At 37.8% G+C, this 105,500-nt stretch overlaps 5 protein-coding genes across 7 annotated transcripts; 3 read left to right on the top strand and 2 right to left on the bottom strand.

The window, feature by feature from the left end:
* The first annotated feature begins 5,774 nt into the window (after window positions 1-5,774).
* Window positions 5,775-47,753, top strand: LOC135708619 (regulating synaptic membrane exocytosis protein 2-like). The gene is made up of 9 exons (XM_065230724.1): window positions 5,775-6,247; window positions 6,310-6,531; window positions 6,600-6,814; window positions 12,790-12,914; window positions 12,976-13,183; window positions 13,768-13,832; window positions 37,957-38,138; window positions 38,206-38,909; window positions 47,488-47,753. Exons 1-9 carry the CDS (start codon window positions 5,808-5,810, stop codon window positions 47,751-47,753), a joined length of 2,427 nt encoding a protein of 808 aa, XP_065086796.1. The 5' UTR covers window positions 5,775-5,807.
* A 2,711-nt stretch (window positions 47,754-50,464) lies between these two features.
* On the top strand, window positions 50,465-63,293 carry LOC135708743 (coiled-coil domain-containing protein 42 homolog). The gene is made up of 6 exons (XM_065230874.1): window positions 50,465-50,583; window positions 50,650-50,896; window positions 50,960-51,088; window positions 51,417-51,495; window positions 59,199-59,338; window positions 62,940-63,293. The coding sequence occupies exons 1-6, from the start codon at window positions 50,471-50,473 to the stop codon at window positions 63,291-63,293; spliced, it is 1,062 nt and encodes a 353-aa protein (XP_065086946.1). The 5' UTR covers window positions 50,465-50,470.
* Window positions 63,294-63,349: 56 nt separating this feature from the next.
* Window positions 63,350-85,768, bottom strand: Chc (clathrin heavy chain). Of its 3 annotated transcripts, none has more exons than XM_065230791.1 (9): window positions 85,606-85,768; window positions 84,904-85,156; window positions 74,298-74,505; window positions 73,973-74,227; window positions 69,862-73,908; window positions 69,624-69,790; window positions 69,470-69,556; window positions 69,023-69,396; window positions 63,350-64,505 (listed from the first exon to the last, which is right to left on the bottom strand). In XM_065230791.1, exons 2-8 carry the CDS (start codon window positions 84,943-84,945, stop codon window positions 69,169-69,171), a joined length of 5,034 nt encoding a protein of 1,677 aa, XP_065086863.1. In that variant the 5' UTR covers window positions 84,946-85,156; window positions 85,606-85,768; the 3' UTR covers window positions 63,350-64,505; window positions 69,023-69,168. The 3 variants fall into 3 exon arrangements, with proteins under 3 accessions (XP_065086863.1, XP_065086870.1, XP_065086856.1); XM_065230798.1 differs by having other exon boundaries at window positions 85,611-85,768; XM_065230784.1 differs by lacking the exon at window positions 85,606-85,768 and having other exon boundaries at window positions 84,904-85,413.
* Window positions 76,660-79,752, bottom strand: LOC135708639 (uncharacterized). The gene is made up of 2 exons (XM_065230746.1): window positions 79,027-79,752; window positions 76,660-76,752 (listed from the first exon to the last, which is right to left on the bottom strand). The coding sequence occupies exons 1-2, from the start codon at window positions 79,750-79,752 to the stop codon at window positions 76,660-76,662; spliced, it is 819 nt and encodes a 272-aa protein (XP_065086818.1).
* Window positions 85,769-98,345: 12,577 nt separating the features above from the next.
* Window positions 98,346-99,472, top strand: LOC135708739 (putative ribosome-binding factor A, mitochondrial). Its single transcript, XM_065230860.1, has one exon. It carries the CDS (start codon window positions 98,376-98,378, stop codon window positions 99,432-99,434), a length of 1,059 nt encoding a protein of 352 aa, XP_065086932.1. The 5' UTR covers window positions 98,346-98,375; the 3' UTR covers window positions 99,435-99,472.
* Window positions 99,473-105,500: the final 6,028 nt, after the last annotated feature.

Below are 105,500 nucleotides of genomic sequence, written 5' to 3'. Positions count from 1 at the left end.
AAAGTTACAACTCATTTGGTTAGAAACAGACTTCGCACAAGCCATTTGAAGTTTACATGTAAATTACTATGGGAAATCTCAACTTTTTGTTCATTGCCTTCTAGTCTTTTTCCATATTGAGCTGCGAAACAGTTCGATAGCCATTCTTATAGAAAATTTTCTCAGTTACAACTTTGCTGAAGATCGTTTCTATGTAAAATGAGACAGGAAAAAGTTATTAATTATTTAAGAGATTGGTAAACTTATGACATGATCAAGCAGCTGCTCTTTAGGCAACACTTTATTTTGCAGTTTGACATAGTAGCCATGATTTTTGTGTCCTATTCAACGCCCCAGAAACACCAATGTTGCCTGCTGAGCAGTTGATTGAGCATGATCATAAGACATCAGCGCATTGAACCATTGATAACTTTCGATCCTTGGATTTAATCAAAAAGTGGTCTTGAGCAAAGTTGTAGCTGGGAAAATTTCCTACAGTTGAAAGCTTTTGAAGCAGACCGATATGGTGAATTATTAGATGGACATGAACAAAAATCTTGCTTTTACCATAGTAATTCCCATACAAACTTCAAATGGTTTGTGCCATCTCAGTTTCTCACCAAATGGGTTCGAATTTTGAGAGGTTAATCAGGATCCGATTTGAAATCGTTTAAGTATTGTGGAGCGAAATTTTCAAATTTTGCATCGCTCTAGTATATATAGCAAAACGATATAGTTGTTCTCACAATTTCGTTACAATTGGCAGTTTTGTTTCTTATCGAAAAATATTAGATCAGTATTTTTTTTATTTTCTCATTAGGGTGGTCCAAAAAATCGTTTTTTTTCTATTTTTTCCAAAAATGGCATATCAAATGAAAGGTTATTAAAAATACTTTTCAGAAAAAATATTTTTTTTTTTTGAAAATTGGAGTTTTGTATAGAAGAACATTGATTGTATTTGTTTTTTATGGTTTTCATGGTTTGTTATTTTTGACATATTTCAAGTATTTACCTTGTTGTTCAGCTATGAAATTATGTGGTGATAAATCAGATAACTTTTCCTTGGCTGTTGACAGCAGGAACTCCGGATGGTCCAGCGGTGGGCTCTTCGGGTGCGGGTTTATACAGTTTGAGGTAGCAATTTCTGCATATGAAATTTGCACATATCCACATTTCACTTTTTCCTTCACCGCATGAACTTGAAGAGCTTGGGTAAGATTCCTCTTTAAAGCATTTGAAACCCACAAACAACAACAAGAACACTTAAAATTCATCGTTTATAAAAACACTGGCTGTACAGAATATCTTTGGATTAACAGAGCTTTTGTTTCCTTACTGATTATTTCACTTCTAAGTTCATCCTTAAATATACCACCATGCATTGTACCTACGAACGAACACCTTACCTACCAAGTTTTCCATATGATTTTATCATGTGCTCTGTCTAGGTAGCTATTTACTTGGTGAAGTATTCACTTTGAATATACAAGCCTATTAAAGCAGAAGCAGAAAATTGATATGGATTATGTGACTATGTCAGCTATGTACCAGACGCAGGGTAATCTAGTCGTATTGGTAATGAACGAAATTTCTAAACATGGTAATTTCAAAAAAATCGTAACTCAAAAACGAAGGACAACGACATCGCTGATTTTTTTATGTGTTGTGTAGAAAAGCCTAAATTAAAAAAAATATAAAAACGTTTTACGCCCATTGTCTACACTGGGCTGTATATATCTATATATTCATATTCATATCTATATATTCATATATATATATATATATTGTTTATATGTATATATTGTTTATATGTTGTATATAATCCAGGAAAACATAAACTCGTCTAATTTTACGTTCATTATGCTACGTTAAATTAGACGAGGTATACATTCCCGCGGATGGAGCGTATATTCAATATCAATATCCATTTCGGATTTTCGTTTTTCTTCCGACGTCAGTTGTGGAGGAGGATGATACAGGGATCGGCATCAGAAACGACAGAGTGACGTCGATACTGTGGGGTTCCTCCGGTTTTATCGAGCTGGAACTTTGTTACCTAGGTGGGTTTCCGGATCCATGACTTCGGTTTTGTTGCGGACCGTTTTCAGTTGATTGGCAAAGCTGGGGAATTTTTTTTCCGAATGTAAACAAGAAGGAAAAAAGGCAGGGCACGCTAAAATTCGTTTATCCAAATTCTATATTGTTGAAATAAACATGCTTTTGATATTAATTCAAACATATATATTTTTGTTGCAAACATGTTTTTAATTTATTATGTTTATAGAATGAACATTTATATTTTTGATTTATATGAACAAAATTCGGTTCCTGGAAGTTCCGACAAGATTTGAAACAGCCTGTTTCAAATATTTTCTCCAGCACTTCAATTTTATTAAGTCATCGTTGTTATTGATATTATCTAATACATTAATCACTAAGGTCTCATGATCGGTTATTTTCAAATTAGTAGCCGTAACTGAACAAAATTCCATTTAATGGAATTAAAATTGGAATAAACGTGGTCATTTAAAATTCTACCAACCGGTGGAAACTAACGATTTTAAACTAACGATTTTAAAGACTAGCCTATTGGTCCCAAGTAAATCGATTAACGTACCACATTCTAGTCGAAATTCTAGTACTAGACTATGTTAGTTTTGATTCACTTTGAAAGTTTGACAGATACAATGAGGGGTTCGTGGATTTTCCTATGTTTCGATGGGTGCATCAATTAGCTTGGGACCGAAGAGAGTACCAGCAACAATCAATATGAAACAATCGATTTTACATTGACTCACTACTTGACTATCCTATTGGTTCCAAGCAAATCGATTAACGTACCCCATTCTAGACGAAATTCTAGTACTACACAATGTTTGTTTTGATCCGCTATCAAAGTTCGACAGATAAAATGAGGGGTTCGTGGATTTTTATGTTTCGAGGGGTGCATCGATTAGCTTGGACCGAAGATAGTACCAGAGCTGAGCCAAAAAGTTAAACACGTTTCTGCGGGACCTACTAGTCTTAGAGTTACCTCTAGGGTACCAGAGCTGAGTCAAAAAGTTGAGCACGTTTCTTCGTGACCTTCTGGTCTTAAGGCCAGCGCACAATGTATACGTTTTCGGGTTTTTGACAGATAATGCATGGGCTAATTGTCAAAAAACCTGAAAACGTATCCATTGTGCGCCGGCCTTTAGTGTTACCTCTATGTTTCTACTGTGCCTTGAAATATGCGTATATTCATTAGAGTGGGTTATCGTTATATAGAAAAACGCAAATTTTATCTCACCAATCAAGAACAACCTTTTTTTGGTTCCATGTGGAGTCCCAAACAACTGTGCAAAATTTGGGGACGATTGGTTGTAACTCGGCTTTCCGCATTGCGTTTGAAATTTGTATGTAAATTAGTATGGGAAAACCAACTTTTTGCATGTTTATTCCTAGCGACTACAGTTTTGCATGAACCATGCAAATATGCAAATATAGTCTACCAACACTGTCGGTGTACCAATAGGAGTCAGATTCCAAACTGAAATATTTTCGGAGTTTCTTATCTTGCCGATTTGGTATGTTCAGATGAATTTTTCAATTTTTCAAAAACAATTGCTCTCATATGTTGGAGAGGGGGGGGGGGGGTAATAACAACAATCAATACGAAACTAACGATTTTAAATTGGCTCACTACTTGACTAGCCTATTGGTCCCAAGCAAATCGACTAACGTACCCCTTTGCCTTTGGTTTTTTATTATTTTTTCCGTCGATCTTGTTTTCCGTGCTGAGCACCAATGCTACCGACGTGCCAGGAAGGCAGCTCCCACACCTGGACCCTACCTATCGACCCATCAACTCATGAACCGGGGACCAACGGCTTTACTTCCCATCCGAAGGAAGGCGTGATCAGAGATGTTATGCCTCAGAACATCCCGGCGGCGCCGACTGGGATTGAACCCAGGCCTGCTGGGGTGAGAGGTAATCACGCTTACCACTACACCACCGGCGCGCTAACGTACCCCATTCTAGTATAAATTCCACTATATTTGTTTTGATTCGCTATGAAAGTTTGACAGATAAAAATAGAAATAATATAACAGTTGGACTAATAATTCAAACAATATCTCCTGTCTAACAAATGAACGGACAAGTGGATATTAAATATTTACACTACAACAATTTTCGTTTTAAAAACTGTATATAGTAAGCCCCCACCCCCGCTCTCTAACTTCGCTTAAGAGATTGAGCAAATGTTTTTGAATAATTCATTTGAACATACCAAATTGATAAGATAAGTTATTTCAGTTTGAAACTTCACTTCTATTGATATGAGTGAGAGGGCGGGGTATAGAGGTAACTCTAAGACCAGAAGGTCCCGAAGAAACGAGCTCAACTTTTTGGCTCAGCTCTGGTACTATCTTAATCGATGCACCCCTCGAAACATAGGAAAATCCACGAACCCCTAATTTTATCTGTTAAATTTTAATAGCGAATCAAAACAAACATAGTGTAGTACTAGAATTTCGACTAGAATGGGGCACGTTCTTCGATTTGCTTGGGACCAATTGGCTAGTCAAGTAGTGAGCCAATTTAAAATCGTTAGTTTCCACTGGTTGGTTTCAGTTGGGTTCTAACAGTGTTGATTCCTTTTCGTAATTTCGACCGGCTTCATGCAAAAACCGGCAAACGAATGGAGTTGCTTCCTTGATGGTTGCCAACGATATGGCTGAATGAGGGGTGAAGCTAATTTCTGACTTATCAAGAGATTCATCCGAGACCTAGTTCAACAACAATATTTGCTTCAGGGGATAGAACTTTTTTTAGGGGCATTCTAGCACCACACATCCTTCAGCAAAATTGTTAGGCACTTCCTGGGCTATACTTTACGTATTTAGATGCGTGGTTTGTGTAATATTGTGGTTCCTAGTAATAACGATGCAAAAAAGTATATTTTCGCATACTAATTTTAATACAAATTTCAAACGCAATGCGGAAAGCCTGGTTACAACCGATCATCCCCAAATTTTGTACAGTTGTTTGATACCCCAAATGGAACCAAAAAAACATTGTTCTGAAAAAATGATCATGATGACTCATCCTAATATTCATCTACCGTTTGTTTTAAATTGAAAAAATAGGTAAACGCTTCAAATGATTCGAATTATAATTATCACGCCAATGGGTATTAAAAACACCAGCCGATATATTTAATTTACTAGAATCAAGGAATAGGTCGTATGAATAAAAGTGTTTGCTTTACTTTTCCCGTAAGAAAAGCACGGGAAAGTAAAGTAAACTTTTTTTATTCATACGGCCCAATGTCTCGAGCCAGTTCTATATAACTTCAACAAAAAGGTTGGTCACTAGCACTGGGAGAATGATACAAAACACCATAATTACCCATCTTCATGCCACGTAGTAGTAAGCGTGATTACCTCTCACCCAGCAGTCCTGGGTTCAATCCCAGTCGGCGCCGCCGGGATGTTCTGAGGCATAACATCTCTGATCACGGGAAGTAAAGCCCATCAACTCATGAACCGGGGACCAAAGGCTTTACTTCCCTCAAAGGCGTGATCAGAGATGTTTTACCTCAGAACATCCCGGCGGCGCCGACTGGGATTGAACCCAGGCCTGCTGGGGTGAGAAGTAATTCCGCTTACCACTACGCCACTGGCGCGGCTAAAAAAAAGATAATATTATAAACTATACCTATATAATTTGGAAAAAATTTTCCTGTATAGAAACTTCAATAATTGGTTTCAAAACAATAATTTATTCGTATGATTTCCATCAAATCTTCCAGGAAACATGGCGCTGCAGTGTTTGTCGTAGGAAAATGGCATCGAGAGTATTCATTCCACAAGAATCAACTGATTCTGTACTTGAGATTCCAGTATTGGAGACCCTGCAACGACGTCACTCTGATGTCAAGCTAGGATCGACTCTGTGCTTAGGAGTGGACAATAGTACAGCATTGGTTCCTCCCAGAAGTCCCGAGCTGAGAAGACATTCAGACGTGTCACCTGCTTCCCTTAAAGAACTAGAAAAACTCAAAGCAGCTGATACAGAGTGGAAAAAAGGCCATAGTGCAGCGCCTAGCAGATCGTCCAGCCCTCCGCGTCGCATGGAGCTAGAGACAGCAACTTCCCGAATAGCATCAAGGCGGCCCTCTATGCGAATGACGAGACAGCGTAGCTATGATGATGAAATGAAATCTAACAATGAATCGAAAATAGTAGAACCTAGTCTAGGACTACCCGCTCCCATGCCTCGAAGGTATTACATACTCAAAAGTAAACACATTTCTATCATATTAATCCGGTTTGTATTGTTTGCAGAAAATCAGCATACGATGTTTATGCTCCAGGAGTGCTTGCGAGTGCTTTGCAAGCTGCAGCATTGAAAGAACCTGAGGCTCCAGGCTCTCGGAGACCATCGTTCAAGATGCCAGTTAATGATAATAGTTTAGAGCACGAAGAAATGCCTAGCCCAGATCACATAATACAATCAGCACTTATTGTAGACGAAGAGCGGAGAAATAAGCGGCGAGGATCGCAGTTGTTAGTAAAAACTATGCTATCTGACGAAATGGTTTCTGCATATAAAATACATTTTTTTTTAATTTCAGGCCCGACATCTCTGCTTTACGGAACAACCAGAATGCCGGAAATCTGCCGATTTACCAGTGCCCAGCGCTTGAAGATCTTGAAGCTCCTAGACGACAAACATCTCTTGATGGCGAAGCTATCAAAATAGTGATTCATGATGTTGACTCTGGGCCGCTTTGTGCTTCAAAGCGAAGAGTTATCCTCCAAAAAGATCCAGCTGATAAAGCACATAGAAGTAAGTATTGGTTATGGACGTGTCTCTCGCGGTGATTTCAGCGACCTTCTCAGATTTTCATGAAACTTTGTGCAATCTTTCAAATTTGTGCAGTCATTTTTCTCTCGCCTTATTTTTCCAAACAACAATATTTAATATTTTTCAATAAATCATGACACAAAAATGTCTCTTCTAGTCGAAATGGCGACAGAGACAAAGCTTTAGGAAAATAACCGGCCTTTCCAGGAAAGAAGATTTACGATAAACAATGTTGGTCGCAAAAAGTTAAAAACTTAAATAGCAAAAATATCAATCATTTTCCTTTATGTATCTCTCGTAGAATGTCACGAATTCAAATATCCTCCCCGAACAAGTCAAGCATTACTCTAACATGTTCGATCCAACGGGGTCATATATGACCCCAACACGAAATCATCTGTGAAAAATCACCGTTTCGAGATAATCACAAAATCATTCTATGGGTCGGCAAAAACCGGCACCGCCGGTTACTGAGATCTCAGCCAAATTTCTGTTTGTTAGCTGAGATCTCAGCAAAATTCTCGTTAAACGAGAACAGGTTGGGGAAATTCTCATCTTTCCCATTGTTTCGGTTCGCGAGAAAATCAGTGCTAACATTTGAAAACGGCGCAAAAGCCATTTGTAAACAAATGGTTTGTGGGCCCTTTACTCACTACCCGAAGAACGCCCACGCAAACCAACAGCATCGTCAGGAAGGGGAAAATTTCCCCTACCCGATGTTGCTGTTGTGTCGCGTGGGTGTACTTCAAGTAGTGAGTAAAGGGCCCACAAACCATTTGTTTACAAATGGCTTTTGTGCCGTTTTCAAATGTTAGCACTGAAATGGCCTTACAATTTTTGTTTACAAAATGGAATTGAGGCCTCTTTAATTGTTGGTCTTGGTTTGTTAGCTGAATCTTGTTGGCATGTTTTTCACTGAGATCCAGCAAAATTAAATGCCACCCTAGTCGGCGGTGCCAATCTAGGCAAATAAAATTGAAATGTATATAATAGTGTAGGTAAGTGAAAAATATGCAAAATAGTATAAGTGTAAAATATGCAATACATTAATGATCTGATTTTGGCAGCCCCTTCTTCAGACTTTTTTCTTTCAATAATTTCACATAACCGTAATTCCAAATCTTTCTCATTCATCTTCAGATGAATGTTTTGAGACTGGGTACTGCGGCTACTGCGTAGTCGTTCGATTTTATTTTGCAAGCTAATGGAAAACTGCTTGAAAATTTTCTTAAGTTTAAGTTTAAGTTTAAAACTGTTTTGCTCGTTCTCAGTTGATTCCCGCCAAGAGCTCTGAGCCAGAAGGACTCGAGCCCCCATGACTCTGTCAAAGTTTGTTTACATACATGTTTTGCCAACGTATGTTTTACTGCAATTGAAAACTCAGCTCATAAAACCTATGCTGGTTTTTATACTTTCATCACTGAGCCTGCTGGTTTTTATATTTAAGCTTAACATTAAGAATGTGTTATGACAAAGAAAGGAGAATTTACTTGAGATTACAATGCTTGACGATGGATAAGAACAGTAACTGCAAACAACAAATTGCTAATTTTATGACATAAAAACTCCGTTGCTTTATAAAACGTGCGCATTACTGAACATCGAATGATACAGAGTCACAATAGGGGAAATGATTCTAATGTTGGCCTATATGGATCTAAGATTGGGCACATCGCTAAAAATCTGTTATTTATCAATTTTATCTAGATGAACGCGTCATTGGGACGGTACTAATGGATATTTTTGGTCGCTATTGAAAATTTTGTCGATTGCTGCATTTAAGTATGGGCCCAAACTAGGGGCATTTAGGCCGACATTACATCCATTTCCCCTGCATATGTTAATTTATTGTTTTTTTATTTTTTACCATAACCAAAATCGTTCAAAATCATTTGTCATCAATTCTTTTTTATTGTTAATTCGTTTTAATCTTTGATCGGAATTTTCAATGAACCATCAGAATGTAAAATAATATTTTTTTCAAACCCTTTAATAAGCAGTTATGAGTAAAGTTAAACAAATGTATGAGTTTTAAGAAAATATTTGTAGTTTTATTTGTTTTCTCCTGGTAGGTAATGATGATCAAGATTTGCATTCTGTTAAGAAGGACAAAAATATGTTAGATATTTTTTGACAAATAATTATTTCAAGGTAGCGGCGCCGGTGGTGTAGTGGTAACCGTGGTTATCTCTCACCCCAGTAGGCCTGGGTTCAATCCCAGTCGGCGTCGTCGGGATGTTTTGAGGCATAACATCTCTGATCACGCCTTCCTTCGGAAGGGAAGTAAAGCCGTTGGTCCCCGGTTCATGAGTTGATGGGTCGATAGGTAGGATCCAGGTGTGGGATCTGCCTCCCAAGCGTCGCTAGCATTAGTGCTCAGTACGGAAAACAAGATCGACGGAAAACAAACCAAGGAAAAAAAATATTTTAAGGTTTAACATATTAAATCTCGATGAACATTTCAAAAGGTCTTATCTGCTTTGATCAATTCTCTTCATCGACTTACTCTTTGGATAACCACTGCAATGTGATCCACACGAAGAGAATAGCGGTTACTGTTGCCGTCATCATTCTGTATGCTTTTGACGTAGGACTACGTCTTTCGAGAAGATGGGGGTACATTTTATGAAAACCGAAAAATGAAATTATGATAGATTTTGAACGTTAATAACTTAGCTGCCCCTGAACCAATTTCAATAATTTTATCACCAATCGATCAAAAACATTTCTACGCATCGATAACAATGCTTTTGACTGTTCATTTTCAAATTGAAACTATTGAAAAAGTGGTAAATGTCAAGCATTAATTCGAATTAATTCGAAATAACTAACAAATCCAACAATTACGTACATGCATGTGCTGCTTCCCCAACACAGTCATCAGAGAATATTTCCTAGATGAAACAAGTCGAAGTGACATTCGCCTCCGATCTTCGGGCGTGTACGAATAGGGAGGATGCAATTGCGGAACATTTTGTTGCCAATTCAGAACCACACGCCCCCAACGACCACACGAAATTCTCTCCGTTTTTTTTCCTTGGATTTGTTTTCCGTGCTGAGCACCAATGCTACCCACACCTGGACCCTACCTATCGACCCATCAACTCATGAATCAGGGACCAACGGCCAGTGCTGTAAATTCTCAAAATCATTTGAGCATTTTTGATGAAAATGAGAAAAGTAGCTTTTCGCTATCAAAGGGGACCTCCTCCGAATGGGTGATATCAGTTGCTTAGTCATTTGACGAAGGCATGGATCATTCTCATTTGAGAAACGCTATATATCATTCAATTGAGTGTAACCTACACACAAACGAAGCTCTGGTCGACATTCCGGCAAAAAAGCGAAGCCAACCCGACACCAACCTGACTTCTATCAAACCCCAACCCGATGTTGACCCGACATTGACCCGACATAAACTCAAAATTGACCCGACAACAACACGACATTGGGTCGACATTGACCTTAAATTAGCCTTACATTGATCCGACATCGGGTCGACTTGCCTGTTCGGGACCATTTTGCTGGATTTCTTCCATACTCCACTGTCGCATATCAAATGATACTGAGTGACTCAATTGACAGTGACAATGAGCTTCGAATGAGAAAGGGGCTCTTCAAATTATGGTCATGTGAGAATTCGTTTACACAGAATTGATTGAATGGTTGTATTGGTTCATCTTCAATCGAATGATATGAAAATTTACAGCACTGCCAACGGCTTTACTTCCCTTCCCCGAAGAAAGGCGTGATCAGAGATGTTATGCCTCAGAACTTCCCGGCAGCGCCGACTGGGATTGAACCCAGGCCTGCTGGGACGCTTACCACTACACCACGGGCGCCGCTGCTCTCCAGAGTTGTAATCTTGTAACCAAACTTGGAAGCAGGGGATACTTATAAATTATATTCTAACTCTTTTCTGAAATGAACTTGGTGGCCCTCAAAAGGGCCGTTTTGTTAAGTTGGTGATAAGCTTTAACCTCCGAAACAGTAAAGAGTGCGTCCCTGTCGCTTCAGAGCGTAGACGATATCCATGGCCGTGACGGTTTTGCGCTTGGCGTGTTCAGTATAGGTGACGGCATCGTGGATCATATTTTCTTGGAATACCTTCAGCACCCCTCGCGTTTCCTCTTTGATCAGACCGGAGACACGCTTGACACCACCACGTCGAGCCAGACGACGGATCGCAGACTACTTTAAAAATGTACACCATAGTCAAATATACAATTCTTTGCTTCACCGACAACCATTTTAGGCGACTAGCATCAAAGTTGAGGAAGTGAATCTATTAACGGGTGTTCAATAAAAAATGAGATTTTTTTCAGTCATATAGCCAGTAGAATAAAAAAAAATTCACGAATTCAGTTTTTTTTATTAAAAACATAATGTTTATTCTTCAAAAACACGTCAATGAATATTGTAAAAGGGGCCCTGGTCAGCCGTACGACGCAATTTAGTCGCGATGCTCTCACTTTAATTACAGAAAGGTATTATTTTATTCTACAAGCGCTGTGATCTCGATATTTGTGTTTCATTGGACAGATATAAAATGGATGGGCAAAAGTCTGGATGAGGAGAGATGATTGATTTGTATAGCTGCGTTTTTCAATCGATATAGAATTCCATACTCCTTGGCAATTTTCTTGATGGCATTGATAATAATTTCGGGAGAAGCTTGTTGCAAGAAATCAAAATCTAAGATTATGAACTATTTTAAAGATTAAGATTTTAAAGAAGATAAGACCAGCTCCAAGCCAAATGGAATAAAAAAAAAAATAAAAATGTAAGGCTCGACCTACTCCGATTTGCATGAAACATTGCATAATTATGTGTAATTTGCAATCATTATATTAAAAAAAATCGGCTATTTTGGATCTTGTAATTTTGTTCAAAATGGTGTATTTGATATTTTTCAATAAATTGTAGCACCAAAACGTCACTTCTGATCGATATGACGTTGAGGTAAAGTTTTTTGAAAAGTAGAATAATTCTCGGTATTTTGTTTTCAGTAATTTTGTGTGAAAATTAAAAAAAAAAAGGGGTAAAAACGGAATTTTCTTTAAATTGAAGACATTTGAATTAAAAGATGAACTAGCCTTCGGTTTAAAATCTCTATAATAAAGTAAAAAAAAGAAGATATTTGAATTTTTGAATTTTTACTCAAAATCAAATTAAGAGCAAAAAGAGTCGTTACACGTTTTTTTAAGATTTGTTATGGGTTTTTCAAGTGACTTAAGGTATATAATTTTGATTAATAAGCACAAATGTTCATAATTACGCAAATACAGTAGTAAGAAGTTTTCTGAGTGAATGTCGGGGGTTCGTGGGCATTTCTCATTCAAGGTTTACAACTTTGTCTTAAACAAAACTTTGATAAATTTTCTGTCCATTCGTTTCTAGAACGATTATTTCGATTCATGCAAACCAAAGAAGGCCGAGTCTAATCGATTCGTCGTTCGACGTGGAACTAGTCATTTGCGCCTTTACCGACTAGGCTATCTGAGGAACAACATGACTACTAGATGATATTGTTCTTGTCCGATTTTTACACATCTTCCCTGTTTCTAAAATACAGGAATCCCCCGAATTTCTCGGTTCTCCTCCAACTATTTTTCGACTGTCCTCCAACCGATCGAGCTGATTTTTTTTAGATGACTAGTATATGATTGACATTAATCACAAACAAAAATTGTAAAACTTAATTGGTTGGAGGACAGCCGAGAAAAAGTGGTGGGTGGACAGCACCATCCGGGGGATTCCTGTATCAATATTGTGGGATATTTGACATTTTTTCAGAAACCGGAAGACGCAATCTTGAACATGGTGTTTGTTAGCGCTTATGCATTAATATTATTCTTGAGAATTGATCCCATTTGATTTTTTTTACCATTTACAATTTTAAAAAATGTGTACAAAGCAAACAAACAAATCGTACTTATTTTATTTACTTAATTTAGCTCGCGGCTTCGGAATGCGTGTGGTTGGTGGAAAAACTGGTACAGATGGTAGGCTTTTTGCCTACATTGTTTGGACTGTTCCCGGAGGACCGGCGGAGAAGGGTGGTTTACAGCAAGGTGACAAGGTATGAAATAAAGGCATACATTTCGTCAAAGTAATAAAATGTAATACATTGGCTTTTGCAGATATTGGAATGGTGCGGCACTTCACTGGTGGATCGCAGTTTCGAAGAAGTTTGTGCCATAATGGATAGAACTGGTGACGTTATCGAGTTATTGGTTGAGCATGCAACAGATTTTAGAATGTGTGACCTGTTGGATGACGGAACATCAGGGAACCCAAACAATCAGATGAAGACGAACTCAGATATGTCGAACCTTGGTTTTACATCAGGTTAGTGCTTTTTTAACCTTCATTCGAATATGCATTGGAAGACAAACGTTTGAATGATTTTATACTCTTACCCCACACACAGATAATCATTCAAAAAAAGAAAATGAAAACAGAAACACCCTAACCTCCACTCCCTCTCTCAATTGTTCATGTGGTGTGTTCAGAGACCAAGTTGCACCCTTGTACTGGGCGTCTATGCTGTGAGCAAGCTTACTTCTCGGCAACGGAACAGTCGTGCTGTGTCATCACCGACACCCAGTTTGCAGCTTTGGTACTCTGATTGTTAACAGGTCGTATGAATAAAAGCGTTTACTTTACTTTTCCCGTAAGAAAAGCATTGGAAAGTAAAGTAAACTCTTTTTATTCATACGGCCCAATTTACACGCTTTGATTGCTTAGAACTTAACTGGGTCAGCCTCGTCATTACGGTTATCTGACATTGACATTGCTTGCTTATGAGATTATAGCCACAATACTTCGTTGACGCATCTGTCAGCATTAATATTTGAATCCAATCAAGTTTACTGAACAATCTCTAATGTTGCTTCAAAAATCTAATTCCCGACTTACATACTTTGTTGCAGAAAACGAACCAGTCGCTGATAAGTCTCCTTCATCACCAACAAGGCGAAAACTTCCAAAAACACCGGTATAAATCAAGTCATTTATCATCATTATACTTTATATGTATTTAATAGACATAAACCAATCATCTTAATTTACATAATGTAAAACAAATATCACGAAATAGGATTGGAAAATGTAATTGGATTTTATTTGAACAGTCTGGATGGATACCAATCGACCAATCGTTAGTATCAAAGGAAGTTGGTTTAATATTATACTTAAAATAACATGTACGTTCAGAATAATGCTCTTTGTTAAACATATTTATTTACGACATTCAAGTCCTTCATTCGTACAGTTAAAATTTGTATTTAATCAATGCAGCAATCATAGCAAATCATGGAATAAAAAAATACTCAATGCTGATTAACAACAACAATTTTCCCATGCTAGTAAATATTTCGGCAGCTCACTTAAAAGCTTCAAAATAGTTTATTTTTGTTACTACATTATTAATTACTTGAAAAAATCAAATGCATTAATTTTGCATTATTCTATTTACAACATAATTTGCTCAGGATTAATGTCCAGTTGAAGTGTTTTAGCAAATTTTCCACAATAGAGACGTGAATTGCGTTTTGCAAAGTTTAAATAACAATAATAGTGTAGTTGTTTGATATCTATAACGATAGCATTTACTATTAGCAGTTGACGATAATAGAGCAGAAGAAAATTGGCACGGCTAGTATTATTTCGGTTTTTCGTTCAGTATAATGAATATGATTTCGAAGTTTTCTTATATCTGCAAATAATTCAATTAGCCATTAAAAGGAGTTTAAAGCTGTTAGTTATTCGTGCGCGGTGGAATTTAGACGAATTATCAGCGTATCAAGAAAGCGACTTTTTGGTATCACACAAATCTCACAAGGGCTAAGTTTGCGTTGCGATGACGTAAATTTGACAGATAACCCATGGGTTAACTGTCAAATCCACGTAAACGCAAACGAAACGTATCCATTGTGTGTGGCCCTAGTGTAAATGTCTTCATCAATTCCTTACCAATTACCTATCATGTAGAGGTAATTGGCCAGGCCAGGACCCAGGAGCATGGTTCAGGATATCCCTCCCTAATAGGTCATTCAACGAGTTATTCAAAGACTTTTTACATCCTCATGACAATTATTGGCAAATAATAGGGCTATAGGAATTCGATAGGAAAATTATTTCGATCAAGGAAAAGTGTAAGCTTTTAATCAGGGTGCCTTCCATTCATTTTGGATGAAAAAATGTTTTATTAAATTATGAAATATTAAGACATTACAGTAGTATTTTGTTTGTGTAAGCAACAAGAAAAGACTGTGAAGTTTGTGTTTGACACATAATACCTGCCAATTTTGCTACACTGCCCATAATCGCATATCAGTCCCATATGGATAGGAAATCAAGCAAAGATGGGACTGATATGCGATTATGGGTAGTACACGAGTGTCGCAATAAGCGATTTTGTCATTTATCTCACCCACTCTTCGCTCTTCACTCTTCGCGAAGCGGCGATTAGAAAATCGCTCATTGTGACTCTGCCAAAGCTAAATTTGCAGGTTTTATGCGTCAAACAAAAATATTACAATCTTTTCTTGTCACTAACACATACAAAATATCATTATAATATCTTATTATTATATAATTTAATAAAACATTTTTATATGCAAAATGAATGGAAGGCACCCTGCTTTTAATTTTATTCATGAAACTACCGTGCATTTCCAACTTAACCCTTTAAATAGGACACCAACATTTTCAATGCTACAAAGAGCGAAAATACTGTTCTTATCAGGGATCCAAAGGCTTTTCGAATGATCGAATAACTAATATTTTCATTAGGGGTTTCAAGCTTTTTAGCACACGGAGAACTAATTGAGATACAAATCTTTCGCGTAGTACCGATTCTAAAGGCATTTATGGATAACATATTTACATACCTTACATGTACAGCTTAGATTGTTATCAATAAGATTTTCAATACTCTTCAAAGGAAGCTATGATTTTTAAGTTCTACAGGATAAATATAGTATTGAACAATGTCTTGAAAATCTATATGAGTCCATAAAGCTCATGCGTTTGAACTTGAATCTTACATTTGGAGATGTTGTACAACTATTAACTGAATAATATCGATCATTTCCAGGAATGCGAGATGTTGAGAGAGGAAAGTAACTTTTATCATCTAAAACGAGACATTTTCCTAAGTAATTTCTCGTCATCTAACGGCATTGGGTTTTCACGTTCGAAATTTGTTGATCAGTGTATTCTGGAGCTCTTGATTTCTTTCGACAAACTACTCCTATCCTTTTCAACGTTTATGAGATTGCGTGCACTTGAATTTTTTCGCAGCGTACTTATCGAATCTTTGTTGTTGAACGTATTGTGTGGCGATCGAAGTCCTTTTTTATTGATTATTTTGGCTGGTTTTCCAATACCCCTCTTCCGAACTGTTATCAAGGATGTCAGAATACGATAAACAGTAGAAATTGGTACATTTTCTGATTTGAAATGATCCACCGTAAACTTTTTCCCACGATTTTCGTGTGTTTTGAAGAACTGTACAATGCGCTCACGAAGTGCTTCTTGTTTTGATGCCATTTTGAACACAACTAAGCATGTAAAAAAAAAAAAAAAAATCTATAGTTTTGTGGAGAGAGAGAGAGAGAGAGCATTGATTTCCCTGGGTACTGCGGACTCACTCAATGCGCTTGTCACTTGGGAGCCAGTCAGAACTGTCAAACGGGAGCCAAACATTCAGAAGCAACAAACTCAGTTACTGTTCTTAGCTCTCGTCAAGCATTGCAATCTCGTAAAAATGATTCATACTTTTTCATAACACATTCTTAATTGTAAGCTTAAAGACTAAAACCAACAGGCTCAATGATGAAAGTATAAAAACCAGCATAGTTTTTATGACTTAGCTGAGTTTTCAATTGCAGTAAAACATACTTTGGCGAAACATGTATGTAAACAAACTTTGATATCAGTGCTAACATTTGAAAACGGCACAAAAGCCATTTGTAAACAAATGGTTTGTGGGCCCTTTACTCACTACTTGAAGTACACCCACGCGACACAACAGCAACATCGGGTAGGGGAAATTTTCCCCTTCCTGACGATGCTGTTGGTTTGCGTGGGCGTTCTTCGGGTAGCGAGTAAAGGGCCCACAAACCATTTGTTTACAAATGGCTTTTGCGCCGTTTTCAAATGTTAGCACTGATATAGTCATGGGGGCTCGAGCACTCCTGGCTCAGAGCTTTTGGCGGGAATCAACTGAGAAAGAACAAAACAATTTTAAACTTGAACATATTTTCAAGCAGTTTTCCATTGGCTTGCAAAATGAAATCGATTTACTCCGCAGTACTCATTGATGTCCATAAGCTGTCTCTTTTTTGTGGACATTTGTGGTTTGGTATTAGAGAGTTGAAGCTATTCTCATTTTTTTTGTTATAACCCGATAGATTAAATTATTGCGGATCCTAAAGGGCCACGCACATTAGATCCGTTTGCTTTGCGTTGACGTAAATTTGACAGTTAGACAATAGATTTAGCTGTCACTTTGCCGCAACGCGTCCGATCCGGATCTAATGTGCGTGGGCCTTAAGGAAAATTCCGTCCGCCGGCTACCGTAGAGTTCTACCACAGCAAGCGAAACAATTACGGAAGATTTGATACCATTTTGATGACATCTATTGATGTAAAGGAGAGTGGATTCAAATACTTATCATGATGTTGTTTAATTCTTTCGAGCCTCTGACATGATATTCCTAAACTTACGTTTTTTTCTTCCAAAATTTGCCGGGTAGTTGTGAGTTGTAAGAATTAAGGGAGACTTGATCCCCTATTTATGATATTCATTAGAAAATTAATTTTTGTCACATCCCGTGATCGAATGTGTCAAAATTCTGAGGGGGTATCCTCAAACAAAGTTTTTTTTCTCGCTCATATAACAGGTTTAACTAAGTGATCCTTACTAGATCAAGTCTCTCCTAACTGAGGTTTCAACTTCAACACATACCGAACAAAAATGAATTTAAAACAAAAAAACAGTACAAACTCTATCATTGGTTCTATTTATTCCCAGCTTTTAACTGTAAAAATTTGATACTTTTTGGTTGAGTATCCAGAAATATATTAAGAATTTTCATGCTGGCTAAAATAAATTCTAAGGGATTGAAAACATACAAACTTAAAAATATCAGAGACGTTGAATAGAGACACGCATAGACTGTTCTTCTTTTTCTTTCCTTTTATTTAACATCGGTCTCTGTTCCGCAATCTAGTGCCAATCACCGACGGACATCGATTGCCATCCATTGACGGCAATCGAATGTGCAAGAAGGCAGCTTCCACACCTGCGTAAGATATCGCACCCATTCAACACACATGGGCCGGGACCAACGGCTTTACTTCCCTTCCGAAGGAAGACGTGACCAGAGATTTTTATGCTATAGTAAAATCCCACCGACCTCGGCTGGGATTGAACCCAAACCCATTGGGGTGAGAAAGCAGTCACGCTTACCTCTACACCACCGGCGCCGGAAACGCATAGACTGAAGCAAGAAACACCAAACGAACCGTCAAACGCTGAACCAAACGAGTAAAAGTAAATAATCATTACTGTTCGCTCAATTCACTAGAAAGGAGTATTTTCTCAAAGATGAAAAAAGTGTTTAATTACTTTTACAAAATATTTGATATCTGTTATTTATTTACTTCTTGTTGATTCAATTAAATACAGCATTGATTAGTGTTGAAAAAAAATCGAATAGGAACGTTTTATTTAGTTTTATGGTAATAAAAATGATTGCGCTGCAAGCAAAACAGTAAAATAATACATGGAACGACTATCACCTCGCGTCTCCGCTTTGTTTTTGCAAAATTTTGGCGCGCACTTCATTTTTATTCAGTTCCGGTCGAACGTTCAAATTTCCCCAATAGCATTGTGGCACTGTATAAAAGTCATTTGAAGCCACTCGAAGAAACATGGTTGCCAGTGACATTGCAAAAAGATCTCTCAAAAACCGTGCTGCTGTTTTGACAGAAATTTTCTTTGCGCGCCTCTTTCAACGTCTCTGAAAAAGATATATATATATTCCATAATCTGACGCAATTGTTGAGGCAATTGTCACCATAACATTACCTCCCGTCTAGGCGAAACATTGTAGAAACTTACGTGAAAAAAAACAATGCTCTGGATTTCGAGAAAACAGGGTGAAATCAAGTGTCTCCGAGGATTAAGTGTGTATATAGTTTCCCCTACAAGAAGTTCCGGATCTTTTGTACGATCACCTGGCGCCCCCGTATTCCGAATTTATTCTAAAAATAGATCTACAAATATTTTGAAAAAGTTAAGGGTTTTGTCTGAAGCAAGGCCGCATTATTGACGTTTTTGTTTCTAAATTCAATAATAATTACAAAATCATTGATTTTTAAATTTAATTCCAAAATCGACAAAAAACCAATTCAATATTCAAAGTTTTGAAGTTAGCTATCGTTCAATATCGTTAATGAATGATTAAATTTTCAAAACTAAAGAATTAGTTTCTATCCTATTTTAAATTATAATACAATCAACTTTCGGTAACTGAATGTTTATTTTACAGAAACCGGAGCGGCAATTCACTTATTAAAATGCATTTTATTTAACAAACTGGTTTTAAAAAACTGCAAAGTGCGTCTGACACCATATTGCATTTTGATGTTTTGCATAATTATGACATATAACGCTGTAATTCAATAAATTGAAAGTCAATTTAATTGATTCATAGTAACATCAAAGATGAATACTAAGATGAAACTGTCGGAAGAAAAACTTTCTATTTTAGTGTCTTCTTTCACGGTCCCTTTCACCCAATGAGAACTCCCCGTATTCAAGGTAATTTTATGGTTTTGCTGCCCCCTCGGAAGAGATGAAATTTTGCGATCATTTTTATCAAAACAATCACACCAAGATTAGAGATGTCCCATTTTTTAATTACTCGATTAACAACTAATCGATTATTTTTTGTTCGCTGTGCTGCCATTTTTCCACCAATGAGAGTGCAGCACATGTTTGAAACGATCGGTGATGATCCTGTGGAGATGTTAATGCTTATATCGGCATGATCCAACCGATTATAAATAGTTTACTTTTCGGTTCGTTAATCGATTAAACGATTATTCGAATGAAAATCGGACATCACTAGATGAATGTGAAACGTCATTTCAAATATAAGGCCGTTCATAAATAATGATACAATTTGAAAGGGACCGGGGCTAATCACAAATTACGTCTCCATGGTAACTGAAATAAACACGAGTGTTCACCGGTTGGTAACATATTGTATACGCACAACAGAACTGATCTTTCCCCGTTTAGTTAAGGCATAGGCCTGTATTTAAATTTGCAAACAATATGGTACCATTTTGAAAACTTTCATAATTTGTTGTCCGCCTTTCTTCTGCTGATGCATGCCATGAAAGTTGCATATCGTAAATATACCACTCCGGTGGCAGAAACGTCATCCACGAACATTTTGCTTGAAGTCAAAGTTGTTGGTTCTTTGGCTCGATTATCTGTCAATCTAAGACAGCTGATGCAAACATTGAGAAATTATGCTCCGTCCACATAGATGTTTGATTTGTTGTGCGGCAAAATGTTCAACAAGCGCGTAAATGCAGGAATTAAGTATTTATTATTTTAATTTTTAAATTAGGCAAGCTAATCATGTAAAATTCAAGTTTCATTAATGATTATTCACATAAGATTTTTTAACGCATACGTAACGTCAATGCACATATAAACATAGCATAAAAACTGTAGGCTACAGTGCTGACACCACCAATGGTTCAGTAACCCTCCTTCTTGGCAGAGGATTGAAATATACTGACAAATCAATACGTCATACCAATGCGTTACACTTGTGTCATCTCCATGTAACAAGTAACTACGGCAGCTTAAAACAGCAAATTAAATGAAAGATGAAGACAAATGCAAAGTTCCAAAGTTGTTTCGGAAATATCTTCGAAATAAACAAGCATCAACCATATTAACGGTTCGCCTAAATCTGGCTAAATCATTTATCAGTTATTTTAGTCGCTGTATTAATTAACAGATTTAATCGATTTTGTCTGTTGACTAATCGACAGAGATAACGGCGCCGGTGGTGTAGTGGTAAGCGTGATTACCTCTCACCCCAGCAGGCCTGGGTTCAATCCCAGTCGGCGCCGCCGGGATGTTCTGAGGCATAACATCTCTGATCACGCCTTCCTTCGGATGGGAAGTAAAGCCGTTGGTCCCCGGTTCATGAGTTGATGGGTCGATAGGTAGGGTCCAGGTGTGGGAGCTGCCTTCCTGGCACGTCGGTAGCATTGGTGCTCAGCACGGAAAACAAGATCGACGGAAAAAACAAACCAAAGGAAAAAAAAAAAAAAAAATAATCGACAGAGAACTTCAGAGAATTTCAAAGGTACACTAACATCCCTGGTGACAGATTTCTGAACTAAACTGTGCATCATCCAATAGATATTGTTCATCTGATCATCTTTGCCAAAGGAAGTGAGCCACATGGTACACAAGCTCCACTTGCTGAGGAAATTCTCAACTAAACTGTCCACCATACAATAGGTCTTGTAAATCTGAATAACTTTGCCAAAAAAATCAACCTTCTATCTAGTTGACTGGTTGACCGCCTGGTGTATTATTCACTTGAACAACTTTGCCGTAGACTGAAACCTTCTAGCTAGTCATGTCAAGTTAAGCAATTAATTTGAAAACAAATGGCACATTAGTGTCACCTGGAGGGGAAATTCACAACAAAGCTGTTGACCATCCAATCTAGTTTATCAGGCCTTATCCATCTGAACAATTTTAATGAAGACCGTATAATTTCACTCAAAATCGTAAAAAGAGATCGAGTAGGGAGTAAATGCAATTCCTACGATTTTGAGTGAAATACTTCTCAATTTTGAGTTAGTCTCATCGTCCGTTTACTGTGTCTAACGATGTGACAACCGCCACATACTCATACGAACTGAAACAAAATGTAGTTGTTTTTGTTTTAATTTAATTTAATTAATAACCTCAACTACAGACAACCTCAACGTTCATTCATCCCAACTGAAACAATACGTACATTAACATTACGCTACAGTTCAAAAATCGTAAAAAAAATATTACCGAACAGGGAAGCCGTGATTATGTGTGTTGATAAATGTGATGGACTTAATAATCTGAACCTTTTACTTTTTTTTAATTTTGATATGCTGACTTATGAACTCCACTGTTTTGAGTCAAAACCTATGAATTATAAATTATGTTTCATAGGTCAAACTTATGATTTCCATAATAAAGTCTTATGGCGAAAAATCATTAGTGGTTCTTGTGGTATTCATAAGTTTATTTGCCTCAGTGTACGTGAAAAATCTGATGTATTTCAGAAACGAGACGTTCACCCATATTCTTGATTTCGTTGGAACCGTATTTTCCATGCAAAAAAACTTTTTTTTTTGTATGGAAAATACGCTTCGAACGAAAACGAGAATATTGGTGATTTTTATTTACCTGGGTACTGCGGACTCACTGAATGTACTTGTCAAACGGGAGCCAAACATTCAGTAGCAACAAATTACTGTTCTTATCTACTGCCAAGCATTGTTTGTTTTTCCTTGATTTGTTTTCCGTCGATCTTGTTTTCCGAGCTGAGGCACCAATGCTACCGACGCCAGGGAGGCAGCTCCCACACCTGGACCCTACCTATCGACCCATTAACTTATGAACCGGGGCTTTACTTCCCGCGTGATAAGAGATGTTATGCCTCAGAACATCCCGGCGGCACCGACTGGGATAGAACCCAGGCCTGCTGGCGTGATAGGTAATCACGCTTACCACTACACCACCGGTGCCGCTTGCCAAGCATTGTAATTTCATGGAAATTATTCATACTTTTCATAACACATTCATAGTGTTAAGCTCAAAGGCCAAAACTGGAATCAACTGAGAAAGAGCAAAACAGTATTAACCAACGATTGAACAATTCCACAAACAATTGAACTATTCCACAAATGGTAGGGATGATACCCTGAACACGTCGTTAAGCAAAATAACAAAAAAAAAATTTATTAGGGATGTCTTGTCATTAACCGTAGAAACGGAAAAAAAACTTCAAAGCAGGCTTACTTACGCTGCTTACATAAAATTTAAAAACAAACCCATATTCTTTGATGCAGGATTGCTTCCACTCATTTGCTATAAAAAAAAATGATTTTCGAAATTTTGGAATCATTAGATGTTATAAAGATATTTTGTACTTGTTAGAGATTGAACGGCAAGTGCTTGACACATAAAACCAGTCAAATTCGCTTTCAGATAGTCGCAATCAACGATTTTACGGCTCGCGAGCGCTCACTCTTTAGTGAACGCTCACGAATCATAAAATCGCTGATTGACAAGTTTCATGTGTCAAACACATACTTTATAACCTCTTCTTTTAACTTACAAGTACAACATATCATAATAACATCTAATGATTTTATAAATCTGAAAACACATTTTTTTTATAGCAAATGAGTGGAAGCAACATTGCTTCACAGAATATGGGTTTGTTTTTAAATTATATGTACACAGAAAAAAAAAGTTGTTGAATATTAAATCCAAACAGCTGCACAGAGGTCATTTCGATGGTGGTGTAATATTACGTTGTACGATGTACATCGATTTTGCGAACAAAATTACATCTATTGATGTAATATTGTATCTGATTTTTGCTATTACATCATTATTTCATACATCAGCTTGAATTACGTTGATCGATATTACATTTTTTTACTGTGTAAGCAGCGTAAAAACGCATAATTTTCGAATATGTATCATTTGATTAGTTATCGCATGGTGTTACTTGAATAAAAGCAAACTGACCAGTTTTTGAACTTTTAAAGTACGTAATGAACTTTTGCACAGGTGCTTGAACGATTAAAAATTCAGACTTTTTTTTCGTTTTATTGAGTTGCTGTGCCAATTTCTACAAATTTATTGAATTAGCGAATAGAACATCATTTGTCATTAAAGTTGAAATCATTAGAAATATTGTATACCTATGAAAGTATAACAAAAGCTTATATCTGATAAAAAGTGACGAACGAATAAAATGCATAAAAACTGACTGTTATATACAGAATGATTTTTGGATACATGAAACAGCTGAGAGAAATTCGCATATAGATGCATTAAAAGGTAAATAATAAATTATATAGCATTAGTAAAATCATAAAATACGTTGTTTCTAGTCTCAAGATCCCGGTGATGTTTAATCCATATTCGGAATAACAATGCATGAAATTTTAAGTAATTTTTGTATTCTTTTCATAAATTTTTGTATTAGTTTCAAAACATGCGATGTACTGCAACAACAAAAAACGTACATATTTTCTTATATCCAATCCTAAAACATAATTGTGACAATATGATATGCAGGGAAAAATATATAGAAAAAACTTCTAAAACAACGTCTGCATGTAGTATAAAAATCTAATAATTGCTTCAACCTACAAGCTGTACGATACAACTCAAATTCATGTATGATAAGTTATAGCATGACGATCTCATATTGTTCCATACATTTTATTAACGGACTTCTAAATTAAGAGCATGTAGCATATGTTGCCCGAGCCGAGCAATTTTCCAGTCTTATTATTACTACTAAACTGATCCATTACTCATGATAGAAAATGCAACATAATTCCTGAAATTTTTATTTTTCTTATTGTAAATAATTAAAATCGTTTCCTCTTTTTCCGTCTACTTCGAAAATAAGCATGTGATGTGATTGCTTGTAAAGAAGCTAAATGATAAAAACAATGTAGCAAAACGTATCAATACAAATTGAACACAGTAGAAGTTGGAAACGATTTGGACACTTTTTTGGTTCACAAAAGCATGTATTTGAAAGAATATTTATTTGTCAATTTGAATATTTCTTTACTGGCTCCTATATGCGTTTGTCGATTGCATTTCTGACTTGGCAACACTGTTACTACCGTGTTAAATGTGCACTCCCTTTCCCTTACCATCCAGAATGAAGTTTGTAAAAAAAATGATATAATTTATTAGGATACAAGGGCACGTGGGACATTTAAAAAAATCCATAAACAATTATCCGTTAATTGTAAAAAAATTGTTCTTGAATACATTCACTGCTTTCTGCTCGCATTTTCATGAGCGTTAACGGAAACATGCTATTGAATACCTGAAAAAAGAACCATGCATCCTCTCCTCTCAAATGTTATTTGCTATGTGATCATTATAAAATGTCATTACCAATTAGAAAATCTTTCAAGACTCAATACCTAAGACAAGACGAGATAACAGAGGTATGAATTTGGATCCAGTTTCGGTCCAGATTGGTTGATTTTGAGGTTAATGATTGGGTTAATTTAGAGCAATGTGTGCAAAAATACTATCAGGGCTATATGCATTGATTGAGCATAGATGATTTTCAGCACTACTGCAGAGATAACTCTAAGACCAGAAGGTCACGAAGAAACGTGCTCAACTTTTTGACTCAGCTCTTGTACTCTCTTCGGTCCCAAGCTAATCGATGCACCCCTCGAAACATAGGAAAATCAACGAACCCCTAACTTTATCTGTCAAACTTTCATATCGAATCAAAACAAACATAGTGTAGTTACATTCCAAGTGTTTTTATGTTACACGCTATTTGTGGGCTACTCAGCGACTGGGTGGATCGCATTCATTTTTGCATGCTGTATGGAGTTGTCAAAAAATGAGTAAACTGGTTTTACTGCAACAAGTTGGATCTACCCAGATTGTGGGTAAATGGTTCTGATATCAATTTTTCCTAAGTTCAAAATGGCGTTTTTAGAAGTGAAACAGTGAAAATGGAGCAGCTACGTAATAAAATGGATGGTGAAAGCTATCAGTAGCTAGTTGGTTACGTATACAACTCTAACAAATAGTTCGTTGGTATCAATAAATACAGAATTATCATTTTCACAATATTTTTTTAATATTCTTCCTTGACGAAACAAATTAAATATAAAGCATTCATGGGGCATTCATTCGTTTCTACCGATATAGGTTTACTCAGTTGAAAAATGTCATAATCTGAGTAACCGTTACCCAGTTTCCTCCATAGGCTCATTTATTCAAATTTGAGTAAAATCATGTTAACTCATTTTTGGGTAACTTCCCTTTTGGATGGACTGAGTGATTTTCGACTCAAAAATGAGTAGCCACAAAATAGCGTGTACTTTATACGCGATTTTCAGAGTTGGTTGCAGATTGAAGCATTAGTGTAATAATTTATTAGCAAGAGAATGATCTTTAGAAGAGGGTAGGTGGATAGTTCCGTTAGAGTACGGCAGTATGAGTATTGAATAGAAGTTGAAAATGAGCGAAGAGCCATTAATGCGACAGTTTTTAAAGTCAGACGCACATCTTTTGCCTAACCCGTACGATGTACGCGGAGACTTAAAGTATGTCTTCAAGTCTTCAGGCAAAAGATGTGCGTCCTCCTTTTTCTCATTACTGACTGCGGCTGTGGAATAGTTCTAGCGACGTTTCATCACTACCTAAAGCCTCACGTTTGCGAGAGCATTTCTACACTGAGGAAACTGTCCCTTCAATTTTCATAAGCTGCATCGTATGAACACATAAAAATACGAGCTCCATCCAATTTCATAGGTATTTTATGAATTCATACTCCATCTATAGCATATATAGTTTTATACAATAAACGGTGCACGAAATAAAATGAATTTCATGAACCCATCGTATGAATTGCTTTTACGCAAAATATGTCAAAAATTAATAATATATGAAAAGTACTAGGCCAGTGTAAATTACAACAAAAACAACAAAGATGGCAGATCCAGTTATGCGACGTAGCACAAGACTTCGTGAATATGTAAGTAGTAATTTATTATAGAATCAAAGCAGTAATTTATGTTTTAAAATCTTTAGTTTTACATTTCCAGATTAGCTTCTGATGCTTCTGGTTCTACATTGTACATAACTGCACCGTTGCACCAGCTGACCGAGAAGACCCATTGCATGAAAATCGAACGCCAACGGAACGAGTTTTTCGATTCCATCGAACTTTGTTCAGCATTCTCAGCTGCTTCGTCTGATGTACTCCAAAAGATCAAAGCATCATGATTACCATTTAAACCAGAAAACGTTTTTAAAGAAATTGTAAGTAAATGTTACAATTTACTTATAAAATACTAATTCAAATACGAGTCAATATAAACTAAGAAAATAAAAAAAAATCTCGTTTATTTCCCACAAAACTAAATGACGTAAAAATGTAAACGTAGTGTTCCATGATATCCATAATAAATTTGGATTCAAATTCATAGTTGTATACGAGAAAATCATACGATAGCAGTATGAATCAATTTGACAGTTCTTCATAGTCCGATCGTATGGAATTCAACCTGAAATCTTGTCACAAAAAATCATACGATATTACTATGGAATTTAATGGAATAACAATCTCAGTGTAGTCGATGGTGTGTTATAATGCAATTCTTCTTTACCCAACTATTGTGTTGCTCCTCTCGTCATGACCAACTTGGTCATCTCAGAGAGAAAGCAGTAGGGTGGTTGTTGTGAGCGTTGCCAGGTCATTTTCAGAAAAATCTGGGCCAGTTAAAATATAAAATCTGGAAAAATCTGGAATGCTTAAAAAATCCAGTTTTTAATATAATGCTATTGAAATCTAAGTGATGCGCCAATCTCCCGTAAAAATCGGTCAGTATAATCATCTGGAATTTATTTAAAGTACTACAATGGTGATGAATTACATGTTTAAATAAATTATATAAAGCATATAACTTGTTAGCATTACTGAAATCATCCAAAAGCTGAAAAGTATTGACACAATATGCCCAAAAAGTTTAAATATCCATTTCGCAGAATTTCAAAAATCTAGTTTAATGTGGGCAAAATAGTGCAGAAAATATGTTTAGAATTGTTTTTTGAACTGTAACTTTATTTAAAAAGAATGAGAAGCAAAGAATTAAGCAAATTTGATGGGATGGATTTTTTAAACTAATAATCGATGTAGTTCTTGCTATTTGATGTAGTACCAGAATTTAAAGATTTTATTTGTTCTAAATAATTCTAATATTACACTGAGGTTGATCAGATTTAAAATTTAATTCTTAACATCCTACTACACACAACACCCAGTAGACCAGTAGGCCATTTTATTTTGAAGTAAAATATAGCTGGCTGAAGTGGGAATCAAAGTTTAACATCGTGGTACCCACACACAGTTAACCTAAACTACGGGTAACTCCACTATTCGCATGACCATTACGAATAATTTTATGCCATAGAATAATTTTATTATATTACTAAAATGAAAGTCTTATAGCTTAATTTTTGAAGTCTCAGGATCTCGAAATGATTCTGAAATCTGGAATTTATAATTTTCCTGGGTCCCAGATCATGAATTTTTTTGTTAGGCTGAATTTACTTGGAACTCTTCACAGTATATGTTCGCCTTTTTTTTTAGTTCCATCTTCTCAGACCCATCCGATAATTCCCTTTGAACTACTTTGTAGGTAATGTTAGAATTGTGTTGAAATCCTCTTCAGTATTTCCTAATTACTCAAGTACTTTGCCAAAATGGTTTTGAAAGTCTCGCAGAAATTGCGCATAATTCCGTTAAAATGTCTTAAATTTTTATTAAAATGAATCTCCATAGAAACATTGGACAGAATTCCATTGAAATTATTCTCACGATTCGTATCAACATACTCCTCAAGTTTCATCATAAGAATTTTCTATGATTTCTCTTCCGAATTGTATTTTCTTTATCCACAAAATCTCCATGCAAATATCATCAGAGTTTACAAGACAATTGACACCGTCTTCAACTGAATATTTAACACTAGACAATGGACAACACACCACACCCAGTAGACCTGTAGGGAAATTTTCAGGTTGCCAAAATTTGCACCGGCTGGAGTGGGAATCGAGCCCTCACTTTGTGGCACTAAAAATACGCCTGAACGACGGGTGAAGTCACATGACCACGAAGCCCACAAAGATGGATGGAACTCTACTCAGAATAAGCTTGAAATTCTCGTTTGATTTAGCAAGGAATGCACTTTACACTTCACTGTGAACTATTTTCAGAATTACCTTAAAATTCCAATAATGTCCAACGTTGGACTTTAATAATTAAAGTAGCAAGTTGCAGTGATATTTTTGAAGCAACATGTTTTAAAAAAATATGGGAAAATCTAGAACATATTTAAAAAATCTGGAAATATACGTGGTCTGTCTGTGTATCTGGCAAGATGACTAAAAATCTGGAAAATCCAGATAAATCGGGAATACTGGCAACGCTTGTCTGCTGTACCATCATCAGCATTGTAGACGGATAGTACTAGAATTTCGACTAGGATGGGGTCCGTTCTTCGATTTGCTTGGGACCAATAGACTAGTCAAGTAGTGAGCCAATTTAAAATCGTTAGTATCCAGTCTGTCGAAGACAGAGCCAATCGAACAGCGCCTATCTTGATTGCATTGACAGTGTTACTAGAAATCACCTAGGCATAGGTTGCCAATGCAGTTTGTTTTGAATCCGTTCCCCTCTTATACTAGAACCTCTATAGATTAACGCGTATTTTACGGAAAATATGCTTGTTAATCTACTTTAAACTGCTGGCTTCCACATTTCGAGCTACATAAAAGGTGCCTAAACATGTTTTGGAACATCAACGCTGATCAACTAATTAATTTAAAAAAAGGTATCTTAGGTGTATTTAAAATAATTCAAATATTAATTTTTGACAGTAATTAAAGTAATTACTTAATGTAAGGGTGTTTTTGTTTTTTTTCATTACTTTAAAGCAGTAATAATAAGATTTTAAATATTTGGTCAACAGGCTTCGTTGTATTGAAAGGCTTGTGCGTGCCCGTTAATTTTAGCTGTAATGAGCATTTGCAAGTTTTTTTTTCGGCTAAGAGGAAGAGAAGACAACTGGCTTCTTACTCTTTTATCTCTATCTATATCTATCTCTATCTGACGCACTTCAAATCGGCCAATCACGAGCTGGTTCGCTCCCGTATTGTCTCCTCTTCCTCTTTTCGGGATTATGAACTTAAAGGATGTTATTATCACATGTTGTACTTGTTAGTTACATGAAGAGGTGGCAAAGTATATGTTTGTAACATAAAACCTGTCAATTTTGCTATCTAAGAGTCACAATCCACGTTTGCCAAATTAAGTGTCCAGGAACAGATTGGCTACACCCCTGGGGAAGTGCCCAGAATCTAACTCAAACTAACACCCATCATGCGACACATCAAATCACATGAGGATTCAAAAATTAGATCATTGGTGGTCATATTGAGTGTACGAAGGGTCAGATCTCACCGTAGGTGGATAAATTCAGGTTTTTATAACTTTAGACTACATCCATATCTGCCCTACCCTGATTTCTATTTGTTGCGTTGTTTCGTTCTATTTCTCATCCATTGGGGCATTCTGTTAATGTTTTGTGTCGCTAATGACGTTAGAAATCGCTAGTCTGACTAGCGCGCTTCGGTTTAATCAAATATACTGTATTAATATGGATACTATAGATTCCATAGATAAGCGGGGCACAAAAAGTTTTTTTTGCAACCATGAAAAATAAATGATCTTACTGCCATCCGTGAAAAATGTTCATGCCATCATAGAGCTCTTCGTTGTCCAGTTTAGTTTTGTTTTGTTTTATTTCGTGCGCAAAAGTTCAAAATGAAGTGCAAAACAAATCTTTGGAACAATGAATCGAGGAGTGGTTTCCTTCTGGTGGAGTGTTTTGTGCTCATAATATTACAATACTTCCCCGGGAAAAACATCATGATGACGTCATGCTCGTTTGGCTAGACTAACTGACAGTTCGTTTGGCAACATTCTACTTTGCCTCCGCTTATATATGGAATCTATTGTATCTATATGTATTAACAATATAGTTCATTCTGTTGTTTTTTTTCCGGAGACACGGCTTTCGGCCAACAAATCTACAGGCATAAGCATTGTACACAACTTTTTTGTCTGATTGTACATAATTTTTCATATGTAATAATTGCATCTCACTCACTCCTCGACAGTAATCAAATGCATGTTGGTTGCCTTTTCTTACATTAGGTGGTGTGTTGAACAGGAAATTTCTGTCTCCTGAATGATGTATGTACAATCGAAGAGTGAACTATATTGTTAATGTAGTATATTTGGTTTAATGCATGCGCCACTATATAATTCGTTTGGAAAACTCACTTTCGATCCTCCTATATAATGGTATAACTCGAAAAAATGCGGACACATTGAAAACTCTGCCATTAAGGCATTTTTTTAATTATTTTTTTTTTCAAAGTTTTCACTGAGAGTGTATAGAATCACAGTAGGCACTGGTTTTCATGATAAGTTCATTTGTTTACATTATGGCTTCACCAAGCACGTCGCGATTCGATCCTGCACGCTCGAAACGAAAATCCTAGTCTATCCGCTCCAGGCAGTTTTCGATCAAATTCCTGGGCAGGAATTGTATACCTCGGTTGACCGGCAGAGTTCCCCGGAAGAATGTAAAAGCAAAAAGAAGGCGAAATTCCCCAAAAAGCGAAGCTTCCGATACTTCTGAGACCATGAACCAGCAAATTTACCAGGAGTGCCTACGGAAGAGACTACTGCCTTTTCTGGAGCAGCATGAGGTGGATTACCTATTCTGACCGGATTTGACAAGCTGCCACTACTCAAATTCCACCAAACAGTTTTTACAGCGTAAATGGCCCAAGGAGATGAATCCTGCCAATACTCCGGAGCTAAGGCCAATTGAGGAATACTGGTCAATTGTGAAGCCCACACTGAAGAAAAAAGGTGGAACTGCAATTGACCTGAAGGATTTCAAGCGGAAATGGAATTTGGCAGCCAAAAAATTGGGAGCAGGGCTCGTGCAAAAGATGATGGGCCGTGTACGAAGAAAAGTTCGAGCAATGACCTATGGTAAGAGAGAAGACTGAAAAAATGGTCTTACAATAAGCATAATACCTACTAATGTATAGCTATTACATTGAACTATGAAAAATAAAACGCATTTTTAAACCCAAACAAGATTTTCGTATCCGGATTTTTTCGTGTTCAACCTTTATCATTCAATTCACCTCAACGAGATTGAAATGTCTCTATGCATGGGCGGAACTAGAATGTTGGGCTAGAGGGGACCATGGCTCTAGCTGACAAAATAGAAACCATAAACCATTCGGGGATCAACATAATGTCTTCACTTCTACATTCAAACGATGGCGAAAAATGTACACTCTTTCAGATTTAAAAAAAAAAAGTTTTTACAGAAGTTCAGAGACCTTCTTAGAAATCAACGAACATTCATATAGAAACCACAGACAAACAGACATATCACTCATTGAACAAGAATTTAACGGACGTTTATAAAGTATTGTAGTTGGTAGTACCGCCACCTGTGGCACGCATAGTCTATTCCCTTTCGTTTGATGTTTACACATTACCGCCATCTGTCCAGCGTAGTGCCCACCACGGTGTACTCAACAGATGGCGGTAATGTTTTAGCGACGATGTTTTACAGTGAGCAATATTCAATGTGTTATGTCTGTTTGTCTGTGTAGAATCTATGATTTAAGATATTGAATTCAGGGAACTTTATAGATTGTTGGGAAAGTTTTTAAAAGTTTAGGGAATGTTATATAACTTCAAGGAAAGTCATACATCTTCATATATTTCATAGCACCTTAGAAAACTTTTTAGAACTGCGAAAGAAGTTCTGGTGATTTTCTAGAAGGGCAAACAATTTTATATGATTTTAGCTATTATTGTAAAAGCTTAGTTAACTTCATAGAAATCCAGAGAACTATGTGGATACTTTAGTGAACTTCATAAAAAATGTAAAGTTAATAAGTTCTACTAAATACTTCATCAAACTTTATAGAAATTTGGAGAATAACGAGCTTTGGCATTTGTCTTCACCTTCATTGAGTTTCTTCAATCTTTAGTGGCTTTGGAGGCGTTCAAGTGAAATCGTAGAAATGTTTGGAATCTAATATAACTTCGTTTTTTTTTTGAAAACTTTGCAGGAAACTCTATTAAAATTCCAGAACCAGAACCTTCAGTGAATTTATAGTAGTTCAGCGATCTGTGTACAAGTTGAGCAAATTAAATAGAAAACCGAGAAACTTCGCAAAATTTAGTTGAAGAGTAAGGAATTAAGTAGAAGTACAGGGAAGTTCATAGAAGCTCGGATAGATTTTCGAGAATTTCGTGGAATTCAGGGAGTTTTGTAGATGGACATATTGTAGGAATTTAACATGATGTTCTGAGATCTTGGTCAAATTTCCGCAAACAGTGAATGAGACATACAAGTTCAGCAATCTTGGTAAACATTCAGCTGTAGTTTGTGTAAGCTATAAACAAATCGTACAAGTTCAGAAAACTTCGAATAACTGGACGCAACTTTCCAGCAATTCGCAGAACTTTCCTCAAATTTAGGGAACTCCATAGAGGCTCAGGAATAAGTTAAATGGATTGGGAAAAAGTTCAGGGAGCTTTATTTGAATTGAAGAAACTTTGTATAGCCGTTGGTCCCCGGTTCATGAGTTGATGGGTCGATAGGTAGGGTGCAGGTGTGGGAGTTGCCTCCCTGGCGTCGGTAGCATTGGTACTCAGCACGAAAAACAAATCAAGGGTTTTTTTTTTAATTAAAATGCTTAGATAATATAATACAAGCATTTTAAAAATTCTCTTCCATAGCTCATCGTGAAGGATTTTTTGTTGTTCCTTTGATTTGTTTTCCGTCGATCTTGTTTTCCGTACTGAGTACTAATACTACCGACACCAGGGAGGCAGCTCCCACACCTGGTCTCTACCTACCTATAAACTTATGGGCCGGGGAACAACGGCTTTACTTCCCTTCCGAAGGAAGGCGTGACAGATATTATGCCTCAGAACATCCCGACGGTGCCGACTGGGATTGAACCCAGGTCCTTTGAAGTGAGAGGCAATCATGCTTATCACTACACCACCGGAATTCAGCAACTATGATAATGTTGATTATATCGTAACGTCAAATGATTTCAGAAATCTGAAAAACATTTATTTATAGCAAATGGTAGCAACGTTGCTTGCGACGTATCTGTGATGATCATCAAGCTCATCATTCGAGTAAAATTAAATTAAATTCAATTCAGACCCTTGCTAAAGCAAACAGTCATTTTAACTATAACGTTTACATTGTATTGCTATCAGCATTATCAAAGTGCAACCGATCGATTAATTTGTTCCATTACCATTCGCACAGTAAGTAACCGACAGAGTGTCCCAGATTTAAATATATTGTCAATGCTTGCAGATTAAGGATGTCCAAGTTTGTACAAATTATAGCTTGCATGCTACATTATTTTTTTCATTCCAGACGCCTAATCCGGTTTGTCTAATTGAAATAATGAAATATCTCGATTTCACATCTGCAACCGTACGTGTACACTCATAATTTTAGAAATAAATTGATCATTCTGACTCCCGATTTCGTAATGATTTTTTTTTTCTATTGCTCATATTTAGTTGGCAAGGGAAACACAATAATCTAACTAGGATGCCAACTTCCAAAAGAAATCCCTCTGAAGCCTAAAATGGTAGTCTAATAAGCAGAAGCTCTTAAAGTGAGCTCCAGTTTTAATATTCATGAAGACTTAACCATTTTATACATCATACTGTATGAAAGTTCAATATTTAGATATATTGAGAACCCTGGCTAGCATTGGTCTCACTTGCTCTGAGAACCACCGAGAAAATGGCCACAATCTGATGTTATCTAAATTCACATCAAAATCAAAGTAGGGTCCATGCCCCTAACCTGGGTCTAATAAGCAGCCAATCATTTCTCAACAAATCAATGTCTCAATTGGGCACGGTAAACAGTTACTAAACTTCCCATTATCACATGACAACCTTACAGGAACATGGATTTAATGTCGGCCTACTGTCCCGACCTTAGGTCCAACAATGGAACTTCGGCCCCTCAGTAATAGTCTTTGAAATGAGATTCCTGTTTGTTTTTTTTTCCAACACACTCTGGATCATTGTTATACAATTCTCTTCATTTTAGTTGTAATTTCACTTATTATATTGAACAAAAAGCGTTCTAAAAATAGTTAAATTTGCTCCTTTTCCTCCAGTGAGCGCAGAACAGCACGAGAAGATGACGGTGCAAAGCGCAGGCAAAAACTTAACCAAAACTAAATCAGTTTTTTATTAAAATAAAGCAGGAAATGTATTCAGTTTGTTTCATTACTTATTTATATATTTTGTGCTGTTTAAACTTGGGGAAGCCTGGGATTGGAACACAGAAGCTGACAAAGCTGCACGGCAACCTTCTATCGAAAACATCATATCAAGAAGACTGGCAACTTTGCCAGAATCCAAGCGACAGATACAATAGCGCTGCGCTTGAGTGAAGGTGGAAGCAACGCATAGAAAAATGAGCAAATACACAAATCTTTCTTCTGAGGATGTAATCTCTGCTATCAAATTCGTTCGAAGCATTTACCTTTGAGCGGCAGATGACGCGATTGTATCGTTCGTATGAGAAAATGGAAGAGTTACCAGTCTTCTTGATTTGTTGTCTTCGCTTCTATACACACCAAATTTCTTAAATCTTGTCCGGTACTTTTTTGCTGGATTTGTTCGGTGAATTATCAAAAACAAAATTAAATTAACAGCAATAAAGTACAGTATTCCCGTAAAACTTACTGAATAGATTTATAAACTTTGTATTGTCAATCTCAACCTTTGCTGCCATTTCGATGTTGAGCGTTCTTCGGTTCTACACACTAAGATTTTGTTTTCGTGTTCGGTAAATTTTACCGAAATCAGAACGCTGAACGTTCGGTAAAACTTTAACCTTCATTTTAAAGGCTATTGAATTTGAAACTAATTTCAAAACATGTTCAACCTTCTTTAATGATCAAATCTTGTCATTTTAGTGGGGATTTAGTTTCAAAGTAGCTGAAAAGCAATTGAATTGAATTGCATAAATTTTACCGAACAGTTCAGCTGTTCAGATTTCGGTAAAAATTACCGAAGTCGGCGATAATTTTTAAGTGTGTACGTTGTGAAACATAAGTACTTTACTTTTTAGCTAGATTCCGTTCAATGTACACCGAAGATATACTTAGTTTTCATTTCTGGGCCAATTTCTTTCAGACGCCATGGATGTTAGGCAACTCAATGTCCTCATCAACCACAAAAAGTGAATTTTAGCACGGTTTGCTGAGTCCGGCTTTACTTACGAACGCAATATGAAAATGTCTATACAAAATAATAAATTTTTGGGTTGCTGAAAGAAAGAAACATCAATTAAATTTTTTATGATTTATTCTGAAAACAAAGTACAGTCCATTCGGTAAAACAGATAGGAAACAGGTGGGGCATAATGAGGCATAAGGGCCTGTTCATAAACTACGTAGACAGTTTTTTTTGGGATTCTTGACCCCCCCCCCCTCCCCCTGCGTAGAAAATTTTCCATACAAAATTTTGAAAATTTGTATGGGCCGTGGTTAATTACCAACCCCCCCCCCCCCTAAACTGTCTACGTAGTTTATGGACAGCCCCTAATGAGCATCCCGCACCCCCATTCCAAATTTCTAATTGTTTAAATCAAATGAATGGATAGTAGGGACGACCCCGGCGTAGTGATTAGCATCCATACCTCTCACGCCAAAGTCACGAGTTCAAATCTCACCCCCAGACAAGTCACGAATGAACCAGTGTAGCGTAGTGTTACACACTATGTTTTTTTTACTGTATACTGCAATTTTTTACCGAATACGGAACAGCAGAACATTCGGTAAACGGTTCTGTATTTTTTTGTTTTTTTTTTTTTTTCATTCAGTAAATTTATCTTCTCTCGTGACCTGTCAAAATTTACTGAACCACATTGTAATTTACTGAACCACAACCATTAAGCTGTTTGTAAATTTATCATTGCGCAAAGATGGTAATATAATACATTTTACATAAATATCGGTAAAAATTATATTTTACAGAACGAGTTCAGCAAAAAAAGGTACTGAACACAATTTAAGAAATTTGGTGTGTAGATGTAACCACCGTTTTTATAAAAGTTAGTCATATCTTTAGCAGCAGGTGAAGTCTATTGCTATGCTAGGAGTTTTTCGCAAGAAACCTAATCAAGAATTCAATTCCAAAATTCCAAATGCACAATCTACTGACATCTTGCAGAAGACCGAGCGTAGAAGGACACGATTAAACACCTATACATGGTCAATAAGAACGACCCAAATTTGTATTTTGGTTTACTCATAATCGCCAAAAGTGCAGGAACTCAGCGATGAGTAAATTTGCCCCATATTTTTTTGTGGAAAACCTAAAAATCTGGCGGAAAATGAGGAAAACTGAGATAGACTGAGTGAATCCAATCTTTACTTTTCTCATATTTTTTCCAGGACAAACCTGGAAAAACATAAAGAAAGTTTACTCATCGCGGAGTTCCTACACTTTATGTGATTTATGAGTAAACTAAACTCAAATTTGAGTTGTTCTCATTTGCCGTGTATGGAATAGTCTCCCTATGGTTGGACATCACTAGCCCCATGAGGAGTCAAAATTTGTCGAGAGTAGATAGTCAATTAATCCAACATGTCAAATATGTAACATGTACTTTTAGCGGCATGGTGCAAACATGAAATTATACAGTTGTGTAAGTTATTAGTGGTGTTCACAAATTGTTTCTAGGTTTACAAATATTTATTCTTACAGATACATGTGTTTTTCAAATTTGAACAAAAGTGTTGTACAAATTTCTGATGCCGAGCAACAGCCCTGTGCGCATAAATTATTAAACGTCGACCAATGCATATAGAGATGTGTGTTCAATAAGCTATAACTATTGTACATTTGGACAGAAAAAAAGCTACAAATCCTAAACGTAGTAGATGTAAATATCGAATTATATCAAATTGCAATGCCTATCAGAACAGTGCACGCTATATTATGTAATAGAGTATTCTTTCAAATCTTGCTTGAGTCTTAGTTATGCGTTCGTGTTCTACACTAATGCGGATTTTTATTTTGAACATGTGAGTTTTTAACATACACTTAAAAAATGACCCTTTTTAGGAACAACTGGCGCGAGAAAAACAGGTTTCTGGGCGCGTTCAAATTCAAGTTTGGTACCACGGGGATAGAAACGAGCTTGTTGTTTCGCTAATGGCCGGAGACGATTTACCACCTCGAGACGAATCTTTAGGGTATGGTGGTTTGCCTGAAGCTTACGCTTCAATCAAGCTCATGCCAAAAACGTACGAAGTTACCACTTAGCGCTAAACTGCCGTAATAAATACTCATGTTATATCTATTTCCTTGCAGTAATGAAACACATGTTGTACAGACTGAAGTCTCATCACCATCTGTAAATCCAATTTGGAATGCTACGATAACATTCAGAGGCGTGTTGAGCGATACACTATTCGATCGATATATTGAAGTAGCATTGTTTGATTTGTTGCCACAATCGGAACCCGTTTTCCTAGGAGAATGTAAAGTGAAGCTACAGAAGGCATTTCTTGATGATGTCGCCGTATGGTATCGGTTAGAAGATCCCAGACAACTTCGGGGTGTACCACCTAATAAAATGAGCTGGTCTTCTCCACGGAACTCCATATCCGGAGACGTAACCAAGCTAATTAGAGGGTCCGATTATCGATTCCAAAGATCAGTGTCAGACGATGTTGACAGCATTGGGGATGGAAGCTTTTTGTTGCATCCTGATCATGCATGGGCATTCAATAGACGAGGATCGTCGCAATCAGAAACCTTGGAAATCGAAACGTATCAACTTGGTAAGGACTTCTCAAAGTCATTGCCAGGCTCAAGGCGATCCTCGTTCCAAGACCAGGAAAAATGTAGAAGTGGTGAAATTACTCCAACTCTCGGCTATAACCGTGAACGAAGGAGGTCTTCCGTAGCGAAACGCAATACTGAGGAGCTTAGGAAAGCATTCAACCAAAGCCGGGGCGAGTTTACACGAACCATGAGCTTGTCTCGGGAATTGGAACAAAAAAATTCCAAGAGTAAGTTTAACCTGATATGAATCTATGACCTCCACTTCCGGATACTTTCTTCAACGTTTCTCTGCGCTAAATCTATATGGACCACCGCTACTACATACCTTTCTATATCTCTAGCTTAATATTTCCATCACTCACTTGTGGTAAGATGTGCCGTACACAATATACTGCGCTATGTTTCTATTATTGCTTGATTATTTCTTCATTTTGCATGATAGCCCAATAATTAGTTCAGTGTTTTTGTATATCTATTTCGCTTCTTTCTTGATTTTCTTATACGTCCTAAACTTTTATGAATGTCAAAATTAATTATTTGTTTTTTTTTTTGCACTTCAGTTATGTCAGTGCATATTGCCATAGTATATACCTATGTATGTTACATGTATCCTAAGATGATACCACATTTAAAAAAATACAGTTAACTTTAAGGCACAAAGAACACGTATTTCAAATTGTAGGCTTTAGGTACGAATGAACTTGGTTTTAAGTCCCAAAAAGTATAAACATTCGAAATTGTTTACAAACTGCTGAAATATGCTAATTTTTATTAAAATTTGGGTTAAGTAAGATCACAAGGTTTGCTAAATTGACAGTTTTATAATATTACATTGTGGTATCACACTTTATAAGGTTAACAGTTTCGATTGAAACACTAAGAAATTAAAATAATCCACCTATCAGGAACTTTTTTGACGTAGAACTACGTTTTTGTCGACTATACTGGGGTGCAAATTAAAAAATATGTGTGTTGAAATAGTGTTAGGTTTTGAACGCTTGTAACTTTGTCATTTATAGATGAAAATAAAATCCACATACGTTAAACGATAGAATATTACTGTACGTATCTGCTGAAATAAATACTTTTCCAATTTTCCATCAAAAAACTTTTGAAAAATTAACAAATGATAATTTTATCACTGTTTTCATGAAACAAACATTTTTCCAAAAACCAGTAATCTAGTGCCACTTGGTTGCACATCGTTCTGATTGAACCTGAAAAGATATAAGACAGCGCTAATGTCGTGCCTTTGCTCATTACGGCTTCGGACGGCGCCCAAGTAACATTTCAAGTTTTATAGAGGTTTTATAGCATTCTACAAGCCTAAATCATGGTCTACAGAACCTTCATAAAACAAAAATTGTTACTTGGGCGTGGCACTGGGTTCTGCGGCAAGCAGGAGCAAGTCATCGGTTAATGTAGTGTTTACATCTATGCGGATTTGCTAGCGCTAGTGTAAAAAAGCAGCCAGCATAATGTAAGCAGGATATCAGCGTCTATCAGCATGTGCTTGTTTGCTAGTACACTAGCGCTAGCAAATCCGCACATTTGAATTTTCATAATTTATTACATTCCAGGAAAAATGCTTGACCCAACAATGAACCATAACCGAAACATTGAAATACTTGAAAATTTAAAATGCATGACATACATCAATTTTGCGTAGTTCTACGTCATACTGCAGTCGTGTCTAGGACACAGCCCTTTAATTGTTTTTTTCCTCTGTTCGGGACATAAAACCACTGCGACCAGTAATTTGATCTATATATCTTTAATATTGTAGTAGGGGGAATGGATGTAATGTCGGCCTAAATGCCCCTAATTTGGGCCCATACATAAATTCTCAAATCGATTAAATTTTCAATAGAGACCAAAAATATCCATTAGTACCGTCCCAATGACGCGTTCATCTAGATAAAATTAATAAATAGCAGATTTTTACCGATGGGCCCAATCTTAGATTCATAGGCCAACATTAGAGTTATTTCCCCTATATCCCGTGTCCTTATTTTAGTGCATGTCGTATTACTCCATCACTATTGAGAAATGATGAAGTATTCGGTTTTGATACAGTTCAGTACCAACATTTCAAAAGGGCGAAACTGACAAATGTAAACAAACTGAGTTTTTTTTTTATAGAAATGGACAGCAAGAGATGCAATACTACGAACAATTTCATAAAATTTCACAAAAAAAACATGTTTTGTCACCCTAATTAACATTTAAAAAAGGCGTAACTAACTTTTGTAGTTTAGTATAGTGAAGTTAATTTTGCCCCTCGGTTTGTTCGCCATCAGCGAGGGTGAAACTGTATCCAGGTTTGAATTGTGGCCTAATTTTTGATTTCCGTATTTTTGATGGTTTTCATGCGAATATTGCAGTATTTTTTATGTATAACATAATCTCGTAGCCATAGCGTTTACAACGGTGAAAAAAAATCTCCCAGGGTAGTTCACCTACGTATTTCTAGTTGTAGTTGTTGAAATGCATTATTCTCAAATGAATATTACAAGATTGCCCACAACTCAAATTACCTTAAGATTGGAAACCCCAGAACTTGATTCGGATACGTTGTTTTCGCGGTTCCAAATTAAAGATCATGAATCGTGTCCATGAATCGTCGCAAACGGAAAACCAGCTGCTGGGTCAATTCGCTGCTATCGACGTACAATAGATCCAGCTGATTTCTGATGGATGAAACAAACATAAAACCAACGCATTCAGCATCATTTCCTTGATCCTTTGTATGGCACCACTTAGAAGCAACTTCTTACTGAAAAGTACCCGCACATAAGTGGCCTCCGTTTGATCTAGCATGTTCAGTTTCTATGATTTTTGCGCGTTCATTACCGCTGGGATATAAAATTAAAACTTTGACAATTCTATCAGAGATGATGGTGGTGATTTCTTTTTTCACAACCATTCAAATTTTGAATTTTTTATTAATTAAAGAAAACGAAAGAAATCCAAGATATAAAATTTGTGCAAAAGGGTGCAATTGAAAACCGAAAAAAAATAGGCGCTGTCATTGGGGCCAAATTGACAGCTTGTCAAACAAAAGGTACAAAACGAAAGGACGTAATCAAAATTGATGAATATAAAGGGCAAAATCTAATTTTGAGGATTTTTAACATTACAAACACAAAATAAAAATCTAAACTTCTATAAACTGATTAACAAGGGTTAACTCAGGCTGAACGGTGCAAATAATAGACCTACACTGCTTACTGATTTAAAATAAATCCATTTTTTCGCTTCGAAAACTTTGACAGCGTTTTTTACAGCTTGACATCATTGTTAGTTTCGCCCTTTTGAAATGTTGATGCTGAGTTGTCATTCTTGCCTTCACAGAAAAACAAAACTACCCACCGCTTGGGTTTTTTAAACTCAAATTTGAGTTATTTGACCTCTGTCCGTTTCATTTCCTCTCGCTATTGTTGTCAAAAATAGAACGAAAGATTCGACTCAACCGTCTAGTTCCGTACAAGAAGCCAAAATTGAGTAATATGCGATATACCCAAATTTGAGTTAATTGAACTTAATTTTGGGTAGAAAAAATTGAAAATAACTTAGCGATGGGTATTTTTTTTGCCGTGCTCAAATGCAAACTACTTTGAGCCGGTTTACCCAAATTTGGCTTATCGTACGGAACATGGGAGATGAGTGAAAAGAACTTAATTTTGGGTTGTTTTGAATTTCTGTGTTCATCGCAAGAAATCGATTCTAAAGGGCCACCCACATTAGATTCGTTTGCGTTGCGTTGACGTAAATTTGACAGTTAGACAATAGATTTAACTGTCACTTTGCCGCAACGCGTCCGATCCGGATCTAAAGGGTCACCCACATTAGATCCGTTTGCGTTGCGTTGACGTAAATTTGACAGTTAGACAATAGATTTAGCTGTCACTTTGCCGCAACGACGCGTGCGCAATGTGCGTGGGCCTTAATGATAGGTCCCGCTACACAGAAAAAAATCTGAATTTTAACTATCGCGTAAAATCTCCCTTCGTTTAATTTTGAGCTATACTTCGCATAATCAGTGAAATCGCTTACAAGCTTGCATACAATATTGCAAATTTATGAGATATTGCGCTTAAATTTACACGAAATATCGCGTAAATTTATGCAAAATCTAACGTTAATTTTAGGAGCGCTACATCTCGCAGAAATTTACATGAATTTTTCGAACGGTGTATACCCTTCGAAGAGTGAGAACACCCTCCAAAGGCGCGCCTCTGTGACGAAATTAACCGATAATGACCATGCATCAGAACCCCAATGAGCTGGATTACCGAGGTGAAGCAATCGATTAAGTTGTGTGAGTAAAACCCCTGTAAGATACAAGCAATTAGTGACGTCACTACTTGCGTTTACGTTGATTTTTGGTTTACTAATACAACCATATTTCACGATCTGCTTTACCTCTCTCTGTACCTCATTGTCAGAACCCTACTCTTAACCTATGTCAATCATACAAGGTCTGGAACAACAGGCGTCACTACTTGCGTTTACGTTGATTTTTGGTTTACTAATACAATCATATTTCACGATCTGCTTTACCTCTCTCTGTACCTCATTGTCAGAACCCTACTCTTAACCTATGTCAATCATACAAGGTCTGGAACAACAGGCAGCTTGCTGGTGTTAGAAGCAAAAATGTTGTAAACATTGCTGAACAAGCGAATGACGATGTCACGGCAGCACAACATTCCATACTGCGAATGGCAGACGTGTCGTCACAGAAAACAGCTGTTTCGTGTATGTAAAAAGATAAACATTGCGATGAAATACAAACACCACTAAACATTTCCACATTTCACTAATACCAATAAGCCGGTTGGGCCAGACCTTGTATAATTGACATCGACTCTTAACCACTTCAAACTAGGGAAAAACGAATAGAAGATTAGGAATCACATAGGTGAAGACTAACTAACTCATGTTTTCCTTGTATCAAGATCATCCTCGTTAGACAAAGCCGAGTCTTATCACTATCAACAAGGCATTAAAAGTAACAAGGACTAAGATGTGTTCTTATGATTACTGAAAAATCCTGTTCCCCTAGTTTGAAGTAGTCAGTACTACGAATCGGTGGTAGATCTTATATCCCGTAACGTACCACGAAAAGGTGATCTACCCACGTTATGGAGCTATCAGGTACATTACTCTATTTACTGCTTTTGCATTGACTATCACTCACTCATTCAAGTATTTTCGGTGAAAAATGAAAAAAAAAAATACTGTTGAAAACTTCAATAACAAAATAAGTAGGTACCTTTTTAAGATTTTAAACTTATGTTTATTTAAAAACATATATAATATGCAAGATAAAATGCAAGCTTTTCTGAAATGGAAACAATGGAAACTTCAAAATTGACAAAAGTCATAAAGCATAACATTTTAGTATTTTTTTTATTTTCTGGACTAAAAAATATGTTCTCCAATACAATACAAATTATTTGTGCCAAAAGTTTAAAATTTGTACTAATGTTCTACGATTTTACTCAATTTTGAAGTGTCCATTGTATTCATTTAATAAAAGTTATCTGATGAGCTTTCTAATACAGGCATAAAATGTTATATCTCTCCAGTCTGGCCAGCGTTTAACAATCATTAAATCAAACAAAGTAATAACACCATCGGATGTATGAGACAATCCTCCATCTATTGATCATGCCAATTATTTTTTTTTTATTTGTTATTTGTGAAATATTGACGATGGAACGCAAAAATAACAGTTACGTTATATGAAGGTATACCTGTAAACATAAATTTGAAAATCTTTAAAATGTACTTATTTTGTTATTGCATTTTTGAACAATTTTTTTATATTCATCAAAAACTTGTGTCTTTTTATCCATATGTGTTTTTTCCTACAACTTTGTCTCAGACGTCAATTCGATGAGATGAGCCTTTTCGGGCTATAGAGCTTTTTGACGTTTAATCGGCGCACACTACTGAACCATTTAAATCGAACAAGTGCGAGCAAGAGGGAAACAGATTAGTGGGAAAACAAACCGTCCATTAATCCATGTGTGCTGGATAGAGAAAGATGATTAAACGTCAAAAAGATCTATGATTTATTGAAATATATGGAATACGCCATTTTGAATAATTAAGTGCGCATCAAAATAGTCGAATTCCAGCACAAACTCGGATTATTGCCACTAGCAAACAATTAGGCAAAGTTTCATGGAATTCGGAGAAGGTAAAGTTTGAATAATTCGTTAGTTGGCGTGGATTTACTGTGACTTATTGTGGCACCAAAGTAACCAATAAGATTTTTGTCAAGTTTTGTGGCATCCAATCGGCAGAAGTTACATAATAATTGATTGTACTAACATGGATATGAATACACAGAAATTAGCTGGGAAATCACCTGAATACAATAATGCTAATTTATGCGATATTGCGCTTGATTTTACACGAAATGTCGTGTAAATTTACGCCAAATCTAGCGTTAATTTTATGTGCGCTATATCTCGCAGAAATTTACATAAACTTTTCAAACGGTGTAGATAAATCTCGAATAACTTAATAACGGATTAAATTAAATGATGCTATCATAATTTTCCGTAATGTCAGGAATGCTCACGAACCCCCGACATTCAGCCAAAAAACTTGCAAAACACATGTTTATTGGCGAATTTGCATGTCAAATTCCACATGATTTTCATGTGTTTCATGTTCAGAATTTGTGACCAGCCATGTATTGGATATAGCAAAATACGCTACGAGGGGGGAGGAGGTGTCTAAAATTGATCAAAAATATGTTACGTCATTTATGGATGCTCCTGCTCCCTAAGAACTATGCGCCCGACACATATACACATACTGCAGTTTCCGGAAGCGTCTAACTACAGTCGTCGAAAGGGAAGGCAATTTTTTTGAATAAATTTACTTACAACTTCCATATGTTGCGAAAGAAAATAAATCGCACAAAATTCATTGCTAGAATAACTAACTGGTGTATTTTTTCTCAAATATGCCATTTACTGCAAAAATTCGTCACGCACCCTGTATATCATTTGTTTATCACAGTGCAAAAAATCATGTATGGGACACATAAAAATAATCATTGAATTTTTATTAGTGTAGTAATTCAAAGCATCTTCCAAATAAGCTTCAATGTGTTATCCAATATTAAATTCCTCTATATCCGTAATACGCGCGCGAGGCTCAAACCTTTGGAGACTATTCACAATTTCTTCTTTAGATCAGAAGATGATTAGAAGCGATGTCAGTGTTGCGTTTATTCCGGACATCAAGAAGGCTCCGTCTCCATGCTCGGCCATCACGGCTCGGCAACAAAGGTTTAAGCATAACCAGGGGTTGAAACAGTTGACGTTTTTTACTATACTCGCTTCGTTGTGGTGCGCGAAAGTCTGTTTTTATTTGAACACTCATGCTCTACCGTCGTCTCTCTCACACAACACGAGCGGTAGAATAACATTCGAGCTAAAAGAAAATTATCAAAATAGCTATCATATGACATGTGTGATTTCGTTGTAATTCCTTAATATGTTGTAAATCAAACCATTTCTGATCAGAAATATTATTACTAGGATATCATTGCTTGCTATTTTCAGAATTCACACAAGCACACCATCAGCAGCTCTTATTATGAGAAAAACTAAAATACATACATTCGTGACAGTCTTCGGCGACAGTGTCGTATGACACAGCCTGTCATATGACATTTTAGTTTGGTACTGTACTATGATAGCTTGTTTTGCAAGTGTCGGAGGCAAAGGCAGTCAATTATCATAGAAAATGTGTCGACTACCGTGACCGTTTACAAGACTGAGCATAACATTTAATTACGGTAAAGTAGCGGACCCGTGTTCTAAATCTGGTAATGATTACCCTCTCATAAATGGGCTCTCACTTGATGAACGCGGCATGGACCTGAACATTAAACAGAAAATCAACTACACGGTGCCGGGGAGCATGTTCACCTCGAATACCAGAATATAGCAGTTAGCAGTACCAGTTTGGACCGCAGTTTGTGTTTTCCAAAGTTCAGCTGAGTTCCAGGAATTTTAGCTTGATGCGTCGTGCCTCACTGGCGGGTTGTGCTAGTTTACCCCGGCGGGCGTTAATACATTCCATGTTACAATTTGGTATTCGTTGTTTTACGCTAAAAGTCCTAGCTATTGAGTCAGAATAGAAGAACTATGAAAGTTATGATGGTTTCAAAATTTTCCACGGGGAGGTATACTAGTTCAATCTTAAAATGCTTTTGTTTTGCAAATGGAGCATTTTATTTAAATCTGGTTGCTGCTACAGTGGTAGAAAAGCTGAAATTTATGTATATACCTAAAAATCTGAAAAGAAATTATTTTTTCAATATTACATGTTTATTGAGTAGTCCTTAAGTTGTCTATTAACGTAGCATTTACCGAGACTTTACGGATTCTGATACCTTTTAAAAAAGAAAAAAATAAGCTCATGGGATTTTTTTACGATGGAATCAGACTAAGAAAAATTGGTATAATTTGTTTAGCTAAAATTTAAAATCCCAGACATCAATAAATATTGGGAACTCAAAATAAATCACCTATTTCGAAACCTGGTGCTTGATTTGGGAAAGCAAGGGCGTAGTAAACCCTCACCTCGACGCTGCTGATATGCTACATATTAGTTTCTGGTGAATATATGTGTGTTCTATCTAGTATTTTTTATTGTTTTTTGCATGCAGTCAACTTTTGAAATTATCAGCAATAATGGATATAAATACAAATACACCAAAATGCAACAAAACAATATACATTTAACTTTTTTCAACTATCTTCCACGCAGAATCATTCAATCAAAGTTTGTCAGAGAAAAACACAGAGAAAATCGAACGCATGATTTCCACAATCAAAACGAAAACGGATAGCTCACGTGATGTACATAAGGATCCCAATACAAATTTTTCCATAAGCAGTTTAGGACCAGGCCAAATACTTCCCAAAGGTTCACAGCAAAGCCTCAAGTGTGTTGGAGAGCTACGTTTAGCTGTTACTTTAGAGAAGTCAGTACTGGAACTAAAGGCGAGTTTTCATAAAACATCATTTTCATGATTTTATATTAATGCAATTGTTAACGTTCAGGTTATTTCCGCAAGAAATCTAGTTTCAGATTCTGATCCAACACCAGATACATATGTAAAATGTTACTTAAAAGATGGAGATCGACTGCGACACAAAAAGAAAACCAGAGTTGTGAGATATTCTCCGGAACCACAATACAATCAGGTGCTGAAGTATTCGGTATGAATGAACAAATGAGCTTTTTATAAAATTTCGATATCAAAAGTCTTTATTTCCCTTTGCAGGCATCAGAACTTTTTGGAAGAACAATATTAGTAACCATTTGGCAAAAATCAGTAGGTTTCGAGCACAATCAAAGCATAGGAGGGGCAGAATTGTTTTTCAACACATATAAAATGAAAAGCCCTATTGAAAGTTGGTACCCATTGTTTCCTTCACAACATGTTACACCTAATCCAAATGATTCTCCTTAGGAGTTTAGCGTTGAATTACATGATAAAGAATTTTATTTTTCATTATATGATGTATCAATTACAGTTTGAAAACATAGAAGCTATTTTAAATATTCTGTCCGAAATGTCCAACGATTCACGTGGATCAATTCATGAGTTTATAAATTATGTAGAAAGTGTTTGTGTTATATGTACCGTAGAATGGTGGTTTCTGTGTTGCAATTATTTGACAACCGTTATAACAACAATCAATACGAAACTAACGATTTTAAATTGGCTCACCACTTTAGTAGCCTATTGGTCCCAAGCAAACGATTAACGTACCCTATTCTAGTTGAAATTCTATTACTACACTATGTTTGTTTTGATTCGCTATGAAAGTTTGACAGATAACATCAGGGGTGTGTGGATTCATGCAGAACATGCAGGGGTGAGTGAAATAGCTTGGGACTGCTTGGGACCGTTGTTCTGGTACTGAGTGAGCCAAAAATAATAATGATTTTCTTCGGGACCCAGTGGTCTTAGAGTTACCTCTATGGTTATAACATGTTATAACTCTCCAGTCTGGACAGCGTTTAAACCTAAATCCTCAATAATTCTTAAACGCTGTCCATACTGCAGAGTTATAACATGTTATAACGGTTGTCAAATAATTGCAACACAGAAATCACCATCAAGATAGCGCTATAACATGTTATAACTCTGTAGTCTGAATGTACTATTAAACGCTGTACAGACTGGATAGTTATAACATGTTATAACTCTCCAGTCTGTACAGCGTTTTAGCTTCATGGTTGAAAAAAGATAAATATAGGGTCGCACCGTATATAGTGTACCGTCGGTTTAACGTAACTTTTATTGACATCGGTTCGCGCGAAAAGGGCCTAACAAGTTTTGTGTACAAAAGTTAATACGCCCGTTTCAAATGTTACGCGAGTATTATTCATGTGTTCATTTTTAGTAAACACGGCACCGCTCAAACGCCAATTTTTTTTCGCGAGTTTAGTCCTTGCATTGGTCAATAGGGAGCTGCAGCATCGAGTTAACCTCTTTTTTTACATCTGGCACTGGTTTGTTTACATGAACATAAAATGTAATTTTGAAATTTTTAAAAAAAATTTTAAGGTTTTTAAGAAAGGAAGATTTTTTAAAAGAACATCGTTGGATGACACATCTTATAGTTATAGAAATTTTAAAACTAGAATCCACTTGAATCGACTAATGCCTTGTTCAGACTACAGAGTTATAACATGTTATAGCGCTATCTTGATGGTAATTTCTATGTTGCAATTATTTGACAACCGTTATAACATGTTTTAACTCTCCAGTCTGGACAGCGTTTAACAGATTAAAGATACACTTCCTCTACAAGTCGTTCCCGTTCCGAAAATATCTATATTTTAGGCTATTTGACAGTTTGTCAGTCGTGATCTGGAATTCCAAAATGGCGTGAATCACCGATTTTTGGTTTCTACACGTCGTTCCCGTTTCGAAAATACCCATATTGTAGAATATTCGACAGTTTTTCACAAACCGGAATTCGCCAGGTTGGATTCCAAAATGGCGTAAATCATCGATTTCCGGCCTCTACACGTCGGTCCCATTCCGAAAATATGTACCCGTATTGTCCGGTGAACTCACTCGAAGTATACTTCCAAATTTGTTTTTGGCTAAGTCCGTTCCTCAGAAAACACCCTGAATTTTTTGGCGCTTTATTTAAAAAATCCTTAGTTCGAAAATCATCGTATAAACCGTGCAAAAAAGACTTGAGTGTGCTGTATCTTACATTCCACGTGGAAAGGTTTTAGACTCCTCCCTCCCCTACAATATTTTTTTATGGACCGTGGACCGCCAAACTGTCCATTGGTGGCTAGATTGGTGGTGATTCTTTGTAGAGTATTTATTGGCCGTCATTATGGCTTATGCACTATCACTTCAAGTTTTCTAGACCGAAACATTCTAATTGTAAAATACTTTAGTTTCCATCTTAACATTCAACACTATAAATCAAGTGTAAACTAAAGACGAATGCATCATACGATTAGAGCCTTTATAATCAATACAAACTGTAGATTTATACGCGATGACTTTCTACCCATTATGTCTTTCTTTAAGGATTTGGTGGTTATATGTATTCACGTGGGCTATGCGCGGAAAGAAAATCGAAACAAGGGTAACCAAGGATACATTTCTAGTTGTTTATTATTACTTCAACAGAGAGTGCTGATGAGCATTCAAACTGCTTTAAACGTTTATATTCGAAAAATCGTAGGATATTAGAAAAAATCATCCACAATGCCCCGTGTCAAACCCACGACCAAATTAGGCGTTTATGGCCAATATGATCTTAATCCAGAAAAGGCAGTTACGTTATATACGGAATCAAAATTACAGAATCAATACTACATGTAAGTAAAGATAACAATCACAGACTAGTCAGACCAATTTTATCCTGGCATAATTTTCCCTACCAGAAAAACGCCAAACTGGGATGTTGCCCGTTTGAGCTTTGAACTAAAAGGGATCCAAAGTAATCGAGAGTATGAAGAAGTTACTAAAGAACAGAACCGTATGCGAGCTCATTCCCATGAGCAATTTCAATTGAATGAAAAACGACTGAACGAGGCAGACAAACAACTGCAGATACTATGGGAAAACTTTGTAGAAGTTAATGACTTCCTAAAAGATTGTGAAATGAAAGAAAACGACTGTTATCAAGCTGTAAGACTGACAAATGTGACAGTGCATAGAACTTTAATTAAATTAAAACGGTTAAATTTGTAGAAGGAAGACGAGAAAAGGAAGCAAGAGGACTATCACAACAAAATACAGCAAATGGATAAGGATTTAGCGGTTTTGAGGGACTTTGTGAACAAATACGAACATACGATAGAAAAATACCAGCCGTTTGAAGTAAGTACTATTTAAATGAATTTGATTAACAATATGTGTGAATGCCCCATGTCTACACATTAAGAAAATAACAATGAAATGTAGTCAACGTTATCAAAGGTATATTTTTTTAATTAACCCCAAAGGAACAAAACTCATTTCCTATTTTTATTGAGTATGAAATTTATTCATGAAAATCGGTAAGGATTTTGCTACAAATACAAGTAAATGTAAACGATTCTTTGCTACACAAAGTATGGTTAGCTAATCCTCATTCTGAAAAATCAGCCATCCATTGTTTATTTAATTACTGAAACAAAAAGTATCTATTATTTTATATTTGTTCCAGAGTGTGCTCACAGAAACTATTGAACATTCAGATACGTATGGAACGCTAGAGGATTTAATGAAACGATGCGATTCATTGCGTAAGTAGTGCATACTTCATTTTATCAGCTTTCGACACTTAATTATTTAATAAGAACGTTATAGATGTTGGCCAACTTAAGGTTCAATTTACTTTGATGCTTTTTGGAAAATTTCAAAAGCAGTTTTTTCCGACGCATTATTTTAGATTGCAAAAAGCTCGCGTCATTTTGTGTAAAATATCAAAAGGAATCGAATAGTGCGAGCTTTTTGCAATCTGAAATAATGCGTCGGAAAAAACTGCCTTTGAAATTTTCCAAGAAGCATCAAAGTAAATTGAACCTTAAGGGCCTATCCACGTGGATAATTTAGAGTGAGTTGGCGAGCAGGGATGCCAGATTTGAAGACATTTGTATTTCTGTGAAGACATTTTGAAGACATTTCGGGGCCTCCCTTAGCTCAATCGGTAAAGGCGCAGCTACAAAGCAAGACCATGCTGGAGGTGACTGGGTTGGATTCCCGGTCCGGTCTAGGAATTTTTCGGGTTGAAAAATTTCTCGACTCCCTGGGCATAGAGTATGATTGTACTTGCCACACAATTATACCGATGCAAAAATGGTAGCAGGCATCGAAAGCTCTCAATTAATAACTGTGGAAGTGCATCTAGTAGAACACTAAGTTGTGAGCACGCAATAAGCTAATATGCCATAAGCAATAAGCTTGAAATGCGAAGAAGAAGAAGAAGAAGAAGAAGAATAATAATAATAATAAGAAGAAGATATAAATTTGATGAACATATTTTGGCGCAAAAAATTTAAGTTTTTTTAACTACACTGCCTATAATCGCATATCAATTCAATATGGATTTTCGTCAATTTTGAGTTATTCCCAATTCAGAGAAACATTTGCATTTGGCGTCAGATTATCAACTTTAATAGCATGCTGTGGCTGTCACATGAATCGAATTATTTTCACTGAAACGACAATAACAATGTTATCCACGATCAGTTGGCATAAACTTTCATATTATGTGATAAAACTACGAATTTTGAACATGAGGATCGATGTGTCCGATGTTCGAAGACGGACGTGTTTTTTTTTTCTCTCGTTTTTTCGTTTTGATTTTGTTCCGGTTTTTCGTGTTTCGGGTAGTTTCGGTTGAAGTTTTCAAGAATCGCCAATGATGAAGAAAGGTCTGCTAAATCTGGAAAATTTTGTAACTGGCTACCCGAGCAATTCGGTTAACAAAACGAAAGCAAACCAGTTCCTATCATAATGAAATCATTTCAATTGTCGCGACATAAGTTTTTCTTCTTCTTCTTCTTTATTTAGGAGATTTTCAGCCGTAGGCTAGTTCATCTCCGTAAAGGGTGGGAAGCCTTAGAAAGAGGTCCCCCCAGTCACATTGCTTGAGTATCATGCTACTTCAACATTTGATAATCTAAACAGCATACGATAAAGACAGACTAAAAGGATACAAAAAAGAAGAACAAAATATAAAATGAACAAAAAAAACATAGGTCCACTGTAAGTGGTCCTTGGGAGCCCCGTCCAGCGGGGATGTCCAGACGGCCGAAAGAATCTATGGTGCTAAATCCTGCAGTATAGCTTCGCCGCCTTCAAAAAGCGCAGTACAGCCAACAATCAATACGAAACTAACGATTTTAAATTGGCTCACTACTTGACTAGCCTATTGGTCCCAAGCAAACGATTAACGTACCCCATTCTAGTCGAAAATCTACTACTACACAATGTTTGTTTTGATTCGCTATGAAAGTTTGACAGTTAAAATGAGGGGTTAGTCGATTTTCCTATGGTTCGAGGGGTGAATCAATTAGCTTGGGACCGAAGAGAGTACCAGAGCTGAGCCAAAAAGTTGAGCACGTTATTTCGGGACCTTCTAGTCTTAGAGTTACCTCTATGGTACAGCTGCTTGAGTTGAGGGCACGTCTGCTAGCGTGTCCCGTACGCTGGCAGGCAGACCGTGGAGGCAACGAAAGTGCTCGAATTGTGGACATACGCATAACACGTGCTCCACCGTCGAAGGAATATGGCAGAATTCACAGGTCTTCCTGAAGGGTCCTCCGCTGAAATCTCTTGAGATTAGGGAGTGTCCTGTCCGGAATCTGGAAAAAATCCTCTGATCTCGCAGGTTTGCAAGATCCGTCCACTTTCCGATGTCGCGACATAAGTCTGATATCATATTGTGCTTTCATTATGGAGTCAAGACTTTTTAAATAAAAGCAACTTAACTTGAAGTTCTGCTGTTAACGTCTAGTTTAAAATTTAAGTTCATCTGTTGTTGAACTAATGATTATTGTTTATTTGTTTTGTTTAACACATGTTAAGTCATTCGTGACTTGCCCGGGGTGAGATTTGACTCTTTCAGTCTTTCAGCGTGAGAAGCATGGATGCTAACCATTTACCAGGCCCGTATTCAGTTAAACATTCTAAATGCAAAATGAGTAATCTAATTGATTTTATTAAAAGCAGGATTAGTTTTCCGTTTGCTTCAACAATGTAAAATTTTGCTCTCATTTTTGCTGTGTTAACCGTTAAGTCAACCAAAATGAGATCAACTGGAGTATCAAAAATAAATTACATAAAACAGCAAATTTTGATTTCAATTTGATCTCCAGCTTTGCTCGGGTAGAAGCCCAACCCAATGGAATCCCATGAATTTATCATAAAGCAATTCAAATAGAGCAAGAAGCAGCTTTCGACATCATAAAATTGGTGCAAGCTATCCATTTTTATTTATTAAAACACTGGGGATCATTCCGAGAGTCGAAGTGACTTTTGTCACTGTGCAAATCAGGAATAATGAGTACTAGTTAAGTTACAAGAAAAGTTTGTAAAAAAGATGTTTGATACATAAAATCTGTTGTTATTTCTTTCAGTGCGTCACAATCACCAATTTTACGATTCGTGGGAGCTCACTCTGAGTGAACGCTCACGAGTCATAAATTCGCTGATTGTGACGCACTGAAAGCGAAATTGACAGGTTTTATGTGTCAAATATATACTTTACAACCGCTTCTTGTATCTGACGAGTACAAAATACCATTATCCAATGATTCCATAAATTCAAAAAACATTTTTTTATAGCGAAGTGAGTGGAAGTAACCCTGGTGCAAATCAAATGGAGAGTCACGTCACCACGACGTGACTTTTCTCACTTTACTAGTGACAAAAGTCACTTCGACTCTCTAAATAACCCCCACTCACACAAGCATTTACTTTATTTTGTCATATAAATATAACATAACCAATGCTATCGTAAATCTGCCAGCAACGTTTACCGAACGTATGGCCTTACCCTTCCCACTAAGAAACCTCAAAAATCCTGTGAAACTTATAAGAGGTCGTAGAGTTCTCTGCATCTTTCTATTTGTTTTGTTTTTGACACATATTTTTTTTCTTTAGGTTGGACCAACGCGTAAAAGAATAAATCACGTTTAACCAGCAAATATAACGATTGCCAATTTTGTTCTCCTTGCAGGTTCATTAAACTTTTCTGTGCAAATTCGATTCAGTGAAATAAATTGTTTTTAAAAAAGTCGTTGAGTTTTATCAGTTTTATGTTTCTTTGCAAGGATGTCAATTAGAACCCAAAACGATTAAAATACAACCTAAACATATTTTTACGTCCTCAGACCTAGTTTCTGAAAATATACACCGGGGGATGTTAGATTCGCTTACAATTATGTGGGATGCATCATCAGAGGATGTTAGTGGAGACCGCATGAACCGAGGATGCGATATACCTAGCTACGGTCCAATGCAAGAAAATTGGAGACCGAAAAATGTAGAGTGTATTAGTGAGTGAAATTAGTTATGTCAAAAAAAATAGGAAACAGATTTCCGACTGGACTCGAACTACGAACGTTGCGATTATCAGATCTGTGCTTTCTCCACAGCTCTCTCCATGCTTTTGAATATGGATAGCCTAAAAGCAAACACGAAGCGCCCATTTTCTCGCATACTCGACTTCGTATGCTTTTTCTACTGGAGAGATTCGAGGCAAGTGTGTGCGTCGTTCTACAATGTTCTACAATGTGCGTCGCATTGTGCAATGTTCTACAATGTTCGTCGCTTACTGGTATAGTCGAAAGCGTGGATAGAACACGAAATAAAAAAGACAAAAAAAACCATTACATCGCCTGCATGGTCAATTTCTAACATTCGTTGCGATGTTCATGAACAGAGGATGATAGGAAACGGAACTAACATTCATTGTAATAGATTTTTGGTTTGTGTGTATATATTTTCTTAATATTCAGATTTTTCATAAGTTACATTATATCGAGGTTGTCTTTTATCGAGGTATGACTGTAATATTTTTTTCTTAAAATTTCAAACAGCTTCTTGAAAATGGTAAATTTGAACAAAAGTTTAGCCATGTTCAAAAGAGACGGGGACAAATCTCGAATGAAGTAATCATTAGAGTGGGTCAACTTTATAACTCCCTGCTCCTCACTGCTAGTTCGATTTGTATTGAGGTCCCCAATAATTGTGTCGCATATTTAAATGATGGATAAGATCAGATCTTTATTTGCGGGAGAACTTTAGATTTTTTTTTTTAAGCCATCAGTAACTATTTAAATGTTGGTTGAAATTCAAAGATTACTCAGTATTGCCCAAAAAATGCAGAACAACTTAGAACCTTTTGTTGTATACCATTCCCATACAAATCATAAACTTGCAAATAGTAATATACCATTCCCAGAAATAAACTCAGTCATAGGAATCAATCACCCAGGGACAGCGAAATAAACGCTCAAATAAATAGCAATTATGCAATATAAAAGGCTAATAAACAGCATTCTGATTCTGAAGCTCGACTCAACAAACAGGTGGAAACTAACGATTTTAATTTGGCTCACACTTGACTAGCCTATCGGTCCCAAGTACATCGATTAACGTACCCCATTTCAGTCGAAATTTTAGTACTTCACTATGTTTGTTTTGATTCGCTATGAAAGTTTGACAGATAACATGAGAGGTTCGTAGATTTTCCTATGTTTCGAAGGGTGCATCGATTAGCTTGGGACCGAAGATAGTACCAGAGCTGAGCCAAAAAGTTAGGCACGTTTTCTTTGGGACCTTCTAGTTTTAGAGTTAACACTATGACTCAACTGGGTTACCCCGGTCCCTTCAAATCACGTTTAGTTCCACCCTACCGGAATTCTTCGATTAGGCATTTCACACTAGTGGAAAGAAAGTCCCCGCGGCGTCGTGAAAACTAAATTCTGATACCCAGATGGCAAACTTTTACTTTAGACGCTAGTTTGAATAGCAAAAATGGAAATTAAACGGCGCTCATTTAGATTTTTGGCGTTACGTACCTATGTAGGGGTACCAGTAAAACCAATTCTAAATGACCGTTTAATTGCTATTTTAGCTATTCAAACTACCGGGGTTCTACCAACCGGTGGAAACTAGAAATACTCAGAGGGAGAGATGGGCGGAGAAATTAAAATACAATTCGGCAGCAGGGATTTGTACCTAAATAATCTTGCAACCTTTGCTAGAAGCTAGCATTTCACATGACTGTTACTTTTGATTCGATTTACGTGCAAAATAATATTTGAATTTCTGCTAGTTTATTGTTTCTGTTCGATTGCAATACTCTCAAATTTAATCTAGTAAGAATAAGAAATCCTCGGAAAAATTCTAATGGGAATGTTCGATTGGCTCAGATTTTGACAGTTGATTTGGCTCAAAACATTCCTTCCGCTTATCTCTCCCTCTGAGTATTTCTAGTGGAAACTAACGATTTAAAATTGGCAAACCAACTTGACTAGCCTACACGGAAACCGCAAAAATGACTATAAAGGACTCAATTTTGACTATAAAGTATGCATATTCGGCTAAAACGGGACTACACCTAAAATGTGTGTATATTTTACACCTTTTATGAGTATCTGTTACTCATAAATGCATAAATTTTATTCATTTTTGTACTAGAAATTACTCATTAATGTGTAAAATTTTAGTCATTTTATGGGTGGTTCCGCTTTCTTTCAAAAATGCGTGCTTTTTAGTCATAAAAGAGTTTTTTTGCGATTACCGTGTATTGGTCCCTAATACATCTATAAGCGTACCCCATTCTAGTCAAAATTCTAGTTCTACACTATGTTTGTTTTGATTCGCTATGAAAGTTTGACAGATATTATATGAGGGATTTACGGAATTTCCACAGACAAACAGACGTAACTCTTTGAAAAAGTTTTTCTTGAAAACATAGAACCTCAGTAACGACATCTCTCGGGCTTATCGCGGAAAAGAAGCTTGCTCGCTAACTCGCAATCAATATTGCATAAAAGTTCTATAGAATGTATAGAAACGTCAAAGTGATCCGATGCCAGCGCTGCGGCGAGTAGTTCGCGGAGCTGATAATATTCAAATCAACCGTTAAATGCGTGAACGAAGATACACAATGAAGAGTTACGTCTGTTTGTCTGTGGATTTTCCTATGCTTCGAGGGGTGTATCGATTAGCTTGGGACCGAAGAGAGTACCAGAGCTTAGCCGAAAAGTTGAGCTCGTTTCTTCGGGACCTTCTGGTCTTAGAGTTACCTCTATGGTTTTACCTTGAGTACTGCGGACTCACTCAAGGTGCTTGTCACTTGGGAGCCAGTGTGAACTGTCAAGCGGGAGCCAAACATTCACAAGCAGCAAATGCAGTTACTGTTCTTATCTACCGTCAAGCATTGTAATCTCATAAAAATGTTCTATACTTTTTCATAACACATTCTTAATTTTAAGCTCAAAGATAAAAACCAACAGGCTTAGTGATGAAAGTATAAAAACCAGCATAGTTTTTATGAGGCAGCTGAGTTTTCAATTACAGTAAAACATACTTTGGCGAAACATGTATGTAAACAAACTTTGATAGAGTCATGGGGGCTCGAGTACTCCTGGCTCAGAGCTTTTGGCGGGAATCAACTGAGAAAGAACAAATCAATTTTAAACTTGAGAAAATTTTCAAGCAGTTTTCCATTGGCTTGCAAAATAAAATCGGTCGACTCCGCAATACCCAGGTTTTACCAACCGGTTGAAACTAAAGATTTTAAATTGGCTCTCTCATTGATTTCTAATATCCCTACAATTGATTTCTCATTGATTTCTAATATCCCTACAATTGATTTCTCATTGATTTCTAATATCTCTAAAATGTGAGCCTGGGCAAAAAATGATAAAGATTGATGAAGATGGTCGTGCAAATGGTTTGAAGTTTGTATGGAGATTATGGCGAACAACTATGGATTTCTTTTTTTTTTTTTTTAATTTCACTTATACCGCTTTAACTTTGGTTCTAGTTGTCATAACGCTGAAAACAATTAACATGTAGTTGTTTTGACAACAATTAACAAGCATGTCCTTGTCGTGATCAGTGTTTAAGAAGCTTTAAAAGTTTCTCGAATACGACTTTCATTGTCTGCGGTCCATATAAATCTACAAAAGTTTGTATTAACTATTGACTAAGCACCGGAAGGTGGAATCAAAAACCTCTAAAAACAGTCAACGTAGTTTATGAACAGTCGTTTAACATTAAAACAAAGGTTCTAGGGCTACTTTCCTGATGCATTCCCATCCTGGACCACTGTACACTATCATATGCAAAAAATCGGCACTACGCACACTCGCATGTTGATTCCATGTTGGAACGCCACATAACAACTTCAGTAGTTGAATGTAGAAACTACAAACTGTATAATTAACCTAAATAACTATTTTTTTTTTCTATTATATCTTTCTAGTTCTTGCACAGGTAGAAATTTCTGAGATAGAGCAACAGAAAATTCAAGAAATAGAAAAAATACGGGATAGTCTGTTGGAATCTACAAAAGAAGCGTTGCATATAGTTACAGGCTTAAACAACGATCTTTCAGAGTTGCAGGTACGTTCATCGTTAAATTAAAGGATGTATTCGATAATAATGGCACCACCGATGAACCGATGGCACACCGAGGGGGGGCGTCACATCTAAATCTCAAATCTGGATGCTCGAAAAATCTCACTCTAGCAAACCAATCTACTAAAAATCTTCTTTCATTTCTCGCATCTACTTTCATCGTGCATCATCTTCTTGCAGGAAATCCTCAGAATTGTCATAAATCTTTTTTCTATCTACTCAGCGTGCGCGCAGCTAACCACACTAAAAGAAAATCGTTTCCGCATCGTAGATAGAGTCGTCCCCCTCGTGGCACACCGAAAATCTTCTGTAACTTTTGAACCGTATGAGTAAAAAACCTGTGTTCCACATTTAGAATTTTTTCACTTAAATTTGACGCTTCGAAAATAAATTTCGGGGTTCAATATTAGCTTGAGTCTATGCGCAAATTAAAAAAAAAAGCATGCTATATTGTACGTAGCCCCCCCCCCCTCTTATCTAAGGGGCTACCCCCTATGACCTCAACATGCCAAATTTGGCTCTATTTGCTTGATTAGTTCTCGAGTTATGTAGAAATTTCTGTTTCATTTGTATGGGAGCCTATGGGCCAAACCTTTCCCTGCCAAAAAAAAAACCCTGCATACAAATTTTCACGCCGATCGGTTCAGTAGTTTCCGAGTCTATAAGAATCAGACAGACAGAAATTAATTTTTATATAGGTATATAGATTCTACTTGATTAAGAATAACTGAATGAACATTGCAGCGCCGAGATTTCTTGTTCACTGTACAACACAATTAGCCGAAGGTGTCATTAGCCACAAAAAAAAACATGGAGGGCGGAAAATTGCTTTAATGATCCTTGACTGTCTACAAAGTTTCCTTTGCTTTACTTCCTGAAAATTTTCTCAGCTTATACAAGTTTCCACACTTCCAAGTTCCACATTTTTTCCAAGTTCTCTCAATTCTATTGAGACCATGACCTCCAAACTTCAGTACTAACTTTGAATCTTTTCAAAGATTTTTTTTAAAGATCTAAGCGTAACAAATTTCCCAAATCAAAGCCTACAGTTCTGAAGAACATGCTAAACTTCTACCATACTCACTAAGCTTCTATGAAGTTCTTTAACTTCTAAAAAAGTTTGCTGAGCTTCTACAATTTACGTTGAATTTAAATGAAATTCTCAACAAATTCTACATACGGTAAAGGTCCAAACGCGCACACTTAGATTTTTACCGATAAGGGCACCACCGTGTAGCTCGCCGTTTACTTCTATAGTTGACAATTTCACTCTTCATCTTCATCGCATTGTCTCAAAGTTCCGAAGCCAAGAACGAACTTCCTGAGAATCATAGGTACTACTCGTGTACTCCGCTTTTCTGATCACACCTTCCAAAGCCGAGCAGGAACGAATATCTCGATAACTTAAATTGGTATGGATGAGCCTGACATAAAAGGTAAAATACCTACCAACAAAAAAATCCCACAATACCAAATTATGCCAATGCAGTATGGCATTTTTGTGGTATCAAAATATCCCCAGACAACCAGAATGTACGTATATTCAAAGTTGTTTCTGTGATATACAAACATATATACAAACAAACAAATCGTATAGAATGCAAAAAAGGGCCTATACCTACAAAAGTGGAGGTCATATACGTGCAAATTTAATTTTTTTTTTAAACGAGTTGATTTGACATTATATACGATTCAAACTGTAATAACAAATTTAATTTGAAAAACCTTACGATGTAATCCGATTTAATTTGTGAAACAGTACGATGAAAAAAAGATTCGTCGTATTTAAGTCGGAAATTTGCATTCTATACGATTTAACTTAAACATAATGCGATGTATGTCATACTTATATGCGATGTTGACTTAAACTGTAGTTATTTACGATACTTTCTGTACATTGTTATACGACTTCTGGTTGTCTGGGTCACTTTTTGTTATTTGCAAAGAATTTTGCATGCAATTTTTTGGTATTGGTATTATTCTTTGGTATTTTACCTCTTATGTCATGCTGATCAACACCAAATTTTGGTATCCGACCAGAATTAGTTAGGGTAGAGCGCTACTTCGTCGTAATCGCCTATTTCCGTTCTATCGATCAATGATTTCACCGTGCACAAATCAATAATAAGTTTGTTCCGATCCGTTAGTTCATTAGCTATAACATAAATCCTGTTAGAGCGCATTGTATGAATATTTACGCTCATTGTTCTCAAAACAAAAGAAGCGCTCGTAGCTAATCCCCTTTTTCTATAGAAATACGTATACTTTATCCGTAGGACGAAAAAAATCTTTGGGTCTATCGATCAGAAAACATCACATAAATTCATTGTTTCAGAGTTAAAAAGTCAATTATGCGTTTGGTACGCTGCTTTAGTTCAAAAGCTACCGAACGAAATCAATGAGAGCGCGTGATATGAATGTTTACACCCATTTTTCTCAAAAACAAAAGAAGCGCTCCAACCGAATCAATTTTTATCTTCATCCGATAGGCCGAAGGTAATTCAATGGCGTTTGAATGCGTTTCAATGCGTTAGGCCGAATTTAGAATCTGTAGGCCGAGTTTGGCGTCAAGAAGCAGTGTTAGACTTTTAACAATATCTCAACAATTTGTTTCTCTTATCTTATGGTACGTACGGAAAGGTAAATAAATTTAGAAGCCATAAGTTATAATAACATTCCGTTTGGCGCTAAACTACGCTAGATTAAGAAAGACTAAGTACGGGTTGTGCTTAATAGGCCGGGAATGGGGTAGTTAACCCTATTAGATTTTAAACAATATCTCAACAATTTGTGACTCTTTTTCAAATCTAACGGTGAATAAATTTACACTCAAAAAATTTATCACATATCTAATGGATGAAATCCATGTGAATGTCACATAGCTTTCCTGTGATCACATAGCTGCAAATCCCACCACAAATTCACATGAATATTATGAGGACGATGAAATTTATATGAAAAATCATATAATATTAATTTGATCGCATAAATGTTAGGTGAAATTCAGATGAATTCCATTAATTTTGATTATGGATGAAAATCATGTGCGTTTGCAATGGAAGCTACATGAAAACTATTTTCGGTGTAGAAGTCATCTTTGTTTAAACTCGTTCAGAAAAGAGAGGTAAAGCGCGGGTTGTGCTTAGTGGACGGAAATTAGATCAAATACCCTATTAATTAGTTGAAGATGCTAATTTCAAATCACAGACTGTAGTGGTAATTTTTATACGATAGATAACTACGGAACTATCAACTCTATGCTTTCATCTACTCCATCTATCGTATAAAAATTACCACTACAGTCTGTTATTTGAAATTAGCATCTTCAACTATGTAAATCGTTGACTTATTTTTTTAGTTATTTTCTCCTGCACGGGAAGCGATATTTTTTATCACCTTATTGCCCCAGCTTAGAGGTTTTTAGTAAAGGACTGAATTGTATAAAGAGGCGACATCTTATCCATTTGACAGGTCTTTTACTCGATTGGAATAATCCAGTGTTCCAATTTTGACGACATGTAATAATCTTTATAAATTCAGGCTCTTTAGTTTGTAGGTATCTATAATAGTTATTACTTTTTTTCAGGGACGATACGTACACGCATGGGAAGAGTGCTTGAAATGGGAAAAGTCTATAACAACGGCAAAAAACTACATGGCAGCAAACGAGATGAAAACCAACTGCATGCTTGATGCGATTTATCATTTGTACAGTTTGATTCGCAAACGACGCGGAGAACAGCCAATTTTTTTACGTGGAGATGTTGAAAAGCAGTTGGACTTTATCAAGGAAGAGGCAGGAATTATGCAGCAAATTCATACTCTTGCTGTCAAGAAATTGGCAAAGGAAAACATGAGTTTGGCGGCAGAAAAGGGTTCAGTCAAGGCCAAACCCATCATTTTTCCTGCAACGAAGAAACCGAAGGCTTTCGGAATTTAACACCTTAATCAAACAATACTGCTTTTTTGTCATTGAATCATTTATATATATATATATTTTATTATAGCTTTACTTCAGTTCCGCAAGATAATACGATTAGTTCATATATTTGTAATCTTTAGATAAATATATGATATACTAAATGTTCTCCTCATCTGTGGTAGGTATATCTTTGATTTGAACTTAGCTTTCAAAAATCATTAGTTATGATTTCCGAAAATTATTTTGCATCGTTGAAGGCCTTTTGAACAAAAAATATAAAATTTAGACCCATCCGAAATGGAAACCAAAAAAACGTTAGTATAATCTGTACATTTGGATCTTTGCAAACTATTGTGACTTAAGTTTCAACTACTTTCATTTTGAGTATGGGTTTTGGGCAAATACTAGCTATGCTATATGATTTTCAGAAACGAAACATCATTTCTAGAATATAAAGCCATTTCTCATCAACGATGCTATTTATAATAAAAGGAATGCAATTTATAATTGTTTATAGAAAAACAAATTTAATATTTTAATAGTTTAGTACCAAATTGAGAAAGATAGCGAAAATGACTAGCAAACAGCGTTGAAATGTGATACGGTCCAATTAAAATAACATAAATTTTATGTAACATAAATTCAAGAACAGGAACAAAAATACTGATGATGTTGTTTTAAACTCATTTGATTTTGAATAATTTTGTTAAAAAAATCAAAAATACACATTGTAATCGAATTTTTGTTTTAATGTTTATGCTGATTGCAGGGAACTGTTTTTTTTAATTATTATTTGCACCACCGGAGATACCTACATTGTCTTCATATATGTATATATAGAATTTGGAGGATTACATACGCTTTTCCATATTTACAGTAAACTTTCTGTAGTAGCTGTTAATCTAACGATGAATGTTGCAAAACAAATTTCTTGAGGATTTTTTATTTAACTTCACTATTAGCTTATTTATTTATCAACGATGTTTGCTACATAGGTAGTTGGATTGAGTAAGATCGCTTTAGAGATGGACATTATCTTTTTTGTTTATTATAGTCTCGTTGAAAGTGACAAAAACATTTTAAATTTAATGAAAAATATATCAACAAATCAATAAATATAGCGTCCGATCACTTCGGTTCATAGTTCAGTTGTTGCATCTTATTTTTCTATATTCATGTAAGCGATAATGCGATAACCTCTCTTGTACAACTAGTTGAAAACGAAATGACCTGAAAGAAGATAAATGAGAAATATTTTTTTAATAGGTCAATCATATATCTACCAGTTCCAACCCAGTGCGAAACCGAACTAAATTATTTTTATCTAGATCAAAAAATCCTATGGTTTTGAACATTTAAATCGAACGTTTACAATTTTCGGGCATAAGTCAGAATTAAGTATCTTGTCGGATTGTCGATGGTAACACGGTTTACCCACCGCTAATCTGGAGCATTGTGATCCTTTGATCCAGGAATTACAGGAAACTCACGACCACAGGATCGAAAATGAGGTAACTACTGTAAAGTCTTAAATTTTGTTCAAGGTTCTTTAAAATTACACAATCTTTCAATAAGGTTCAAAAAATTTCAAATTTTAACATAAATTAGCATTGACTGTGCTTTATGTTAAACTATCATGACCAACTTGGTCAATTTCGTTGTACCCTGGGCATTGGCATAACCTTGAGGATTGCTTAACTGCAACCAGGTCCCAGGGCTTGTCTGTATCTTTACATTTTGAAAGATGCACACTAGTGATGCCAGTTGTGATGTAGCGAACCAAAGTTTGTTTTGATTTAACTACTAGCCAAAATTAAATAATTATGTAGTTTAGAATTATAGTATAAAATATGAATTGTTTCTTTTAAATAATTGAGTCTAATAGTTACAAAAATGTAAAAAATTAATTTCCATTATTTGGCTCAAAACTTTTGGAATGCTACATCACATAGATACTACCTTTGAATTTGGCTTGATCGAGTGGCGATTTTGTTTTCTCTTTTCTTTTATTTAGATCAATACGATGCAGTTTTGAAGAAAACAACGATATCAACTAGGTATATTCCTTCTCGGATGAAGACAGCGAAGATGATTTCCTTATGAGCGAATTTGAAGACGACGAGAGCGCAAACAAAACGACTGTTCTACCGCAAATCACTCTTTACTACTACTATTCAATATTACTTCCTCGATTTCTCGTAAAATAGTCAGTCATTCATCGGTTTCATTTATTAGCATTCAGAGGAGTTTTTGCTTTTATTTGTACCACCTTTGGTGCCTTTTAAGTTTTTACCAACCTCGATCATTATTTTGATTTTGATTTTGCGAGACAGAAGGGGGTCTTATGAAGGCCAGATCTCAAGTCTCAAGGCCAAATTCCAGAACTTGAGTGGAACATGGTTCTCACGTCAGACTATAATGTCTAAAATGAACCACATGCCCCAACCAACCCCTAGAACGGCTCCCATACACTCTCCATGCTGAATCGTGAGTCCCCCCTTTTCCCATATCATTACATGCAAAATAATAACCCGATGCAGGTCAATTGAATATGCCTAATTGAATTAGTTGCAATGATAGTGTTAACAGTAATGACAGTATAATATAGAAATTTAATAAAATGAATATTTACCTGTTAATAATGATCGAGGTTGGTGAAAAGTATGGGAAGTTGTTAGTAAAAGCAAAAACTCCACTGAATGCTAATAAATGAAACCGATGAATGACTGACTATTTTACGAGAAATCGAGGAAGTAATATTGAATAGTAGTAGTAAAGAGTGATTTGCGGTAGAACAGTCGTTTTGTTTGCGCTCTCGTCGTCTTCAAATTCGCTCATAAGGAAATCATCTTCGCTGTCTTCATCCGAGAAGGAATATAGTTGATATCGTTGTTTTCTTCAAAACTGCATCGTATTGATCTAAATAAAAGAAAAGAGAAAACAAAATCGCCACTCGATCAAGCCAAATTCAAAGGTAGTATCTGTGTGATGTAGCATTCTAAAAGTTTTGAGCCAAATAATGAAAATTAATTTTTTACATTTTTGTAACTATTAGACTCAATTATTTAAATGAAACAATTCATATTTTATACTATAATTCTAAACTACATAATTATTTAATTTTGGCTAGTAGTTAAATCAAAACAAACTTTGGTCCGCTACATCACAACTGGCATCACTAGTGTGCATCTTTCAAAATGTAAAGATACAGACAAGCCCTGGGACCTGGTTGCAGTTAAGCAATCCTCAAGGTTATGCCAATGCCCAGGGAGTTTTTACCAACCTCGATCATTATTAACAGGTAAATATTCATTTTATTAAATTACTATATTATACTGTCATTACTGTTAACAATATCATTGCAACTAATTCAATTAGGCATATTCAATTGACCTGCATCGGGTTATTATTTTGCATGTAATGATATGGGAAAAGGGGGGACTCACGATTCAGCACGGAGAGTGTATGGGAGCCGTTCTAGGGGTTGGTTGGGGCATGTGGTTCATTTTAGACATTATAGTCTGACGTGAGAACCATGTTCCACTCAAGTTCTGGAATTTGGCCTTGAGACTTGAGATCTGGCCTTCATAAGACCCCCTTCTGTCTCGCAAAATCAAAAAATCAAAATCAAATGACCAACTTGGTCAATTTCGTTGTATTGTTGTGTATCGAATGCATTTGCGGCATTATAAATTGGCGGTCCTCACCTTGCCTCATTCAGTATAAGCTTTTTGAATCTTATTAAAGGAAATTTGAATATTGCACCTCCACACAATATTGAACAAGGGTAGCATTGTGCTATTGTATTCGCTCGAATCAGAAAAAAAGGTCATTAAACCTTATTTTTTTAACATCAATATGTTATATTGTTTCGCTAGTTTTGCCGACACAACCATAAATCATCACCAAAAATAGTTTTCATGTAGCTTCCATTGGAAACGCACATAATTTTCATCCATAATCATAATTAATAGAGTTCATCTGAATTTCACATAGCATTTATGCGATCACATTAATTTAATATGATTTTTCATATGAATGTCGTCGTGATTTTGTGATGGGATTTGCAGCTATGTGATAAATTTTTTGAGTGATCCACTGTGTTAAACCAAAGATATCTAATTAACAAGATATCCCACTAATCAATTCCTCGAATAAGACAATGGAAAACCACCCTTATGTGATCTCAGTGCCATCTGGTGAGTGCACATTAAAACTATTGGTAGTCCCCCGCCAACTTCATTCACAGGGCTCAATAACTGACAGGTGCCTGCGCGGATGATGATGATGATCAGCCGAAGGAAGAGGACGATATCATCCTCGACGTCATCAGCATTATTTTGCGATACCAAGATTCTCATTTGTTTGTGATTGCTCCGGTTTTTTAATCATTACGCAACAGAAACAGTTGAGAAAACAAGCACACATCTAAACTCGCATCATAATTGGCTTTTTAGCGGCGCCGGTGGTGTAGTGGTAAGCGTGATTACTTCTCACCCCAGCAGACCTGGGTTAAATCCAAGTCGGAAGGGGAAGTAAAGCCGTTGGTCCCCGGTTCATGAGTTGATGGGTCGATAGGTAGGGTCCAGGTGTGGGAGCTGCCTCTCTGGCGTCGGTAGCATTGGTGCTCAGCACGGAAAACAAGATCGACGGAAAACAAATGAAGGAAAAAAAATGGCTTTTAATGTGTTTTGCTTTTGAGTGAAAGAGTTTCTAATATCATCACCGGTATCAGTAAGATGCAAATCTCTAATAGTAATTTGCGAAGCTGTTGCACAATATTATTTTTATAAACCTAGAAGTTATCATTGGAAAAAAAAACAATATCTCTGCCTAAAGCATTATTCCAACACTCAACCACTGGAAATGCAACGTATCAGAATCAATGCTAAACAATCGTTATAAAATGTGCCATCTTCCTTGGCCAACGCAGCACGTAATCTATCCAAAAATTACGTTGGATAATGATTACTTTCCTTTTTTATAACAAGGTAGAAAGGTAAAGCAAACGGCAGCTGCCGAAGCTGAATGATGACGATGAGTGATGAAACCCCCTCGTGTTTTGTTTTGCGTCCACTCAGTGGTATGGGTTCGTAAATGCATAGATGTTGGTTTGCGTGTTTTCTTCCAATCTCGGTCCAACACTTGGTTACATGGCCGATTTATGGAAAACCATCGCTGAAGTTGGGCTTTTCATGGCTAATGTGCTCGTAGAAACATTGTCACTGAAAATCTTAAGGACGGCATTTCGCGGATTCAGATGCCACCTCAGCATCTTCGCTAGGACGCTCAACTGCTGTGTCGACAACTCCACCATGAGAAAATTTGCAAGATTTTGAGGCTACACACTTATAGCGAATTCGTTTATTATCGGGGTTGAAACCAGTTCCAACCCAGTGCGAAACCGAACTTTTTGTCAGTGCGAACCTCAACCTGAGCTAGGTTTTAAAAACAAACGAGCAAACTGACGTTTGTCGGAAAACAAGCAGACCCAATTCTGATACCCGATCCAGGTTGGAACTGAATAATAAACGAATTCGCTATTAGATTTTTTCCCGAGATGGGCACCTATCAGGGTCTGCCTCCCAGCACGAAACCAATCGGTCTAAAATTTACGTGATATCACATTCGAAAGTGGGTTGAATTGAATATGATATGTTACCACAACGTATCCAAAAGACTGGCAGCTCTGCTAATCTGTTCCCGATATGATTTATTTTGTATTGTTGTATGCAAAATGTACTTACCAATAGTAATCACCTTAACTAAACGCTGCATGTGAGCGAGCGAGTCGTAATTAAGAAGACAACAAATAAATGATTTTTGTGTCTATCGATAGCACAGTCAAACAACGAATTCAGAGCTACGATGAATGTTCGAGTGTGTGTGTATTTTACATACCACCATATCCTGGATATGGTGACATATTCGGTTGCGCTGGTACGTATGCTCCGGTATATTGCGGCGCGTATTGTGGCATTCCCATTCCTGGACCAGCAGTTAACATAAGCTGTGGTTCGGGAAGGATGATGGATTTATGTTCAGAATTTTCTCCTTCCTTTTGTCGCTCAGCGTCGGCCACTTCCAATTTGTCAACCTTGGATGTATATTCTCTGGTTACCTGGTGGCAAATTTAAATACGATTTTTAGATCAATGCACACATGTGTGAGCAATTGCATTTATTACAACTTACCTGTATTAGATAGGGCATTGCAAAGTCCATGATGTTATGACGCCATGCCAATTCGAGGATGATATCCGGGCGTAACAGATCGTAGCACTATGAAAACAGAATAAAAATGTCATAATTTAAAGCAAAAGTACACATTTATTTCCATCCATAATACCTGGAACAAGCATGCTGCGAAGCAATCGTGCGCTCCTCGCTCTAGGAACCATCCGAGTAATTCTTCTGCCAATTCACCTTGATGGGACTCGGCCGCATATTCCATGGCGTCTTTGAATAGACGATCCTTTTTGCACAATTCCACACTCTGCTTCCAACGGTTGTTTCCTGAACAAGGGGGAAGAAGAATTAATAACAGAAAATTGATTCTTGCGGATTATCCTTTGTTAACATCATACCTTTGTACAGGTAAGCAGCGATTCGTCTAAATTCCGTCAGTTCATGTTTTTCGAGCTTCTGAGCAAGAGCAATATTGTCGAAATTGTCAAAAGCGTCGATTGAAGTTCTGAGGCCTTGATAGTCCTCTTCGTCAATTAGAAGTCCATTAAGGGCTTCATTGATTGCCTTGTTGTTTAGACTTTGCACAGATCGGAGGTAAGTCTTGATCAGCTGAAGGTGTCCTTGCTTGGTGAAGAAGTTGACGGAACGAGTATGATCCATACGGGGTGCCAGCACGAGGAGCATATCGTTCAGCAAGAGCGGTTTGTAGTCCAGATAAAACTGGATGGCCTTGTAGTACAGCTCAATATTGGCAACTTTAGTAATAATGTCCTTGAAGTGTCCCTCTCGCCATGCCTCCGTAGGATGGGCCATCATTGCTAGAACGGCATTGTCGAACTCTTCGTATTTGTCATAGAGGAACACCAACTCGGACCAAAGGTGGGCTTGTTCTGCGGCACGAAGTACTTTCGGAATGTTTACTCGCGACCAGAACAATTCCAAATGCTCACGCATTTTTGCTGGTTTGTACTTCGAGTAGAGGATAGCCAATTCCGTAAACATACCCATATGGGCCCGTTCAAGACCAAGGGCTGCTTCCAGGAGTCCAATCAGTTCTTCGAAATGTCCTCGATCCTGGTAGTACGTGATCAAATCTTCCAGCTCGTCCGCATGAACCACAATATGCAAGCCGCACATTTGAGCCAACCGGAACTCTTCAGCATCGACGCAAGCAAAACAAACTTCTTTCCAGGTGCGTGTAGAATTTGCCTTCCTTGCGCCATCGACTGCTCCTTGGAATTCTTTCAAATGTACCAATGTGATAGCCAATCTGGCAAAATTGCTAACGTTGTTGTATAGCAGCTTAGCAGCTTCGTACATTTTATCGTTGAAGCAACGGTCGCCGATTTTCTGGATATCGGCATGATTTGGTCCGGAAACAAATTCCTCCAAGTCAGCTAGTCTACCAGTACGAGCGTACGCATAAATAAGCTCACTCTCAATGTAGCTTTCACGAGCCTTCTTGCGTGCCATCTGTAGATAACGTACCAAGTCTTCCCAGGACTCATTCTTGCTGGCAGTTTCCACGACATCCATGTATGCACTAGGATCGTCGGCTTTAATGTAACTGTCAATTGCTTCCTTTACCAGGCCTTGCTGCAGCTGTGCACGTGCCAATTGAGACCAGACGGCTGGTTCATTGCAACGTTCAGCAAATTCATTCGCTCGCTCTAAATTGTGCACTTGTTCAATCAATACCTGAATGGCGGAGGTGTTGACATCGAACTTCTTGAAGATAGCAAACGCTTCCTCGTACAATTCGTTATTGATTGCAATGTTAGCAATATCAGGCGCATCGTAGTTGTCCAAACGATTAATGTAATCCATTACGCGGCTTCGGTCGGCTTTTATTGCCGTTAATATCAGAAGATTTTGCAAGTTGCGGTGATCCGAGAAAACGGACGAATCCAACACGATTTTCTCAAGCAATTCAATCAGCTCGTTCGGCAAATCTGCTGTCATGAATGCCTTGACAGTAACGGAAATATCGTCCGGATCCTGAGTCTCTGAGAGGGCAGTTTGCACAACCTGATCAATCAGTTGACGTTTGTACGGGTTTGCTTCGGACAGCACATCGGCCCATAATTCTGCATCACGGCGACGAACCAGGTACCTTGCTTCTGATTTAAACAGCGAGTTTTCATTGCACACTGCAATCAGCTCACGATCACAGTGACCGCGTTCATAAGCAACGCAAGCCAAATGAGGATCACGCTTTTCACAGTACCGGCCAACCACACGGCTATCGTAGAATTGATTCTCCTTCAGGAACCGTTCCGGATTGTTATTCGAGTCAATGTAGATTTTAGCCAAAGCATTGTGAGTTGCTGGCTCGATGCAGCCTTCATGGACGCGAGATTCTAACCACGGGAGCAGCAACTTGAGACGATTACGCTTCTCGACTTCTTCAACAAGCTCGTCAGTGGAGAATTGTCCTTTCACGACCAAGATTAAATTCTTAATGATGTCTTCGGAACAATCGACATCCAGTAGCCCACCAACAACGACTGGGAGACGAGATGGATTTACCTTCTGTACATAGATTTCAATGTATTTTTGCAAACTGTTCCGGTACAGATACAGAACGAGGTCGTGAACAAAATCAAAACGATCACAAACGATGATCAACGGAAGTTGATCGGTGAGCTTAGCTTCCTTGAGGAAGTTCTTAACTCGTTCAGCGTTGTAGCAGTTGGACTCACGACAGATGCGTTCAACTTCCTTGATTTGATTGGTCTTGCACGCTGCCTGGATGTATTTGAAGTGCACTTCCGGATCCTGGCTAAAGTTAACAATCGATCCAAGGAAATAGAACAACCCTTCGTAGCTCTTGAAGCTTTCAAACAAATCAATCAATGCCTTCGTAGTCAGTTGTTCGTGGTACTTGGTAGCAATCTGCACGCAAATCTGCAAGTTCTGACGAATGTTGGCAGTTAGCATTGCTTTCAAGCATTCCAGTGAATCTTCAACCGATAGTGTTCCGAAGAATCCCACCAGCCAGTCTCCGTTCAGTAGATGGGTATGAACAACGGCACGCTTGATGTCATACAAATCAGTGTAATGTTCCAATGCTCGTTGCAGCAATCCGGCCTTCTCGCATAGCTGGGCAATGTGAGCGCGATCGTAATGAGTGAACATAGCATTTCCGAGGATGGCATCAGCAACTTGTGGCGCGGACATCAAATTCATCTCCAGCAGACGGGTTTGGAGAGAACCTTCACTGGGACGATTGTTCTTCAAAGCATCAAGCAAGAAAGCCGTACACTGCTGTACCATGTTTTGTTCCATGAAAATATCTACGATCTGATTGATATCTGCCAGTGGTTCTTCATCGGCTACCAGCATACTAGCAAATCCAGCACCCTGTTCCGGATTTGTGCGCATAACGGAACGCAACAAGAAAACATAATCTGGACTGTAGTTGACCTTCTTGGCGTAGAGCACAATCTTTTGGAACTGACCGGTTTCAGCGAAACATTGAATAACTTTATTCGGGACGTTTGAGCGCAGGTAGATCGACAGCGCTAGAGTGGGATCTGACGGCTTTACCAAGTCACCTAACTCTTCGCTGCACTCAAGTTTCTCTTCCTTGAGCCATTTCTCGCACAGTTGTTTACGACCTTGCGCCAGTACAGGGCGACACAGTTCTAGGGACTCGTACTTATTAAGCTTGCCTTGATCAAGCAGAATGCCAAAGTATTGCAACAATGGAGGAGAGTTTGTTCCGGGTTGAGCTGGAACTTGCTGGAATTTTTGGATGGTTTGTGGAGTACGAAGAATTCCTCTAGGAGCAATGGCTGCGACCTTGGCAGCTTCTGCGTACTGACCGTTTTGGAACAAATGATTGAACTTGCGAACAAACAAATCTTCGGCCCCGGACAAATTGTTACGGACAGCCATGCGCAATGCAAGATCAGGATTTTGCAGTACTGTGTTGATGTAGGGAATGATTTGTTCCTCATCAACAGTCACCGACAGAACCTGTCCTTTACGATTGACACCGATAATGCCTCCACTGGATTCATGAGGTGCCGTTACGAAAATGGTATCAGCCGAAATACGGTTCATGTAGATACATGTTCCAGTTTCGATATCATACATATGGATGTATCCATATTTGGTGATCAAATATATTACGTCGTATTTGGGAGAAACTTGCATCGCTACTGGGAAGTCACTCTGCGCTTCCGGTGGGAAGAAGACATCCACTGCTTTCTTCGTGAAAGCTGTGTTGCCAGTGGGTGGAGCTCCAACTTCAATGATATGGAGTTTGGCAGCGGTAGCCGAACGTACGGCGAAACAGAACAGCGTAGATGGTTCCTTGTTCTCTTCCATTTTGAACGTCGCGAATGAAGCGGCGTGTCCTTCGATTGCCTGAGACACCTTGCGTTCCACCGAATACAGTTGCATTGCCCCGATCACACGGTTTTGCTGAGCGGAAATACCTAGAATTAGACGAGAAAGGTTCCTAAGCTATTGCGCAAGACAATATGAGCAGAAGCTACTTACCAACTAAAAGAAGCCAAGCCTGCTTGGGATCGGTTCTATAGTTGATGATCTGGCATCCGTTCAGTGATGAATGACGTTCAAACATCTTCACCGGAGTTGAGTCCCCTTCCATGGACCAATGGTACACCGATGTCTCCGTCACCAAAGACAGAGTGTTCAAGGTGATCCATTTCCAGAAAACGACCTCCTCGGTCATTGTATGAGCCTTCATTTTGGATTTCATCTCGATGTTAAAAATTTGGAGCGTCTTTTGAGCTGCGGGACCAAAATTTGAAACAAATTATCGTTATTGCAAGTTGTTTACCAAAATTTCAAGCATAGATACCTTTCAGAGCTATGACCTTGCTAGCAGGGTTCATTATGGCCGAATCAGCGCTAATCGGCCGGCGGATAGGATTTTGCGCATCGTTCATATCGATAATGACGACTTGCGCTGTTTCGCCAATCTTCTCACGGACGCAAATGAACTTGTCGGATTCCATTGTCAAGTTGGTGAAGGAGATTGAGCTCGGATTGATGTTGATGTTGGTGAGCTATTGGAGAAGGAGATTAATTATTTTTACGGTAGAAGATATTTTAGTTGTGGCATGAGAAATTGGGAGGATTGAAACGCTAAATATTTCTGTCGATGACCGAATAGGTATTTCATAAACAGCTGGTGGCAACAACCTAGATTTCCAGGTATTTCCAGATATTAATTTGATCCGGAATAAATTTGCCAGAGTTTCCACTTAATTTATGTTTTTTTTTCCTGGTTTAAATCTCAACATTTTTCCGGTTGTTATCTGCTTATAATAATTATTATAATCTAATTATAATAATCTGTATTCGAAAAAAAAATTTACATTCAAAAATGGTGTTTATGTTCGACAGTTTCAACCACTTTCTTAAAAAAAAAACAAAGAAAAACGCAAAAGTTTATTAGGTTTTTTTTTTTTTTTTTTTGTCTGCTATGTCAGGCTTAGACCATGGGTTGGTCCATCTTGCCTTTGGTTGTCTTCAGTATTTTATGTTGATTCTTTGATTGTAGGTTGCCTTGCTGATCGATACGTTTGGTTCATATGTTCATGTTGATATCTTTCAGAAATTGAGTTACACTCTTCAGCTCGTCTATGTTTTGGTCCATGAATATTTGAGAAAGCGGTTTCATGCTATCTAGCACTTGCGCCTTCGCCCTTGAGTGCTGCCACCTGATGCATTGGTACAGTATATGTTCCAAGTCTTCTACTTCGTCACACAGATTACACATTTCGTCGTCCTCCCATTTCCATTTGAATTTCCTCTCTTTTGTCATCACATGGTTGGATCTTATACGACTGAGGGTGATTTTTTCCTCCGTTGTGAGATTTAACCCTTTACACCATGGTATCCTTAGGGGTTCTTTGACGAACTCAAAATGTTTAACTCCTTTGGTCAAAGAAATGTTTTGGTAGTTACTAGTCCACTTTTTCCAGATGCCTTTTTTAGCTAATGCTAGGGTGTCGCCCAGCGTGAGTTTTTCTTCATTTGATGCTGTGTTGGAAGTCGCCTGTACTGCTAACCTATCTGCAAACTCATTACCCTGAATCCCTACGTGGCTGGGGATCCACTGAATGTTAACGGTTTTTCCGAATTCCTCTAATCGCTGTCTTATTACCAGGATATCTCTTACTATGTGGTTTGTTCTGCATTTTTCTTTGTTTTTCAGGGCCTCACATGCACTTTTCGAATCCGTGATGATGACCACTTCCTGATAGTTTTTGCTCTCGGCTATTGATATTGCTTCGCGAATTGCTATCAATTCCGCGTTCATTATGCTGGTGTTGACGTTGATCTTTACTGCTTTGTAGAGTTTGTCCGTCCAGTCTACTGCCGCGATCGCTGTCCCGTTGATATTCTTGGATGCATCCGTGAATATTTTCTTGACCTTGCCGTACGTTGTTTGCAGAAGCTCGTTTGCTGCTCCTCTCCATTGTTCTGGGCTGATACTCATCGCTACTCTCACAAAGGAATTTTGTACCGTCTCTACTTTTTGCCTATTCGTTTTAGCCGCGTTCCCATATATTGAAGCCCCGTATTCTATTTTCGATCTTACTAATGCATTACCAATTTTTAGCATCGTTTCTGGGTTAGCTGGACTCCTTTTTCCACTTATCATCTTGAGCATATTTATGCTCTTGCTTGCTTTGTTGGATACTGTCTCTATATGTTTTCTGTGAGTTAGTCCTCGATCTACCGTATAGCCCAAGTATCTGTGGGTGTTGGCAAGTTCGATTTTTTCTCCGCAAACTTTTATATTTATGTTTTTGTCCTTGATTTTGCTGAAATTGATCGCAGCGCATTTTGTAGGATTTACCGATAGGTTTAGTGTGGCTAGTTTTGTTGTTAGCTTTTGCAGGAATCTATTTGCTCTACCAATTATTTCCGGACCATCTCCTGAAACGAAAACCGTGAAGTCATCTGCGAACTGGACTAATACCACTCCTTCCTCTTCAATTTTGTGAAGTTCAGCTGTATAGATGTTAAACAGCAACGGCGATAGTGGGCATCCTTGGGGGAGGCCGCTGTTTACTGTTATTGACACCGTGGCTTCTGGGGACAAAATATTAAGCTGTCGCTCCTTCAGATACTCGAATATCCATTCGAAAGCTTTAATTGGTATTTTTTCCTGTGCTAGTGTTGCTAGTAGGGTCTGGCAGTTCACCGAGTCAAATGCCTTGTCCAGATCTAGGAATACAGCTAGGGCATACTGTTTGGCCTGTTTGGCTTCCTTCACCGAGTTGATTACATGATTTACACAGCTTATTGCCGAGTAGTTCTTACGAAAACCGAAGGAGAGCTCTGGAAATATGTTGTTATCCTCCGCGTATTTGTATAGTCGGTCCTTTACTATAGTGTTTATTGTCTTCAGGAGCACGTTCATTAGAACGATCCCTCGTTTTGCTGCTACATCACTTTTGTCCTTGTTTGGCTTTTGAATTAAAACTAGTTTGTTTTGTCTCCATCTTACCGGTATGTTGTTGGTTCTCCAGACTCGATCCAGCTGTGTGCAAACTTCCATTAGGATTTCCCATCTTAATCCTTTCAGGATGTGGTACGAGATGTAGTCCATGCCTGCCGCCGAGTGGTCCTTCTTGCTCTTGAGAACTCGCATGAATTCCGAGAACTGGAGTGGTGCTTCTACTTCCTCGTCCGTACTCAGTCCTAAGGTAAGTTTATGAGTGTTCAGTTCAGTCTTTTTTTGTTCGTAGTTCATCCCTATGAACTTCTCTGCAATCTCTTTGGACGGGTTCGTGTCCGCCCCTCTTTTGTTGCCTGTTAAAGCCGTATCTAGACCTCTGATGATGTTCCATATCTGTTTAGCCGGCGTCGATTCGTCGATTTTCTCCTTTAGCTCCGTGTCGTGCTTCCTTTTCTCCTTTCTTACTGTTCTCTTGAACACCGCCCTTGCCTTCTGCATTTTAAGTTGGTTTTCCAGCGTTTTGTTCCGGTTGTAGATTCTCAGTTGTTCCCTCTTTTCGTTGTACGCTGATTGTATGTCCTGGTTCCACCATCGCTTAAGATAGTTCGCTTTCTTATTTGTTATGGTATAGCTGGCTTTTTTAATGTTTTCTTCGAAAACATCCTGCATTTCTTCGGGATTGTATAGAAATTGGGGTTGTATACTGTTTAGGAGCTCCATTGCCTTCTTTTTGTTCACCTTGGTTCGCTTTCCGGGCACTGTAGGTACGTCTAGTTGCAGGTCCATTACTATGCTCATGTGACAGCTTCCAAACTCCTCTTCTACTACTTCCCATTCCGTGATGCTCGCTATGTATCCAGAAGCCATCGAGAGATCGATCGCCGTTGGTTCTGCGTTTATGCGTGGGATCGTTGTTGGTCTTCCGTCGTTGAGCAGCACCATTTTCGATGCTACAACCTCTTCAGCTATCGCCTTGCCTTTTACACATGGCTTTGCCCCGCTCTCCCATATTGGATGTCTGGCGTTGAAGTCACCAGTAAGGATGACTTCACCATCTAGACCTTCGATGAAATTAAAAATTTCTTTGATTTTTAGCACTTCGTTTTTAATTAGGCTCTGATCCGGTGGAATGTACACCGAAAGTATTGTGAAGTTGGTGCTTATACTTTTTGTTTTTATGGCAACCGCTTCTATCGGGTCGAAGTTAGGGAGCTTAACTTCCTCGTATGTTACGTCATCTCTGATGAGAATGGCAACACCTCCGTATCCTTCTTCTCTGCATTTCTTGACGATGCTGAATCCTTTTATTCTATAGTTTTCCGTTGGCTTGATCCATATCTCCTGCAGGCTTGCAATGTGCACTTTTTCTCTGTTCAGGAAGACCGCTAGTTCTTCTCGTGTTTCGGTGGGCCTTAATGATTGTACGTTGGATTGCATGATCTTGAAATTATCCATCATTGTGTGTTAGGGGCTCTTCTGTTTCCTTGTTGGGCGATTCCGTACACTCCGCTAGATCTTCCATGAATTCTTGTATGATTTCGTTCAGTGTGGAACTTACCCTTATTAGTATTTCCTCCAGGTTGACTTCCGAGGCTGCCTGTCCAACCACCTCCGCGTTGATTGCTGATTGCAGTCTCATCAGCTTTCTGACTAGATTCAGGTTTCTCCAGAAATGCTTCAGCTCCATCATCGTCCTTTCCAAAACTGTTGCTTTGTGTGGGTTTTCTGTGAACTGTCGTTGGTGTTGCTTTTCCTTTACTTTATCTGCGTACGTTCCTTGTTTGTCGCCTGGCGTCGTTTTCTGTGGTGTTCTGCTGTTTTTTTTCCACACGAACTTGTATTGACTGCTGTTTGCGTTTCTCTGCGAGCGACACTGCTCGTCTCGCTGCTCACCCATATCTGGAAATTCCTCTTCGAAATTCGACAGCAAGTCGAACTGATTAGCCTGTCTCCATTTCTCGTTTGCTTCCTTGTACGTCAATTTTTCCAACTGCATTCCCGCGTTGATTTGTACCTGTTTTTCCTTCTCTGGGCACTTGCTATCCGTCGGACTGTGCGGACCTCCGCAATTGATGCATGCCTTCTGCCTGCAGTTGTCGTCTTCGTGTTGAACTCCGCATTCCTTACATTTTGTTGTCCTCCAGCATTTTTCTCTCCGGTGTCCAAATCCCCAACAGTTTGAGCATTGCTTCACCGGGAACAGGTAGAGTTCAATCTTGAACCTGCATCCGTATAGCGACACGCTGTCTGGTAGTTGCTTTCCTCGGAAGATGATTTTGACGTTTTCCGTATCCGTTAGCTTCTTGTTCCTATCCATTTTCTTCATCCTTTCCACTTTGATGATTTCGCCCTCCGACAACAGATCTTCCATCAATTCTTGCTCGCTGTAATCTCTCGGTATTCCTTTAGCCAAACTCACTGTCTGTCTGAGGATTATTGGGACGTAGCACTTGAGGTTTAGCTCCTCCATGTTAATCTCCATTAGTTTTTTGGCTTCCTGTGGTGCTCCGAACGATACCTTGAATCGAAACCTGCCAATCGCCGTGATATCGGTGTAGGTTTTGATTCCCTTACTGGATAGGGCTTTACCCACACTGACTGGGTGTCTGATGGTAGGTTTCTCGTAGTCCCATGGCTCCAGGTACACCGTGTCGTTTTGTTGGTTATCCTGCTGGTTGCTGCTGTTTCCTGGGTTTTTTCCGTGTTCTGTTACTTTGGATGTTCCTCCTCCTTTCGATACCGTTGGACCTTGTCCTGTTTTGGCCTTCACCGTTGCCGTCATTTTCACCTCCTTATTCTTGTACTGCTTCCTTGTTTCAATTTGCGATTTCGTGCTCATTTTCTTTCACTTGCATTCTTTGCGGATTGCTTTTTGATTTTTCTTACGCTTTTATCTTCTACTTTTCTTCGTTTAATTGCTATCTTCTCTTCGCTTAAATCCTAATGCCACTTCACTTAATTTATATTTTTTCTTCTCTATGTATTTCTATATATTATTGCCCCGTGACACCTTACGGACTGAAACTCTTCACCGACACTTAACTTTTTCTAGGTTATAGCTAGTTTATCTTCTTGTCTTTTAGAAACCACCGCAGCACTTTTGAGCGGCCGGTTCGGCCATCCGACCCTCCATCACACCGGAACCACTCGACCTCCTTGCAATCCGTTCCACTTAAACTTTCTGGTCGAAAATCAGCTGTTCACACACTTTTTCTGCCACTAAATCGATTTTTTTAACCAAACAAAATCAAAAAAAACGACCGCACGTGAAGGTTACTTTTTCGACGATGGTTTATTAGGTTTTGCACCGTCGGGGTTAACCTCAATCTGATGACAGTTCAGTGGTACTGTTTACGTGGACTTAGTCGATTTTTTCTTGGGTGGATTTTCTCGATAATTTTTCAGACTGCAGTGAGATGTACACAGCATTTCTGCAATGTTCACGAGCAACATCCTTGCAACGCGCTGTTCCTCGACAATTTTCAAGTTAAAATTCAGAAACCTTAGAAATTTTTTTTCGAAAAAACGACTAAGTGCTTGTAAACAGTACCACTGAACTGTCAAAAAGGTTCAGCCGTTTAACACTGAGTTCATTTGTGACGTCACGCTGCAGAACCTAATTCGTATCTAACGTTCATTGTTAATTTTGGATCGACTGAGAATAAGGTTTTGCACCGTCGGGGTTAACCTCAATCTGATGACAGTTTAGTGGTACTGTTTACGTGGACTTAGCCGATTTTTTCTTGGGTGGATTTTCTCGATAATTTTTCAGACTGCAGTGAGATGTAAACCACATTTCTGCAATGTTTACAAGCAACATCCTTGCAATGCGCTGTTCCTCGACAATTTTCAAGTTAAAATTCGGAAATTTTAGAATTTTTTTTTCGAAAAAACGACTAAGTGCTTGTAAACAGTACCACTGAACTGTCAAAAAGGTTCAGCCGATTAACACTGAGTTCATTCGTGACGTCACGCTGCAGAACCTAATGGAATGGCAAAAAGAAAGTGAGAGACTGTGAATGTGTAAGTAAGTTAATTAACTGAGTGATAAGTGAGTAGTGAGATGTGAGTTAGCATATTGCATCAAATCTTCCCGAGCAACGCCGGGAGTGTTCAACTAGGGGTATTCGGGGTAAAACGGACAGTGGAGATAATACGGACACCTGATTGTTTGATCGCTTAACTATTGAATAATTGGGTTTTGGTCACACCCACTCTTAATTAACGAATGGGCGTACTTTGGTTCGCGTGTAAAGGGCCTTACAAGTTTTGTTTACAAATGCTTTTGTGCCGTTATCAAATGTTATGCCTGAAATGTTGCTTCTATCTTTGACAATACAACAGAAGGACTAGCCTATGTTTGCAGCTTGAACACTGCCTTCTTGTTTCAAGATAGTTATAGAAAAAAGGCTATGACGTGTGCGCGTAGAATCACATCCGCGTAGTAATCCGATTGAAATTCAATCATTGAATAAGAAAATCCTTATTAATCTGGTTAATGCTTTTGGTCTGCTTGCGTTTTCTTATTGAAACTCAAGACTAAATAGGAAGATTTATTCTACAACTTTAAAGGTTAGTTACCTCCCTAAGCGGACCCCCCGCATCCTAATTCTTTTGTTAATCTACTTAATGTAATTAGACTTTCGGAAGTTTCTTATTTAAGTTCATTTGATGATTATGATATTTCATTAGTCTAATTTAATAAATAATTGAAATATTTAATTTACCTAATCAATCATAGCCCATGCTTTATTAAGTACCTGTACTTGTGCTTGTAATCTAAAATTAAACTTGTTTCAAGTACTTTTTACTTTGACCTATATTTATTATATTTTAGTTCGACCCAGGTGACACCTTTAAGTGACTAAAATGCTTCACTTTGAAGTTAGTGTCCTAGCTGATTTTTAAATTATATAAGGTATATGCTCCAACTACGCTCACACGTTTCCACTATGTCGCACCACAAAAATACGTATGGGTATCTCACAATAGAAGCACGCCAGAGTGGAAATCCCGAGCCATAGTTCAAACATTTATCCCAAATCAAAATGAAGCACATATAAGATTAGTTGCAATACCATGTACAAAAATGGTGTTTAACATTGTTCCCTGAGTACTTCAATAAAAACAAAAACTTGTCACACAAATAGAAGAAGCACCGTTGGGCACTTTCTGAAATATTTCAATAGTATAATTCCCTTGCAAACCCAAATAAATCTAACTGCGTAAAAATAAATAAGAGTGATTTGCGGAAAACCCGCGTACTACGACGCGGCTCTCAAACAAAGGATTAACAAGTGTGATACTAACACTGCTGGACTAGATATTTGGTTCTCCCATTCAGTGGTTCATCAGAGAGGGGAAGCTCAGTAATCCCCATTGCCTGCCCATGCCGCCATTCTATCGCGGCATGAGCCAGCAACGCTGGCATAAACACTCCAGTATAAAGCATGAAATTCATCCCGCCCACCAACAGCAAGGTGCAAAAACTAGCCAAGGAGAGGGAACCTCAGATTTTGAAACTGACTCACATATACACATCATATCGTCTTTCGAATGTATTCAAAATTTTGAAACTGTCCTTAAATGCAATTATGAAGAAATAAATGATGATTTTTGATAGACCTTTCGTAGCTGTCCCATATTGATATCCGATCCAGAATGGAACTGAATCAGAAACAAATTCAATCAATCCAATCCTCTAACCATCCTAGTTCATTTGTGTCATTTTTGACCTGGAAACACTGAGTAAATTTTCTCTGAGGAAGGTTAAGTTACAAACAAACAGACGTAACTATTTAAATAAATTTTATCTTAAAATATCGTCACAGAACTTACTAACGACATCTCGGGAGCTATTCGCGCTGGGTTCTCAATGTCTCAAACAATATTGCATACAAGCAGGGATGGATCTCTCTTTGGGACTTTTTCATTACTTTTCAATGTGGAATGCTTACGTTATTGAAAACATCCAACTGTATTTTCAGTTAACCCATCTTAAAATAGATAGTTTAGTGCTATTAATCTCCTTATCAAAATTCTAAATTTCCGCACCGCAGAGACACAATCTCTGTTTTCACTGAAAGTGCACTTGAGAGCGCTCTTTCAGTGAAAACAGAGTGCCCTTTCAGTGAAAACACAGGTAGGGAGATTAATAGCATTGAACTATTTATTTTACGATGGGATGACTGAAAATTTAACTGGATTTTACGTTGACATTCTATAATATTAAGTAATCAAAAATCCCCAAAAGAGTGATCCACCACAGCATACTATAGTCGCTAATTTATAGTCAGGCGGATAGAATTTCAATCTACCAAAAAGCGGAACCAATTCAATATATTGTAGAACAACAATTGAAAAGGTACTATCAAGTTTTATAAACAAAACGTTTTGAATTGCATTAACCTGATGAATGTGACAAACAAATAAAATAATAAATGTTTGATGATTTTGCACATTTTACCAGTTGTATACTGTCTCCCCAGCTTACAAAATCTAGGTATTTATCGATTAAAACTAAGATTTATCTATCTGGCAAACTTTGAATCGAGCTGAAAACTAAGTCCATTCCTATAGTGTGGATTTTGATTCTGATGCTCCCACTTTTGCAACCAATGAAGGTGCGGCACCCAGGGTTGCTTCCACTCACTTGTTATAATAAAATGTTTTTCGGAATTATGAAGTCATTACATGATATAATAATATGTTGTACTTGCAAGTAACAAGAAGAGGGTGTAAAGTGTGTGTTTGTCTCGTAAAACCTGTCAATCAACGATCTTATGATTCGTGAGCGTTCACTCAGAGTGAGCGCTCACGAATCGTAAAATCGCTGATTGCGACGAACTGAAAGCAATATTGACAGGTTGTATATGTCAAACACATACTTCACAACTTTTTCTTGTAACTAAAAAGTACAAATTACCATTATAACATCTAATGGCTTCATAATTCCGAAAAAACAATTTATTATAGGAAGTGAGTGGAAGCAACCCTGGCGGCACCATTTCGGCATACCTCACTTCACTCGACACGCCCCCTTAAATCAGTCTTTCCGTCAGCCCCGTATATTTTTCTACAGCATTCGTAATTTAACTCTTGAGCAAGAATTTGATGCATGAACGTTAGCTGTTTATCTTCATTGTTTTTGATTGCGTTACTAATAATATCCGCCTCAGATCATGCCTGACGGAAATGGGTCCTATATACCGAAGTAATGCTCTACCCTATGTTAAGAATAAAACTGGATCTTTTGACAATAACCTACATTGTAACTGGACAGTACAATTTAATCCAGTTACTTTACTTCAGTAGGTTTTATACTAAACGCAAACGTTACACATTAATGGCTTATGTTGTTTACCCATTTAATGGGTTAACCTGAATTACTACTAAGTGGGAGAAATTTTACCCATTAATGGGTACTGTAAATGCAGAGTGTGTTATGTTATATAATGATCATTTTCAAATGGTCGAACATTTAGAACATTTTCTCCAAGTAAGTATAGATAATCGAGTCCGTCTAGAGGTTCAAAATTAATGATTTACGTTTTGTTGTATGTTAAAATTTGTCCATTAAAATATGCCAAAGCAAAACTGCAAATAGCCTGCTAGCGGCTCCATATAATATTTAATGTTATAAAATTCGTCGACGTGTGTCCAATGATGATTAATACAATATGCATGACTCAATTTAAAAGTAACTAAAAATGTCCAAAGCTCTTTCTCTTCTACGTTCAAGCTGTTGTTATCGTTACGAACGACTGACACAGAGAGTGGAAAGATTCAGAAAAGAAGCACAGTATTCATCATCATCGTCATCGTCATCGCTAGCAGCAGTGTATCCATTTATCCACGGTGGAGCTATGCAGAAAAGGGGGCGTCTATTGATTCGTTTTTTTTTTTCTTTTTCCATAATCTTCTTTTCACTTATCGTTTTACAATCCTCGCCCAGACAGAAAATGTAGATAAATAACTTATCCTAAATTACCTGCAAATGCTCCTGAAAGCGTATCGGGAGAGCTTGCGACATGTTGGCGATTTAATAACGTACTCGTATGCAACAAATTAGGACAGTTTTCAACACTTTTTACACGATTTTTCACTGGAAATCAGCAAATCTCCGCTTCCGCTGATTTTCTGGTGCACAGAGCAATCAATTGAATGCCTCTCCACTCTTCACAATTTCAACATGGCGCCCGTGTTCGAAAAATCGTTCTATTGTGACGACAGTATTCCTACGCCTATGGATTAAAACGTAAATTAATTCGTTAATACAAATCCAATAATTAATAATGCGACACTGCTATTTCAAGCACTAGATATTCAATAAAGGTTTCAACTTTTGACGATTATTTCATTTAACAAATCACTGTCAAGTATCCGTAATTAAATTTCGAAACTTGGAACTACTTTCTGTTCCACAATCTGCCACATGAACACTTTTTTGACGTCTACTCATGAATGTCGACACCGCTGACAGTCACTAGATTTTTCTTCCTTTTTGCGGTGGTGACCTTCCGTACTTATTGATTTTTCCGCCTCAGATCATGCCTCAAAGCAGTGTATTACCACAATAAGCATTACGGAGAAAGTAGCAGATGATGCAGTATTCACTTTATTTATTATGTAACGCAGATTGAATATAATCCCTTTATGTTGTTATCAACGGGAAAGCAAGCTAAATAATCACCATACAGTTGCTACAGATATCAGTTCACAGACGCATATCGATTATACCACCCAAAGACCTAGTACACTGAAATATTTATTGCAACACGTTCAACAAGTTTTTAGATACAGATAACAATAATGCAAGAAATTTTCTATATTGTTCCCGGTGCAAAGAATAACACGATTTTTTTAAGAACACCACACAAAAGAGCTCCTGTGTCGGCTTCAAGATGACGATGATTAAGCGAATGCAATTTTATGATGGCGGTTTTGGTTTTGACAGTTTCTGATGAATGCACCAGAATGAATGAGCACTTGTTACACGGTAAAAAAAAACTTTTCAGAATCATCTCGAGATTGCACGCTATTTCAAAACTTCCCGAATTTGGGTAGAACCCACCCAGATCGGTAAAAACTAAACGTACCCAAAAATGGGTAAACTATGTTGGGAGTGACAAGTTGACGAATGCACGTTGTTTCGTGAAAACCAGCCCATCAGTGGCAGGCGCGTACACGGTAACCAGCGTAAACACATAAATGAGTAAAATAATACACACTTTTTATATTTATATGCAGCTGTCAAAAAATGTGTAAATTTGGAGATCTTAAAATGTGTAAAAAAATACACATTTTAAGAATGTAGTACCAGTCAAAAAATGTGTATTTTTATACTCATTAATGGGTAAAAAAAACTTCAAACTTTGCTGTATCCTGCCTTGTTTACGCACGCCATTCTGGTGCATTTGTATATATTTCAGCAAAGTACAACAGGAAAATAAAAAAAAAGTCAGTTATGCGAGGCATGCGAGGTAGGCGACGATTGTTCGTATTTGACAGCCACCTCCCCCCTTGAAAATAACTGGTTTGAGCCCGGGACATGCTGCCTACACAGAAATTCAAAACAACCCAAAATTAAGTTCTTTTCACTCATCTCCCATGTTCCGTACGATAAGCCAAATTTGGGTAAACCGGCACAAAGTACACTGAACCAATATGACATATTCCTGTTATGTGGAAGTCTAATAAATTTGCGCTATAAGATAATCCATTGAAAATGTGTCAGGTAAATTCTATATGAATATCTGATACATTTAAAATGCTGATAATTTGGTAACTTTTATATGATCGTCATATGATAAATGAAAATCGGTCAAATTATAATAAATAACTGAAATGGATTTGAAACCCATAAGCATAAGCTTTACTTTTCACCACAATATAATATATGTGTCATAAATCAATCGAAGTAAAGTTTATATGATAATCACATGAAATTTATTTCTTCTTTTGACACATATATTTAATCGATTTCTAAAAATAAATCGAAAAATAAACATCAGGCAGTGGGAGCTTTCACAGTTGTGTCTTTTTTTTTATTGTAACTGATTTGGGATTCGATCCAGAACTATTGAGGTGTGATGCTTTCGGTGTCTGCGCTCGATTCCACTGGGCCAATGCTGACTTCAATATTGAGCTCGTTCAATTAGCATGAAGTAAGAACAGCTCTCCCGACATGGAATGTAGTGCAACGTTATGCTCGTTTTGCTAGAGTGAAGAAAAATAACACTGACAAATTTATGCTCCGTTTCTGTGGTGTCGTGTATTCAAATCTTTCTTAATGCTCATGTGTGCAATAAGACAACGACTACATTATATGAGTTCATGGAACTGGTTCATGAAGTTCGAGTACTAGTGCTGGAATCTGAATTAGCCGTGTAGAAGGCTTACAATTAGAATCTTAGCAAAGTAAATATTGCAGTAGAATCATTTTTTTTTTCAATCTCAATACATTCTTTTCCGGAATCCCTTATCTTATGGAACAATAACAAACAAGGATTATTCAATACAGTATCATTGTTATTAGCTATATTTAGTTCGACTTATCATTTCAATGAGTGTACGATGTTGAAAATTGTTTCAATAATTTATAAAGAACAATCATGTAAGATGTTTTTTATTGGAAGCGATATTCATCCCGGAAAATCATGCCAAAACAAATGTTTGCTGTTGGATTTCTTAAAAGGCAAATATAGATGACTATTTAATGATTGGGATAGATCTGTTTACAATCTTTAAACCTCAAAAATCAAAGGAAGCTATTCCAATGAGATATACATGTTTTCCTATACTGCAAAGTTAAATGACAGTCCAATACTTTCTACATGTCTGTTTACATGCGACATATCAACAAACGTCAAAAATCGTTAAAAGCAACTCCAATAAAATATACATGATTATCTTATAAGATATATCTTTTAGTGAGCAATATTCATCATGAAAACAGATATATTTGACTGAATTTTCCCATAGTGCAAACTTATATGATTTTCCATTAGTTTCTAGATGTCTGTTCCCACCCATGACATATCAACAGTTTTTCACCATGAAATATATCAGACAATATTCATATACATCTTACCTATCGCTAACCAAGAACGAAGCAAAGTTTTATGAAGTACTGAGTATGTGAAATTACGATAGAAATCATTCCATATCGCAGTCATAGTTTTTAAGTGATAATCCGATGGAATCTATCAATCATCACATAGAATGCGAGGCATGCGAGGTAGGCGACGATTGTTCGTATTTGACAGCCACCTCCCCCCTTGAAAATAACTGGTTTGAGCCCGGGACATGCTGCCTACACAGAAATTCAAAACAACCCAAAATTAAGTTCTTTTCACTCATCTCCCATGTTCCGTACGATAAGCCAAATTTGGGTAAACCGGCACAAAGTACACTGAACCAATATGACATATTCCTGTTATGTGGAAGTCTAATAAATTTGCGCTATAAGATAATCCATTGAAAATGTGTCAGGTAAATTCTATATGAATATCTGATACATTTAAAATGCTGATAATTTGGTAACTTTTATATGATCGTCATATGATAAATGAAAATCGGTCAAATTATAATAAATAACTGAAATGGATTTGAAACCCATAAGCATAAGCTTTACTTTTCACCACAATATAATATATGTGTCATAAATCAATCGAAGTAAAGTTTATATGATAATCACATGAAATTTATTTCTTCTTTTGACACATATATTTAATCGATTTCTAAAAATAAATCGAAAAATAAACATCAGGCAGTGGGAGCTTTCACAGTTGTGTCTTTTTTTTTATTGTAACTGATTTGGGATTCGATCCAGAACTATTGAGGTGTGATGCTTTCGGTGTCTGCGCTCGATTCCACTGGGCCAATGCTGACTTCAATATTGAGCTCGTTCAATTAGCATGAAGTAAGAACAGCTCTCCCGACATGGAATGTAGTGCAACGTTATGCTCGTTTTGCTAGAGTGAAGAAAAATAACACTGACAAATTTATGCTCCGTTTCTGTGGTGTCGTGTATTCAAATCTTTCTTAATGCTCATGTGTGCAATAAGACAACGACTACATTATATGAGTTCATGGAACTGGTTCATGAAGTTCGAGTACTAGTGCTGGAATCTGAATTAGCCGTGTAGAAGGCTTACAATTAGAATCTTAGCAAAGTAAATATTGCAGTAGAATCATTTTTTTTTTCAATCTCAATACATTCTTTTCCGGAATCCCTTATCTTATGGAACAATAACAAACAAGGATTATTCAATACAGTATCATTGTTATTAGCTATATTTAGTTCGACTTATCATTTCAATGAGTGTACGATGTTGAAAATTGTTTCAATAATTTATAAAGAACAATCATGTAAGATGTTTTTTATTGGAAGCGATATTCATCCCGGAAAATCATGCCAAAACAAATGTTTGCTGTTGGATTTCTTAAAAGGCAAATATAGATGACTATTTAATGATTGGGATAGATCTGTTTACAATCTTTAAACCTCAAAAATCAAAGGAAGCTATTCCAATGAGATATACATGTTTTCCTATACTGCAAAGTTAAATGACAGTCCAATACTTTCTACATGTCTGTTTACATGCGACATATCAACAAACGTCAAAAATCGTTAAAAGCAACTCCAATAAAATATACATGATTATCTTATAAGATATATCTTTTAGTGAGCAATATTCATCATGAAAACAGATATATTTGACTGAATTTTCCCATAGTGCAAACTTATATGATTTTCCATTAGTTTCTAGATGTCTGTTCCCACCCATGACATATCAACAGTTTTTCACCATGAAATATATCAGACAATATTCATATACATCTTACCTATCGCTAACCAAGAACGAAGCAAAGTTTTATGAAGTACTGAGTATGTGAAATTACGATAGAAATCATTCCATATCGCAGTCATAGTTTTTAAGTGATAATCCGATGGAATCTATCAATCATCACATAGAATGAATAAATCTGCTGACATTGCAATGTTATAAGATGGATCCAATAAACGGTACATGTCGATTTGTTTCAGTGTAGTTTGCATTTAAGCACGGCAAAAAAAATTACCCATCGCTAAGTTATTTTCAATTTTTTCTACCCAAAATTAAGTTCAATTAACTCAAATTTGGGTGTATCGCATATTACTCAATTTTGGCTTCTTGTACGGAACTAGACGGTTGAGTCTAATCTTTCGTTCTATTTTTGACAACAATAGCGAGAGGAAATGAAACGGACAGAGGTCAAATAACTCAAATTTGAGTTTAAAAAACCCAAGCGGTGGGTAGTTTTGTTTTTCTGTGTACACGGAGACGAAAAACTACCCAAAGTTAAGTACTTTTCCCTCAATTCCGGGGTTCAGCCCAATAACCCAAATTTGAGTAAATCACATATAGTAGTTTCCATTTAACACCAGCAAAAAAAATACCTACTCTTATGGTGGTAAGCTCCAACCGGTATTATACTCGAATTAAATCCTGATCAAGAATGTCCGGCTGCCTTGATGTCGACATCAGAGTTAATCAACACGACTCTATGCAAACACTTTGCAGATCATCCATACAAGGACGGTATTAAAAGTTAATCCGAGTTGGAGCTTACCGCCATTAAGTATATTCTACCAAAATTAAGTTTAATTCACGTAAATTTGAGAATATGCAATTTACTTAGAAGTAACTTATTGGGCTGAACTATAGCGTTGGGTCGAATCTATCATTCCATTTTTGACAACAATAACGAGTGCAAGTGAGAGGCTGAACTCAATATTAAGTTAAAAGAACTCAAATTTTGGGTAGTATTTTTTCTTCGTGTACTGTCAAACACTGCTGTTGGTATACACTGAAACAAAGATAATAGTTAGGAATACTATTTTGCAGAAAACACTTATTTTCAGTATAACTACACTTAATACCGTTAAATCTACCATGATTTCAGTATAGTTGACTATAAATATAATCAAATATACTACCATTCTGTCAAAACTACTATGCTGACTCAAACGGTATAGTAGTTTCGATAGAAAAATTAGTCAAATTAAATGAATTTCGTTTCTGCACAAATCTATTGGTGAGAGTATTTCGACAGTGAGCATGCATAAGGGCCTATACGCGATGATCGATTCTCTTCGTCGATTTTCTCTTTTGTTAATAACTCGCTAGATTTAACGTTTCTCGGTGCGTTTGCTGTTGCTTTTGATAGCCAATACAACCTGTTACTACTCTGCATTGAACAAATTCTAGAAAATTGTTTCGCCTAGCTGTAGCAATGCAAAGAGAATATCGATGAAGAGAATCGATCATCGCGTATTCGCCCTTATGAATGCTCACTGTCGATTTAATTTAAACCATCAATATAGTATTTTTGCCAATGGATTTTGTTTCTGTGTAGGCTTAGATAATTAAAACATAGATTTGCCACTTCGTAAAAGAAACTTGCAACAACAATGTGGCGCCTGGCTGAGAATAGCGGTCAACGGGTGAACTATTTTTTTCTTCCTGCGCATTCATAACTTTGCACGCTAAGATCAATTTACCCAGATTGTACAAAGAAATAATCTTGATTGGCGCAAAGCGAACAAACCCAAATGGTGTATATATGTGATTTATTTTTATGCAAAATTGACATGAATTTATCCGTGTTCTAGTTCGTCCAGTTTACGCCCAATTTGAGTAAAATAATCTATATATGGCTTATTTAATCATAGCGTGCAGAGTTATTTGTGATTAACATGCATATCTGCATTTGCGTGAACGAACACTTTGAGTACCGATTTCTGTCTGAAACAGCAGTGATTCATATCAGAAACCGAAATGGGGTTTCGACGGTGCGAGTTTCAAAATTGTATGAGTGCTGCTTCCGGTCCAAGTTCAAAAACGTTTCACAAGGTTCTAGTGAAAAACAGGTATTTCCTAGGGGAAGTACAACTTGATCTGAAGTAATATTTGATGTAAAAATTGCTCAAATTGGTAGATATTATAATTTTTAGTATAAATATTAATGATATTAACTTTTAAGCAGAAAGCTTCAAAGTAAAAAAAAATAACAGTGTAACTTTAACGCATACACTCAATGACGTTGCACCGTTGTTGTTTATGTTTACTGCAGCTTTCTGTTTGTCATAATTTTTGCCTAGATTTTCGTTTTCGATACACAGCAAAAAAAAATGTAATATCGATCAACGCAATTCAAGCTGATGTATGAAATAATGATGTAATAGCAAAAAGCAGATACAATATTACATCAATGGATGTAATTTTGTTCGCAAAATCGATGTACATCATGCAATGTGATATTACACAACCGATGGATCGACCTGGTTGCAGCAGTTTCGATGTAATATTCAACAACTTTTTTTGCTGTGTAGCTCTGATCGATTTCGACTTCGGCTTTTCATGATAAAAACGGTACTGGACGTTCCCCCAGCAACAAATCTCTCCAAGTTGCATTCTCATGGCGAATCGAGCGTAATACGACTACGGGACCATCACTCTGGGCTTCCGTTAACAGGGGCGGCGTTGTCAATCGATTCCCGTTCCATACGAGAACAGCACATTGGTTCACAGACGATGAAGAATTCGTGGAAATTAATTCCTGGGAATGGAAGTGCGGCCGATTATGTGCACTGAGAACAGCTACCAAAAAATGCAGAATTTATGAGAACAAGGAGCGGATTTTGGTGGCGGTTGCCAGCAAGATCACAAAGGAATGACTTGCCTCTCGTGTGAAATACATTTTTGATTAAACGAATGTCAAATGTACACTTAAAACAAAAATAGTCAAAAACAAACAAAAAACAACTGTCAGACTAAATATAAGATTCGCAAATATCACACATATTAAAATATTTAATATTTCCACCATCAGTATTGATACTGATACTTGGAGCTGTCCTTCCCCTAGGGTATTTCTCTAGCTGTTGTTTTTTGATGAACTATTGAGTGATATTTTCTTGGGTTCCAGCTCAAGAGATTTGGAGAAATGGATTAACGTCTGCGGTGTCACGAAATTTTCGAAGGAATCAGTTATTTGCAGCGATCACTTCCAGGATGACGACTTCACCAATCCGCTTTGCAAAACTCAGGGGTTAGCGATAATTGATGTCTATTAATTCTAAATAATATATTATAAGCTTTTCTTATCTGCAGACTGCTACCGACAGCTGTTCCGTCTCCAAATCGGAACGTTGCGAGCCAACTTTCACGTTTAGATGGCATTAGTTCGATGGACGTTGGCTTTCAATTTAGAAAGCAAGCAGGAAGACCATTAAGCCACGTTACCCGCATCCTTCGATTTATCCAGCATCCGCATGTTCACCATGAAATTGTTCGTAACGTGTTCAGCTTCATCCTTTAGTAGCTGCTCTTCATCAGTAAAATTATCACAACTGAATCTATTTCACACTTCATTGTTTATGTTGATTCCAGTTAATCAACCTTTCGGATTATTTCGAGAGAAATGCACCCAGAATGTAAAAATGAGAACCAATAAAATAATAAACCATATTATGTCACACATAACACGCGACGCAAGACAAGACACAACACTTATCGTTCTTACAAAATTCAATTTTGTAAGAACGATAAGTGTTGTGTCTTGTCTCGCGTCGCGTGTTATGTGTGTCGTGGAGTTCTTACGTTAGCACAAAAACAACATAAAAAGCCATATTATGACATTGTATTTTATGATTGATATTGAACACAGCTAATAAAAAGCAAAACAAAACTAATGTGACATAAATAATGACAATTCAAGCTGAACATTGCATTAGGTCCTAAGTAACATTAACAGATTCTCTTCGTCGACTTTCTCTTTGCATCCCCACGGCCATGTAAAAACATTCCCAGCTATTTTCAGCACACAGATCGATAAAAGAAGCTTTTATCTAGCATCTAATACGACAAACATAACAAAAACGGTTATGTGCTCAAGTTATTAACGAAAGAGAAAGTCAATGAAGAGAATCGATCAATGTTACTTAGGATAATGAGGGATAATGCAATGCTGAGCTTGAATTTTCAACGTCAGACGTGGAATGCGCCATCCAAAATATTAATGTACGCAGGGCAGTTTTGATTCAAAATGCGCACCCATTTCGGCTGCTAAACTTGTACCTCACCCGTTGGCCGACAGATAGCGCGCTATCAATGTTACTTTTCAAGTAAAAGCAGGGATGCCCGACTGAGCAATCTATGTTTTAATTATCTAAGGTATAGGCCTTGTCACTGACCTGGTGAAAATCCATTAATGGGTAAAAAATACCCATTTTCAAACCATGTCTGTCAAAAAATGGGAAAAACTTGAAATCATTTTTTTTTTTTGTATATTAGTTTATTTGATAAGGCTCAACCGAATTAACTTAACAGAGCCGAGGATTCATGGTCACTATACAATACATCTTAAAGCTATAGTCAAAAGGTACAACACAATAAACACTTTATCTTCCGCTATCCAAAAAGCCTCCTCCATCAGAACTGGAGCCGCTTCCAGTAGTTTCATTGTATGGCAAATTGTTGTACGCCAACGAGGGTCAGAGCGCGTCCATTGCAGCAATGGACGCAAAACGTGGTCAGCACTCACACACTCATCACGAAACGGTTGCTTTCCAAAGTCGACGACGCATCGACCGAAAGAACTGCTGATGAAGAACAATGAGGAGGACCACACAATGGTTGCTGCCGAGTAAACAGACGATCGCGTAGCACACATCGAGAGTGGCCTGCTTTTGTCGACAGCCGAGTGAACACTGAAAACTTGAAAACTTGAAATCATAAAATGGGTGAAAAAATACCCATATAAAGAATAGTAGAATCCAAGGGAAATTTATGCGTCACTAGTGGCGGGAAATAGTACTAGTCGATGGTGATAAATTTATGACAGCCGGTTTAAATTCCAGAGTTTGAATGATAAATTATTGAAAGTTCAAAATAGTGAGATACGATCATTTTTATGAATGATAAATGTGGGAAATTTGTCGAACAATGCAATGTTATGTGAATTTTCATTGCACTGTGATTGAAAGTGAATGAAAATGCGTTTTTTATGCACCGATATTATTTAGGTTATGTTTTGTATGACTGCAGATTCCCATCCCGAAATTGACGTCGACGTCTGCTGGATATACTGGATTATGTTGGGACTCCGTGCGACCTATACGGGAAGGACTAGCGTTTTTAGAGCCTCAGCATATTGTGTGCCTGGGCTACACCAGTAGAATGGGTTTGTGCCGAGGGGGGCGACACATCTAAATCTCAAGTTTAGATAGTCAACAAATCTCACACTAGTGAATCAATCATCGAACAATCTTCTTTCATTTGTCGCATCTACTTGCATCGCTCATCAATTTTTTGCAGGAAATCTTCAGAATCGTCATCAATCTTCTTTCTATCTACTCAGCGTGCGCGCAGCTAGCCACAGCAAAACACAATCTTTTTTGCATCGTAGATAGAGTCGTCCCCCTCGGTTTGTGCTGCAAAGTTCCCATCCCGGGGAGCGGCCACTTGAAATTAATCTCAAATTTCCCCACTACAACAAACTTTTGAGCTTATGTTCAACAAAGTCTGCTTCAAACAAATGATGAAGCATGTTCGCTCTGTCCCTGTAAACAGTGGCAACCTTTCTCCACTGCGCGAATTTGTTGCTCCTCGACTTCGGAACCCGAAAAAGTTGAAATTTTTTCTCGTTGCATCCCGGGATAATGCAACGATCTTGCAGCAGCAATGAAAATGTTAACCATGGAGCTTAACGTTTTATAAAAATAAACTATTTTCCTGATTGCAAGCAGTGACATCATTGAAGTCATTTGCCATTTTGAAGAAGGCTACTTTTTCTACAATTGTACAAACTTTTTGATCACCAAAAACGTATAAAACAATGCAAATATCCAATTTAAAAAGTGAAAATTCTGAATGACTCACGTTTGACAGTTGTTTTACATTTTTATTACCGTTACCACAACAGCGCCACTGGTGGCCGGTGGTTGGTTGGAGTTGACTATCAGTTCACGGTTGACTAATGGGCATATTTTGAAAAAACATTTTGAAATTTTATCGTCTCATTTCTGTAACCGATTCATTGGGAATGCACATAAAATCCGGATCGGACGCGTTGCGGCAAAGTGACATCTAAATCTATTGTCTAGCTGTCAAATTTACGTCAACACAACGCAAACGGATCTAATGTGGGTGGCCCTTTACCACAAACGAAGTGACAGACGGAGCGGCTCGAAAACTTTGGTGACTAACCTTCTATTGCAATTTTTCAGTGTACCACCACCACCAACACCACTACTACTGGATTGTACCACATGGCAACACTACTATCACAAACGAAGTTACAGACGACTAACTGGCGAAGAAATCCATTAAAATAATGTGGTTCACTGTAATAGAATTTTCTTGGAAGCTTGTGCCATCATCCACCAGATGGGTTAGTTTTTTTTGTTTTGATTTGAACAAAGTTGATTTTGTGTACAATGATTCTTTGACAGTGTGCAAAGAGTGCGTATCATTTTGTCATTTTTTTATGCATTTCAGTTTTGAGTAGAGTGAATGAGATAGAACCAAAACATTCTAGTACATTTGGTGAAAATGCTAGTTCAATCTAATAGTAGTGTCATAGAGGTAACTCTAAGACCACTGGGTCCCGAAGAAAATCATTATTATTTTTGGCTCACTCAGTACCAGAACAACGGTCCCAAGCAGTCCCAAGCTATTTCACTCACCCCTGCATGAATCCACACACCCCTGATGTTATCTGTCAAACTTTCATAGCGAATCAAAACAAACATAGTGTAGTAATAGAATTTCAACTAGAATAGGGTACGTTAATCGTTTGCTTGGGACCAATAGGCTACTAAGGCTCTGAATCATTTGGTGGATTATTTTAATTTTTGGTTAAAATTTGACAGATGAAAAGTTATCGATTAACCCTGCTATCCGAGCATGGTTATTTCTGACAGACAAGAAGTTAAATTTTGACAACCGTGGCTCGAAAACCGGTCGATCGACAGCACGGGGATTTTCGAACATAGAAAATAACTTTCGAAATGTCACTTTTAACCACGAGTTAAATTTATCTCGGCAAATGGTTCACAGCCTAAAGTGGTGAGCCAATTTAAAATCGTTAGTTTCGTATTGATTGTTGGTATTACCACAAACGAAGTGACAGACGGAGCGGCTCGAAAACTTTGGTGACTAACCTGCTATTACAATTTTTCAGTGTACCACATGACAACACCACTACTACTGGATTGTACCACATGGCAACACTAAGAGATGAACTAGCCTCAGGCTAAAAATCTCTAAAATAAAGAAAAAAAAAAAAAAAAAAAAAAAAACATGGCAACACTACCAACAATCAATACGAAACTAACGATTTTAAATTGGCTCACCACTTTAGTAGCCTATTGGTCCCAAGCAAACGATTAACGTACCCTATTCTAGTTGAAATTCTATTACTACACTATGTTTGTTTTGATTCGCTATGAAAGTTTGACAGATAACATCAGGGGTGTGTGGATTCATGCAGGGGTGAGTGAAATAGCTTGGGACTGCTTGGGACCGTTGTTCTGGTACTGAGTGAGCCAAAAATAATAATGATTTTATTCGGGACCCAGTGGTCTTAGAGTTACCTCTATGACACTACTACCACAAACGAAGTGACAGACGACTGATGATGGCACAAGCTTCCAAGAAAATTCTATTACAGTGAACCACATTATTTAAATGGATTTCTTCGTCAGTTAGAGCAACCGTAACGGTCGTTGTCATTTGCGCGACTATTTTAACAGCGCACAGCGCTCTCATTTTGGTTTAGTCACTCTTCTCCACACCGGTCGCTGCTATCGTGGTTATCAATTTACTCATCTTTGTCCGTACCGGTAGTGAGCATTTTGACATTTCTACGAATAGCAACCTTTCTCCCGCGCTGCTAAATTTGGTAGCGCGCTTCTCACCGAGAAGCCGACTGCTATTTTAGTTACTCGTATGGCAACCCCCGATACGGTAGCTGCGCTATGATGAGGGCTGCTAAAATGAGTTTAGCAGCGTACCGTTACGGTTGCTCTTAGTCGTCTGTCACTTCGTTTGTGGTATTACACATTAATGTGGAAACGCAGCCCTAATAAAAAATAACCATAAACGAACGATAACCCAAATCATTGAACTATTCCACAAATGGTTTGGATGATACCCAGAACACGTCGTTAAGCAAATTAACCATACAATTTTTATTAGGGAGTTTACACATTAATGTGTTAACGCAGTTTACACATTTTATGAGTAGGCCCCTTTTTTCACGAAAAGTGTGAAATTTTACTCATTAATGGCTTTACGCTGGTTACCGTGTATTACCGTGTGTTCATCATTAAAAAAAAGCTAAAAAAAAAGTTCATCATTGTTTACGAATGCTGTACAAAAATAGATCCAAAAGTCTAGAAACGCAAACAAAATGTTGAAGTTAGCTAACAGTTTCAAAAAAATTCAATTATTTCGATCATTTCACTGCAGCCATGGTGATTTAAATGGCTTTAAAAAGCAAGGAAAAGTGCTAAGCAAATTAATGTTTGGTTCGGATAAGAATAAACGAAAATGGTACGGTGAAAAGACTACAACAACAATTTTCTCATCGCCTACGATATTAGCTTCAACCAAGGGCCAAGGCAAGGAGTCAACCAGAAGGTTAACCGTACTTAACAAACTGTTTATGGAACAGATCACAGACTTGATGGCCACTGGAGAATATTCCGAAAAAATAGTTGGTTATGGAATACAAATATCTCGTGTACGGGTCACCACGGACTTCCATGGCGTTAATGTCTTTTGGTTTGCAAGAGATACTGCGCACGATCCGGAGATAGGTCGCCTTTTGAAACGTGTTGCTGGTGGTCTGCGCCACGAATTGTCACAACTCCGATTAATTGGGCAAGTTCCAAAATTAACTTTCGTCAAAGATAAGACTCATGGTCTCAGCGCTGACGTAGATAGTGCCCTGCGTCAAGCTGATTATGGAGATGATTACGTACCAACCAATCCGACGTTAGTGCCGAGAAGTGAGATCAAATTGCAAACGGAATTACCTCCAGAAGTTCGAAGAAAGATTGACAAGCTGGAGAATGAAATCCAGTATCCGCGGGAAGATCATGATCCACTTCCGGACATGCGCCATGATGTGTTAGGACTGGAGCACGGATTAATAATGAATAAAATCAAGCGATCGGTCAGTAAATCCAAACAGGCATGGACACAATATAGCGAAGACAAAAAAGTCACCATAGACAAGCTGCAATGTGCTGATTCTAAAGATATGGATAACAGTTTAGTTGATGCAAAACTGCCATTTAGTAAAAGTTTAGAACGACAGAAATTCAGAAAGCATATCAATGCACGAAAATCTTCTGAGCACGATCTAATAATGGCTTACAGGCAGACTTTGGATGAGGAACCCGAAACATTAACCAAAGATGATGACTTCATTCTAGACGATATTGATCATAAACATAAAAAATAGTCTAGTGTTGGAAGGCATAGTAGTAAATACATAGTATCTATGTTGCACAAGGATACATTATCAAATATTTACGTATGTGCCAAACTATTATTTTTTACATTCTATTGTTTGAAAGAACATCCACACACAACAGTCTTTCTTAGTGTAAAACTCAATCGTAGGTTACTTCATGCTACATTTAATATCTAAATATAACGAAGTTATTACTGCCGCTCATCGCAAGTTGGTCCCATGGCGTTTTGGTCAAAACGGAGTTTTTCAATGGAGTGTTGGTGTTAGCTAATAACCCTTGGATTCGTTATACTGCATGAAGTCAACAAACTTTGTTCTGGCAAAGTTTGGAACACGGCCAAACGAGTTGTCCCATTACATAAGAAGCAATAGTACGAAGCTAATTTAAAACGCGTTTTTCTCGGCTTGCTGATTTGTGCTATGGGACGGACTTGACATGAGCGACAGATTAAGTGTGTAGAGAAACGGTAGGTACCATTACCACACGGTTACACATTCTCGTTGGATTTGCGGACGATATCGAGCAGTGGAAGAGGCGTTCGCGCACAATGATGGTTTAAAAGGTAAGGTAGAGTGGAAAATATAACCACTCAACCTTTTTTTTTTAACGTAGTCTAATTTTTATTTTTTTTTCCGATTTTCAAATAAAACCAAGCTTGATGCAACTGGTGTTAAAAAATCAAAGAAAAATATGGTAGCTACAGAAATTTTCTAACTTCACAAAAGAAAAAAAATGGAAAAATGTACCCGTGTAAAACGCTGTCCAGACTGGAGAGTTATAACATGTTATTGTTAGACTCTTGTCATTTCAATCACAACAAAGACAGGATCGTTTTTATATCAGTGCTATATATATTCTCTTGACACTCTTCCTTTCACATACACAAATACACTCATTGCTGTATACCACAACAAGCAAAAATAAAGATTCATTCCGAGTTAGTTAGTCAACCGTACTACACGTTATTTTTCCTTTCTCTGTACTGCGCATATCACAACAGGTTATGGGCCTGCGCGCGGAGAAAATACAAAAGTGACGCCATTTTTTTCGGTTTTTTCTTTCTCGATCGGAATTTGTTAAATTTTTCGTCGCGGTTTTTGTTGTTCGTCGCGGCAGCCTTCGTCGGAGTGCAACAAAATGGATGGATCCCGTTTTAGCATCCAGAAATTAAACAACATAAACTACCCCAGTTGGCGTTTTAAAGTGGAGCTGCTACTCATCCGCGAGGAGCTTTGGCGCTATGTTGAGCCAGGAGTAAAGCCGGATGCCGAAGCAGCTGCCATTTGGGATGCAGGGGACGCAAAGGCGAGAGCAACCATCGGGCTCCTGATTGATGATAATCAGCATAGCCTGATTCGTGCTGTGAGAACCGCAAGACTAACCTGGCTGGCATTGAAAAATCACCACGAGAAAACCAGCCTAACTTCCAAAGTTTCCCTTCTGAAACGCATTTGCGATAAACGCTACTCGGAGGGGGAAAGTATGGAGGAGCATGTGTTTGCCATGGAGGAGTTGTTTTCACGGCTGGCTAACGCCGGGCAGGAGTTGGCAGAAAACCTCGCTGTCGCAATGATCCTGCGAAGTCTTCCGAGCTCGTTCGACGCATTGACAACTGCCCTCGAGAGCCGGGCAGAAGCCGACCTTACGTTGGAGCTGGTGAAAAGGAAACTTTTGGTTGAAGCTGCCAAGCGTCAGGGCTCTGAGACGGACTCAGTGTTGAAGGTTAAGGAGGAAAGCAGAAAGAAGAAGCAGATCATCTGTCATTTCTGCAAGCAGCCGGGACATAAACAAAAGTTTTGCCGGCAGTTCATTCGGGAAGCGGAAAAGCGGAGCAATGCTCAGCCGCAGCGCACCAAGAAAAAAGAAGATAGTGTTTCGTTTGCGTTCGTGACCTGTGTTACCGGGAGTGACAATATGGACAAATGTTGGATTATTGACTCTGGCGCTACGAGCCACACCGTCGCGGACCGAGATTTTTTCGTTGAATTGCGCCCTAGTGATGTGAAGTACGTTAAACTGGCGGACGGAAAAGTGGCTAAAGTGGAAGGCGAAGGGTGCGGGGAAATCGAGTGCTGTGACGAAAAAGGTGAACGCAGGAAGATGCAGCTAAGTTCGGCGTTGTACATCCCCACTCTGGCGATGAATTTGCTTTCGGTGTCAGCGCTCATACAGAAGCAAGCGACAGTGGTTTTCAGCACCAGTGGTTGCCAAATCAAACGAGATGACGTGACAGTAGCGGTGGCCGGTCTCAAGCAGGGATTGTACCAGCTGAAGCGGCCCGACGAGGTTGTTTTGGTAGCAAAGAGCCAACACAACGCCAATTGTAAACACGTTTGGCACAGGAGGTTTGGCCATCGGGAGCCGAATGCCATCAGGATTTTGGAAAAGCGCAACCTAGTGAATGGACTTGAGGTAGTCGAGTGTGTCGTCGATGAACCTTGTGAATGCTGCCTAAAAGGTAAGAGTACACGTATTCCATTCCCTAAAGATTCCAAATCGCAAACCGTGGCCCCCTTAGATATCGTTCACACCGATGTGTGCGGCCCGGTGGAAGTCCCTTCGGTGAGCGGATACCGATACTTTATGACGGTAATTGATGATTTCTCTCGTTACTGTACGGTGTATCTGCTGAAGGAGAAGTCGGAAGTGGCCGACAAGATGGAAGAGTACGTCGCCTATGTGAAGAACCACTTCGGTCGCAGTCCGAAAATTGTGCGATCGGATCAAGAAGGGGAATACTCTAGCAAGCGGCTGCGGTATTTCTACAAACGACAGGGGATTGGTGCCCAGTTTACAGCGGGGTATAGCCCACAGCAGAATGGAGTGGCTGAACGTCGCAACCGCTATCTTGTGGAGATGGTTCGATGTTTGTTGTTTGAGGCTGACCTTCCGCAGTGCTATTGGGCAGAGGCTTTGAGTACAGCGGAGTACCTCCAGAATATTCTCCCGTCAAAATCTGTGAGTGTAACCCCGTACGAGCTGTGGTTCAACGTGAAACCGAACGTGAGTCATCTGCAAGTCTTCGGCAGTACCGCGTGGGTTCACATACCGAAACAAAAACGCAAGAAGCTCAGCGAAACAGCCCAAAAGCTAACGTTTGTGGGCTATTCTGCGGAACATAAGGCCTACAGGTTCCTAGATCGATCAACGAAGAAAGTCATTGTAAGTCGTGATGCAAGATTCATAGATGGAACACCCGTAGCCCGCGGCCCAGAAAACACTTCGAGCAACGAGGAGAGCGACACGGTCGAGTTCGAGTTTCATCAACTGAATCCGCCGGATCCACAGATCGTTGAAGAGGATGCCGATGCAGATGCGATGGAAGATGCCGTTGAAGATTTGATGGAAGAGTCAGACGACAGTTTCCATGGATTCAGCGATGATGATCCTATGCTGGGAGAAGAAGTTGGACAGCCAACGAGAAGTTCTGAGCGTTCGACTAAGGGAAAGCCACCAGTGAGGTACGCTGACATGATGGGTGCCACGACCCACAGCATCGACGATCCCAGAAGTTACAATGAAGCGATAAGTAGCCCCGACAAGTCAGCCTGGCAAGCAGCGATGGAGGAAGAGATGGCTTCTCTCAACGAGCACCAAACGTGGGATCTAGTCCAACTGCCTCCAGGTAAGAAGGCCATCGGATGTAGGTGGACCTTCAAGAAAAAGGAAAACGAAACCGGCCAAACTGTGCGGTATAAGGCGAGGCTCGTTGCGCAAGGGTTCTCTCAACAATACGGCTGTGATTTCGACGAGGTGTTTGCCCCCGTTGTCAGACAGTCAACCCTACGAACGATGCTGACGATTGCAAGCAGAGAAGGTATGCTTGTTAAGCATCTCGATATTAAAACAGCGTACTTGTATGCCGAGCTCAAAGAGGACATATATATGAAGCAGCCACCGGGATTTGCTGCGGACAACGGGCGGGTGTGCCGCCTCAGGCGTAGCATATATGGCCTCAAACAGTCGGCGCGCGTCTGGAATAAGAAAATAGACAGTGTGCTTCAACAGATGCAGTTTCGAGCAGCCGATGCAGACTCTTGCCTATACGTGCGTGTGCGGAACGGAAAGTCAATGTTCATCTTAATCTACGTTGATGATATCGTCGTGTTCTGCCATTCGGAGCGTGAGTTTCAGGAGATCTGCAGTTTACTAAAGATGCACTTCAAGCTATCCAGTCTCGGTGAGTTGCGGCAGTTTCTCGGCATCCACGTGGAGAAAGTCAGAGATCACTACACGCTCAGTCAACAAAACTACATCGAGAAGCTCGTTACCAGGTTCGGACATGAGGGTGCGAAGACTTCCAAGATTCCCCTTGACCCGGCTTATGTGAAACAAAAGGAGGAGGAGGTGTTACCTAACAACACTTCCTACTGTAGCTTGGTTGGTAGTTTGTTATACATCGCGGTCAATACTCGTCCGGACATCTGCGTCAGCACATCGCTACTGGGCCGCAAAGTGACCAAGCCAACCAACCGTGATTGGACCGAAGCTAAACGTGTCTTAAGATACCTCAAAGGCACAAAGGATCTGCGGCTGCACCTAGGCAGAGGAAGTGGAGGCCTTGAATGTTTCGTTGATGCCGACTGGGCCAGCAACGAAGAAGACAGAAAATCGAACTCTGGTTTTCTCATAAAGTATGGCGGCGGATTGGTGAACTGGGGCACGCGCAAGCAATCTTGCGTTGCGATGTCGTCGACAGAAGCGGAATTCATCGCCTTGGCGGAGGGATGCCAGGAACTTCTGTGGCATCTGAAGCTTTCAAAGGACATCAACGAGGAGCAGCTTCTGCCCATCTCTGTGTGGGAAGACAACCAGTCTTGCATCAAGCTGGTGGAGTCAGACCGCATTGGGAAGCGATCGAAACATATCGATACGAAACACGCATTCGCTAAGGATCTGCAGCAACGTGAAGTCATCGATCTGAAGTACATTCCAACATCCGAAATGGAAGCGGACATGATGACTAAGCCCTTGGAGCGGATCAAGTTAGAGAGACACAGGAACGCGATCGGCATCAGGTCCATTACCGATACCGTCTTCGTTGAGGAGGAGTGTTAGACTCTTGTCATTTCAATCACAACAAAGACAGGATCGTTTTTATATCAGTGCTATATATATTCTCTTGACACTCTTCCTTTCACATACACAAATACACTCATTGCTGTATACCACAACAAGCAGAAATAAAGTTTCATTCCGAGTTAGTTAGTCAACCGTACTACACGTTATTTTTCCTTTCTCTGTACTGCGCATATCACAACAGTTATAACGGTTGTCAAATAATTGCAACACAGAGACCACCATCAAGATAGCGCTATAACATTTTACAACTCTGTAGTCTGAACCGAGGTCTGAACAAGGAATAAAGGCTATCCCGCATAAGCACGAACCATAAATTGACCTTACCTAAAATGGTTAAAAAATTTTATAATCCCTGCTAAACTTCAACTGAAATGGTTATGGAACTTTACATGAACGTTTAATGATAAAGTTTTAACCTTCAGTATTATAATTTTTTGGAAGTGGACCTTACAAATAATGGGTTGTTAAGAACCATTACCATTCAAAATTCTTGTTTTCTTCATACATTTTCGGAAAGAAAACTATACTAAAACCTTTTAACTTATGGTTTGAGAACATTAATGGTAATGGTTATGGTAACTAGTAAGGCCCATGAATGGTTTTGTAACATCGATCAACTTTATGTGGAATATATCGCGAATTGGTTGCCTGTAAATTACTGATTACCAATTCACGATATATTTCACGTAAAGTTGAGCGATAATACAAAACCATTAATGGACCTTACTGACTACCATAACCATAGCCATTAATGTTCTCAAACCATAAGTAAAAACGTTCTAATATAGTTCTCTTTCTGAAAATGTATGGAGAAAACAAGAATTTGCAATGGTAATGGTTCTTAACAACCCATTATTTGTAAGGTCCGCTTCCAAAAAACCATAATACATAAGGTTAAAACTTTATCACACAAACGTTCATGTAAAGTTCCATAACCATTTCAGTTGAAGTTTAGCAAGGATTATAAACAA

Source organism: Ochlerotatus camptorhynchus, unplaced genomic scaffold (assembly GCF_037179485.1).
Source record: "Ochlerotatus camptorhynchus isolate MF236.1 unplaced genomic scaffold, CSIRO-AGI_Acam_v1.1 ptg000032l, whole genome shotgun sequence".
In the NCBI taxonomy this organism is placed as follows: domain Eukaryota; kingdom Metazoa; phylum Arthropoda; class Insecta; order Diptera; family Culicidae; genus Ochlerotatus; species Ochlerotatus camptorhynchus.
Note: the sequence above shows the minus strand (reverse complement) of the source record. Positions and strands in the feature narration are given on the sequence as shown.

Bases quoted from the DNA above. Each gene is read 5' to 3' on its own strand.
- LOC135708739 (XM_065230860.1), top strand. From the start codon at position 98,376: ATGTTGAAGTTAGCTAACAGTTTCAAAAAAATTCAATTATTTCGATCA.
- LOC135708639 (XM_065230746.1), bottom strand. From the start codon at position 79,752: ATGAGCACGAAATCGCAAATTGAAACAAGGAAGCAGTACAAGAATAAG. The intron at 76,753-79,026 runs GTTCAACACGAA...CTCGGCAATAAG, and splicing joins CAAAATGTAAGGAATGCGGA to CTGTGTAAATCATGTAATCA.
- LOC135708619 (XM_065230724.1), top strand. From the start codon at position 5,808: ATGGCATCGAGAGTATTCATTCCACAAGAATCAACTGATTCTGTACTT. The intron at 6,532-6,599 runs GTTAGTAAAAAC...TTTTAATTTCAG, and splicing joins AAGCGGCGAGGATCGCAGTT to GCCCGACATCTCTGCTTTAC. The intron at 13,184-13,767 runs GTTAGTGCTTTT...ACTTTGTTGCAG, and splicing joins GAACCTTGGTTTTACATCAG to AAAACGAACCAGTCGCTGAT.
- Chc (XM_065230791.1), bottom strand. From the start codon at position 84,945: ATGTCGCAAGCTCTCCCGATACGCTTTCAGGAGCATTTGCAG. The intron at 74,228-74,297 runs GTATCTATGCTT...TTGGTCCCGCAG, and splicing joins CAAGGTCATAGCTCTGAAAG to CTCAAAAGACGCTCCAAATT. The intron at 73,909-73,972 runs GTAAGTAGCTTC...GTCTAATTCTAG, and splicing joins GGCTTGGCTTCTTTTAGTTG to GTATTTCCGCTCAGCAAAAC.
- LOC135708743 (XM_065230874.1), top strand. From the start codon at position 50,471: ATGCCCCGTGTCAAACCCACGACCAAATTAGGCGTTTATGGCCAATAT. The intron at 50,897-50,959 runs GTAAGACTGACA...TTAAATTTGTAG, and splicing joins AAAACGACTGTTATCAAGCT to AAGGAAGACGAGAAAAGGAA. The intron at 51,496-59,198 runs GTAAGTAGTGCA...ATATCTTTCTAG, and splicing joins GAAACGATGCGATTCATTGC to TTCTTGCACAGGTAGAAATT.